Source organism: Dermacentor silvarum, chromosome 7 (genome assembly GCF_013339745.2).
Source record: "Dermacentor silvarum isolate Dsil-2018 chromosome 7, BIME_Dsil_1.4, whole genome shotgun sequence".
Lineage (NCBI taxonomy): Eukaryota > Metazoa > Arthropoda > Arachnida > Ixodida > Ixodidae > Dermacentor > Dermacentor silvarum.
Genome location: NC_051160.1, coordinates 37595329 through 37739507, shown reverse-complemented (window position 1 = coordinate 37739507; position 144179 = coordinate 37595329). Strand labels below are relative to the sequence as shown.

Sequence of the window (144179 nt, the reverse complement as noted above, 5' to 3'; positions counted from 1 at the left end):
TGAACTGCCAGTGATGAAGAGCGCGCGCTTTAGACCGCGTTATCGCTATCTCGTGAAACGCAAGTGACTCAGCCCGACTCGTCTGGTTCACAAGCGGCTGAATATCATCGATAGCGTTGCGCGCGCCACAGGCATCCGCTTGCACGATGCAAGCGCCGGCACTGCGATCTCCTTTTCACGTTAAAACCCCTATATATGAAAAGTAGCAACACTCTCCTCCTCCGCTTTCCCTCCTCCTCCTTTCTCCTCTCTTTCGCGCTCCTTTTTCGACTTTGCGCCGCCTACACCGCTTGAAACACGTGCACTCGTTTATCTTTCACCGCTGATCAGATTCGACGATCGCCGACTGTGTTCGTCGCTATCGTCGTGCTCCTCGCCAGTCGGTAGACGCTTCTCGGGCGAAAATGGCGATGGAGCGTAATCGTAAACAAACGCAGCCAGCACCCGGGAGCTCGACGGTCCACGTGATGCCATTAGGCCAATACCGACGCGGCGTCGGCCTCGGACAGGGTGTACGAGGAGGCGGCAGCATTCTTCAAAGCGTGACGCTACTTTTTATATATAGGGGTTTTAGTTCACGTCGCTGCTTACTCGCACCGCGAGAGGATAAAGTCCCTCTACATAAAAAGTAGCGACGCTCTGCTCCTCCTCGTTTCTCCTCTCTTGCGCGCTCCTTTCTCAACCGTGGCGCCGCCTAGCGTAGCAGACGACCTTTCGCAGAGTGAATGCACGCTTAGCAATGCCATGTGCTATAAGCGTTCGCGTTCGAGCACCGAGTAACTTCGTGTATAGCATGGGATGTCTATGCGGAGGGTTATATATATATATACTGACACGTGCACTTTTGGATCCTTCACCAGCAGTGACCGCTTTTCATCGGCTAACAAAAGACGCGCCTGCATGTATCAGAAGTTTCTCAAACGTTGTCGATGCTTCTATCCGTTGTCTGTTGTCACCGACGCTTATGTAATCTGATTGTATGAGCGACGCGAACTGTCTAGTACTTTCTGGAAGACACGAGGGCTCCAGGGATTACTCTGGAACCTTCGATGACTCATGTAGAAAAGCCGACGCGTTTCTCCGCTGATCAGATTTTGACGATCACCGACTGTGTTCGCCGCTATCGTTGCGCTTCGAGTGCAACTTGCTTTTGTGGGCACATATGTCTGCCCAATAAAAAGTCCGTTTCGTCATTCACAGTTTTGCGACTGTTCTCTTCACCGCAACTACTACATGACAGTATATACAAATTCAGTGACGGCAGATTCTTTCTTTTTTTGTTTTGATAACTAATTACTTATTTATATATATATCTTAACGAGTGTTAACGCCGTACCATGACGATTCCGAATGTATCGCGTGCACTACATTTGCTAAGGGCGTGTCGCAAGATCTTGTTGCGAATGGTTGTAAATAACACGTTTACGATCTAATGCCAGCATCCTGGCCTCCAGCAAACCCTCAGTAAGCTGAATAATCCGCTCCGTCCTTGCCACTTAAATTCGCGGCGCGTATAAGCTATGGCGCTCAAAGGCTGGCGGAGGGCATGGACGCACCAGCCTTATACTGTCCAACAGCAAGTGCGTCTCAGACACATAGTGGCCGTACGAACTAATAGTTGAACGAACAAGCAAGCGAACGACTAAACGAACGAGCAAACGACTAAATTAACGACGACTAAACCAACCAGTGAACGAGCGGGCGACGCATATTTTCTTTGTGAGTGCTCCAATCCCGCACCGTAACCTTCACACACTTTAAAGCTCAAACGAATTAGCAAAAAAAAAAAAAAAATCTGGGGTTTTACGTGCCAAAACCAGTTCTGATTATGATGAGGCACGCCGTAGTGGGGGACTCCGGAAATTTGGACCACCTGGGGTTCTTGAACGTGCACCTAAATGTAAGTACACGGGTGTTTTCGCATTTCGCCCCCATCGAAATGCAGCCGCCGTGGCCGGGATTCCATCCCGCGACCTCGTGCTCAGCAGCCCAACACCATAGCCACTGAGCAACCACGGCTTTTTTTTTCTTTATTGCCGAAATAACACGTTACAGGGAATAAAACGTGGCAGCCAGACTTTGGCTACCGCGGAATTAAACTGAGCAACCACGGCGGGTAACGAATTAGCACGTAGTACGTCTCAAAGACCTATGATGTTGTCGTTCGGCGACGAACGCACCCCGCAACCGTGTTTCAGGAGGGCACGCACGCTTTTCATCGGTACCTTTGTATCGCAAGTTCACCGGGTAGCCACCAACCATGAACAAGAACAAAAGAGGCAAACAAAGCTATTCGCTCTAAAGAAAGCTATAGTAAGTAACCACGAAAGGCAGAGCTGCTTTCCTAAGATGAGTTTTCATGCTCGAGCCACCAATGTCAAAAGGATTGAACTGAATCGTAAACGTTTCGTAATCACGTTTTCACACGCAGTTTCGCGTGCCCGCGAATTCAAGCCTGTTGGCGTACAAAACGATTAAGCATCTTGCCTTTGCTGAAATGAATTTGGCATCCGAAGGCGCAGCAGGTCATGGTGATGGAAATTGCCGTGATGCGGCATCGCACTTGCCGCAAAACATAGTTCCAGGCGTTCGCAAACCAAAGCAACATGGAAGAGCAACGGCGCCAACATGTGCTCCTCGCCAGTCGGTAGACGCTTATCAGGCAAAAATGGCGATGGAGCGCAATCGTAAACAAAAGCAGCCAGCGCCCGGCGGCGCGACGGCCCACGTGATGCCATTAGGCCAATACCGATGATGATGATAAGTGGTTCTTGAGGGAAAAGGAAAGGTTGGCGCTATCTTCTGCAGCCCTTGAGGGAGCACGGCTCAGCGCCAACCCGACGCGGCGACGGCCTCGAACCGCGCGTGCGAGGAGGAGGCGGCATTCTTCAAAGCGTGACGCTACTTTTCATATCGAGGAGTTTTACGAGAGGAAACTTCAAGGCGCCGCTTTGCGTGCATTTTTTTTATAAATTAAAAAGTCGCCGTTGCCATAGCCTTTGATGACGCGAAAAGTCATTAATATTGATTACGATACAAACGCAGTAGTGAAAAGTGCAAAACGTTGCAGAAAGTTTGCTAGTTCCAACCATTATTATTTCCAATAAACGTGTTTTTAATAAAAATGATGGTTCAAAACACATATGCCAACAACACTCGAGAGCGATGCAAATGCTATGAGCACGTGTTATGAACAAAAGATTTCCGCGCCCCCAATTATTAGTGAAAATGGGGCGATACGCATGCCTGTCGACTGGCCGCTCATTACCATAATTCGCGCGGCTCGTCGCACCACAAATTATGGCGGAAAATCTCTGCAATGGCGGCCCCGCGCTACGTCACGCAACGTCAAATTGACGTTTACGAAACGGCCCTTCCTGTGACGCTCTTCACGGGATATTCCTTCAGCCAATCAACAAGCTGACATGCCGGCTATCTTGGAACGCCACCACACATTCGCGAAATTGCAGATGCATTGCACGGGCTTCTGCACGCTACCGTCCACTTTCTTTTTAAAGCGTTAAAGTCGAAATATAGGTGCCAAGGACCACAAAAAAGTATTAGTCGATAAAATTTGCAGCTGCACGTCACGTTTCCTCATTCTGATGATAACGCAAAACTGCATTTTGCAAAATTTCCGTTTCCCGGCACAAATTTCAAAACACGTGACCTCTCGACAGCAAATGAGAGAGTCAACATGGCGGATAATGGCGGCCGTGCAGCTTCCATGCGTGGTGGTTTTGGCACGTAAAACCCCAGAAAGATAAAGAAACCGCACTCCGAAACCGCCGGCTTATGGACGGCCTGATTTTTCTTTTTTTGGCAACGACTATTTTCCTTAGATTATTCGTATATTTTCTTGCACCATCACGATTGCGCCGAGTTGATATCGGCGATAACGTGTACGGCTCACGAAGGAAAGACGCCTGGCGCAGTAGCGCATGCGCGAACCGCAGATAATCGTCATTAAAATATACATATAAGAAGCGGCCGCCGCGGGAGGCCCGGCCGTCATACTGAATTCGACGCTATACCAGCTATACACGTCGCCCGTGTCGGCTGAACCAGCGATTGACGAATTTAGACGCCATATCTACCGCTAAACCCACTGCCTTTAAACCGCCGGGTTCCAAGCTGTGAGGCGTGCTCGAAGTTTTGCGTCGCGGTTACTCCAGTTCTGACGTCGACTTCTGCAAGCGCGATTACCGGGCTCGCACGACCCATTGGTGCTCCTGGAATGCATATGCTACGCCCGGCGGCCATTTCATCCCTTCTCACGCATGAGCTGTCACGCTTGACGCAAACGATTCCGGTGCTGTCTTAAGTCGCGCCTGCAGTGAAGTTTTCTTTTGTTTGTGTACGCCTGGATATTCAACTGACTATGTCAATCAACCGGGGGACAACGAAGCAACTGTCGTCGCCACCAGCTAACCTTCAAGGTGGGCCCCTATAAACCTATATAGCTTAGGATGACGCGGCTCTATTGATTTCTTGCTGTTGTCTACACGATGGCCATTTCCTAGTTTAGATGTTGTTGCGTAATTACCGTATTTTCACGCATATAACGCCTTTTTTTTTTCCTCTACATTTCTGGCCGTGGAGCGGGCGTCGCCTTATATTTGGGTTCGTAACACGAATATAACGGTTTTTTTTATTTCGCCCGCTCACCGCAAAGCCATTACCTGCCCATGTATTTTGCGCCATTTTCTCCTGATAAAGGACGCTGTTGGTGCCGCATCAGTGTGTGGTAACGGCGTAATTATAGCAACTCTGAGCAGGACGATAGACGCTGTTGTTCCGGTCTGCAATGTCGTACCGTGGATCACCGCGCAATCCGTGAAAGGCCTTGTCGTGTTCGATAGTGTCGCGGGCATTTCTTAGCCGCTGTTGTCCTATAACCGTAGTGGGTGTCACAATGGACGACGCCGTTCACGTCGACAGTATACCAGGGGCGCGATTTTGTACGCGTTCCAAAATGGAACGGAGGCGTTCCGTTCCATCGAGCCGCACACGATTGGTCAATTTCAACCGCGACGTTCAAATGGACCAATCGTGTGCGGCTCGATGGAACGGAACGCCTCCGTTCCATTTTCGAATGGAGGCTTTTACTTTGTTCTGCGGCGGCAGTTCATACTGTCCGAGACAACCCTCCCCCCCCCCCCCTCCACTCGCAGTATTTACGTGCAAATAGGGTACGTTTCACATCTCGCTTGACGTTGACATTCTTATTCATTTTTTTCGTCTTCCTAACCATAGGTGAATCCCGTACAACCAATTGACCATGGCACTACTAGGAGGGACAACGGAGCAACCGTCGTCGCTGCGTTCTTCGGCAGTGATATTCACCAGGTGCGATTCTAGCTTGTGAGGGTGGCGCGACTAATAAATCAACTAATTGGCAATGTTAACTGTTTTAAACTGATTGGCAAGAGAAGGCCGCCGCCACATTGGGTCGTCGTCGTGACGGATGTAGAGAGGACTGGGTGGGGCGATTGTAGCTTTAGGCTTAGCTGACACTAGGAAGGTTAGCTCGAACTGCGCAGGCTTCAGCTGGCAGGGGTCCTCTCTCGTTTGCGACACGGACGTCGGCCCATTCCGAGTGCTATTGCTTCCCAGCCACAATTCCGCGTCGGCGCGCGCGAAATGTGGAAGTAAATTGCACCCGGAAGTAGTGTCAGGTTTCTTCCAGCAAAACAGAAGAAGAACGGACGTTGCCTACGGTCTGCAGCGCGGTGCGCTGCGGCGAAGACGGTGGTGGGTGGCCATTTTGTTTTTTGTCTTCCGTATGCTATCGTCCCTTTTGCTGCGTCACGCCGTGCTTTCGTCGCTCGACAAGCCAACCATCGTGGACAAGTCCCATCGCCCACGCCAGCGCGATGACGCTTGTCATTGTGAGTACGTGCTTTCTGGTTACTTTCGTCATTTAACAAGAGCCCCCCCTATTTCAGATCTGCAACCTGTACCTCAGCCCCTAGCGCATGTTCCTGCACCCGACCGTGTCTCGCACAGATGACGTTCAGTACCTGTCATCCAGCAGCTGATCGTGTCTTTACTTCTGTTCCTGCCTCACTGATATGTGTCCTGCTGATTGAAGATGCCTGCAATCCCCGCCCTGCAGAACTTCCACTGCACGTAAGTATATCAAGTTCGTCCAACCGATGCTGTGACGGTGTGCTGACGAGTCATTAACATGACGACTGTTTCTCCTTTCAGTTCCGCATCCTTTGGTGCCAGACGCACACGGCGGATTTTCCTGCACCCGATCGTGTCTCGTACAGATCACGTTCAGCACCTGTCGTTCAGCAGCTGATCGTGTCTTCACTTCTGCTCCTGCCTCACTGCTATTGGTGTCCTGCTGAATGAAGATGCCTGCAATCCCCGCCCTGCAGAACATCCACTGCACGTACGTATATCAAGTTGTTCCAACCCACGCTGTGACGGTGTGCTCACGGGTCATTAACATGACGCCTGTTTGTCGTTTCAGTCTGCAACCCTTGTCTTGACATCTGCCGCCCATCAAGGTCTGTCCCACTAGCGTAGTAGACAATGACACAACGTGCAGAACATAGGGAGGCTCTCGCCACTCATCACATTGCTGCTCCCGAACACGTCGTGCCGCAGGAAACGTTCTTCGCTGCCTCGACAATGCCACACAGCTATGAAATCCCGAGAAACAACATAACGTCGCGTGACATAAATGCTCATCCAACATCCCGGTTGGAGTTGTTCGTTCCACCCTATGTCAGTGCGACGGCCACTAGATGAAGTCGCACGCTATTCAGTGGCTCTGACCGTATAATGTGGGTTCCGAGGAATCCAAGGTAACGTGCTGTCCTAGCTCACTGTACTGGTACACTGCTCAGACTCTAGCATTGGGTTGATCTGGGGATTCTTGCTTCTTACGTTCATTGACATTCTGTGCTTTTGCAATGGTACAATGATGCTGGTTTGCGCTCCGGAATGTGCATGCGCGCGCGCGCGTATGAGTGTGTTGTGTGTGCGCGCGCGCGCGCATATGTGTGTGTTGTGTGCGCGCGCGCGCGCGTATGTGTGTGTTGTGTGCGCGCGCGCGCGCGTATGTGTGTGTTGTGTGCGCGCGCGCGCGCGTATGTGTGTGTTGTGTGCGCGCGCGCGCGCGTATGTGTGTGTTGTGTGCGCGCGCGCGCGCGTATGTGTGTGTTGTGTGCGCGCGCGCGCGCGTATGTGTGTGTTGTGTGCGCGCGCGCGCGCGTATGTGTGTGTTGTGTGCGCGCGCGCGCGCGTATGAGTGTGTTGTGTGCGCGCGTGCGCGCGTATGAGTGTGTTGTGTGCGCGCGTGCGCGCGTAGAGTGTGTTGTATGTTTGTATGCGGGCTGCTCCGGTCATTTCATCTGGTAGTTAACATCATTCTGGCTGAGGTGCGTTTCCAATTCATCTACGAATTGTTTGACTGGTTTCTTGGAATTGGTGACATCCTTGAGTAAGCTCGTCTAATGCTCAGCAGTGATGGTTGCGAATTGTTTCGGAAACTCTTGCAACGTTTGCACTGTACATCTCGTCCACTCGTATGTTTAGTTGTGGCACTTAGTATCTTGTCAAATTCTGTGGTATTCCAGAGGATTTATGTTGCTATCTTTTTCTTATTCACATATTCTTGGTGGTGCAAGTGACCCATCATGGACAATGCAAATCAGCATCAATGTACAACTACAAAAAGCACATGGTGTGAATTAAAGGCATCAAATCTTATTATGAGCACATCCTTTGAAATCTGGTGCTGGCATGGCACCAAGCTCTTATATTTTTTTTTTACCTGTCTGCTTTCATTAATGATGCTGATAAGAAAGCAGTGTACCACTCTCAACGCATGGCAGGTTCTGGATCGCTCTTCAGACAACACTACCACACATGCCTGCTGTGTTCAACAGACTGTTTTGCCACAGTTCATTTTGGCCTACGTGAGTGTTCACTGCCCTGGGTAAATTTACGTGCCCATGTTTATTTACTGGAGATTTCTTTGACATGCATTCGCTCAGTGATATTCCCTGGAACTGAATAAAATAGCAAGGATGTTTTTTTTTTTCATAGAACCCTTCTTGCACTGTTTTCCCCTGCGTGAAAAAGATTGTCAGAACTGCCTCCTACGCAATAAACTGTTTGCCCCGTTGCTTGAAGTGTACAGTTCTGAAAATGAAAATTCAGCCTGTGAAGTCTTTGTAGTGAATGTTCTTGTCAACACTTCACTGCTCACTGGGGCTACAGGCCAGCTGCAATGAAATTTTGGACGTGGATAGTAGATAGTAGTAGTGGACGAGTAGATAGTGGAGCCTCTGCAAAATTCTACATTTGAAATGTCTCTAGAGATATTTTCAGCGTGCCTGCAGTATGCTGCATTTTGGAGGCCACGGTCTAGGATATCCGTCCTATCATTGCTGCTTAAGCTGTTTTGAATGCGTTTTGTTGTCGCATTTCTAAGATTTACTGTCCGTTATCATACCAGCCGGTATTACGAGGAAAGTGCTACCTAATAGTAACTTGCCAAATGCTGCTGTGGTTAATGGCACAATGGAAAAGCAGGTACTGCTGCTGGTGTTACTTGCACGAATTGCAGCAGGCGTAACGGCTAGCGGTACACAAATTTCAATTTCGCAGCGAGTATCAATGTCCTTCCACCGCGCTGACATGGAAGGAAATCGCAGTGCAAGATAAGATTATAAAACCTAAGGCGGTCGGTAGTCAGTTTTTTTGATTATCAAACACAGTATGTCTTATAGACACACAATATACTCGGGCACACCTTTCGGTGGCAATGAAGGGAAACTTACTGGAGTGGAGCCACTTTGCAAATACTAAACCGGCAGCGTCTGACAGCCATTTTTCAACATATACTGAATCAGCAGCGGTTTTGTATTAGCCATAACATGAAAAATAACATAAGTCAAAATCATGTTTGAATTTTCTTTTCCCCAGCTTAATACGGTCGAACCCGAATATATCTCATCTGAAGGGGGATCACCAAATGTTCGATATATGGGTAATTCAGTACATAAAATAAAATTTCATAGAAACATTTTCAAGAGGATTTTGCAGCTGTTTCATATACACAATAATTCGTTATACCGTATGTGCGTTTAATATATCCGGGTTCTACTTTACAAGAAGAACTTTGATTGTGACATTTTCTTCAGGAGTGCTCTTGCTTCTGCATGGCTTGCCTCCGTAGCTTACCTTCATTGCAACAGAAAGTCCTCCGCAAGTATAAGTACCAGAGTCGATTTTGTTGGACAGGAATCGGTACCAGCGATGGTTGTGCATTCTTCCAATGGCTTTAATGTGTAAACATACCAGTCAATTTTCCATCATTCAGAATGTGCGAGGAATACATGATGGAATCAGTACATCTCTTAACTCCAAGGATCTCTAGACCATTGCAAGTTTTGTCATCTTGAACCACATGAAATTCCAACTTCGCCATCTTTTTGAGGCAGCAATCTAGTCTTTCTTGCAGCTATATATATAACGACCAACAACGCCTCTTTGCCTTTTTACAAACTGCAGTACTAATACTTGGCATCATTTCTTTGCACTGCTGATGGCCAACTGAAAAGTACAGGCAAAACAAGTCCTCTGGTGCCACAAAAGTTAACGAGCGGCTGCTCTCACGATGCAGGCATTGTCAGTTGCCACATAAAATGGGCAAACGTCCATTGGCATTTCCAGACCAGATGGTCGAGAACTGGGTCAATTCTAGCTGCTGTGTGCTTGCCTGGGAAGGAGAGAAATGTCAAGCTGTCGTGGTCATTCCACTCATCATACAGTCGCCTATGCAAATAAACCGCCTGTACCGTTTACCCTTCCTCTCGACCTCGTACTTGTCACGAAAGAAACAACCCTCGTTAAGTCTGCTCGGACGACGGCGTGGGCCCGCTAAGCCTCTGTGTGACGCCCCGGTAGCGTAGGCCAGCTATACCCGTAACGAGACGCACTGATGGTGTATGCTAGAGAGTGACCCTCAGTTTGACGTCAGACTGAGGCCACGACTCCCGAATCCTACAATGGTCACTAAATAAGAACACCAATAACAGCAATAAAAAAGATCCACAGTTTTATTTTTCTTGAAAACATCAGCAATGCTCCAAGCATTGGCAGTCTTAACTTTATCAATTACTTCGAATTCCACATTCAAGTCTTTCTACATAAAAGCAAAACAGCGACATCAATTCTAGAGTTTGCGCGCAAAATTATAAATTTTCAGACAATGTTCGCAAAACATAAATGTCCTTGGGCAATACCAAATAAGGTTCTCTTTGAGTGTCCCATTCGCATAAGGTCTAAGCGCGTCTTCTCTTCTAGATCAACGCGGGCTGCGCATGGCGTGGCTGAGTGCATGTGCGGGCCGCGCGCCCTATCATTGAGGTAATCTGCGGCGGCTGTAACAGTTAGCCGAGACGAGATGGCTGGTTGCTTCATGTGCGCTGCCTTGGCCCGTACCTGTATAGTGTTGGAGGGCGCGTAATCTCAAGTTCTAAAGAAGCATGGAGCAGGAGGCATGTATGAAGCGTTCGATGCCGGCTGCACCCTTGTGACAGGAAGTGCTCGCGGTCACCGAGTGAGAACTATTCATGTGTGCCTGTGCGCGCGTGAAACCAGGTTTCTTAATTTATTTAGTAAGCTAATGTTTGCTGCAATTCATACAACTCATAAAACTAAGAACCTTACTTGGTATAGTTGTCTAATACTTTGAAATCGCTATGAATGCTTTGCCTTTCAGACGAAACTACGGCTTCTTTTTACAACCACTGTTAGTACGACTTTTACTACAGTTTCTTCCCAGGATAAACCTTCCAGGAACCTCCCAGTTTTATCCGCAGACACTCCCAGAACTTCGATATGTTCTCTGCAAATACAACTATAATCATAGACTACGCGGCTACTGTGATATAGAGTTCAGTTTAAGGACCCAATTAACAAATCATTTTGTTCGTAAGTGGTCCTTGTCATTAGCCGGTCACCATCGCTAATATGTCCAGCGTCAGCATTGGCTAGAATTTGCTCTCTTAAGAACAATTCGAACGCGAGGAGCTTTTGTGAATACGAGCCCAAAACCTTTCTTGCGCTTTTATTGCGTATATATCATCAAATGTACTCACGACTTTGCCCTGTTCATCTTTTACAGAAGACGAGCGGCATGCTTCACAATGTGTTGCATAAGTTTGCACTCCCTTTCTCAACCGTTTTAAAATGGGCTCACGGAATTGGATTTCGCAATGCCGGCTCCGAGGTCGGCGCTGGCTGCTAAAGTCATCGCGACCAATGTTCTCATTGATTCGAATGTGCCTACTCGATCAGTATTGCCGATACAGAATAGGCCGAGTATGCCGTAGTGAAACCACCCAGCCCTCACCGCCTGTACCGGCTTAGCATGTGTATACCGTCCCACCGCACGTATAAAGCGAAACATGCTGTTGGCTTTATATGGTCGTAATTACCGGAAGTCGAGCCCCTCGGTTTCCATTCTTGCTTTTTGATATCGTTGTGAACAAGGTTCACATGTGGGAGCCCGAACGTTAACCTTACCAAAATGATTTTTTTTTCGTGTGTTTGCGTTCTTTTTCCGCCGCTCTATTCGTCTTTCTCCCCCCCTCATCCTTCCACCATCGTAGGACAGCAAAGCAGAAGCATCTGTTCCAGTTGACTTCACTGCCTCTCTCGTCTCATTTATCTCTCTCTCTCTCTCTCTCCAGTAAAATTTTTGCAGTCTATGCTTGTCCATATCTTTCATCGTGTTCAGTCCGGACCCCACTGCGTGATTACATCACGTTCTCGATTTCCTTCTTGGTGGCTTTTTCTGGTTGGCCGAACGCGAGCCAAAGCTTTCTCCGCAAGGCATTGAACTGGTGAGACGAAGCCTGACGTTTACGCGACAGGCGGCGTGGAGGCCGCTGCGATTGTGCAACTAAGTAGGCAGAGCGCTCGTCGCAACAACGGCGACGCTGATCTCAGTGGCAGGGGACTGTCGTTCATATTCCTCAGCATGCGCGTGTTCCCTATATATATACAAGACCTACAGGCCTCTCTTAGGCTGCGCAGCCTCTTCTCAGCTCAGCGCGCACCCTACACGAGAAAGCAAACAACTGAAGCACCGTAGGCGAATGCCGAGGCCACCGCGAGAAATCCGTACCTATACTAGTCCGTAGTCAAGGCTACGGGAGCTCGGTTCTGTGTCCAAAAAAAAAAGGCTGTCTGTGCCCAAAAAGGAACGCTGCTCTTTCTGAAAGGTCTCGGCTCCTCCACGGATTTCACGGAATGCGTATAAGGTCACATAGGTGTCGTAGGCTGTTAAGTAAATTGGGAAGCGCCTGCGGCGCGTGCGTTGCTGCAGGCTTTCCGTGCCTACTCGTATATTTGATGAAGATGTCATTACACAGAAAAGAGAAAATCGAGCACGTGAAATTGTAAAGGAGTCTCAAAAGACTATAACGGGCATTGTTATGTTCCTTATTATAATTTTCTATGGAAAAATAGTTATGTTCTGTTATTTTTATTCGAGGCATGTAAAGAATACCTTAGCGTCAAGGCGAGGCACAAATAACGCAAGCAGTGAATCTACATAGAAGAAGTATACTGCTTGCTTAATTTGTCAGTGCTTCAATTAGTAGTTTTGACTATTTGGTGTAACTGTGTTTCCACGTGGCTTCTATATCATAGGTATACAATTTATTCCTTGTGCCTTCTATCAAGAATAGGCATAATAGGCACATCAAGAATAGGCATAATTAACAAAAACAAAAAAGATTTTGTATAAATTTTTTTAGCAATAGGGGGAAAACCACAGGCGGGAAATTGGAAGTGGGCTTCACACCAAGGCACCTAAGGCTTTGTTTTCAATTTGTACAGGCAGATCTCATCATATGTGAACCATAGGTGTACATTTTATTTGCTTTACATCACATGTGTGACACCACTGCAGCTAGATACCTTGCATCGGCTTTTCTCCTCTGACCTCGTTTTCAAAAGACAGTGAGTCGCGTGCCAAACTTCTTCCTCATCCAGTGTTCCTGCTATAAACCAATATATGATGCTTGCTGCCGGTCATTCGGTGTTGGCTGAAGATATTTAGCCAGGAACTTCGTACTTAATTCTGAAACTGGGTGAGAAGATTTTTTGTTCTGGTATGTTGCCTGTAGGCAAAACTCGTCAATAAAGGTGATAGAGCATTTGCGGGCTACTAAGGGCTGGCCCATTCTATAAACTGCTTTTGAGAGGACACGTGTTCAGATTACCTAGTTCGGTACACAGAAGATGCATCTTGTTTTCCTGTTAGTGTACAGACATGACGGATAGGCAGCCACCATATCAGGAATAATTAATGTTTTCTGAAATTCAGACGAAACATGCGCTATGTTACAAGAGAGAAATAATTGAAAAAAGAAGAAATAAGTACTTTTGTTCATGTTTTACTAAATCAATGACTAAATAAGGCTGATGTCCTAAGCAAAAATAAATTGTAAGCCCGCTATTATACATATTACTCCCTTCCTCAAAGAATTTATGGAGGCTGTGTCATTATACAAATGTCGAAATACTTAAAAGCAAAAATATACGCACCGCTGAGGATCAGTGGTTGAATAACAGGAACTTTTATAGATGTGACGGTTTAATTTTCTCCAGCGCGTAAAAGCCAGCAGATGTGGGTTCGAAGGCATAGCATAAACTCCGTCTTTCAAGTAAATGCTTATTTACAAGTCTTGATGATTACCCTACCTAACATTAATGTGGTTCTCGCATTGAAGCATGCTACGATTGTAATAGTAGAAATATTACCTTTAGGAAGTGTGGTTCAGGATATTGCTGGCCTCCCTTGTCAGGATACAGCTCTGGTGAATTCGCCGTGCATTGAAAGAACAACCCGGCCAGACATAGACACTTGATAACTATAGCAGGTACTATATTGCCACGTGTGTTTCTTTGCGATTGTGATCAATCCCCACCTCAATACAGCCTTGTTATCACATAGCGGTTGTCACGGCATTGATCGTTGTATTGCCATGGATAGAATCTGCTGCAGGCCACCGGGTTTGGATACATGTTTGTTTGCAGGCGGCGCCACGCCACCGCCTGTTTCCTGGTTAGCGCGGGATGAGCTGGCGGGTACCGGGCCCTTCCGAGCCGATAGTAATCGGTTATTTCTTTGTAGCTGACCATGTGGTTTCCTCTCGTTCCCGGCTGGGCGGGCTCACTTGCTCGACGAGTAAGTCCTCGAGCTACATTGTGAGCTGCCTCGTTGCCGGGGAGAGAGGCGTGCGCGGGTGCCCAAATAATTTGGATCGTCCCGCGATGGCGGTCGCTGTTACTATTTAGAATTTTGAGCGCCTCTGGCGAGATGCGTCCTTTCGCGAAATTGTGAACTGCAATTTTTGAGTCGCTTACGATAACTCTCGCTTTCGTGGAGGCCACCGCTAATGCTATGGCGGCTTCCACCGCAACTTCGGCGTTGTCCGTTCTCACGGTGCCGCTCGCGAAGGGTTCGCCGTCCGCGTTTACCGCTACTACAGACATCCCTTTGCGTTCTCTGTATTCCACGGCGTCTACGTAGGCCACGCACTCTACGTCATGGTATTTGTGCTCAATGTGGCGTGCCCTTGCCTCTCGTCGCTCCTTGTGGTGCTCCAGGTGAATGTTCTTGGGCAGTGGGGGAATTTTAAATTCCCTCCTCGTCTCTAGTGGAATGCTTAGTTTGGTGCCGTGTTGCGCTTCATATCCAATTTTGAGTTTCCGTAGAATGTGTCGCCCCGTTGGGGTTTGTGCGAGTCTTTCGTATTGGGCGGTAGTGTGCGCCTCGATTAGTTCGTCAAGCATGTTGTGTAGCCCCAATTCTAAGAGTTTGTCGTTGGGTGTTGTGACTGGGACGCCAATTGCCTGTTTGAAAGATAGTCTGATGATGCATTCCATCTTGTTTTTTTCTGCCACACCAAATGTTAGGTATGGTGCCACATAGACGACGCGGTTTATGACGAAGGCCTGCACTAAATGAATTAGGCTGACCTCCATCATACCGTAGTGTCTATTGGCAATCCGTTTTATTAGACTTAGTGCTTCCTGTGAGCTGTTCTCTAGCTCCTTGATGGTGCCGAGGTTTCTGCCTTCCACATGCAACCGGAGTGCTAGGACTTTGATTTGGTCTACGATAGGTATCGGCCCCGTTCACTTTGATAATAATGTTCGGTGTTCCTCCGTATTGTTTCCTGGTCGTAGGGTACACCAGCAGGAGTTCGGAATTTTGAGAGGAGCCACTGAGCCCCTTCTCTGCCGCGTAGCGTTCGACGGCCTCCGTGGCCTGTTGGATGGTTTCCTCGATTTGGCGTTCGCGGCCGCCTGTCACCCACAACGTTATGTCGTCGGCGTACAGGCTGTGGTTGAGGCCGCGGATCTTACTGAGGATTTTCGGCAGGCCGATCATGGCCACGTTGAAGAGAAAGGGGGACAATACCGAGCCTTACGGCGTTCCCCTAATACCCAGTTTTATGTCATCCGACTTGATGTCTCCTATCGTGATTTGAGCTGTGCGGTTCGAGGTGGAAACTGAGAGAAAAATTTGAGTTTCAGTGACGGTAGGAAGCGCAATTTTCGATTTACATCTTAAATGTCACTATGAAATTTGCCGTGAATTGACAAAATAAAAAATAGAAGCACGAGATTTTCAAATGAGTGGCTCTGCACCAAAAACAGATATTGCAGTTACATAAACTACAACCTTGAGAGCATTTCATGCGGATAAACTTGGCGTAATAACTTCGAGCTTACGTGGATTTGTTACAATTTTTACAAGAGTTTTGGAAAAGTCCTATTCACAAATTAGTAGTATATTAAACGAGGGCGTACATTGTAATATATGTGTCTATAATATATTTATAATAGATCCAGTTAAAGAATTGGGGTACTGTTTTCATCGCTCAGCTACAGAGTCACACACTTCGTAGTTTCTTGTTTTATAATACTGCAAACTGCAACAATCAAGAACGGTCTTTCAACAGTCCATAAATTATAACTTTCTGTTTTAAAAGTATCAAAATCTATTCGGTCGGTGCAGTGGTTGCCGAGAAAAATGAGTTTTATTTTCCCATTGATGTAGCTAGTAGGTAGCAAGCTAAAGCTCCCTCCAAAATGAAGTGGCTCACCACGCTGGGTTACGTCGATATGCTTGCGAAAGCGTCATAGCAATTAGCTTTACTGTCTAAGTGTAAATCAGTAACACTCACCGGTGTGTTTCAGTGGCCATTGTAAGAGAAGTTTTCTTTAGCTTCCTATATTAACTTTTTAATGTTTTTTATCCGTCTCCACAGCAGTGGCTGTCACTCCGCACACAATTCTCTTTCTTTCTAGAAGTCCCTGTGCGTGTCACTGTGCGTCTACTGCATCTGCTCGCACAACAGCTTCAGCTGTTGTAGCAACAGCTGCGGCTTTGAACTCATGTCGATACAATGGGCATGGTTGAGTTGGCTTTTATTTGATTTACATGTAAGTCTGCTCAGCTAGGCTTCCCCCTCGTCATTGCTCACATGCTTTTGTCCTGGATCGTAGCACCTGCAGGCTCGAGTGACCTACATTATCTTTGTATCTTTTTTGGTTTTTTGTTCTGCAACGCTCTAGGAGATTTCATCATTCTTCTACCTGAGTTAGTGGCGCAAAGTATTCCACCATCTTTCCCCAAGAAGGTGAAAAGTATTACATAAAGATATTTTGCTAATGAGCAAGCATATTTTTTTGCGTTTGGGCCTATTCAGGTGTAAACGGAAATATTCAAATTGATCAAGTGAAACTGCCAATTTGTAGTAACTAATACCTTGTTTTAACTTTTTGAGGAATCTAATGTCCGCCTTTTTGGATAATCCTGCTAAAGGTTTTGAATCGTAGCGTTAGTCAAAGCTAGTTGAAAATGCTTTCAAGTACGAGGATATCACCTTCCTGTGGGTGCTATCGGAAGGTGCTCTCTGAAGAAAAATGTTTGTGTTGGTTTTCGACCGCGTCTGATGCCGCAAGAAAAGCGGTTCGAACGTGCCACGGTGGTGTTGCGTTGCTAATCATGTGCCGCGGGACCAAATTCCGGTCGCGGCGGCTGAATTTCGATGGGGGCGATATGCGAAAACGCCGGTGTCCCGTGCATTATAGGGGCACGTTAGAGATCCCCTTGCGGTCCAAATTATTCCTGACTTCCCCACTACGGCGTGGCTCATAATCAAATCGCGGTTATGGCACGTCAAACACTAGAATTCAATAAAAATGGTTCGCGGTAGACGATGTAGGTTGGTCGTGTGATGTAAATAAAATCAAGAGGGTATGTCGCTCGTCATTGCTTGCCGTCATTATTTAGAGTCCCGCCATAAAATCATAACCAGCAACAAGTTCTTCGGCATGATAATGGCAAAGTGGTGCTACCAAATGAGCATGACAAAGTATGTGAATTTTAGTAGGCTCCCCTATTGCGCACGTGACTGTTTGGACATGACACAGAGCATATCGCATTGACTCTCAAAAGTTTGCTATCACGTAATAAGAAGCATGTGTAAAAAAAAAAAAAAGACGAAAGAAACCTGAAAATTTTTTCCGTTATTTTATTGACTTCTAGGATTTTGGTGCCAGAAGCCCAATTTGACTAAGAAGGATGTCCTAGTTGGAGGTCCCAGTATAAATTTGACCACCTGTAGTTGCTTAACGGGACCCGTACGGACGGTGCTCATGCGTTCTTGAACTTCTCTGGCAACGAAAAGAGGCTTATACGACTGGAATGGGACTGTACGACCTCGTACTTAGCAGCGACACACCAGAGTGGCCAATCAACCATAGTGGGTCCCACACGAAATGTGCAGCATAATATTTGCAATGTAATATCTCTGAATTCTTGCTTCAAGAAAAATGCTGCTGCACTGGAGAAGGGGGCCTCAAAGTGAAACAAATGAAATAAGTTATAGCAGAACAAAACATTATTACATGCATGATAATAATAAAATATTTTATTCTAGACACGACATTATGGCTTGCCAAGGAGTGCTAGAAGTGCCCGCCATCAACAACTCGCAAAACATCCATGCACATTCTTCGCATTCTCCCGCCAGAACATGTACAGCATAATAGTGGAAATCTTTACAGAAATGCATTCGGGAATTTCATGTTCTATAAAAACAATTTCATAACAAATAATGGCACAACGGATAACGGGACCAGTACGGGACGCGCTAGCAGCATTTCTTACCACTTGGGTTTCCTTAACGCGCACCTAAATCTTAGTATATGGGTATTTTTTCCATTCGCACTCGTCAAAATGTGACCGCCGTGGTCGAGATCAAACCTACATCCTTGAGCGCGGCAGCGCGACGCCATAGCCATTAAGCTATCGGGGCTATATCAATCCTATAAGATATGCGGAAGACGAAGATAATGTTAAATAGCCTGGCAAGGGAACAAGAATTCAGCATCGCCAGTCAGCCTCTAGAGGCTGTAAAGGAGTACGTTTATCTAGGTCACTTACTCACAGGGGACCCTGATCATGAGAAAGAAATTTACAGAAGAATAAAATTGGGTTGGAGTGCATACGGCAGGCATTGCCAAATCCTGACTGGGAGCTTATCACTGTCGTTGAAAAGAAAAGTGTTCAATCATTGCATTCTACCGGTGCTAACATATGGGGCAGAAACTTGGAGGTTAACAAAGAAGCTCGAGAACAAATTAAGAACCGCACAAAGAGCGACGGAACAAAAAATATTAGGCCAAACATTAAGAGACAGGAAGGGAGTGCATGGTGTGCTTCAGAGAACGAACGGGAATAGCCGATATTCTAGTTAACTTTAGGCGGAAAAAATGGAGCTGGGCAGGCCATGTAATGCGTAGGATGGATAACGGGTAGGACCATTAGAGTTACAGAATGGATACCAAGAGAAGGGAAGCGCAGTCGACGAAGGCAGAAAACTAGGTGGGATGATGAAGTTAGAAAATTTGCAGGCGCAAGTTGTAATCAGCTAGAGCAAGACAGGGGTAATTAGAGATCACAAGGAAAGGCCTTCATCCTGCAGTGGACATAAATATAGGCTCATGATGATGATGATCATCATCATTTCGGAATGCTATATCAATCGCAGTTTTAACATTAAAATTATTTTGCAATCACTGAATATTGGCAAGCACTCTTAGACATTTTTTGTTTGCCAGCGTGCCGATACAACGCCACATTTTTCTCCGTGCTTGGATTGATGGCGGACAAAATATGCGCGCAATTTTTGTTACTCCGTTGCCTTCGCGAATCACCTCAAAGGCTTGTTGGGTCATTTTTTTATGTACAGACATCAACCACCATCCTAACAACATTGTTTTGATAATTGATCTGCACTTTATATTTGCCATGGAGTAACAATTTAATACCTGATGAACAACTGCTGTGTTCATGTCCGCCCCTCATGTACTGCGTTGCATCAACGCCTTGGAAGTATAATAAACGAATACAGAGAAACACTCCTGAATGCAGTGCAATAAACTTTGCCTAAAAAAGGCTTGGCTTTTATATCTGACAAGCCTGCAATGCTATATTTTCAAGAAACATTTTGACCACCTGAAATAATTTTGACCATCTAGAGCCCTCCACTACGGCGTGCCTCATAATCAGAACTGGTTTTGGCACGTAAAATCCCCACGAAGAAGAAGAAGACGTTCTGTTTCCAGTTGTGTTTCGAGAGGTCCTTGGGTTTATTGCCGATATTATCTATACGCCACAGGTCAACATGAAATATGTAAGGGCTCGGCACGTCACATTCTATTGTATGCGACATACGATGAGCGCATTGAGGCACAACAAGTACACTCCTTGTTTTCTTTATAAAGTCCCCATTTTTAATTCCTTTCTTAGAATTGTCGATAGTCACGTGGTGTACTGCTTTTCATAACAAACAGGTGCTTTTACACGACCCATGCACTAACAGACGAATTATAACTGAGCTGCCACAACATTTCTTTAGGTAGGTACGGAGCTAACCTGTTTGTGACCCACATAATATAGCCTTTTATTTTATTTCCTCTGCACAGACGCACCAACAACACAAGGAAACCGAATCAAACAGTGTTGTTGTGTTTATTGTACCGCCTTTACAAGACAAATAAGTTGGGAGCCTCTTTAAGTGTTCATCTTTAGACGGCCAGTGGTGGCTCCAACAACAAAGTATAAATTGTTCATTTCTGTCCAAACTGAAACAAGGCTGTGGAAGCAAACATCATGGAGAAAGGAGATGTCTGATTCTCCGTTGGAAACTAGATAAGATCAGTGTACCGAATGTTTCTTTTTTGAGAAGACGGCTTCCCCCCCCCCCCCTCCTTCCCTCAATGAGACGTTGCCGTTTTCCGCTATTATGGACTATACTGTACGCGAACGTTTGCACTGCACATTATCGTTTATCTGTTTCTTAGTTTTTTTTTTGTCCCGCTATCCTGATTCAGTAAGCTTGCCATGCTGTCGTATGCATGTACACACTTCAAGCTTTGCCATTTCTTGTTTTTCAAGAAGGATGGCTAACCTATGCGAAATATACACCTGCTGCTGTTAGCTTAAGCACGATTGTTTTAGGCAACGCAGACAAATTTGTAGATGATACTACAACTTAGAGGAATAACATTTTGAACAGATAACAAATCATAAATCTCCATAAAGCAAATTGAAAAGCGATAATATTGGAGTCTACATCTCTGAGATAGTACTCAAAAATTACTCTAATAAGGTTAACGCCCTAAAGTCACAATTGCGCTACGGAGAATTTTGGAATAATTTCAGATTACCCCAGGTCACTCAACCACACCTAAATCTGTGTAAGAAATATTTTTTACTCTCTTCCTATGTGAAAGTGTTCGTTAAAGTTGGTAATAGAATCAGCGGTCTCTTGGGTAGCCCTAGAAAAGTACACCTGTCTATTTAGTATGGTGGGTGAACATTATTCCTGTCTCATATGATAGTTCTATCAAAATAGTATATGACTGGCTACTTTAGTAGTTGGCTTCTCTATATTTTGCTTTGCAATTAGGACAAGTGTACTTTTTGTGCAAAATGTTCAAAATATTTGTGTAACCTGATCAACATTTTACGTACTATAGCTGAACTGCAAATATTGAGCGTAGATGCCGAACATGATGCAGCAGAAAAATAAGGCAATCGGTGACAGACTGGGAAAAAATTACGAGTGACCTGTTCATTAGTTGGCCTCCGTCATTTATTCACGAGGCGGGCGGAAGAGGTAATACGAATAAAATTTGACCACATCGGCGCCACTGGTGTTGCTGCTGCTGCAACATAATTTAGGAATCCCTAGACATAAAGGACTTAGCTATCGGACAACAGGGAAGCTTGGCCGCATAGCAATAACTTTGCGGCGTGCGAAACGTCGATTCGTAGAGGGGTGCCTTTGGCGCATCGGCAAGACCAGGCAATAGACTAGCGGCGTACAACTGCCGCTGTGTAAATCTCATTACATCTGACAGAGCATCAACAGAGTCCTGAGCGCAACGTCAACAGTGGGCCCATTACGTACAAGAAATCGCTGTCTATCGGGTTCCCTGACGTGTAACATTCGCAGAAGCGTTACAGTTAAATTCGAGTCGTCAGCCGCCGAAAACAGCTGTCCGCCATGAATATAACCACAAAAGCAACAACAGTAACAGATTTGTCCCATTTCTAACCATGGCTTTCTTAGATATTATGCGTTATTTCTGTGATCTCAGCATCTGCAATTGGTGCAAGAGTACATTTTAATGTACAATTGCTCACAGGTGGCCCGGTTTATTATCAGAAACTTTACAGAAGAAAACAAATGGGTTAGAGCGGATATGTTGGGATTTGCCACTTCATGGCGCAAAAGCTTATCGCTATCCTTATCAAGAAGCTAATCGACAGGCATTGCATTCTACCACCGTTAACACATGGTGCAGGAACGTGGAGGTCAACAAATACATTTCAAACGAAACTAGGGACCACGGAAATTGCGAGGGGAAAACATTATAGGCGTCACCTTAACAGACAGGAACGTAGTGGTGGGAATTAGCAAACAAGAGTAGCTGATATTGTAAAGCTGACGGGAAGAGGAAGAAATGCAGTTTAGCAGGCGATGTAATACGTTGAGGAGATAACCAGCCGTGTATTAGTTGCCTAATGGCGTTGTGCCTGGTGGTCGCTCGGGACAAAGAATGGTTCACCGGCAGACGTGCAGCTGTGGAGTGCTGTTCACGTTTCGTCGTTTCCTCGAGGCCAAGGAGCTGGGGACTAGTTCAGGGTCACCTGGGGCGAATGAACGCGCAATTACGTCTCGTATCTTCGGCTGTTCGACCACCCAGAGCTGATGGGCGAGACGAGTTCTGGGATCTCCGGCTGCAATAAGTCAGCAGCCTCGTGCGGTGCTAAAACGGCAACGTCGCTTTTGTGGTGTTTCCGGGAAGCACCAGCGGCCCCCCGGACTGCGACCAGGCCCGGCGCCGACTGTGACGCGCAAGCCAGGAGCCCCTTCCGAGACGACAACAGCGGCCACCCTCCCTGGAAACGGTGGCTTCCGCGACGGCCAGTCTCCGGACCCTGTTAGACTGACCATCACGGAGAGCCCACTAATACTTGCAAGGGTCTAACGCCGAGCATTCCCGCGCGAACCACGTCGACGTTTGGTTGCCAAGTTGCCACCCGTTGCCTGGTGTGCGGGGGCGATCAAGCATTATTGAAGGCAGAGCCCGGCGAAACGGTGCCACATCATGGGCGGCATATTGCGAACTGGTCGAAGTTTGTGATTGGCCAAGAACAACTGCAGTGAATTCCCTCATCGAGTGAAAGGGGGAAATGAACTGCATAAAATGCGGAGCATGAGCGTTGTGAGAGACGCTAGACCATGTCGATGCTCGGATATGCACCGGCTTAGCATCTAGTTAGCTAGGATCATCATCATGGAGCCCTTGTTTTAAACTATCATGTACATTTGTGAATAAAACGCTTTTCTCATCTCCCTGGACCTCTCCTCCCGGCACTTGGCGCGACACCAGGCATGGAATTATCGTGGCCGCTCGTACCCTCGGACTCCACAACAATGGGTGCTAGGAGCAGGAACCGCAGTCGAGGATGCTAGAGAGCTGCATGGTGTGGGGAAAAAAGGGTATTCGCAGGCACATGCTGGTATCAGTTCACCCAAAGCAATGTTAATTGGAGATCCCTAGCCTTCATCCTGCAGTGGACATACCTATGCTGCGACCGTTGCTGCAGATGATGGTTGTAATGCTGATGATCAACGCATAGAAGTTGTAAATGTAAAACATGCAATCTGTCTTTGCACCCTCAATAAAGCAGTTTCTAAATTAGAGAATCGTATGAAGAAACTCGTTGGGTAAACTAATTAAGAAAACAGGCACAGAAGTGTACTAGATTTCTGCGAACGCACTTTAACTGTGTCTGGGATGTAGACAATTACGAAAATCTGTGATGCTTTACTCAAGCAAATATCCATGCTCCTTTTTTCAAAAGATCCTATCCAAGCCCGTCCTTTATCTGTCACAAAAACAATTGTTAGCGCTTAATATGTGAATAAGCATTATGCATTGTGCCGCCATTATACAGTCATCGTGAGCGCCCAGCTTTCTTTCTTTTTGCATTTTGTACTTTCGTATGGTTCCCTTGTATTGCATGTCTCACTTGAGCAGTCCCGAGTTTTTGTTCTGTATCCGTCACAAAAAAGTGGTCTCCATTCCACAATCTACAGACATAGACAGACCGACTTTGCGGTGCCCTTTATTGCTGTCCCAAGGTCACATTTTGTCTTCGTTTTCTGAGGTCATAATGGTTTACGAAAATATTTTGTCAGTAGTCGTTACACACCTACTAAGTTGCTGAGCCGCTCAGCCACGAGAAGTCCCTATTGCCGAAAAACGTGATGCTGCTACACATTATAAACAACCGCTAGTTAAGTTTAATGAGACCGGCCGAAAATAATGTGCATTGCAAATACTCATCCCGCTCTGGTGGGCTGGAAGATGCTGTCGTTTGTCGGCGCTTCAGTGTGAATGTTTTCGCAGAGTTTACTCATATATATATATATATATATATATATATATATATATATATATATATATATATATATTGGAGATCGCAGGGAGAGGCCTTCGTCCTGCAGTGGACATAAATATAGGCTGATGATGATGATATATATATATATATATATATATATATATATATGAGTGAATGCCTTTAAGAGTAGCGTCGTAAACGATCTCTTCAGCAACAAAACCATCACATTTACTCACTCGTGCTGCAAGTAAAAGTATGTGATTTATTGGCAAAAGTTTTCAGAATGATTATAGATATGACCATGATGGTAACTGCAAATGTTTCAATGAGCTTATTGCTGTATAAAGCAGGTGCATAGATTTTAAACACTAAGCACATTTTTACAATAATGCTTGCAAGCCTAATTACCGTTTTAAAATATTTGTTATGCAAGCATACACAAAAATGAGATCAAACATAGCAAGTGTATTGTCCAAGTTGCCCATTTCAAATAGAAGTAAGCAAAACCAAAGCAATTCACAGTTTCGCCCGAAAGGCGAAGGACTCATTGTGACAGCAAATTAGCAATAGCTATAGAAAGTAAAGATAGTAGTTTTATCGACCGTATAAACTTTTAAACATTTGCTTACTAACTAAACTAACAAGCATGGTGTCACGCTCGCACAAGCAAACATTAACACATCTCACTCTATGACCGCGCACTCTGGCTCTCAAAACGAGCGAGCTGATTGACCTTCCTGCTGCCTCTTGCTTCAAAGCGAACAAAGAGCGAGAACAGGGCGCACACATCAGCCTTCGGCGCACCTACACACTTTCCATATCGCAAATCGTTTTCAAGATATATGGCCCGCGCGGCCGCGCTGAGCCGCCGCCAGAGTAGAACGCCTCCCCTTGCCCCCTTTCCCGGTGCCTAGCACACGATCGAAGACGACGTGCTTCCTCCCCACCTTCATCCCTTGCGTGCACAAGATCGAGCCACCATCCGGGCAGTAGAACGCACGCTTAATGCAAAGGTTGTGAGTTTGGCTCCCACCGGCGGCATGGTATATTTCATGGTATTCGCTTTTAAATGCGTAAGCATTTCTATGCTTACCCAACGATGATACAAGTCAATCCGTCCGTCACGTAAGAGGATCGTTTTCAAGATTGGACCCGCAGCAGCGAACATTGTGGTCCTCTCGTTTCAGCGCGAACTAAGCGGCATCCGCCTCGCAGATCGCTTTCAAGATTGGGCCTCCGGGACTGCGCCACATATACGCACCTGCCGCACGCTTCAATATGGTGTACGCGGTGGTTTTCAATGCCACGCGATAATCATCCCTCAGGTATAAAATTCTGCAGGGTGCACTACAGCAGCAGCGTCGCAGAAAATCGAGCCTTGCAAGAACAATATTGTTGTGTTTGCGCTGTAAACCAGATTGTGGACTAATTTAAGCCATAAAGGGCCAAGACAAGCATACCAACCGCAGCTTAATAATTTTTGGTATCCAGCTTGTCCTTTTACACTGTAACTGCGTTGTGATTTGGGGTTTATATTTCACATGGTGCGATTCTGCAATTTATGAAGTACTGTGGGGGGTTTGCGGGAGCAAAACACGATCCAAGTCCCCAAAGGAATGCTATGTTTTAGAACTTCCAAAAACAAAAAGGTTTACTTTGAATGTTGAAACAAATTCTTTTACAGACCTGTTTACTCTTCTGATGAAAAACATTTTATTGGCCAGTATTCCTTATTTGGGGGGTGGTTTTGCTGCTCTGTGAGATAATTTTGGCAGGTAACAGGAAGGAACCTTGGTGTAGCTTTCCCCGACTCACGCGGCACTGATCTAACAATTGACACAGATGAACATGTGACATTTTACGACGAATGCACGCGTAAAGAAGGGAGCCTTTCAGCCGTTGCTTCACAACTGGTTGAAACATTCCACATAATAGTGTCCTCACAGTGGAGCTTATGCAAGATAACCCTGTTACATAATTTGCTCTGTCATAGTTTTGCAAGAAAACTTTTACCTATCATAAAATGGGGCCCGCCTCTAGTTCCAGAATGCTGGTTACACAAATTTTATTTATTCCCCATCCCCAGTCAATTTTACTGTATACTTCGTCTTTGTGGTTATATTGTTTACTCGCACTTTGCAATTTCTAATAGCATGATTCAACTACCTCTATTTATAAAACTTTTATATTTTCTCAATTGCATTTCATATATATAGATTTACTGTAAAATGGCTAGCTATTTATTGAACGTGAACAAAGGAGCATTGTCATATTTTGTCGGTGGCACTAATGAAACCAGGGGAAATAATATCACTTTGACAAAACTGTAGCAGAAAATTGTGACATGGGCTATGAGAATAAGCAGGTCTTTCTAGCATACACATAGGCGCAGCGTACTTTTTAAAATGCGCCTGCATTCATTTTCATGTGACGCTTTCAAGATAAAATATGTATGAGATCTGCTGCATTCATTATTTAGAGCATTTGTTTATATAAATTACACACAAATATCAACTTAGCGACGCCCATACTAAGCATAATAAAAAATAATTACGCGTTGCGCACAGTAGTACCTGTTCTGTCCAGCACATCGCCAATTTTGACAATGGATAGATCAAACACGGCATATATGTCATGTTTGATCTATCCATTGTCAAAATTGTCACAGCTTTATAAAGCTGTGACAAAGCCACAACGTGGTCATCTTGGCAAGGCCCTTCTTACAAAACTGCACACTTAGAAAAGCAGCAGGTTTCTTCCATTTATTTACACATGAAATGGTGTAGACTCAAAACTACACTGAGCCCTATTGGGCTAATGAACGGTAAATTTATATTAAATATAAGAGACACGTACAGTGAAGTATTGATAGCCACTGACATGTGTCATCTTTGTAACATGGAAGTATTTGAGTAGATTGAAACGTGCTCTTCCGCGAGTGCATTGTTGGATCCCTTCATTGGGCACATTTTGATGATTTTTCTCTTTTTGTGTGTTTAGCACAAGAGAAAAAAAATGGCATGGACATGAAGTGCGGGTTTGCGCAACAAACTTTGAATCAACACTGTTTCATCGGCAGCATTCATGATATGTGACTTGTATGTTGCTGAATGTCCAAGTTTGCGTTCAGCCATAGCACAACATGCAGGCCTACTCGAGGTAGATTCTGCTACGCATTGGCTATAGTTCAGTCAAGCCTCGTGAGTTTTTAGGCTTTCTTTGGGGCTCGACGCGCATTAGCGAATAGTACATTTAAAAATGTTTCCTGCTGCTAAGATTCAAGAGGACAAGACGAGCGCACAATTTTTTCTGCCTCCTTGTTCTCTGTGGATTAGTGATAGCGCGAGCGATGGCAATCTCCTCCGCATGTGTTGCGCTTTATGCTTTGAAAGTGAGCACGCTGTGGCCGAGACTGTGGCCATGTACCACCCCCCGTGGTGTGGGCCGGCAACGTCCACGTAATACACGCGTTGTTGGTGACTGTGATGAGGTTCTTTCAATAAATTACTTGCTACTGAGGCACAGCCTCAGCGCATGAAATGACGAAGCCGTTCGTTACCACAACAAGCCATTCATTAAAGAAAATACAGCGAAAAGAGAAAAAGAAACTCAGCAAACTAATCACCAAAAAAAAAAGAATAAGTCCAGAAAGAAAGCATAAAAGTCGGAAGCTACAGTTTCATGGTTCGCACTGGAGCTGTGGGATGGGCTAGAAGCGGCGACAGAGGCGGAGCTCGAAGTGGAGTAGCGGTGACGAAACTAGAAGCAGTCGAAGAAAATCCTGGTCGCCCCCAGGCGAACACCAGGGATCCAATAATGCAGGAGGAAGTTCTGCAAGCTTCGCTGTGACGTTGGGATGGGTCACCCTAGTACGGTAGAGGTCTTGTCACCGGACACCAAGTCCAAGGGCTTCACCTCTGCGACCGGTACAAGGGGATAATTTCTTCTTATGTCGGTCGGCACCTTATCGTCAGGCAGCCATGATAGACACTGCTGTGAAGACAGGCGTAGTGGAGACGGGTAACGGCTAGACGCCCTTGCGGCGTTCGCCAGCCGGAGCTCGGGCACGGCGCTGGAGACGCTGGACCGCCTGGGTCGGACGCCCTACCGACGTTCGCCAACCGCAGGCTGCAGGAAGAAGTTGGTTGTCGTGTCGATCCCAGGTGGGAGCCTGGAGCGGCCTTGGGCCAGGAGCTCGACTGGCCGCTGCCCCCGCACCCTGGTCATCTTCTTCTCCCTTCTTCTTCCGCCCTCCGTCAAGATGGCTGTCGCTTGCTTGCTTGTTTGCTTGTGGCTCACTTCTGGCACTTACCCACTACGATCACGGCACTCGCGCACTTCACATATCACATAAGCCCCCTTTTTAAGAAGTTTTTAAACAAAACCTGCCGCTAAGTGCGCAATAGACTATCACCACACACATCATTTGAATAAACATATCCAAGTCTATAAGTCGCCATGTCCGAAGTCGAAAGTCCCACAAAGGCTACAAATCAATCATTAGCTCCTCTAAGTGACTCTTACCCACATCAATCGAACTAGAGGTCTATATTCTTTGTTGGAGTACACTGACCAATCAGCGATCATATCGCTGCAGGAAGTCATGTTTTTATATCTGCATAAAATTATGCCTCTAGCGTTGTCTGTTGTAAGCTTTACCCAAATGGCTTTACATAAAGCTAGAGTCGTGACTCTGCATTGCATCGAACTAATCATTGTCTGCGTACTAGAGTTTCGAACTTTGTCATTTGTGCTTGAAGGGTCGTCCTTATGAATGGTCGAACCACACGTGAGCACACCAGAACACAAGGGAACTTCTGCGTCCTTTAAGCCACCATTTGATTTGGTAGACAGGCATGAGCCCTCCCAAGTGTGTATAGTGTTACAAGCAGTTGCCTTTGTCGGATTAGAGGAATGCAACAAAGATACCTCCGTACTTATTGTGGAAACGAAACGCGCTTCCCCAGAAGCCTTGAAATTGTCATGTCTAGTTTCACAACAGCACAAATCCTCCCACGTACTATGTTGAACTGCGAGGAGGTTATCAGTTCTCAAAGTCTTATTTTCAGTTTCCTCAACGAGGCTGATGCACGGCAGCTCGGACACATGTACAAGCCAGTCATCGTCTGCGCTGGGCTCTTGCAACACCGGTGCACATGCAGATGCAATATTCTCCTTGCTGCGTGAGCAAACGTCTCCTTTGGACAAAGCAGAATATCTGCCTACGATGTCATAATTACAAGTTGTCTTTACATGAGACACTTCCCGATTGCAATGGTTTGACGCTATGCTAGATAAAGCTTGCTTGTCGTCATCGTACTCTGGTACTGCGTGGCCGCAAATGAAGCTCGTACCTTCGGAGCAAGTATCAGCACGTGCCTGATCTATGCATTTGATGCGAAGGCGTACTGTGCGAAGTTGTTCTTCTAGACAGGCTTTTTCAATTGCCCGTTCTGCCAATCGCTTCTCGCGCTCCTTTTCCGCTTTTTCGCTCAATATCGACCATCGGTCTTGAACCCACTTGTCCAAGTCTGCCCCATGCAACCCTAACCGCTGTGCCACGGTGACTAAGTCCGTCAAACTCATTTCCGGCCGTTTTCAAATTAAGAGGTAACGTACGACTTCGTCCTGTCGTGGACGCCAATTGTGATGAGGTTCTTTCAATAAATTACTTGCTACTGAGGCACAGCCTCAGCGCATGAAATGACGAAGCCGTTCGTTACCACAACAAGCCATTCATTAAAGAAAATACAGCGAAAAGAGAAAAAGAAACTCAGCAAACTAATCACCAAAAAAAAAGAATAAGTCCAGAAAGAAAGCATAAAAGTCGGAAGCTACAGTTTCATGGTTCGCACTGGAGCTGTGGGATGGGCTAGAAGCGGCGACAGAGGCGGAGCTCGAAGTGGAGTAGCGGTGACGAAACTAGAAGCAGTCGAAGAAAATCCTGGTCGCCCCCAGGCGAACACCAGGGATCCAATAATGCAGGAGGAAGTTCTGCAAGCTTCGCTGTGACGTTGGGATGGGTCACCCTAGTACGGTAGAGGTCTTGTCACCGGACACCAAGTCCAAGGGCTTCACCTCTGCGACCGGTACAAGGGGATAATTTCTTCTTATGTCGGTCGGCACCTTATCGTCAGGCAGCCATGATAGACACTGCTGTGAAGACAGGCGTAGTGGAGACGGGTAACGGCTAGACGCCCTTGCGGCGTTCGCCAGCCGGAGCTCGGGCACGGCGCTGGAGACGCTGGACCGCCTGGGTCGGACGCCCTACCGACGTTCGCCAACCGCAGGCTGCAGGAAGAAGTTGGTTGTCGTGTCGATCCCAGGTGGGAGCCTGGAGCGGCCTTGGGCCAGGAGCTCGACTGGCCGCTGCCCCCGCACCCTGGTCATCTTCTTCTCCCTTCTTCTTCCGCCCTCCGTCAAGATGGCTGTCGCTTGCTTGCTTGTTTGCTTGTGGCTCACTTCTGGCACTTACCCACTACGATCACGGCACTCGCGCACTTCACATATCACAGTGACCATAGTGTCGCTGCAATCCTTCCGCGTGCCCCTGGCGACGACGGTTATGGTCCTCTCTTGACATAGTTTGGGGAAACGGTCGCACCTGGAGGGCGCATCTCCAGGGTTCTGGCACTCTCGCCCTTTCCTCAGGGTGGCAGTTGTGTTTCATGTGTGGCCGGTCCAAGAGGTGTCGACCGGACGGGTTCTGTGCAAGATGCGTGTATTAGTTCACTAAGTGGGTTTATCGAAGCTCCTGGAAGGTGTTCACTACGCCCAGGGCCAGAAGTCTCTGGTTGGACGTGGCGACCGGAGGTAGAGAGCCCTCTTGATGACTTTCCGGTGGCTGACCTCCAATTGGTCATCATCGTGTTTGCGTAGGTGCATGTAGGGGGTCGAGTAGAGGATTCTACTCGTTACGAAAGCGAGGGCAAGGCGCAGTGCATCCCTGCTTCGTAATCCGCCCCGCTTGTTGGAGACCCGGCGGACCATGCAGCCCACCTGGTCTCCCACCATGCGAAATTTGGCCAGGGTGATGTCAGTGCTGCGTTGGTTGTGTACGAAGAGGCCAAGGACGCGGATCTCCTTGGCCTCGCGGATTGGTCCCGAGGGGAGACTGATGCGTAGCTGAGTTGTGTCCCGAGGTGAGGATCGTACGTGCACAAATTTCTATTTAGCTGGGGCGCACTAGAGTCCGCAGTAGGTGGCTTAGTCGTGGGCTTCAGTCGCCGCTGCTTGCAGGCAGGACTCCATGTGGCCCAGGTTACCTTGCCTGGTCCCGATTGTGATACCAATCGCGTAAAGGACGTGATATATCCCGGGCAGAGAAGCGAATTTCGAAGGAAGATGAACCATGGTTAAATGCGAGACAGGACCGCGCCTTGAGGTGTTCCCTTCGAGCCGATTGTGCATGGCCGGTGTTTTGCATCTTGTATGTGTATGTAGACTTGACGGTCTTCGAGAAATTGTCTTATGTAATTGAACTTTCGGTGGCCAAAGCTGGTGTGGCTCAGGTGGCCTAGGATTACTTCATACTTAAGGTTGTCGAATGCACCTTTAAGATCCAAGACTAGGACCACCTTGTCGTTGTGGGGACATTCTACATTATGTAAGACGTCATGGTGGAGCTGCAGAAGTATATACCGTGCTGACTTTTGAGGGTGGAAACCGAAAATGGTGTCCGCGAAAATGTACTGTGTTTCGAGAAAGTGGGATAGTATGTCTCGCACCATCGTCTCCTTCAGCTTGCCCAAACAAGACGTGAGGGAGATGGGGCGAAGGTGCCCCACATCAATAGGTTGGTCCGCCTTTGGGATGAAGGTAGCGAGAGCCGACTTCCAGTGGAGAGGGGAGAGAAGTCTCGTCATCCAAAATGTTATTGATGTATTTGAGGAGCGTGGCGTAAGGTGCGTCGGGAAGGTTAGCCAGGAGTTTGACCGCAACCTTTTTGCCATCAGTTGCAGTGCAGCGTTTCATTTTGCATAAGGCCCCGCCCAGAGGTCGTGCATCTGGAACGGGGTGTCCAGCTCCGTGTTCTGTTTGCCTTCATACAAGTACGCAGCCGTCCGGGGGTCCTTGGTGGTGCACAGGTATCAATCCCTAAGCGTATGCGCGAGCTGTGTAGTCGTTTCTGAAAAGTTGTGCATGGGCCTATGTTAGGGGCATTGGGTTTCCGTGCGTGTTTGTTTTCGATCGATGAGAGCACGGAACAATCGCCCCGTGTTGCTGCCAGACCTCTGGCGCGCAGCCGTGTTCCACCGGCCCACCCAATTAGTGTCGGCTAGTTCAGCGGCATATTCCGCGGCCTGCTTTGTGAGTTCGAGTATGTGCTTCTTGAGGCGTCTGTTATGCTTCTGTTGCTTCCATCGTTTCCTGAGGACACGGCGCGCCCGTCACAGATGAAGGAGGCGGTTGTCCAGGTCCGTTTGTGTGTCCATGAGCTGTATCTGCTTTCTGTGTTTGAGTGTCGACGTGAGCGATTTGGACCAGGTGAAGTATCCCAACTGGAGGGAGTGTAGGATAGGTAGAGAGGTGTGGAATGTCGTCCAGTCCGGGACACAAGCTTGTGTTAGTAGGCATTTCAGGGGACGCATGCAGATGGTTGTGTTGGTTATATAGTGATCACTACCGTGAGTGCCCTCTGAATCCCGCCAGTCGGCATGACATATGTTGTATGTAAATGTGAGGTACGGGCAAGTGTCTCATTTATTCGAATTGCCTACACGTGTTGGGTTGGCGGGGTAAGTGTGGAGGGTGAGACCAAGTGTGAAAAGAAGTTCCGCAAGCTTCCTCCCACGCGTGCCCTCCCGAAAGTACCCCCAGAGCCTGCTCGGGGCGTTGAAGTCGTCGACGAACAGAAGGGGGTTGCTTCCCGCCACCTGCATAGCTTCTGAGAAAATTTCGCTGAACGTAACGTTCCGAAGTTTCGGGGGACAGGTAAGATTTACAATGTGTCCAGGTGGGTCAGACCGCTTTAGGGACAGCACCGACACCATCGTGTATGAGAAATGTGGTGTTGTGGGGAGTGGGACCTCCTGCGCATTATACTGCTTGTGAACAAGTATGCATGTCTGTGGGCTGTGTTGAAATGTAGTGGTGGGTTTGACGCCAGCGCCGGGTTCCTGAAGGGCCACCAAGGTGACGAGAAATTCAAGCGTCTCATGGTAGAGGCGGAGATGAGCCCACCTCTTGCGGTCCTTGAGCCTCCGCAGTTCCACTGTGTTAGTGTAAGTGGCTCAGTTGCTCTGGCTTGCGACTAAGGGTTGGGGGCCACAGTAGGAGACGGAGGAGTGGGGTTAAGTTGTTAACACTGCCCAGTCCTCTAGTGCTTGGCGTCTTCCGAAAAGTCAGACTCATCGGGACTAATTTGTAGTGGCGGTTTTCGTCCCTGATGGGCCTTACGCGCTTAAGGACGTGCGGATTGTATTGTATCAATTTTTGGATAATGTGAGAGTTACGGCTTGTGTCACCTCTGCCATGACACTTTCGATATGACGCGCGATCATGTCGTGGATAATTTTGGGGAGGTCAGTCAATTGTGCTTCAGTCGCGGTCACCTGGGTCTCCAGGGCCACGACGCGACTCTCTATAGGAGTAGGAAGCTAGGAGTAGGAAGGGTGAGGAGGAGGAGAGGCAGTGACCCTCACCCAGCCTTTGGTTGCGGGCGGCGCCGCCAGATGAAGAGCTGAGAACTCCGCTTCTAGGGAGCCTACAAAACAGCGCTTGCATGTAGGCTCCCTATCCGCTTCTCCGGGTAATGGCGCTGATGGTGCGGTCTTGCTAGGGAGCTTAGGTCTTGCCAAGAGGTGGCATCACGCCGCGGTGCGGCGTCTCCCGGTTGACTTGCTGCCGCCCGGTGAAGTGACTCTCCCGTGTCGCGCCGGGATTGGCTTCCTTGGGTGGCGTGATTGACGCCTTCTCAGCCGGCTGGTGCCTCGTTGTTGCGGGGGGCCCCGATGTCCGGGGTCCTGGCTGCTGAAGCCTGAGGAATTTACGGGGCATTCGCGGGAGCCGGTGAGGCGTGGGCGCCCGCAGACTTTGCACATTCGTGGGGGTATATTCCCTCAGTTCTAGCCCCCACGTTTTGGCCACACAGGCCGCATCTTTCGTTGACCGGGTTGGGAAAGTTGTCCGCCCGGTGCCCCTGTGTTCCACAACGGTAGCACACTGGTGCTGTATTCTTGTACTCCCTGACGGGTGTCAGTTCTGCGTTGTAGTGGACGGAACGCTGAACGTTCCGTCAGGCGACAGTCAGCACAGCCACGTTGGAGTTCCCTAGCTTACGCACATGAACTAGTTCACCACTGCGCCTCTGTGTCCAACGTTTCAGGGACTCACTGGTTTCGAGGTTATGCACAGAAATCACTCCGCAACACACGTCACAGTTGAGCTTGAGGTGTGCGTGAAGCGCGAGTGGTCCTTTGCCGGTGTTAAGTTGAAAGTCCGTTAGCAGCATCTCAACTTTCTCGGGGTTCTGCGTGCGACAGACGTTGATGTTTTGTTCCCAATTGGGAGAAATGGTGATGGCGTTTGTGTGCTGCCTACCGAAGAGTTAGCAAATGGCAGCGCCGAGATCACCTTGCTGAAAGGTTGTCTTGAGGGCGGACCGTAGGTCACGTAGTGGTCAGGATTCATCCTGACTGTTGTCATTGGCGTCCACTTGGATGCTGGTGAAGAAGTCTTCTGTGGAGCTTTAGAAGATGACGACGGAGCGCGAGCGTCTCCCGTGGCTGAATTGTTGAGAGGAGTCTTGGGCGTGGACACTCCTCGTGCGTTCGGCCAGCGTCGACTCCGGCTCTCGACGACTAGAAAAATGGCGGCTGGCTGCGCCGAAATGGTGGATGCGACGTCCTCCGGTTGGTTTGCAGGAATAGACGAGCACTACAGAGTCGTGGGTTCATATTCGCGTTGTTCAAGTAGCGCCATATTGATATGTTGGCCGGTGGGCGCCTCCGCTGCCAGCGGTGGGGGAGCCGAATCCGTTAGGCCTAGCTGGATCGCTACGTGGTGATGCGAAAAGTTGCTCGAAATGGCTGAAAATTGGGCTTACCCGGGTAAGATTAGTATCTCCGGGATCCTGCTGACTTCCCGCATACAGCCGTGCAGGTTTCGTAGCGGTTACATCTGCATTTCAGCGGTTCCAGACGAAAATCGATGGAGCCGATGCACCTCGCGTCCTATCGCTCCGCGTTCCCCGCGATTCTCCCCAGCCTGGTGTAGAACCTTACTACAGTACTGCGATAGAATGTTTTTTGTCAATGAACCCTTCTTTGTTATCGTCAAAACTGCTACTTCTCTAAGGCCGTGCTTCTTAGTTTACAGCGGCGCATGCCACTACGGCTGCAAAATCAGCCGGAAAACACCAGCATTCATATCCCAACTGTCCGGGCTGCACGCGCTGGCGCCCATACCTCGAGCGCCGGCCACGAGTGCACCTGTAGGTGAGGGCACGCATGGCAATCTGGCATAAGAGGTGACGACGTTCCGGGGTATCATCACGCTCCGGGAACAGACGCCGGGCCCGGCATTCTAGACTGCAGTGGGCGTCCTTACATGTAGGCATTGACGCAGTCATTACGCATGACATGCGGTCCCACCAATGACCTTCAGCGCATTTGCAACACCTGCTTCTCTACAGTAAACAAACACTGGCCAGCAGGCGCTACGGCTGTTTTGGTGTTGAATTAAAATCTCTTTACACCATCTTATAGGCCCTTACAAAAATGGATACTGCCTATACAGACACGTTGTAGGCTGATTTGCCTTTCTATAGGGTTGTTCTTCTGTCTACACAAAATCTATATACTTTTGTAGCCAAACGTTGCTAAGTTGTTTGCATTTTTTTACTTCCATATACTGGACCGTCCTATAAAGAAATGTCAATGAGGTGTTTATTATTGTGTATTGTCAGTCCCAAAAAATTTTATGGATTGTCTAAGAACAGTTTTGCCAGAAAGAACACACGAAAATGCAACGGCACATGGAATAATAATAGCAGCCGCGCACCGGTGCCAACGTTGGCTTTAGCGGGATATGTCCGTGGTCATGCTCGTTGCGAGAAGGAATAGCGTACTTTCTTTCTCGCTTGACAGTGTCACTCAGGTCACAAGCTGGAGACATGTGCCTCTAGATGAGCAGAGAGTTTGAAGACGCTCCATCAAAGCACTTGGTAATGAAAGCTCTTTTTCTTTTCGCTGTGTAGTTACGGCGCTGCTGCCAACACGCCAATATTCAGTGCTGTTTATCGAAAGCGCATGGCGCCAGAGCAGTTGTAATATAAATGGCTGAATTTCAGGCAGGCGTGGCAATTTACGAAGGGCATGTTCGTGGAAATAAGAAAGCTGATAAAGAGCGCACAGGCGTAGATAGCTCTCATAGCATAGCTTCACCTAATGAGGCGGGATGCACTAATAATATAAAATGTTGCACTTTTTAAAGCAAACGTTATTTGTCTATCTTTGTGTTTGGCGTGCCACTGAAAAGGACGTGTCGGGAAGGAAAACTTGTCACTCAATAATAAAATCTGTTGCTCCTGGTTTTGTTTCTGCTTCTTTCGGCTGGTTTCAAACCCGTGTGGTTAATATGTTGTAGCACTAACATAGATGGATACACCTAAAGGAACACATCACACACGAAGCCTGTGTGTGATTTGTTTGTATGGGCCACACTCAAGTGACCGTGTCAATAAGCACTCGGGGAAGTTCATAGGCCCTTATTCATTCTGGAGCATTCTACATTTTCCTGCCGTGAATTTCAACCTGGGGGGAATCTTATTCCTAATATGCGTGTAATATCACTGTTTCTAGCCGTCTGCCACATTCACTCCGTCCGGTTTCTGAATGCTTGCTGAAGGACTGCTGTTCCATACTTTCTTTCCATATTTTAAGTCTATATGCTATGCAAGCAGACGAATACATGACAGGAGAGATTGCAAGAAATGATGACTGGCTCTTTATTTCTATCAAATCCAAATCCAAAAGCGCATTATTCATTGAATTGAGAAACTATCATGGTGGCATCTGCTGAGAGAATGTCTGAGCGTGTAAGTTTTCTATTGTTTCAGGGTTTCATATTGACTGCATAAACTTTTCATGTGAGTACGTCACGGCACACTGTTCTAAAAGGTAAACTGGCAGTAAAGTGAAGTTGCTCGTGCCGACCATTGGGCAGCGATGAGGACGCTCTTTTTTACTTTCCTCACATACTACGCTATCGTTTGCTTTGTGCCGAGAGATGGTAAGTATTGACATTAACAATACATCTAAATCCTTGTTGTATAACAATTAGATTGTTTTAGGTTTATCGCGTCAGAGTTATTGACATTTTAATCTTAAGTTCCACACAACTCGACAAAAGTGTCGCGGGAGAAATATACTCGGAATTAGGTCACTGAAAAGCTGCTACGTTACATTTCGCAACATATTTACACCCATTTTAAGACGGCGGTATGTGCAAATGACTGTGCTGGATAGTTGAAGAAACGCTGTGCGCCAGAACTGCTCATTTCGGACGAGCATCCTCAGTCTTTTCTTTTGTGATGTATTAAACAGCTTCGTTTTCTACAAGCATTCGAGATTAGATTTTGGATAATACTGTTCAAGAAACTTTGTTGACGTCCGATATGAGGGGCGTCTGGTGAATCATTCGTATGCGCTGTTCTTGTCGAACTACGGTACGGCCACGAATGCACATTTCCAATATAAGTATCGCCGCCTCGCCAGTCAAACCTAGTACTCTACTGGTCAATTTAAAATGCACTGTGGCCAACTGCAGCTACAGGAAACGGACATAACGATTGTGCTCATGTCTGGCATGTATAAAAATATTTTCATGTTTCGCGAGCACTACGAGGAACTGCGCTACGGACGCCGAAAAAAATATTGTTTTTATAGAGCCAGTAGCCTGATGGCATATTGAAATGGCTGCTACTATCAAAGAATCGCAGCCCCTGATATATCATCTCAAATAGCTGAAATGCTTCCTTCCCCAATACAATACTCACGGACTGCATTCACTCTGCCTGCTCAAAGAGATGGCATAAAACCCGAATTGAACATGCAGTGATGCGCCTTTTGCCTTCTACTATAGGCCGTCTTTATGAAGGCCGCCAAGAGCCTAAGGATAAGGTGTTGTCGGCTCATCCAGGACTCTAATCAAAGTTAGCCTATTGACATGCCCTCTGACTTCTGTGAGGATGTCCTATTCGGACGCGGGAAAGAGTCTAAGTTGAGTGATAATATCTGATCGAGGACTCTCACTTGAATCAGCCTGCAGACGAGTTGATTGTGTTCTGCGACAACGTGCTTACCGCATGCTTCGAAGAGCCTAAGTCGGGCCAACTGCGTACCTCGCGGACTCTCAGGCCGAATGAGGCAGCTTTAATATTGGCCCATGCAGTCGACTTGTGTGCAGCGCCACGACAAAGGCTGCTTTTAGGTACAAGTCACTGTCATTGCCCTGTTCAGCCATCTACGCTGTTACGCCTCCTTCGAGGGCGCAGCTTGAAAAGACAAAATTGCTCGAGTTAGCAAGGATTTTCTTCACCAGATAGAATAAGCGTCTCATGTTTCCCGCATGGCAAAGGAGGAGGAGGAGGAGGAAAAAAGAAGGAAAGGCAGGGAGGTTAACCAGAAGCACGTCCGGTTTGCTACCCTACACGGGGGAAGGGGTTTAAAGGGATGAAAAGAAAGGACAGAGAGGGAAGAAAGCACTCGCAGTATAAACACGTGTGGTTGTCCAACACTTCACAATCGGTCACTGAGGCCAGTCGACTTCATGAACTGTAACAATGCCCGCGTCGCTTTGTAAGCCTGCGACGCGTGGGGCCATGGTCCAAGAATCTTTGTCTCTGAAAACGGTCTGCTGTCTAATCGGTCTAACACACTCCGAAGAAGGTCACGTTCGGTCTCATAAAGATGACAAAAACACAACACGTGTTCCACCGTCTCCTCACAGTTGCACGAGTCACAGATTGGTGTGTCGGACATGCCCAGAAGGACTGAGTATGCTTTCGTGAAAGCCACTCCTAACCAGAGGCGGCACAGTAAAGTTGCATCACGGCGGGGGAAGTTCGATGGAATTTGTAGCCTCATTGTAGGATCCAGCCGTTGGAGATGACAGTTCGTAAAAATCGGGCTGCTCCATGACGTTTCTGTCTCGGTTTGAGCGAGTAAACGAAGACCCCTCGCAGCATCTGTCCTCGATAAGGGTATAGGAACAGTCAGGGTTTCCTTATGGGCTGACCGGGCGGCATCATCGGCAAGGTCATTACCGACGATGCCACAGTGCCCCGCAGCCATTGAAAGATGATGTCATTTCCGTTCATGAGGGCTTGATGGAGAACCTCTCTGGTCTCAAACACCAGTTGTTCATGTGTCTTGCGTCGTAATGCTGACTGCAGACTCTGAAGGGCTGCCTTGGAGTCACAAAAAATGACCCACTTTCGAGGTGGTGTTTCTACGATGTAATTAACTGCAGCACGTAGAGCGGCAAGTTCTGTAGCCGTAGAAGTCGCTATGTGGAACACTTTGAACTTCCTTGTGACTTGTAAAGTCGGGATGATAAAAGCGCCTGTGGAGCTGGTGGCTGAGACAGATCCATCGGTGTAAACCTGCGTTCTTATATGCATCGTTCTCATATGCATCGTTCAGCAATGACAATGTCAACTGTCTTAGAGCTACCGTGGAATGACTGAGCTTGTTCGTAATTCCCGGAATCGTGAGGTGTACTTGTGGCTGCCGTAGACACCACGGGGGTGACAGTGGTCTTGCTGCTGGTGTAAATCCCGATGGAAGGCAGCCTTGATGTGTCGCAACAAGTTTCGAAAACGTGGCCTGAGGTCTTTGTGCCGGCAAAACAGCAATGTGATGACTGGGTACGCGACACAGGTGTCGAATGTGTGCTCTGAGGTTGTCAACCGTGATGTATGCCAACCGCATGGCAAATAATTGCATATAAGTGTATTATCGTCTTCCTTTGCCGAGACATCACTTCCCAGTGGTGCTTAGAAGTTGGATTGTTAACCTGTGAGCGCCACCACTGTCCTCCTGGGAAGCTATCATTAGTTATCATAACAACCATTAAGAAAAATAATCTTTATTGAAGCTGTATAGTATCCTTGTGCATGTCATCAACGGTATGCAAAAAGTGCTTGTGGATGGCTTAGTGCAGTCTTCTCAACGGCACCCTAATATCGAAACTGTTAGCGTCATACGAGAAAACCGTATTTGTCACAGTGCTGCTCATGCGTTCGAGCTACTCCTAGCGTCCCATCTCAGTTCGCCTTTTTTCTCGCACCTTCGTATTTTTTTTTTATAATTCTGCAATTCTGTTCCTGTAGATATGTGCGCATCCCGCTCTTTTTTTCAGATTTGCTTGAGGTAACTAAAAGAAACATACATGTCGAGCACACTCATTTCTTGTGCCTGAAACCAGTGTGTGGTTTTGCAATCAAGTTGATGCTCATATAGGAATGAACTTGGATAGGAAAATGCCATGTGGTGTTATAAGGCACTGCATAGAATACGAGGCACTATCTCCGTTCCCCCTTCATCAGCTCCGCGCATCCACTGACAACCTCCGGCACTCGTCAAAGACTGTCTCATTAGCTGTGATCGCCGGCCATACTGTGGCAGTCGTGTCGCTCTTGTCAGATACGCACCGCTTGTAACCTCGTGACGGAATCTTAGGACGGCTGTCGGAGATAACTCATGCTGCTTCTACTACAGAATTGTAAAGCAAAGCGTTATATGTCTAGGCAAAATCGTATGCGGTTAGGCGAACTCACTGTGTACAGAAAACTATCATTCTCAGTATTGGCTCGATCTCGTCATCATATCCGCAGCTGGCTCGTTAGGACCCCTCGGGTTGCGCTCGTGCTCCACACGCGCTCGTGCCACTGCTCCCGCGTTCGTCGTCATTGTCTTCTTCCACAGCCGGCTGCATTGCCATTCATCATTCCAGCGTAGAATTTCACTTCTCTTTCCCGGCTCTAACATGCGATTACCCAACAGCTAGGGAGAGGTCCTCTCTGGGGCTCCAATGGCTGGCTCCTATATCTGTGGACATTAATAAAGTTCCTTGTCTGTCTGTCTGTCTGTCTGTATGTCTGTCTGTCTGTCTGTCTGTCTGTCTGTCTGTCTGTCTGTCTGTCTGTATGTATGTATGTATGTATATATGTGTGTGTATGTGTGTGTGTGTGTATGTGTATGTGTGTGTATGTGTGTGTGTGTATGTGTATGTGTGTATGTATGTATGTATGTATGTATGTATGTATGTATGTGTATGTATGTATGTATGTATGTGTATGTATGTATGTGTATGTATGTATGTGTATGTATGTATGCGTATGTATGTATGTATGTATGTTCTGTGGTGGTATTGGGGAGGCCGTGTTTACGGAGATATGAGCCATTGCTTGCCTACGTAACCGGCACATTTAAGTTTTGAGCAATTTAATTTCGAACAATCGCAAGCGGCAATGGCCGGCGAATGCTGCTAACTACGCCGCCGAGCAAACTCAAGACATCGAACATAAGCGAGAACGGCGGATTGTTGGCATACCGTCACTGACGTCGTTCTCTCCATCGCAACCGAATGAGTGCGTAACCTCATAATTGCGAAATACTTTACTGAAGCATCGGGATTAACCCAGTGATAAACACCGGGGCCGCACGTTCTGGCTTCGCTCGCTAACCATCTTCACGGAGTGGTAGGGCCGACGAATTCTTTTGTGTGTACATTTCTGGAACCACCGAAATCTCTTTCGCTGGGTGTCATGAGTTTCTGCGTGGATTCAAGACAAAGAAGTGTGTCACAAAAAAGAGAAGTTATCCTCTAGATATGCAAAAGTTAAACTAGATACATGCGGCTCGCGAGCGCAGGGGTAAGAAAGACGTAGAAGAAAGCGTTAATGTGGTGAGCTGGCCATGGGTGTCTTGGCTATGGCTTATGCGGACATGCCTCTAGCCGCGCTATGGAGATGACAGCGGTTGACGCAGAAGGCCTGGCCCGGAGTTTGGCCCGTCGGAAACGCACTAGCCCGCCGTTGCCTTAGAGTACCATCGCTTAGCGGAGCCGGTTCCCGCTACAGTTCAACCCCAAGCTGTGCCACGGATGCCAGCTGAGGCTTCACCACATTGCCACTCAGGAGCCCTGTCTTGTGCAATGGCGTCAACCATACACAAAGCCTTGTCCTGTGCTGCGGTGGCTACTTACTCGTCTGGCCCCGTCTTATGCCACAGTACCCATCTGATGACCTGACAAGTCCTGTGCCACGGAAATTCCTTGAGTCCATGACAATTGAGCGACCTAACCATCGTCAGAAATCATTTTAAAGTAGGAATGTATGTACTGCATTGTTTTTTAACGCGTGAATCCTGTTCCTTAAGGGTTGTTTCGTTTGAGGTTTGTGTGAGGGCGCTGCTCTTAGGCGCCCGTTCCTCCGAGGAGCATCGGCGGCGTGACCGAGCAAACGAGCACAGCGAAAGGTGAAAGCGAACGCGGACCGCAACGTGGGCTGAAGTTCGAGGTGATGAAAGCAAAGAGGAGGATGCAGCGGAACCATGAGGCTGAAAGCCGAGGAGGGTGTGGCGAAATCTTGAGAAGAAAAGCGTAGTGCGGCGACGATGACTACGAGATGGCGCTACAATAGCGCGCGTCGTCTGGTAGATTTATCGGCAGTGGCTGCTATGAATCGCGTCACCCACGGGCTGGCTCTTGTGATCTCCAGATTAGCGAGGCAGTCGCGCCGCACTTCGCTCAGTTTGCAACGTGTCGCTTGAGACAGATTGTGTGCGCAAGCGAATGTATCACGAAATGAAAACACGCATTCAGTTACACTCCGATTTCGCTTTAGGCAGTATTGTTATCATCAGTGAATTTTTGGTTATGAATCTCTCCTTTTGGCCGTGCAGCTTGTCCCTATTTTTCTGTAGTTTGATGAAGTTTGTGAAAATCGGCGAGCTTCCCAGGGTTTACTTCATGCCCGTTATTAACTTTTGTAATCTACAGATCGACTGGGGACATGATCATAGCTGCGGGAGACAGCAGAATCTCAGGAAGGAGCAGGGTCAAGAACTAATTGAGGACAAAAGAATGCATGTGTGAGATACACAAACAGCAAAAATTCTAGCAGTTGGGAAAGCTTATGCAAAGAGATGCCAGGCTCAAGAGCATGAAGTAGGCTTGAAGTAGGCTAGAGCTTGTAGGCTGTCCACGAGCGTCATGCTCGTGGACAGCCTACAAGGAATAGTAGCCCCCAGGGAGATAGATTTCACAAAGAAGGTACACAGGGGGAAAAGAAACAAGCGAAAGCAGAAGAAGCCGAAGAATTGATGGGGTGGCTATTATGTTGTCAAACTGCCTTTCAAGAAGACCGTTGGCGTTATACGAAAAAAACTAGGTCAACGAAGGAGTGCGGTGTGAGAGGAGTTCGCGTCAGCGTCGGTTGTCTATACGGAGCTTTGGTCAAGGGCTCTTGTCGGGTAAAAATCGTAACTTGTCCCTGAGAGGTTGTGGTGACGAGCGCAATCTCTGCATCTTCTGCCGAGCCAGTGTCGCTCAGAATAAATGTTTCTGCACTAAGCTCTTTTCCTGATGTGTCTGTGGCGCTCACTGCGTGCACCGTATTGCTCTGGTATTAAGCGGCATCGACGTATCACATCTTTCTCGTACGCCTTCTTGAATACTTTCATTCTTGTCTCTCGTCTGCCCTTGTCGTACACCGGTTGCATGTTGGGAGGTGCTCGTATATTAGTAACCGTATTACACTCTTTGAGGTGGAGATGTGGGCGCTTATGTTCATTGCATCGCTCGTACCCTACTCTGTTTCCAAGTCGGCGTAGGGTGGCTCTACCAGGTTCCGTTAGTTTGAGTCGCTCAATTTGGTTAGCTTCCGCTAATTCCCCCGAGGTGGTGTGAATACCCAGTTGGAGCAGTTTCTCAGTTGAGGTCTTGGCCGGGAGCTCCAGCGCAAGTTAATGCACTTGGTAGATAAGAATGTTCAACTTCTTTTTTTCCACATTCTTTAGTCCCGAGCACGGAAAGCCGTAGGTGATGCGGCTGGTGACTAAGGCATGTGTTAGATTTAGGGCGTCTTCTTCCTTCATTTGGTGTCGTTTGCTCGCCACCCATTTCACCAGATGTGTCACTTGAGTGATGGTACTTTGAAGTTTCTTTAGGGTGGCCGAGCCTGCTCTGTCCTTTTGGAGAACTACCGCCGTACGCGCAGAGTATCAACGGACGGGATGATGGTGCCATTAATTTCAACTGCTGAGTCGGGTGTTGAAGGTGGTGGTCGACCTCTCCTTTTTCTGCGCAGTACAAGATGTTATTTTGTAGGGGTAAAGGAGAGGCCGCACGCTCTGAGAAACGTCTCCGTGCTATCGACGCATTCCTGCCAGGCGTCCTGTTTTCCCCCCGTAGAGCCTCCTGTGACCCAGAATGTAATATAGTATGCTTAAATGGCATGATTGAGTCCCACAATACCACACGCTCTCTCAGGTAGTTTCAACATTGCAACGTTGAAAAGTAACGGGGATACCACTGACACCTGAGGAGTGTGCTTTGCGGAGACAGCGAACTTGGCACTGCGCAATCTTCCAAGGTCTTCGGTTGCCGTTCGGTTAGAAGGGAAGTCACTAAGCCCGCAGTTGGTGTCTTGCAGGTTCTTCAACACGGCTTCATAAAGCACATTTTCGAAAATGCCTTTAACGTGAATGGCTAGAATAACACTCTCTTAGGTAGCACTCAGGGTGTCAGTGACGCAATCTTTGATTTGTAGAAGGGTGTCTTTTGTAGACACGTGCGGTCGGAATTCCTACAAGGTGTTTATGGTATTTTGATTATCTTCCAAGTAGGGAGAGAGTCGATCGTGAACCATGCGCTCGAAACGCTTCCCGGCGCACGACGTCAGCTATATGGGTGAAACATTATCTATTGTGATGACTTTGTTTGGTTTAGAAATCATTGTAATGTTGGCATATTTCCATACCGCCGGTATTATGCCGCGATCCCAGCTTACATTGACGCGACATAGGAGGCTCTCTTTCGCTCCGTTGGCGAGATTTCTAAGTGTTTTGTTCTTTATTCTATCTCTTCCTGGAGTCGTATTTCGTGTAAGTTTGCCAAGGGCTGCTTTAAATCGAGGGCCAGATTCCTTAGTCCGCTGTAGTCGGGGTGTTTGGCAGATTCTACCGAAGATCATTGTTTTGGTCCTGTGAATTTTTCTTTGACAGACGTCAGGACGTCTTCTTCCGTCCCCGGAAAGTTATCAGTTAGATGTGTTGGTCCGTCAAGGTTCCGGATTCCTTTCTGGAGATGACTGGTCGTAACATGTTCCACGTGTTTCGGGTGCTTAGCGTACCTTGTAGGCTGTTGCAGACCTAGGGCCAGACTCACAAATCTTTTCTTTCGTAAGTGCTCTTTGCCATTGGCCGACCGCCTTAAAAGTCTTTCGTCCGCATTGGCTGAAATTCTTTCCTACGAACAATTCTAGCGTAAGAAGTTTTTGTGAATTCTGGCGCTGATTACAATTTTGCTGGCCGAGGTTGTCCGCGCACTCCTCCTCTTGATTAGGATAACAGGGCTATACGCTTCTTAAGCCGCCTATTTCTTTTTTTTTTTGCTTCTTCCACCTTCGGGTGAGGCTTCTTGGGGCCTCCCAAAGGTGCAGGCGATGCGGCTCTACATCAGGAGCTTTAGATGTCAGTTGAGCCTCCTTTGTATGCTTATTGACACTGTACGATTTGCCGCGTCCACTCTTCTAGGTCTTCATCAATATTGGTCGGGTGGTCATGCTTCCTTAAGGCATCCCAGCCCGTGACCTTGGCCATTGCCAATTTTATAGGACAGGACTAATTAATTAAGCTAGAACGCTGACATGGAAGCCTGAGGCACCTCCGTTACAGAGTGCATAAGTATGCAGCCAGACGCTGGCTGCCAGATTGCATAAGAGTACTCAACTATCCAGCATTTCAAATGAATTTTTATAGGGAAGCTGTTTATGGTTAGGGTTCCGTGCATTCTTGTTCTGCGCCAGCAAAAATATGGACTGATCCTGCATGGTTATAGTGCAATTGTTGGTAATGCATGGTTATAGTGCATGGTTATGCTCAATTGCACACAATTCTGTGGACTCCGGGTGGTGGGCTCCAGGATCTGCAGCGCGCCCTTCAACTACCATTGTCACACCTGGAACCCAAAGAGGTTTCTTCCCCGCAGGGGCGTCTGCGCAAGCAGGCGTTTGGTGAGTTGCGCCACCACGTACCCGAGCACATGGGGGTTGGACCCTCCCGCGTGTAGCCGTGCGTGGCTTAGCCGTGTCTGGGGAAAGGGGGATCCTGGGGGTTGAGCTGATGCCGGGTGTTCGGACCTTTAAGGCCCCCCGGCGGAGGCAACACACCCCTTCGGCCTCTGCTTCACATAGACGGCACCCCTGGGCTGACCCACCCAGGGGAAATCGGCAGTTGCCTTTTCCTGTCCTCCTCTTAAATCTTCGTCTTTCTCTCTCACTTTCAATCTATCCTGTCTTCTTTTCACTTCCCTTTTACTTCCGTTTTCCCAGGCAGCTAGGGTTAACCTTGTGTGGGTAGCCAGCCTTGGATACTCCATATTTGGTTATAGTAGTGGCGTACAGCTGGCGTTTGCAGGACCTGGCTTTTCCAGTTTCTGCAGCGTCCCCTCGTTGGGCTCCATGGTGGGTGGCTGGCGTCGCTGCCGAAAAATGCACCAATGAACCATTCCCCCCACTCCATGATCGCCGTCAGAAAAGAGGGCGCACCGAAGATGTTTTCCAATTTTTTGGACGCCAAACGCATAACTTCCCCCGCTTTCATGTTATTCATGCTCAAAAGTCGGATACATCAGTACGAACAATTTCACCTTTCCTTGTCTCAAAGTCTTTGACGGATATTTTTGGACCAGGCTATAAAGCATCCAGGATGGCAAGCGGGGATCTCCTCTTGGAGCTCCGTGATCTCAAACAGTACGAGAAACTTCCCAACCTAGTATCATTTGGAGATGCTCAAGTACCCGTAACCCAGCACCGTACCATGAATACCACCCGTGGCGTTGTATCAGATGATGACCTGTTGCAGCTGAGTGAGGCTGAACTCCTAGAGGGTTTCAGTGAGCAGAATGTAATCAATGTTAAACGAATTAAGATGAGGCGCGACGGCAAGGAAATCCAGACCAGGCACCTGATACTTACCTTTAACTCAAGTGTTCTGCCCGAATCCATCGAGGCCGGATACATCAAGCTACGGGTCAGACCCTATGTACCAAATCCTCTTCGTTGCTTCAAGTGCCAGCGTTTCGGCCACAGTTCTCAGAACTGCCGAGGCCGACAAACATGTGCTAAATGTAGTTCCGGTGACCATGCCTCTGAAACGTGCGAAAACACTCCACACTGTGTCAACTGTGATGGTGAGCATGCCGCATTCTCGCGGTCATGCCCGTCTTGGAAGAAAGAGAAAGAAATAGTCACGATCAAAGTAAAAGAAAACATAACTTTCAAGGAGGCACGCAGGCGGGTATCGTACCTGCCAAAAACCAGCTTTGCCGAAGTGGCGCGTCAGGGGGCAGCGCCACATCGGCCCCCGGCGGCTGTCTGGCACACGCGCAGTGGGCCGGCGGCGACGCCATCCGCTCCCTCGGCGGGTGCAGCTAGCGCTGCTCTGCCAACTCACAAGAAGGGGCCATCGACCTCCGGGCTGGTGGCCTCGAGGGCCTCGTCTCTCGAGGCGAGGCCTTCTCGTCAAACCAACCGCTCGCAAGAGCGCGTGTCCAGCGCCTCGCAAGAGGCTATGGACACAACAACCAGCCAGACGGCGCCACTTGCGCCTAAGGAGCCGCGAGAGTCTCGCGATCGCTCCAAACAAGAAAAACACCGCATCACGGCGCCCGGAAAGGGCTCTGTGAAGTAATTCCTCTTTCTTAACACACAGCACAAAACCCACATTCAACATGGATACACAAATATTACAGTGGAATGTCCGAGGACTCCTCCACAATCTCGATGACATCAAAGAACTCCTATATAAGTATAATCCAAAGGTGCTGTGTGTCCAAGAAACACACCTCAAACACACGCAAACAGATTTTCTCCGACAATACGCCATTTTTCGTAAAGACCGCGATGGCACAGTCGTGTCTTCCGGTGGTGTGGCTATTGTAGTCGACAGAGGTATTGCCTGCCGGGAACTAAAACTTCGTACGCCCCTAGAGGCAGTTGCTGTCCGAGGGGTGTTGTTCGACAAGCTGGTCACTGTCAGCTCTATATACATCCCTCCCAATTATCAACTACATAAAACCGAATTCCAAAACTACATAAATGAACTTCCGGAGCCATACATAGTTGTCGGAGATTTCAACGCACATAACACTTTGTGGGGAGACTCACGTTGCGATGCGAGAGGTCGTCTGATTGAAAATTTTCTGTTTTCTTCAGGCGCATCATTACTAAACAAGAAAGAGCCTACGTATTACAGCATTACACATAACACATATTCATCCATTGACTTAAGTATAGCATCGACTACACTAATGCCATACCTGGAGTGGTCTGTTCTCAAGAACCCCTTTGGGAGCGACCACTTCCCAATTATGCTAGGCTTAACAGAACATGATAGATGCTCGCCACACGTTCCCCGATGGAAGGTTGACTCGGCTAACTGGGAACTTTTCCGACAAATAACATATTTAAGCCGTGATGACATTGCCTCTTTTAACATAGACGATGCTGTGGCATATATAACAGGTTTTATCATTGACGCTGCTGAAAGGTGCATACAACAAACTAATGGACTAGCTAATAAACGTCGCCTGCCTTGGTGGAATGATGAATGCCAGAAAGAACGTAAAAAGCAAAACAAAGCCTGTGGATTGTTTCGCAACTCCCCAACAGCTGAAAACCTGATAAATTTTAAACAAGCAAAGTCACAGGGCAGAAGAACGCGTCGACGTGCAAAGAGAGAGAGTTGGGAAAGGTACATTTCCAGTATAAATTCATACACCGACGAAACAAAAGTCTGGAATAGGGTAAATAAACTAATAGGCCGGGAGTCACATCCTCTACCCTTAGTAAGTAGCCAAGGTGATAGCCTGGAAGACCAGGCGGATTGTCTAGGTGAACACTTTCAATATGTATCAAGTGAATCGCATTATACAGACACTTTCCTGAAGTTTAAAGAACGCGAAGAGCGGCAGCCTCTTAACCGCAGGGGTTCTTCGAGTGAGGCTTACAATCAACCATTTAGCTTAGCCGAACTTAAAGCATCTCTCGCTTGTTGTAACAACTCGGCGCCAGGTGGCGATCGTGTCATGTACGAAATGATTAGGTACTTACACCCCGAAACACTGACAACACTCCTGTCTCTTTTTAATGCCATGTGGGCGGCTGGCTGTATTCCGTCCTCATGGAAAGAAGCCATAGTCATACTGGTTCTTAAACACGGCAAAGACCCGTCCTTAGCCAGCAGCTACAGGCCAATAGCTCTAACAAGCTGCCTGTGCAAGCTGTATGAAAAAATGATAAACCGGCGTCTAATCAGTTTCCTAGAAAATAACAAAATACTAGACCCCTTCCAGTGTGGATTCCGAGAAGGTAGGTCGACAATAGACCACCTTGTTCGCATCGAGGCAAACATCAGAGATGCGTTTATTCATAAACAGCTTTTACTTTCTGTATTTATAGATTTAGAGAAAGCGTACGACACGACATGGCGCTTCGGGATTCTGCGAGATCTCTCTGCGATGGGGGTCCGCGGTAATATGTTTAACACAGTCGAAAGCTACTTGTCTAACCGCACGTTTCGCGTAAGAGTGGGCAATGCTTTATCTAGAACATTCACCCAGGAGGCTGGCGTGCCGCAAGGGGGTGTGCTTAGTTGCACACTTTTCATTGTAAAAATGAACTCCCTGCATACAGTCATTCCACGCAGCATGTTTTATTCTGTGTATGTCGATGACGTACTGATAGGTTTCAAATCATGTAACATCGCTATCTGTGAACGACAGGTGCAGCTTGGATTACATAAATTGTCGAAATGGGCGGATGTAAATGGGTTCAAAATAAACGCACAGAAAAGTACATGCATACTCTTCTCAAACAAAAGAGGCGTGACACCGGTGACAAATCTCACGATCAATCGAGAGGAACTATCCATGAGCAGTGAACATAAATTTCTGGGCATAATTCTGGACTCTAAGCTTACCTTCATCCCCCATCTTAAATATCTGAAGACAAAGTGTCTGAAGACTATGAACCTTTTAAAAATTCTCTCGCACACAACATGGGGTAGTGATCGAAAATGCCTCCTAAACTTGTACAACAGTCTTGTCCGCTCACGCCTTGATTACGGAGCTATAATTTATAACTCTGCAACGCCAAGTGCATTAAAAATACTAGACCCCGTTCACCATTTAGGTATCCGCCTCGCAACCGGTGCTTTCCGAACAAGCCCGATCCAGAGCCTCTATGTAGAGTCAAACCAGTGGTCACTCCATCTGCAGCGATCATATAGCAGTTTCACGTATTTTCTGACAGTACAAGCAAACAATGAACATCCTTCTTATTCCACCATAAACGATATGACCACTGCTACACCCTTCCATAACCGACCTGCAGCGAGAAAACCGTTCTCATTACGTGTAAGGAATCTTAGTGAGCAAATGGGTGTTCCATTGCTTGAACATCGACCTATGCCTCCTGCCAAACTGTTACCGCCGTGGCAGTGGCAGATCATAGAGTGTGACACATCGTTCGTAGAGGTCACGAAATACGCTCCAGAGGCACAGATTAAAATGCATTTCCTAGAGCTTCAATCCAAGTACTCGTGTACAGAGTTTTACACTGACGCTTCTAGATCACATGCCGGGGTTTCTTATGCAGCCGTCGGCCTATCTTTCTCCGAATGCGGTGTACTCCACCCACAAACAAGTATCTTTACGGCTGAGGCCTATGCACTATTGTCGGCTGTGAATCATATAACGAAAAGAAAACTTCAAAAAACAGTTATATTTACAGACTCTCTAAGCGTTGTGAAAGCCCTGATGTCACTTTGCAAGCACAAAAATCCTGTACTCATTGAGCTCTATTCCGCCCTATGCAGAGCGTATGTAGCAAACCAGCATGTAATAATATGCTGGGTGCCGGGCCATAGAGGCATTGAGGGTAATGTGCAAGCAGACCAAATGGCCACATCAGCGACATCACACACTAGTAATCATACAGTAGCTGTTCCTGCAACAGACTTGAAACCTTTCTTGCGAAAGAAATTGCGAAGCCACTGGCAACGCTTGTGGGACGCTGAAACAAGTAATAAACTTCACATGATTAAACCACAGTTAGGTTTCCGGCCCTCAGCAACGAAAACACGACGAATTGACGTCATATTCTGCCGTCTTAGAATAGGACACACGTACGGCACCCACAATTTTTTGCTTACTGGTGATGAACCACCAACCTGTGGTAGATGTGGTGAGAGGCTGACCGTCCTCCACGTCCTGCTGGAGTGTCGGGAAGCCGAACCGGAGAGAAGAAAACATTTTCCTGTGGCATACCGCTATCATATCCCTCTTCATCCCATGATGTTTATTGGTGAAGAACCACTTTTTAATGCCCATGCAATCCTTGGCTTTTTGAGCGATGTTGTGCTACATGTTATTAGTCCAATAAGTTCGTAGCGCATCCTCTCTCTAGAGGATGCCGCTGTGATAGTTTTTTTTATAGCACATGCCTCCAGGCCCTTGTGGTTCAAGGGCTCTGTCTAGGCAGTTGTGCTTCTTGCCAATTAGTGCATCTTAAATATTTTAAATATCGTGTCATTCTTTCTCAATGCATTCTTCATTGCATAGTACACCTCATTAGTCATTGCCATGATTTTAGTACATGTATATTTTACGCACTTTACAGCGATTATTTTTAGGCCCCTTTACAGCCACGCCTCATCTATTTCTCAGAATTCATCACTCCACTGCAAACTCACAAACACTGGCATGGCGCTCTTTGGCCATACTTGGCCCTTGCGCCATTAAACACCATACATCAAGAGGTTTCAGGCACAAGGCTAAGAACGATCGGATGTCAGCTCAAAAGGCCGACCCGCGTCGGCCATGTCTACGTCTTCACCACCCTCTCTTTGTCGGCGTTCCAAGCGCTTGCGTATCTAGTCTCCTTTTCTTCCGCTGTCCCGTTGTGGCGATGCCGTCGAAACGTCACGCGCGTCTAGTTCCCTCCGGCTTCTCGGGGAGGCGGTGCCGTCGTCCACGCAAATGTGTATAAAAAAACAGGAAGACAACTTCCCCGTTCTCTATTTTGAATTTCTCTTAAGTCGCCGGAATGGGGAAGCTGCGTAGAGTCCGGACTCACGAGGAACAACGCGACTACGAAGAGCCACATCCCGAATGCGCGTGGCGTTTTGTGCACGATCGTCTTCAGTGGTGTTTGCTGCCTGCCAGCGATGATGGCATTCTTGTCTGTGTTCTTACCATAGCTCTTCGTAGGCGCGTTGCTCGTCAGGAGTCCGCAGTGTAAGCGAATATAATGGAAATTATATAACAATAATAGGGATGATACGACAATGTGTGCATGTGCGTACCTATCGCCATGATGACCACCGATAAAAGCAATAAATGTATTCGCTCCTTTGTTCAAAATTATGTGTCACCCCTGTGTCGTGTACTGAATGGCTTCGCTGGTCATCTGCCTTCAGAGAGTGGAATGGCTCATGATTTTTGAATCAATTTACGAATGAATGACCATTGTTTGGTTTTAGAGAATGTTGCTTCCGTTAAAAAAATATTACATTTTGTTCCAGGTAAAGCAGCGTCATCGAGCCGAGGTTGCTTAAAGATGCCAACAGAAGATGATGACTGTGAAAGTCCAACCGATAAGTGGTATTATAATCAACAGGAAGGAACATGTGCGAATTTCATGTATGGAGATTGTCCAGCTGAAGGCAATAAATTTGACAGCAAGGAAGAATGCCAAAATACTTGCAAAAGTAAGCCCAGATGGAATTATTAGTACGGGTGTGGTCTGCGGGGCGTTGTTGCTTACACAGAAAAAATGTGTTTGTTTGCCCCTAGTTATTTATATTCCTCTAAAGCACGGTAGTGTTATCTTTGCATGACATCATTTCCAAAACATTCTACCGTAGACAAGAGACAGTGTGTCAAACACGCAATAATTTCGACGAGGCCGTATTGCTAACATACCAAACTATGTTTCGTTGTCCGTAATTATATTCCTTTGAGGCGCTGTATTGCTACCTTCGTCTGCCATCACTTCCAGAACATGCTACAGTAGGCAACAAAAAGTGGGACAAATAAAAAAAACCATAATTTACAAACTCTTTATTACTTCTCTTAGGTGACAGTGCGCAAATACTGGCGAGTATAACATGTGGCTTCCTTGTCTAGTTTAAATTCGTGGAGTAGAAAGTTCAGCTGACTTTTTTCATTGCTGAAGCATCTCCAATATAACTGGGATCCTCTCAGTTCTTTAAAACCTACAGCTATTGTTTATAATCTAATATTACGGGTTTCAGCAGTGCTTCGCTTTTACTGCACAATTCATTTGGCGCCACACTAGTATATTACCGGCCATTTGAAAAAATTTTTCATGACGTCTGTAAAGCTGCTGTAAAGCGTTTCTCAACTTAATTGCTTTCTGTTATTTCAGAAACTTCAATTACTCTATATATTTCACCCACCTTTGTCAGTTGGAATCAAAATTGCAAGCATGCTCAAAAGAACATTTACGCTGTTAACCAGCAAGAAATCGAATCTTTCGGTCACATCTGCCGCGACGCCCTGCCCTGACTTGAGAAAAAATATATTAGGCCGGAACACAACCCACATGTGTCTGGCTTGCAAATCGATTTACAGTCTAAATCAATCTACAGTGTAAAGAGTTCAAATGGTGCACACTTTACAAGGTGCACCTTGTGCAGTCTGTGAAGGTACGAAAGCCGCAGATACTTTGCCTACGTGAGAGCTTCTTGAAAGGATACTTCGTACAAAAATGATTTCAGTAAATATATGAAACTTATTTGGGTTGTGTACCCTTGTAATAAAGAAACAGTATGACAGATTGGGAACGAGGATCTGTGTTTATTGAGTACAGTAGAACGTAAACATAAAAATTGATAAAATGTAAAGAACTGTTTTTATTATTCGCATTACAAAATAGGGCGATAAGGTTCGCGGAAGACTGATCGATTGGTGTGCAGACGTTTCGCTGCAGAATCAGATGCCTCACAACACTAGATGTCAGGCTAATAAATGCACTTGCCAGAATAAAGTTCTCTGTTTGACACCTTGGCATGTAGACGCAGGAGCTGGACAACATAAGGGGGACCCCGGCAGTGGGGCTGTTAAGGGCTCCAGAGGTCGTCAGAGACCATCGAGGCCAAGTGATTCAAGCCAGGAGAACGCGGGCAGAGGGCCTAGGCGTCGCGGAAAACAAGGTGAGGCTCAAAAGGGATGAGTATTATTCAGAGTCCGAGTAGCATAGCTTCTGTAAAAAAAAAGGTACAACACACAATATCGTACAATGTTCAGTCTTTCAAGGCCCTTGTTACGCGGTAATATATGAATAATTGTTGATAGTTAGAGCTTTGGTTGCTAGGGCACTTTCTTTTAAATAGAGAGCACTAGTGCGGTGAAGGGCATTCGTGCTCTTGTGTTGAACTGAGCAGATCTCGCGAATAAGAGATCAAAGTGAGTAACGCGCTGAGCGGAGGCGTGCGGACGGCCTCGCGGTGATTAGAAAGGGAGTGACTTGGTCATATCACATATTTTATCTTTCTTATGGGGTTCGGTATAACTTATGGAGCTGCCTCAGACATATTGCAGTTAGTTCCTGTCCACCTTCGACGTTGGAAGATTTTGGATTTTAGCTTAGTAACAGTGGGTATAGAAATAGTAAGGAGGAGTATATAAGCAACTGCACAATCTTGGATCCATTGTAAGCTATTGCGAAAATTGAACTGGTAAGAGTTATACGTGCGCAAGGCTGTTCCATTGTAGCATGGAAACACATGATACAAAATATTGACTTCCAGTATGGCGTCCCACCACAATATCTGAACCGAATACCCGTTTGTATTCAATACCACCGTAGCCAATATGTGAAGGAGAGGTAAGGTTACCTGTGACTATAGTTGCCAAGAATTTATCTGAGGCTACGGATAATATATCCGTGCAAAATTCTGTTGATATCCAGCATTTGCCTGCGCTTTGGTAAAGTAAGCCAAAGCCTATATATTTACTGATAGCCGGAACACATACTTTGTCTGGCTTCGAAGTATGCTCATTTTAATTGCACGCTACAAGAGGAGCTACTGAGAAGGGCACGAATGTCTGCGAAGAAAAAAAAAACATCTCCTGGCACACTAAATGTCGTAAAACCAGTCTACCAGAAAAGAATCCAAAGCTACGTCTAGGAGCACTTTGGTCAGCAGACAAATCAACAAGAAAGCCGAGTCTATAAATGCCTTATTTTTTGTGCGCAACGCCTATGCGGATGCACACACATGAAGGTATCATTAACATAAACGCTCACATCGAAGGGCCGTTGCGGTCTTGTGCTGGCATGATGTATCTGCGGACAACGGGTGTAACCACCGACGCTACAGTGCGACAGCGAGCAAAGAAATAATAATTTTACCCAAAAGACGAAGCACTGATAGCCATAGCACGTTATTCAACAACTACACAAATAAATCTCCGCAGTTTTATTAGCCACATAAATTATTGTGAAAATACGCTTACCAATTGCTGGCAAAATTAGCAGCAATGGTATCGCGCACGGAGCGGCAAACAGGAACAGATATCACTCCATGACCGCGAACTCTCACTGGCTCTACGTTGGCATGATGATGAGGAGCGGCCTCGGGGGGCGAACACATATTGCTGCCTCTCGCTTTAACGCGCCTCCGAAATTTGAGCGGGCGCCGCCTCCAGCATAAAGGCGTGCGAAAATACGGCACACAAAAGCGATCAGCCATGTCTGCGGGCCCAGCGCTTGCACCCGCCTCAGATTACCTGCCACGTCGAGAGCACTGGCCACGTGCGTGCTAAACATCACGGGCAGTCTTGCGCAGGCACGGACCAGAAGATTGAGCACAGAAGATTGAGCACCTGCAGTAGTCAGTTTTATGCAGCTTCTGCATCCAGCGTGTAACATTGCTATTGGGCGCTTTTTCTTCTACAGGTACATTATAACGTTACAGATCAGCTGCCTCCCGTAGTTTTCCTAAGCGTCTGTTCTCCGTCGGGAAAACGTTATTTGAAGCCAAAGAATTGCCCCTAAAGGCTAGTTAATTACAACAGTCTCCTAACTGCAGTGTCTCCGTGAATAATTTATTAAACCGGCAGCTGCGTATGCAGGACAGCTAAACAAAAGATAGTTTCCAGCTGTTTTCATGAAAGCTCGCGGTGTAGAACATTCATTTAGAAACATTCATGTTGAAAACAAGTATACAATGTGAACTCGTAAGACATTTCTCTCCCACCGGCATGACACCCATTGAAGCGCGATCGATTCTGATAACATATTAAAAATGGTGGTGGAAGCGGATAACAGAAAATAACGAAATACACTGCCATGCTAATTCAACTACGCGTGTTTTGCTACCAGTTTGAACATGCGCACAGGCTTTTGGTGCTTTGTTTGTCTGTGCGTGGCCGGCTCGTTTCTGAACTACCAACCGGGAATGAAGCAAAATCCATGTGCTAATGTTGCGGGTGCTGCAATGCTATCTTGACCGAAGCTGCTTACACAGAAATTCATTTTGGTGCAGGGGCGCTATACCGCAAAGTTATTCCAAACTTTTTTTTATTCCAATTGTACGATCAGCCCTCCACGATTGGTCAAAAAATTTTCGGTCCACCCTCAAACATCGCCTGTCTGTCACGTGACGTCACGACTATTGCGATAGCTCACCATCTGATATGACGTGTACACACTGATTATGCAGGATTAAACCGAACAAACGAAAAATTATTACTCCTGATTCGCCGCTTTTTCGCCATTAGCGCTCTGCTATTGGTCGAAAGCTTTCGGGCTGCGCCGACTTCACCTGTCTGTCACGTGACGTCACAAAGCCGCAAAAGCTCACCTGTCAAAGTTACGTGTACGCGTGAAAGATGCAATATCATGCCGAACAAAACTGAATTTTTTTCTTCCGAAAACCCAGAGACTGCCTCGTTCCATAAGGAATAGAAGATGGCTGCACGCCGATTTCTCCGGCACTCGCTATTGCACCTGGCAGCGAGCACGGATTTTTTTGCATATAATAAACCTTTCTGCGTGGCAGTAAAATGTTATCGAGCCCTTGAGGCACACATACGACATCGCTCTGCCAACTGTTCCATGCTGAGGATCCGTTTCAGCAGCATTCTAAACCTTCCGTTACACGCCGCCGCAATTTTCGACCAGCCACCGCAAGTTAAGTAATGGGAAGCGGACCAATCGGAGACGCCGGCACCACCCTCTTCATCCGGTTATCTATTTTCACAGCGCTCGCTCTGCCCGATCGAAACCCTCTCCAGTTGAGCGTACTCCTCACCTCTTTTTAACCAATTATATACGACAAACCGCTCAGTGTAGGCAATGTTATTCTTTCTGAAAACGAACATAGGTGACCTCCTATAAACTAGGAGAGTGTTTGATTAGGCTGTTCAGACAACGCTGCAGGTCAACACCTGATGCTTGCGTCGGCGGTTACGTAAATTTGACGTCTAGAGATCGTAAATAGTTTTATGTTATAGGGCCCCAGTATACGTTTTAACTGTAAGTGAATGTCTCTTTATTGAAATCAATCAGAATATTATGATAAAATGCACGCATATAAACAGTCGATTCTTGAGTCTGTGTTAAACAGGCTTAGTTATTAAAGCAAGACTCCATTAAATCCTACGGTTTTACTACAGAAGTGTGAAACCTAAGTGGTTTTATCGTTAGCGGTATCACAGGTGAACTCACTAAACTCACGAATGACATTGAAATGAACGTTTCTGCGCTTCAAATTATTACATTTGATGCGGATAATGGTTACATGACAGCTTCTAGTATTCCCGCAACACAGCGGATAGCACTCTTTTGCCATTACGGAAAACGCGTCCTTGTGCGATTGTATTAAACATGACGATGACGTAGCCTTATGCATACTGTTGCCCAATTAAGGCATACTATTCGCGGTCTGGAACAAATATGCAGGATCAGAAGAAGGTGAGCCGGGTGGACACCAGGGTGGCAGAAGGCCGTCCAAGTTCGGCGGTTCTACAGGGGGACACAATCGGCCAACACATCAAATCCCCATTCGAAGGAAAAAACCCGCCGGTGGACAAAGGCGGCGGCCACCCCAAGGTAATTCAAAACATCTTACCGTCTACGACAGATGCGATGCATACTGTACCGAAAGCGTTACCATTGAGCAAAGGAAACAAACACGCAGGATCCGAAGAAAATGACACGGGCACCAGCAGCGAGTCTGTGAAAGGACACGGGGGCAACCGACGGCCACCGATGCCGAGCGGACCGTACAGGCCGAAACCACCTAAGCGAACTAGACCAAATTACCCTAGACCCGGCGGTGGAACAAAACATCGGCCACCACCACGTAAGTACAATCCTCTGTTGCTTGCAATAAACATGAGTCCAAAATAACCAGTCGCAAAGTTCAATCTAAACACAACCAGGCTAGACTGGTCCTGGTGCTGGAAAGCAGTTATGCATGTGTTAGGCCTGTAATAATGGCTTGCAGTCGTGTGAGATGGTGACAATTATACAAGCGGGGGCGCTCGGAAAGAGAGAAGTTGGGGAGAGTTGGAACTTGGATCTGCGTAAATAATTACCGCTGGAGCGATAACACGAAGCGATATTGTCACAGCTTTGTACAGGCAATCAATTACGCCATAATAGCCTTCGTGGCAGTATGGATGGGTATAAGTTAACCAAAACACTCTTTTTTTTTTCCAGCTCAGCGAGGTCCGACCCACGCAACCTGTGCAGCAAGACTAAGAAGGGGAAATTGCGATGATAACGAGGGCATGTGGTTTAATGATGGAGCATTCTTCACTTGCGCTCGTGTGCCACCAGGAAACTGCCCTACCGTCGGATCCTTCTTCGAAAGCTGTGAGGAGTGCATGCGGAAATGCCGCCGTAAGTGTGCCCAAACTTTCTTATCGTCCTTGCCAGGGCCATTATTCCTTTCTATAAAACTCCGAGGAACCATGGGATATGTTGGTAAACTGAGCTACTATATGTATTATGCTTCTGTTTCGATATCGGTGATTACAAGAGAAGCTGTGTTGTTGAAAGTGCACACATTTAGCGACGCGATGCAAGCCTAATAAATTATGCTAGTAATGTAAACTGAATCCATGGTCAGTTGCTATGGGGCGCTACGAATGGGGCAAGGATTTTCTCAAACTCGGATGCCATAATAATAGTGTCATAGACTAGGGACATTACATAAGTTTTTTTTGGGCATCCGCATACGAAATCTCAATTGTGATCGACTCGTTATTTGTAGGCTTGGTAAATCTTAGACATTATTCATATTGGCTTCAGTTTGCTCTGCAGCAGGTTTTAACGAATTATAGTGCCTTAATTTTTGACCTCGGTACTCGTGTATCTTCAAGGTGTACAGAGAGAGTCAAATGCTTACGGGACGTTGTTTCCCCGTAAAAGGCAAAAAACACACGACTACTTGCTCGCTACCATTCCGATAGTACAACACTATGCTCGTCGCATACACTAACACAGACAGCGTACTTGAAGTCCATAGTGCGTGAGTGCCAAGGCTTAAACCTTTCACCGTTCACAGACATCATCAGTGTTTAGGTAAAAGCGTGGGAAAAAGATTGGCTGACGATACATTTATGACTACCGAAAGCTTCCTTGTATTTCAACGAACCCAAGTCTACGACGTAAGTCTAGTTCCAACAAATATTCTGGCCTTTTGAAGGCCTGGGAGGCACCGGCCAAGCAAATTCGAATTTGAAAGTTTCCACAAGGAAGTCCTGCCAATGTGTTATGATACTAGTTTCCGAAAGTCACTGTAGTTGATTGGCCGCAGGTGATCGTCACCTTCAAAAACGTCACAGTTTTGGTCGAAAGGCGAAGCATCGAGTGCGATAACAAATTAGCATGCATCTATATGAAGTAAGGATAGTTTCATCGGTAGTAAAAGCTTCGAAACATTCGCTTACTAACTGAAATAACAAGAATGTTGTCAGTGCGCACAGGCACTGACACCACAGGCACTGACACCATAAACACATCACACTCGATGACCGCAGACACTCCCTGTCAAAACACTGGCGTGAGCAAGCGGGACAGCAGCAGCGAGCGAAGTGACCGCGCGGTCTATCGCTTCAACGGAAACCGAGCGGCGAAAACAAAGCACGCAGAAGTGTATGAGCCATCTGCAAAGTGCCTTCAAGATATGGCGTGCTCGACCACGCGCGACCGCCCAAAGTACGCAGTTGCTGGCGGAGTAAAGCCGCACCCGCTCCCTCCTGCGCTCCTCCCTGCTTTCGCCTGCAAGATCGAGCCACGATCGCCAGTTCGCCTTGCCCCCAGTCGCGAAACACGTAGTTGGTGCCGGAGCGCAATGCCTTGCCCTCCCTCCCATTTCCTGTCACATTTCGCGTGACGGAAGCCGTCGCGTTTTCTCTCCGCCTTCCTCCCTCGAGCGCGCCAGATTGAGCCGCAATAGTAAGCTCCCCTCGCGCGCTTTCACTCGCACATACATAATACGGCGCGCGGTGGTGATTTTATCGCCGTTGTAATTTGTACGAAACGTCACAGCGACGGCGACGGCCACATTTCACCTGGAGTATCCATATAATTGCTATGGCAATAAAATGGCTCACTTATGGGTAGCTCTTAGACGCCTATTCCTGCCTAGAGCGTCAGCGTCCCTCGGCGTAACTGAACGAACGAGCACAGCGAAGGATAAAAGAGCGAACGCAAATAGCAGCGAGGTATGAAAAAGTCACAGGCCTGCGCGACACACGCAGCACAGTCACAGTGTAAGAGCTGGTGAAGCGGCTCAAGAGTAGCTCCAATTTGGGCACCACGCACAACAGGGCCTTCGCGGCAGTCTGTTCACCTCGTTTTGACGAGAACGATCTGAACTGTCCGCCCGGCGTCGATGGCGAGCTGCGGCTTGTAACGCTCTCTTAACAGCTGTCTGCTGAGCCCAATCAAGCCTTAGAACTGCAACTTGCATGTCGGGCGCGCCGCCTTTGCCGGGACCTTAACTAGATGGCGCCACCATACTGGCGGTGGCTCGGCAGCTCGGGAGCGGGTTGATTGCGTGCCTCGTCTGAATCGCATATCATCGTCGGCGCCTGCGGACACTGCGTTTGCAGGCATCGTACCTAGATGGCGCCACCATACAGGTGGAGGTTCGAGTCGTCTCCCCCTGCGTGCTTGACTCATATATGGGTATTTTCCGCGCCCCGATAGCAAGCGCTTGCGTGGCTCAGTGATAGAGTATTCGTCTCGCACGCAGCGGACGCGGGCTCGATCCCGGTGGGAATAGGATACTTTTTTCGCATTTCCATTGATAGCAGTTGCGCGGCGGAATCATCGCGACCCGAAACGGCTATTGGAATGAGCACATAACAGCTTACGCTGTAAAACAGCGAGAGCGAAGAAGGCGCGTGGAGGAAAGAGGATGAGGAGAGTACGGCGAAAGGGTAAGGTGAAAAGCGCAGTGCTGCAGGGGACGTGCTCCACGGCAGCGACCACGGATGCGGCGATAGGAACCACCGATACCATATATGAAAAAAAAAAAGCTATGGCATTGTCTTCGGACCCACTGCGCATGCGCTACCTCACCTGCGCCGCCCCCGGTAGAGAAATGCGCTCCATGCGAGCCACGTGTTCTCGTTTTCAAGCTTTCTTTCTGAACAATGAGCGACGCAACCAGTGGTAAGGCTTCGTCTGCCGCTTCTGCTGATCAGCGGTTTAGCGGCGCCGCCGAGATGACCCTATCCTTTAGAATAAAATGCTTTGCTAGAATATATCGCGAATTCAAAAACCTAAGCAGCTGCGCTCAAAATTCACATTAGGGAGTATCGTAATCGTCGGCGAATTTTTGCGAGATCATGAACTGCAAAGAAATTTATTGAACACTTCAATAAGCAACTTTACACCCCCTCTGGGCCAGTGCAACCATGTGAAAGTGACGAAAGTAGCGCACTCTTTTAGCACAAAAGTCTCATTTATTTGTTTTGCGGCAGCGTACCTGTATTCAGAGTGAATACTTCAACAGGTTAAACAAATTACAATATAGTTGTGGCGGCCATATATAGTATAATTGCATCTAGTTGGCTTGGATATTTTACAAGCAAGCAAAATACGTCTAGAATCAAAATAACAAGCCTGGACGTCACACACTTGAAAGAATTGAGAATTTTGTTACAGTAAAAGTTGTCATAGCATAAATGTCCACAGCCAAACATAGTCACCGGGCGAAAAGCACACGGGAATATGCCGGGCATCCTAGAGGCTCTTGCTGTGGCCTTGTGACGACAATGTCCTCAGACGTGCGAGTCCACGTGCTTCTTCTGCACGAGCGATGGACAGGCCTTCATGACGCTGGAAGGGCAGGAGAATGTCCAGAAAGCTCCGTGGGTTGCTTACGTAAAGCAAAAAGATGGGCGGATACCAAGTAACTTCATGCTTGGCATTATTGTATGCGTACGTAAGGAAAGGCAAGCCGGAGTCCCAGTTTTAAAGTCGATAGTCTTTCTTGGGCTACCTAAACGCGAAAAACTTTGTTGTCTGATGTCACTCGATTCAACCGCCCGGCCAAAAACGACCAAGCTACTAGCACTGGTGGCACGGGGTTATACACATGAACATTATACAGCGCAGAGGAAACCTCAGGCCTACTTGAGGCAAAATATACGCAGCATTTATTTATTTAGGAATACACATTGGACTGGTTTTTACGTTAGTAAATAAAAACCAACGCATTAGAAATGTTGTCGAAGAGATGCAACGCGTTACAACAGTAATAAAAGCTCCCAACAGATGGCGCGAGAGCAAGGCGAACGCGGAAAATTTGATTTCAGTTTAGCAAAATCTCCATTGCATCCATCATGGGAAGAGTGAGAGGAGAGCGGAAGAGCGCGAGGATTGAGAGGGGGGAGAAGAAAGGGTGTTATGTATCAGGAGCGGTAGAAAACTGTCGTCATCCGAAGTCATTTGGAGCGAAGCAGGCAGATATGTGCCGAATGTTTTTGGTCAGCGTCGACATGCGTTGACAGCATGTTAGTAAGGGTACAATTCGTTCGCTCAGTGATACCATTAGTTTGCGGGTGGTAAGGAGAGGAATGTCAATGAGAAGAACCACAAAGCCACAGAAGTCCTTGAACAACGTCGGCAATAAATTGCCGTCCACAATCACTCATAACAACCCGTGGAGCACCGTGACGTAACATGACGCGGTGCAGCAGGAAAGAAGAGACATCAGCTGCTGTGGCAGCTGTAAGAGCTGCTGTCTCCTTGTAACGAGTTAAATATTCCAATCGCGATTTAATGCACGGGTAGCAAGATGAAGTCTTCGGGAGTGGTCCGAGCAAGTCGATGCCAACTTTTTCTAAAGTCGGTGGCATCACTGGTTGCAAATAACCTGCAGGGCCAGTCGTCGTTTTCTTGTTGCACTCACAAACAGCACAACTGGCGGAGTACTGCTTCGTTGTCTTCCTGAGTTTCAGCCCGTAAAACCTCTGGCGGAGCCGGTGTAATGTGCGTGCGAAGCCAAGGAGGGCCATCAGCTGAGTAATTCTTCTTGTAATGCAAATCATTAGAAATAGTAAAAGGCTGCCCTGGTGAACCATGTGCACATTCTAATAAATGTTTCAAGGCAGGGTAACGATGTTGCTCGCTCTTGAAGCTACTGAAGTCTGGGAAGTCGGACGAAATAGAAACTGAATAATCGTCAAAGCCATTGTCTTCTGCGTTTGCGTACGATGATGGGTGGCGGTAGAGGCAATCAGCATCCGCGTGGCATCGTCTGCTCTTGTAGGTAGTTGAAAAGCTGTACTTTTGAAGGTGCAACGCTCAACCGGCCATTCGGCCAGACGGGTCACGGAGCCCAGCAAGTCAGCGCAGTGAATGATGGTCAGTCACTATGGTGAACTCCCGACCGTGCAAATACGAGCGGATGGTCTGAGTGGCGAAGACAACTGCTAGGCAAACCAGCTCGGTGACGGTGTAGTCCTTCTCCGCTTTGGTCCGACTGGCATAAGTGACGACATGCTGCCGACCGTTGCAGATCTGAACGAGCACAGCACGAACACCAACACCACTAGCATCAATGTGCAGTTCAGTGGTGGCATCGAGATCGAAGTGCATCAGGACCGGTCCCGAAGTCTCTAAAAACTTAAGTTGTTGAAATACAGCCTCACACAAATCCGTCCACAAGTGTGGTGTATTCTTTTAAAGAAGGGACGTCAGAGGAGAAACAAGCTGTGAAAAATTCTTGATACATGGGCGGTAATTTGAGCAAAGGCACAAAAAAAAACTTCGGGGGTCTTTCACTATTTTCGTTTGCTGAAAATTATGAACCGACGCAATCTGTTGTGGGTGTGGTCGTATTCTCTTGTCTGTCGACCAGAAAACCTAGTACAACAGCTTCGCGTTCACCAAAGTGCCACTTTTTGGATATTGGCCCCTTGGTTCCCTTCTCGTTCACTACATAACGAGGGCTTGAATCCGGCAACATTAATGCTTTCAGGTAGCATATGTGCGTTTATTGACTAGTTGCCATCACCCAAAAAGATCACCTACTTGTGACACCTGCGGCCGAAAGAATGTTCCACATCCGCCGTCATGGTTTGTGAGTGGTGGCGCTGACTAACACTTCCAGAGTAAGTTCTAGTTGTAAAACATAAATACCCCAAAAAGTGGATGAGAAAACGGTGCCACGGTAGCTCAATGGTAAGAGCATCACGCGCCTAATGCGAAGACGTGGGGTCGTTCCATACCTGCGGACAGTTGTTTTTTCATCCATTTTCATTTCCATTTTTTATCATTTGTTTATTTCAATTAGTAAGTACAAGTAATTTAGCCTATGCTGTTCTTAGTGTGACTGTTTGTTGGCTTTTTATGATATGATTAATAACAATAATCGGACCACTCGGTGCCCTTTCTTCTCGTATATATATATATATATATATATATATATTCAAAAAAGAAAACAAGACGAACGTTTATATATATATATATATATATATATATATATATATATATATATATATATATATATATTGTCACGAAGATAATTAATCGGGGCTCGCCGAAAGAGAACAGCCTTCTTTAATGATGGCCGACACTCCAGAGAACTCGCGCACACCTGCGCCCTTCGTCGTCTTCTCTCTGGCGATCCTGTGCCTGTAATGGGCAGCTTACTTCGCGTCATTACTCCCCACGTGAAAAGCGACCGTCCCGGTCGCCGGTAGGAGAGGGTAAAGAGCGACAGAGGGCGTGGGATCAGAGTGGATTAGAGGGGCACTTCTTCGCGGGCGTAGTACGGCTTCATCCGTACTACGTGGACAATCTAGGCTCGTGCCCGCCGTCGGCTAGAGCTCATATTAGTACTCTGAGGGACGACCTCGTAGTTCACGTCGCTGAGTCGCCTGACGATCTTGTACGGGCCAAAGTATCTGCGCAGTAATTTTTCTGACAGCCCCTGGTGACGGACGGGTGTCCACACCCAAACGTAGTCGCCGGGTTCGTACTGAATGTTCCTTCGGCCACTGTTGTAACGGCGGGCGTCGACACTCTGCTGGTTGCGGATGAACTGCGCCGGCGGAACAGCCGCAGCAGGAGACTGTGGGCTCAGATTCATCGTCCGGATATGATCGGGCAACAGACCGTGCTCAGGTTGGAGCCCTTGAAGACGGCGGCTGGTGCGTACGTGCTCAGGAGTAATCTCTCCCGGGCTACTCACTGGGGATGAGTCAGGGGTGCACTGCGTCTCCGGCAATGGTATCATATACCAGCCACAGACGCCGATTGCATTCCACGGAGATGCTACTGAAGACGTGGAAGATTGGCTAGACCATTTCGAGCGGGTCGCCGAATGCAACTGATGGAACGAAGAGCGCAAGTTGCGCAACGTGTACTTCGCTCTGCAAGACTCCGCGAGGACGTGGTTTCATAACCATGAAGCGGCATTGACTTCGTGGCTCGAATTTCGACAGCAGCTGATCGCCACATATTCCAACATGGACAGAAAGGAGCGAGTGGAGCTGGCAATACAGGCAAGATTCCAAGCTCCGAACGAGAGCGTGATCACGTATACTGAAGACATGGCTCGGCTCTTCAGGCGTGCGGATGCCTCAATGGCCGAAGACAAGAAGGTCCGACATTTGATGCGCGGTGTGAAGCAAGAAATGTTCGCTGGACTTATTGGGAATCCGCCCACAACACTTGCGGACTTCCTTGCTGAAGCGACAGCAATGAAAAGGGCCCTTCTACTGCGTGCCAGACAATACAACCGTAACGTGATGGAACTTTCGCACAGCCCCTCCTGCATGACTTCGGAAAGCCACCTCGACGACCTACGCGAATTGATCAGGGCTGTAGTAAGAGAAGAGCTCCACAAAATGCAGGTAAGCGACGCGCCGACAGCCAGAATTTCTGTGGCGGAGATAGTGCGCGACGAAATTAGGCAAGCCGTCCAAGCTCCTGAACGCTACGAGGTACCACAACAACGGGAGCCAGTCAGAATGACTTATGCGGACGCCGTACGACGACCGTCGCTGTACGGCCCCTCAAACGTCATGCGCCCCTCTGAACAAACAGAAGTAGTGTTCAGGCGTCGCAGTCCACCGTCCATCGAGGAGTCGAGGCCGAGGAAAAGCGACGTCTGGCGGGCTCCTGACCTCAGGCCCTTATGTTTTCATTGCGGAGAGGCTGGCCACGTCTACAGAATGTGCCCCTATCGACGCGTGGGCCTCCGCGGGTTCCCTCCAGGTGCACCTCGCCCACGACCTGGTCAGCGCCCGATGGAGATAGAGAACTTCGTCGCCAGTCGTGACAGTTCATTCGAGCATCGAAGGCACGAGCCCCGTTCTGCATCGCCTGCTCGATACCGATCGCCAAGTCCCTCATTTCATTGAGACGCTCGTAGGTGTCGTTTACCCACCACCTCCACCAGTAAAATGTCACGAAGATAATTAATCGGGGCTCGCCGAAAGAGAACAGCGTTCTTTAATGATGGCTGACACTCCAGAGAGCGCGCGCACACCTGCGCCCTTCGTCGTCTTCTCTCTGGCGATCTTGTGCCTGTAGTGGGCAGCTTACTTCGCGTCATTATATATATATATATATATATATATAAATACATGCGCAATTTGCGGCTACACACAGCTGCAATCAGCCTATATGTCTACTGCAGGACGACGGCCTCTCTCTGCTATCTCCAATTATCCCTGTCTTGCGTTAGCTGATTCCAACTTGCACCTGGAAATCGCCTAATTTCATCACCCCACCTAGTTTTCTGCCGTCCCCGACGGCGCTTCCCTTCTCTTGGCATCCATTCTGTAACCCTAATGGTACACCGTTTATCCATCCTACGCATTACAACGCTTGCCCAGCTCCATTGTTTCCGCCTAATATCAACTAGAATATCGGCTATCCCCGCTTGCTCTCTGATACACACCGCTCTCTTCCTGTCTCTTCACGTTGGGCCTAGCATTTTTCGTTCCATCCGTCTTTGAGCGGTCCTTAACTTGTTTTCGAGCCTCTTTATTTGTTAACCTCCAAGTTTCTATTATATGCTAGCACCGGTAGAATGCAACGATTGTGCACCTTTCGTTTCAACGACATTGGTAAGCTTCCCGTCACGATTTGGTAGTGGCTACCGTATGCGCTCAAGTCAATTTTATTCTTTTTTAAATTTATTTTCTATGATCAGGGTCCCTTGTGAGTAATTGACCTAGATAAACGTACTCCTTTACAGACTGTAGAGGCTGACTGGCGATCCTGCATTCTTGTTCCTTTGCCAGGCTACTGAACATAATCTTTATATTCTGCATATTCATCATCAACCCCGCTGTTACACTTTCTCGATTGAGATTCTCAATCATTTGTTGTAATTTTTCTCCATCGTTGCTGAATAGGACAATGTCATCTGCAAACCGAAGGTTGCTGAGATATTCGCCATTGATCCTCACTCATAAGCCTTCCCAGTCTAAGAGCTTGAATTCTCCTTCTAAACATGCAGTGAATCGCATTGGAGAGATTGTCTCTCCTTGCCTTACCCCCTTCTTGATGGGTAACTTTCTACTTTTCTTGTGCAAACCAAGGTAGCTGTGGAATCCTTGTAGATATTTGCCAAGATATTCACGTATACCTCCTTTACTCCTGATTACGCAATGCCTCTATGACTGCTGATATCTCTACTGAATCAAATACTTTCTCGTTATCTATGAAAGCCATATAGAGAGGTTGATAGTATTCCGTAGATTTCTCGATTACCTGATTGATGACATGGATATGATCCATCGTAGAATACCCCTTCTTGATGTCAACCTGTTCTCTTCGTTGGCTGAAGACAAGTGTTGCCCTAGTTCTATTGGAAATTATCTTGGTGATTATTTCCTACAATACTTAGAGCAACTAGCTAATGTGCCTATAATTCTTCAACTCTTTAGTCTCCCTTCTTATGCATTAGCATAATGTTGGCGTTGCTCAGCTCTCTGGTACACTTAAGTTCGTGAGGCATTGCGTATAAAGGGCCGCATGCTTTTCAAGCGTGATATCTCCTCCATCTTCGAATTAATCGACTTTTGTTCTGCTTCTCCATCAAGTTTTCACATGTTCATGTCTTGCAAGGCCCTTCTAACTACATCGCTCGTTATAGAAGGAGCCTCTGTATTCTGTTCATCACTTCTTCGAATGAAAGTAGCTTAGCTGGTCTGGGTACTGTACAGGTCAGTATAGAATTCTTCCACTGCTTTACTATGTCATCGAAATTAGTGATGATATTACCCTGCATATCTTTCAGTGCATACATCGTGCCTTGACCGATGCCAAGTTTTCTTCTCTCTGATTTCATGCTGCGTCCATATTTTACAGTTTCCTCAACCTTTTCCACATTATAATTTCCGATATCTCTTAGTTTCTTTTTGTTGGTCAGTTTCGACAGTTCAGTGAATTCTATCTGATCTCTCGAGTTGGACACTTTCATGTTTTGCCGTTTCTTTATTAGGTCCTTTGTTACTTGGGAGAACTTACCTACTGGTTGCCTTGGTGCCTTACCTTCCACTTCAATTGGTACTTCTGAGATCAGCCTAGCTACGGTTTCATTCATTGCCTCTATATTGTCTTCCTCTTCCTGTTCTAAAGCTGCGTATTTGTTGGCGAGCACCAGCCTGATTTCGTCTGCTTTTACTCTTACTACGTCTAGGTAGGCCTGTTTCTTCTTGTATAATTTTATTCTTTCTCTCTTCAAATTGAGAGAAATTCTACACCTCAGTACCCTATGGTCACTGCACTTTATCCCTCCTAACACCTCTACATCCTGCACTATGCTTGGATCGGCAGAGAGTATGAAATCTATTTCATTCCTTGTTTCTCCATTAGGGCTTTTCCAGGTCCACTTCCTGTTGCTGCGCTTCCTGAAGAAGGTATTCATTATTCAGAGCCTATTCCTTTCCGCGAATTCTACCAACATCTCTCCTCTAGTGTTCCTAGAATCGATGCCGTAGTTGCGAATTGCTTGCTCACCAGCCTGCTTTTTCCCCACGTTTGCATTGAATTCGCCCATGACTACAGTATACTGAGTTTGCACCTTTGTCATTGCTAATTCAACATCTTCAAAAACTGTTCTACTTCTTCATCATCGTGACTGGAGGTTGGGGCGTAGGCTTGTACTACCTTCATTCTATGCCTCCTATGCAGCTTTATTACCACTATTACTGCGCTCTGATTAATGCTGTATATTTCATCAATGTTACCCGCTATGTTCTTATGGACTAGAAATCCTACCCCGAATTCTCTCTTATCTGGAAGACCTCTGTAGCAGAGGACGTAGCCGTTAGTCAGCACTGTATACGCCTCACCAGATTTTCTAACCTCACTAAGGCCAATAATATCCCAGGCAATACCTGATAATTCCTCAAATAGCCCTGCTAATCTAGCCTCACTCGATAAGGTGCGCGTGTTCAAGGTTTACAGGTTCAGTTTCCAATCTTTATGTTAACCGTTTGGTTAAAGGTTTTGAGATATCCGAGACTAGAGTTCGTTTCGATAAGCACATTTCGGACTTTCTTTTGTTTGTTTATTTTAGAAGATGACCGATATTCCAAAAGAGATGGTTCACGTGCGCTTGTATTTTTTTCTGAAATTTTCTTCGACGTGTCGTTTTTATTTTAGGGAGATAGGTCTTTTTTTGTATAAACTACGCTTGCAGCGTCAAGTCCAGGAGATTTGTTTGAAGCCTGTAGTGGCGCGCTTGATAATCAGTTCACTCTTCGTAAGGGTTCACGCAATTTTTTTCCTTTAAAGTAACAGGCGTTAGTTGGAGGCACCGTTGCTTAACTGCACAATTTTATAATGTGTTTGTACCGTTCCTTTAAATCGTGTCATACGTGGACACAAAGAAGCAACGCGTTGGATCGTGTCTCACGTGTGTATCTTTAAGACGGCAGCATTTTGAGCGTCGCTTAGAGCGAGCGTGGAATGTCTTTAGGAATAAGCGCAAGTCTTGTAGTTTTCAGCGCTTAATCTATGCAAGATTTTTTTTCCTTAGTGCGTGTCTTTGGTAGACAAGAGAAGGAAAATGTTCGTCTGTAGGCCACACGTATGAGTTGCGTTTTGACCGCAAAGCGAGAGCGATTCTTATAGTACACCCGTGAAGCCCACGAGGCTCTGAGTGGCACTAGTACGTGCGCTCATAGCGGATGTAGAGTACGAAGAAGGCGTTCGTGTTTCCTGTGATATTTCAATTATCATTAGTTTAGGGCACTTTCAAATATTCTACTTTTGCTCTCTGCAGCAGGACAACCTGGTTTTGTTGAACTCAGAGGAACATGAGAACTAGCTTTGGCGGCACGAAATTTTGGGACCATATTTCTAGGTCAAGCGAGACGTGGTGGATTTCAACGTATTTCCGGCGCTTACGCACCATGTGGTGCTTTGCTAATGGGATCGAATGACTCTTCCGTATCAGATGTTGCGAGAAGGTTTTCAAATCCTGTTCTAATTTCAAAATCGTGGGCTTCAGTGAAGGTTTAGTGATTTGATGGCTGCTTTTATGCTTTTATTAGATAAGGCAGGTGCATTGGTTTGTTGTATTAGACCCGATGACTCTCGGTGCGAGCATGGCTCTTTCCTGTGCCCTGTGGTCGTGTGTTATTGTGTGTTCCCGGGGAGAAGACCAAAACGAAGTTAATGCTGCGACCTCAAGCTCGAGTGTGCCATCGGCCATCATTTCAAGAACTAACCCCGAGGTCGTGACTGACCACCGACCAGCTGGTCACCGTCAGGTCGGATATTCTGGCGGCTGAGGAGTCTGTTGCATCCCAAATCGGCAGGGCGCATTCTTTCGTTGTTTCCATCGAGGCCGGTCTTTCCATCAGTGTCGCCCAGACGGCGGCAGTGCCCGACACCAATGGTAAAGGGCAAACAAGCGCGCCAAATCGGCAGTGCGCATCCTTTGGGGGCTTTTCCCGATGCCACCCCCATCATCAGCGGCCGCCTACTTGGTGACGCGGCCCGACACTGGATGTGACGCGATGACAAACAAGCTCACTTGGAAGTGACCACAATCGCCACCCTTCTTGGAAGTGGGGGCCAGCACGAAGGTCACTCTCCCAACCCTGGCAAAATTACCGTCACGGAGAGCACGAAACCAAGTCGACCACTTTCGTGGAAGGAGTGTGAACCCCCTGTTTCCTGATTGCCTAGTACTTGCTTCAAAGGTTGGATATCAGAGGCGGAGTTCTGTGGACAATGCGACCCCTCTGATCGGCCGCATCAAAGCCATCGGCTTCCCTTGTGTAGGGAACTAGGGAAGACGACTATTTTATAAGCAGACACATTTGGTTAGGCGGGTGCGTCCTGACGTGTTCTGATATGTGCTCAGACATGTAGTGAGCTATGACATTCAAAGTGCTCCCCCATGGAGTGGGCTTCCATATTTCAACCCACTGTAAATATGTAGAATAAAACCTTTTTCTCTCTATCTTATTCCCAGACGTACTAATCCCTAGGGTTGAAGGATCACCGGCCTGAACGCTACCCCGATTCCCAACACTGTCGGTGATCGCGCACGCTGATGAGATCTATTACGGTACACTGTCTTCCTGCCTTCAATGTTTACCTCCATGGTTGCTAGGTAACTCTTGTAAAAAATCACGAAAACCAGAAAAATAAACTGTCTGACGCGGCTGCAGCTTAGGCCTTGCGTCTCCACTTCAAGCAAGCGGAATGTTTGCCGCGATGACGTCACATCACATCCGCCTCGGACCAGCCAATGAGAGACGAGTAGGTATGCCGATGGAAAAGCCGTGTAACATTTGTCGAGACGTCCATCCTGCCATCCGCATGGTGGAGCGGAGCACATAGGTGGAGTGCGGAACGGAGGGCATGTAGAGCAAGTTCGGGCTATTAGCATTTGGCAGTCGTGTGTGCTAACCACTGTCCTGACGCTCTTTTCTATATCTGTCATGGTATGTATTGCGATGAGGGAAAAAGTGTCTGAAAAAAAGTGTTTATAATAGTGTGGACATTAGACGGCCAGAACCAATGACAACAGGCCGAGCAGTACAGTATTGACCTGTAAGTTGAATTATCCGCAGCCTGGAAAACGAAAGACGACTCATTGAATATGAAAGCTAGAAGCCATGAACATGGAAATTGCCTGATCGCCAGCTGCCTAAACATTAACTAGAAAAAAAACGCATTCATTAATAAATGTGGCGTTTCTCCAGCAGATCACATGTTGGTAATAATCTTCCATATCTATCATATCCAACAAGCATTCCGTATCATATCCAAGAAGCATAATATGCTTGGACTCCATGTGGGAGATAAAAAACAAACTTCAGGAGGAGGCAACGTACATAACACGTACGCCAGCAATGACGCCGGCGTGACAGATTACTGCGATGTCTCGTAATTATTGAGCCGCGATGACATGGAAGAGACAATCATCCCACTGCACTCTGGACAATTGGCCGCTAGTTGCAATCATCACACCAAAAACACCGCTGCGAAAATGCATAATTGTGATGTTCTTTTATTTTTGAAGTTCTAAAACACAGACTTAAATTGAACATTCACCAGCAAACCGTACCAAGTTTCGGTGTATGTCATATTAATCTGCGTGAGGTTAGGCACAATGTATCCCGGCTTAGGCATAAGCAATAGTGACGAAGAAAATACTTTTAGAGTGAAACTTTAGCCATGGTGATAACAAATAATTGATATTTCTTTCCCATGGTTCTCGGAGAATAACGAGGGAGCGCAGATGCAAGCAAACAATTGCCGCCTTTTTATAGTTATACTTGGCGATGGCGGTCGGTCATATTTCCCCCTTGGTTCTGTAAGATAATTCACAGACCAGTAGACTTGTACCTATTGTTGCGCTGACACATTGTTTACTTACCAGATGTACCGCATGTGTTTTTGACAAGGGGACAAAGGGTTCTGCGCCTCACTGTTTCTATTTATGTGTCCGCTTCATCTGCGCTGCACAAAATCAATTTTCAAGAATCTGCAACAAAGCCATGACATGCGTGTCATGTAGGTCATGAGCCGCCTAAGTCTTGGTGCTCTCATGGTCGTTTCGTTAACTTGGTAGGCTCCCCGCACACTGCTTCGCATAACATCGATTCCAACAGGGCGTTGTATCTGACGGCTTTTTACAGCTGAGATGGTAAAAATGACTAGTTTCCCCTCTTCCCACGTGGCGCACTAGTTTCGTATCGGGTGCTTTTGGGGTCAGTGCTAATCCACAGCCTAAACGTTCTTATTTTTTAAATTTTGTATATTACTGTTTTATATATTGCTACTTTACGAACTTTCATAATATTGCCCAAGCGGCTCTCGGTCGCCATATTTATGAAAAATATTTACGGACCACAGGACATCAGAGTGGAGGACGTTAGCGTGTAAGACGTTAGATTACAGGACAAATCAACAACTGTATTTTTTTGCAGTGCATTTTAATGGTTAGGCTGCTGACGACAAAGTAAGCTAATTTTGACGAGCTTTGAAAGTTGCTCTGATTGTTAGGAGTGAGGAGTTTATTTTCCTGTTGCAAGCTCATAAGAAGGAAACGCATATATTTCATAGAGAGTCGACTCCCATTTAAATGTTACATATAAAATTTTTATTTATATGGGTGCTCATCTAACATTTTATAGTAGAGATACTGCAGAGTCAACTAACGTGGGTTTAATTATTTGTAATGTTTTCCCTCAATTACACCAAACTTGCAGCACACCAGCTCCGTACCTGCCAGTACAAGACCTGATCAAGCGCCACAAGGCCACAATAGACGTGGATACGCTGACTTGCGCCGTAGATTGCTTCATTGTGTGGAAGTTCATAATAAAGAGCATGGTATGAGCAAAATTGGACTGACATGGTGTTCCATCATGTTAATGGGTTCGTCTATGATGCCACAATCTGCAGAAATGTTTTTTTTTTGTGCCAGTGTCCCTGGAATTTGAATTTGAGACTAACCTTGTATAGCTAAAATTGTCAAGACAAAGATGTTTTACCTAAAAAAAAGTGTACGTTTTATGCAGCAGTAAGAAATACTTCAAGAGAACCTAATTCAAGATTTCTTTAGAATATTGGTAAGGGCCATTCCCGCATTGTGAAGACGGCGCTCAGCAGGACGACAAATATGGCGACTGAATAAGGACGTTCGTGGCTAGTTTTATTCTGCCATTTGACTGTGACTCCTCTGTATACATTTTGTAAATATAATTTTGCCTATACTCTCTGTCTACGTAACATTTTAGTGGTGATGCAGGGTAAGAACTTGTTAAGACAGAGCGCCGCAACGGTCGTGGCTTAGATTTTTCCACAGTGACAGAAGAGGCGGGCTCTTCCTTAACGGTGGCAGCGTCAACGGTTGTCCTTGTCCAGCAGAGAGATCAGGGCACGTTTTCCGGAACCGATGACGTCGATAATGAAGACTGGTTGGCCATATACGAGCGTGTGAGTAAAAACAACCGATGGGACGATATACGGTCATGCTGGAGAATGTTATATTTTACTTAAAAGGAATGTCAAAGCTCTGGTTCGGTAATCATGAAGCTGAAATCGGAAGTTGGGATTCTTACAAGCAAAAGATGCGTGATCTGCGTGGAAAGGCCATTGGTAGCATGAGAGTGGCGAAGAAAGCGCTGGCCTCACCTGCTCAAACATCTATGGAGTCCTACCTTTCTTATTACAGGACGTGCAGGCATTTTGTCGCAACGCGGAAGATGACAGGATGGAGTCAGACAAAGCGGTACAGGATTTAAAAGGGATTGCAGGTGATGCATTCAAACTCCTCATTAGCAAGAACTGCAATACGGTCGACTCCATCCTGCAGGAGTGCAAGTGTTTTGAGAGCGCCAAACGCTGACGCATCGCCCGTCTATTCGTGCGCCTGCCCAACGTCCCGGCAATAAAAAAATGGGTGTCGCCGTCTATGATCAGCATTTCACTGTATTCCTGATTCCGCGTTTCAGAGAACACTAATGAAAAAGTAAACTCGGAAAGAAACACAGTTATTATGTCTTGCTTATGAGCAAGTGAACGGGAATTCACGTAGAGCGCGGAATTGTTGCGTGTGCTGGCAGAGCAATTACAGGTGGTAAGATATATTCTCGATACATCGTGTAGTCAAAAGAGAACAAAATGTAACTTCTTTAGACTACGTCATTCACCCACCGTGGTTGCTCAGTGGCTATGGTGTTGGTTTAATTATTTGTAATGTTTTCCCTCAATTACACCAAACTTGCAGCACACCAGCTCCGTACCTGCCAGTACAAGACCTGATCAAGCGCCACAAGGCCACAATAGACGTGGATACGCTGACTTGCGCCGTAGATTGCTTCATTGTGTGGAAGTTCATAATAAAGAGCATGGTATGAGCAAAATTGGACTGACATGGTGTTCCATCATGTTAATGGGTTCGTCTATGATGCCACAATCTGCAGAAATGTTTTTTTTTTGTGCCAGTGTCCCTGGAATTTGAATTTGAGACTAACCTTGTATAGCTAAAATTGTCAAGACAAAGATGTTTTACCTAAAAAAAAGTGTACGTTTTATGCAGCAGTAAGAAATACTTCAAGAGAACCTAATTCAAGATTTCTTTAGAATATTGGTAAGGGCCATTCCCGCATTGTGAAGACGGCGCTCAGCAGGACGACAAATATGGCGACTGAATAAGGACGTTCGTGGCTAGTTTTATTCTGCCATTTGACTGTGACTCCTCTGTATACATTTTGTAAATATAATTTTGCCTATACTCTCTGTCTACGTAACATTTTAGTGGTGATGCAGGGTAAGAACTTGTTAAGACAGAGCGCCGCAACGGTCGTGGCTTAGATTTTTCCACAGTGACAGAAGAGGCGGGCTCTTCCTTAACGGTGGCAGCGTCAACGGTTGTCCTTGTCCAGCAGAGAGATCAGGGCACGTTTTCCGGAACCGATGACGTCGATAATGAAGACTGGTTGGCCATATACGAGCGTGTGAGTAAAAACAACCGATGGGACGATATACGGTCATGCTGGAGAATGTTATATTTTACTTAAAAGGAATGTCAAAGCTCTGGTTCGGTAATCATGAAGCTGAAATCGGAAGTTGGGATTCTTACAAGCAAAAGATGCGTGATCTGCGTGGAAAGGCCATTGGTAGCATGAGAGTGGCGAAGAAAGCGCTGGCCTCACCTGCTCAAACATCTATGGAGTCCTACCTTTCTTATTACAGGACGTGCAGGCATTTTGTCGCAACGCGGAAGATGACAGGATGGAGTCAGACAAAGCGGTACAGGATTTAAAAGGGATTGCAGGTGATGCATTCAAACTCCTCATTAGCAAGAACTGCAATACGGTCGACTCCATCCTGCAGGAGTGCAAGTGTTTTGAGAGCGCCAAACGCTGACGCATCGCCCGTCTATTCGTGCGCCTGCCCAACGTCCCGGCAATAAAAAAAATGGGTGTCGCCGTCTATGATCAGCATTTCACTGTATTCCTGATTCCGCGTTTCAGAGAACACTAATGAAAAAGTAAACTCGGAAAGAAACACAGTTATTATGTCTTGCTTATGAGCAAGTGAACGGGAATTCACGTAGAGCGCGGAATTGTTGCGTGTGCTGGCAGAGCAATTACAGGTGGTAAGATATATTCTCGATACATCGTGTAGTCAAAAGAGAACAAAATGTAACTTCTTTAGACTACGTCATTCACCCACCGTGGTTGCTCAGTGGCTATGGTGTTGGACGGCTGAGCACGAGGTCACGGGATCGAATCCCGGCCACGGCGGCCGCATTTCGATGGGGGCTAAATTCGAAAACACCCGTGTACTTAGATTTAGGTGCACGTTAAAGAACCCCAGGTGGTCCAAATTTCCGGAGTCCCCCAATACGGCGTGCCTCACAATCAGATCGTGGTTTTCCAGCAAGATTCGTGATATCTGCAGTACAGGAATACGTTTTTAGCGTTTCGCCCAGCAGCTGTCCGTGCTGCCAAGAACTGCTCCTCCTCTGAGGCGCGGCTAACCGAAAACATTGTCAGGCTTCTTAGTTTACAGCGGGGCATGCCGCTACTGCTGCAAAATCAGCCGGAAAACACCACCATTTATATTCCAACTGTTCGGGCTGCACACGCTGGCGCCCATACCTCGAGCGCCGGCAACGAATGCACCTGCAGGTGAGGGCACGCATGGCAATCTGGCATAATAAGTGACGACATCCCGGTGTATCGTCACGCGCCTGGCGTCAGATGCCGGGAGCGTCATTATAGACTGCAGTGGGCGGCCTTACACTTAGTCAATGATGCAATCAGTACTGATGGCATGCGGTCCCACCGATGACCCTGGGCGGATTTGCAGCTCCTGCTTACAGTAAACAAACACTGGCCAGCAGGCGCTACGAATGTTCGTGTGCTGAATTAAAATATGTTTGGACCATCTCATAGGCCCTTGCAAAAATGGAGACTGTCTGTACACAACTTGTAGAATGATTTGCTTTTCTGCAGGTTTGTACTTTTATCTACGTAAAATATACAGACTTTTTGTAGCTAAACGTTCATAAGTTGTTTCTTTATTTTTTTCTTACTCGCATTCACTAGAATGTGCTGTAAGGAAAAGTGAATAGCGTGTTTATGCCGGTCTGTTGTCACTCCAAACATTTTTATGGAGAGCCTTAGAACATTTTTTTGGGAGAGCCCATGAAAATGGAACGGCACATTGAATAATAGCAGTCGCATCGGTATCAGCATTGGCGTCAGCGGGAGACGTCCGACCAACTTACGTACATGGTCATGCACGTTGCAAGAAGGGATAGCAGACCTTCTTTCTAGCACAACAGTGCCACTCCGGTCGCAAGCTCGATGCATGTGCGTCTAGATGAGCTGAAACTTTGATGACGCCGCATCGTAACACTTGGTACTGAAAACTTTTTTTTTCTGCTTGCTGCGTATGTTACCGCGCTGTTGCTAACACGAGAAGATACAGTGCTGGTTGTCCTAAGCACATAAGGCCAGAGCAGTTGTAGCAATATAAGTGGCTGAATTTCAGGCGTGCTTGGTGCAGTCCGAACGGCATAGGAAAGCCGAGAAATAAGAAAGCCGAGAAAGAGCGCATAGCAGTCGATAGCTCTCATAGCATGGCTTCACCGAATGATGCAAGAAGTCCCACTAATATATTATATCACACTTCTTGAAGCAAAAGTTACTTGTCTATGCTTTTGTTAAACGCTCTGACTGAATAAAAGCTCTGACTGAATAAAACCTCGGACTGAATAAGAAAAATTGTCTGTGTTGGTTTCGTTTCTGCTTCTTTCTGCTGGTTTCAAGGCCACGTCCTCCTGCTCAGCACCAAATGCTCAAGTCAGGGTGGTCAGTTAGACAAGATTGTTATTCGCGGTTAATATGTTATAGCACTAAAAGAGGCGGACACATAAAAAAGGACGCAGCACACCTCAAGCGTTTGTGTCATTGGTTTGTAGGCGCCACGTTGAAGTGACCGTGTCAATAAGCACCCGGACACGTTGATCAGCCTCTGCCCCTCATTCAATGCGGAGCATCCTACATTTTTTCACTGCAAATTTTTACCCTGGGGGAATCTTATACTTTATATACGTGGAATATCACAATTTGTAGCTGCCTGTCGCATTTATTCAGCACTGTTTTCTGAACGCTTGCTGAAGGACTACTTTTCCTTAATATAGTTCTATATGCTATTCAAGCACAGAAATACATGACGGGAGAGTCTGCAAGAAATGATGAGTGTCTTTCTTTTTATCAAATATGACAGCGCATTATTCGTTAACTTGAGAAACTGCCATGGTTCAATCTGCTGAGAGAATGTATGGGCGCGTGTGTTCTCTATTGTTTGAGGGTTTAGTAACGAATGCATGAGCTTTCCCGGGTAGTGTCTCATGGCACGCGGTACTAACAGAACAGGCTGTAAACTGAGGTTGCTCCTGTCGAAAGGGATACAAGAAACCATCGGGCAGCGATGAGGATCCTCTTGTTTACTTTTCTCACATGCTACATTGGTAAGTTCTCATAGTTCCAATTCATATAAACTGTTGTTACCTAACAATTCTAGTTTTTGATAAGTTTATTACGTCATTTTTTTCACATTTTCATCTTACGTTAAAACCGGCGTGACAACTGTATCGCATGAAAAAAATACACTGGGAAACACGTATTTGAAAAAGCTGCTACGCTCATATTTTGCAACACAATTATACTCGCTATAAGGCGGCGCCATGTACAAATGACTGCGCTGGATGGTAGGTAAGGAAAAGCTGCACGCCGGAAATGCTCAGTCTACCCGTCGGCGACGCTGAGTCAAACAGGTTCACTTATTTCAAGCATTCCACATTAGATTTATGATAATACTGTTCATGAAACTTAGAGGACGCCCGCTATATGCGGAGGGTGCTGTGAATCATTCGCATCCGTGGTTCTTGTCGGATACGCATTTCCTATGAGAGGCTCCTCGCCAGTCGACTCTGGTGTTCCACCGGTCAATTCGAGAGGCCTTCTTGGCTAATTGCGGCTGCAGGAAACTGACAGGACGATGGCGGTCAATTTAAAGTTTTGCAAGCCCTATCAGGACCTGCATCTAGACGCCGAGGGGAAGTGTGTTTTTATAAAGCCAGTAGCCATATAAGACGCATTGAAACGGCAGCGACCAGACAAAGATCTGCAGGCCCCCAATCTACGAGTATCTTCTCAAATACTGGATTGGTTCCTCAGTATACAATGCTCGTGGACTGCATTCACTGTGCCTGATCAGAGGCATCATATAACAAAGGAATCCAACATGCAGTGACGTGGCGTTTCCCTTCTCCAACGAAGTCCTTTTTGAAGGTCGCCAAGAGCCTCACTCGGCCTGTCTTGGCTCCACCAGGATTTAATCAGAGTTAGCCTAAAGACGTGCCCTCTGACTTATGTGAGGACGACCTATTCACACGCCGGAAAGAGCCTAAGGTCGGCTCATATTGGCTAATGATGGACTCTCACTTGAATGAGCCTAAAACCCGCCGTGGTGGCTTAGCGGCTATAGTATTGCGTTGCTAAGCACGAGGACGTTGGCTCAGATCCCGGCCGCGAATGCCGCCTTTCGATGGGCGTAAAACGCAAGAACGTCGTGTCCCATGCATTGTGGGCACGTTAAAGGTCCCCTGGTGGTGAAAATTAATCCGGAGTCCCCCACTACTGCGTGCTTCATAATCAATCGTGATTTTGGCGCGTAAAACCCCATATTTATTTTACCACAAAATTAGGAAATTATGCAGATGGCATGCACTGTGTGAATGCATATGGACTTATTCAGGCATTTTATTGGCGTTTGCGAGGCACGCAGCTATTTTTAGTTATAATTTTCGAAAACAAAGCTGATGGCCAACTTCTACACTTTTGCTCCTAAAAATGTAAATGTAAACCGAACGTAAACTTGTCGCAGATTAACACATAGATTCTACACGCCCCCACGAATGTTGACAACGACGCAGGGGTGACGACAGAGCGCCGGGGATGGAACGGTGGTAACGAAGAAATGCTAAAAGAATTCTGGGGTTTATTGTGAGATAACCAGGATATGATTATGAGGCACGCTGTAGGGTGGGACACCGGAATAATTTTGACCAGCTGGCTTCATTACCGTGCACCCAATGCATGGCTGTTTTGCATTTCGCCCCCATAAAAATGTGACCGCCGCGGCTGAGATTTATTCCCGTACCCTCGGGCCACGGAGGAAGATTATTTAGGAGTACAAACTCCCGTCAGCGTGCACGGGCGCGGGCCATCAGATAACGTCACATTAGCATGCGCTGACGAGGCCGCATGCAGTGGCGGCGCCTTGCGGTACGTCATGCAAGCAGCAGCAGCAGCAGCAGCAGCAGCAGCAGCAGCAGCAGCAGCAGCAGCAGCAGCAGCAGCAGCAGCAGCAGCAGCAGCAGCAGCAGCAAAAAAAAACTGAAGCCCGGCGGCGTGTTTCTATTTGCGCCTAAGCCCAGTGCTCGACCGCTGGCGCCGCCACGCGCCGCTCGCGCGTACCATGTTTCTAGCCGCCGCCATTGGAACGCAGAACACGCTGGGCTGGTGGTGAATAGGCACGACTAAAGCTCCTTCATCCACTTGCCACCGCCGCTTTTGGGTCGGCGAGAACGTTTATGGACGGCTTTAGGCACGACTACTGTGGCTGCTGTTAAGGGATCGATGGTATTCCTAAATACATGCATCACTGTTTTGATGATCCAAATCTAATCTCACTATCAGAGAGGGAGGAGTCTACCTGACTGGAGCAGTATTTTGTTTATTTGGGGTGTTGCGGAGTGCAGCGTAGCAACACCCCAGCGACCGCCGTTTCGCGTCGGCGCCCGGCAGCGCGGCTTCAACCGCGGCACCGGGGTTCAACCGACCGCCCCGCCAAACAGAGAGAAAGAAAAGAAGAGCGTGAGACCAAGAAAAAAATTACAAGTTTCTAACCAAGGCGAGATTCTAACCCCGCGTACGCCTGGTCTCAAAGCAAGTGTCGTAACCACTAAGCCATACAACCTTTTTTTTCCTTTATTGCCTGGCTTTGACACATAACATTTCACAAAAGGAACCGTACAATATACAATTACAATATACAATAGGGGAAGACGTATTCAACCACCATCGTGCTGGCTGCGTCTAATTAGAATTCGCGCAGATCCTCAAGCGGCTCTACTCTTGAGAGCCACTCGGGGGGTTCCGCTAATGCCCTATTGATTTAAAAAAAACCAGTGCATGCTCTCACGAAAATAAATTCGTGCAGGCCGTGCATCCTTATCAACGTAATATCGTGCCATTCTGGACCGCCAAATACACTGGAGGCCCATAAGCATAATGAAATCAAAAGGCACCCCATCCTCGTTATCTAAACTTAAGTACAGAATGCCATACGGGTCAAGTAGAAATTCTTTGCGTACTTTTCTCTGAAAGACATCCCAAAAATAAACGCCTTCCCAACAGTGTAAAAAAAAATGATCGATTGTCTCTGGGTGCTTGCAAATTAAACAGCGTGATCCCCACGCTAAAAACAATTCCTTTCTCTGCAAAAACTTTTTAACTGCTAATGTTCCCGTGTATAATTTAAAAAAGAATGTTTTCGTTCCGGGCGACACCTGCATTTTTTTAACTCTCTTTAAAACATCACTGCCTGGGCCTCCATGTACACAGACCTGTACAAGGGCACCGCGCTTCCAAAGCATGCATTCATGCGAACCATATGACTGCGTTCGAGCGCCCTCGGCGAAAGAAACCACCTACAAACATGGTACGCGTGGGCGGCGCATGGTGGCGCCAGCGGTCGAGCAATGGGCTTGGGGGCAAATACAAACACGCAGCCCGGCGGGCTGCTTGGGCGCGTTCTCTTCGGCGGCGCCCATGTCTCCCGCTCAACGCAGACGACAAGCAAACGAGAGAAGTTCGCTTCAGCGTGCATGCCGTAACGTTGTACTTGGGGACCTTTTTTTCTCTCTCTCTCCTGTCGCATCCTTTTACCCCTCCCCCGGTACAGGGTAGCCAACCCAAGATAATCTTTGGTTAACCTCCCTGTCTTTACCTTTTTTTTCTCTCTCTCTGTTTGGGGGCCTTTGAGTCAAATAGCAACGGTTATTGCCGGTGTCTGTTAACACCGACAATAACCTAATACGTGCAGCGTTGCTTTGTTCGGAATTTGATATCCTAAGATTAGTCGCAGGTGGGACGCGTAAGTGCCCTCTGCCGAACTTGTCAGGATCGCGGCCGAACGGGAGCGCACACATGCGCGGCCGGTTGCCCTGGCAACCAGAACGGCGATAATTTCTTTCTCGGCCGTCAGGTACCACCAGCCTGATAGTGGCTCCGCGGGCTTGTGACATTTTCTGAGTTTACGCTCCTAAAATTTTCTTGCTGCGTGCCTCGGGCTTAACGGTGCAGTGCCAAAGCAACTACACCAATACGCCGCCACGGCAGGTAGAAATGACAGGAACAGGAATAAAGGCGTCAAAAGTGACGACGGCATTACGACGAAGGCGTGTTTGCGTTTAGGTGAACTTCACTGACTGTAGATGCCCTGCCGGCCAGGGCTGCCTTGCGTTGCGCTATATAGTGAGTGACACTGACTCACACTGTACTCGGCACCCGGCAGTTCAGAAAGACACGAGCCATGAGCAATGAACTCCCCATAAATGGAGGCAAGAGGCAAAGACAGCTTTACTTGAAAGATATCCCACTTCGCAGAACTTGTCAAATAAGGTGTTCGGAAGACTTACCGCATGAAGAAAGTTTTAGAGTAAAGTGCATATAAGAAATCCGAAAGTTTTGCGCTTCTGCGCTTCCTGAAATGGACCAGCTTTCAGAACCGCTTTTGAGAATGTAAATGATTAACGCCTAATTTTGTTAGCGTAAGTGCAGTGTAATATATTCTCTCTTATTTCCCATCTTTCAGTCCTCTTTTCCGTTCCCCCTGCAGGAGAGTTAAACTGGCTAACTTTGGTAATTAAATATCTTTGTAATTTCTTCATAATTTCCCCATGTATGGTTTGCGTTAACGGTGGCAGCAGGAGCGTCCTAGAGTATTTTGTCAGATTTATGCTGCTAGTACAATGCGGCCTTCCATTTTATAGCTTTATTAGCCAAGAATCAAAATTAAAAAAAAAAACATCCTACCTGCCATGCCTGCGTGGATAAGTCGTGTAATAGCGATGCACATGGAAAACAATGAAAACGATACCGCTTCGTAGAATATGGCGGGGCGCTGCGAGCGCGCGACGGAGTTAGACGTGTGGCGTATCGGCTCCGTCGATTTTCGGCTGGAGCCACGGCTCAACTCTCTCTACCCCAACAAGACCGACGTCAATCGACGCAGCAAAGCATCTGGACCACGAGGATACTAAATTTCACCAGGTGGGCCCACTTTTGAAGATTTTACGGCCGAAGTGCACCCGATCACGGGGGAGACGCCGTTACGGCGTTACGCCTAACGGCGTCGAACACCGACGCCCGGCGGCGTTGAACCGGTCTCCTGAGGCAAAATGGCGGCCGCCGCGTCATTCCAGAGGGGTTACGATCCCGACGGCATGGCCTGGACGACGGTTCCAACATCGGAAGCCCAAAATTCTGCTGTTCCGAAATTTCGGCACGAATCTCTCAATGAAGCGGTCGCGTGCCGCTCGCTTGTTCAATCCAAGGCCGCCATGACATCCGGCACACCGGCCGACAAAACGCAGCCTCCTGTCTCGCGCGCTGCAGGAAGCAAAGGCAAGGCCCTTACTAACTGGAAGCATCGCCCTTTCCCAAAACCGGGCCCGGACGACTTCGTGGTCGTGCTCAAGCCACGCGAACATGTGTCGCTGCACCAAGCATTTTCGCAAAACCGCTACGGCGCCGCTTTTACAGCCTACCTCGGGCCCGAGGTGGCAAGGTCGGTTACGGTTATGCCGTCCCGTGAACAAAACCTCATCGTCATCCACACCCCGAACCCTGCGGCGGCAGATCGGCTCCTCGGGGAATTGTCCATACAAACCGAGAGTGGGGCGAATCCGCTCCACGGATACCTTCGACAAGACGGAGGCGATGTCTGCCACAGCGTCATCGCCGTCAGCAACACGGACACCACTGAATCGCTTCGGCAGCAGGTGCAATGGAGAGCAGGCACCATCGTCGAGGTGAGGAAATTCGGCGCTTCAAACAAAGCTCGGGTCACCTTCGCCGGGAGGGAGAAACCGCGTTTTGTGCACTATGAGAACATGCTCATCACAGTGCAAAACTACTACCGGACGATCCCAGCCTGCGGCCTGTGTGGGGCCGTCGGCCATAGAGCGGATGCCTGTCCCAACACGCAGCCGAGCATATGCGGACTCTGCGGGCAAGAAGCCCCGCTTGTGGAGGGGGTGCGGGCCCCTCACGAGTGTGTTCCGCGGTGCTCGGTTTGTGGCGGTGGACATGCCACAAATTCGCGGGAGTGTGCGGCAAAATTCCGCACACACAAGACGGCCGCCCCAAAGGGAGGGACAAATAATCAAATCGCGGCCAAGAAGAAGAGCCGTCATCTTGGCCCTCCCGGCGAGTCACGGGATGACAGCAATACCTAAAGCCCCTTGATGTTAGAAAGTAGCGACACTCTCCCCTCCGCGCGCGCTTTCCTCCTCAATTCTCCTCGGATTTCTCCCCCTCACCGGGCCGGCGCGGCGCTGAACCCTCCAGTGGCTCGCTGCAGCCGCATTAGAATCAATGCGCGCGCTTGTTTATTCGGCCCTTTCAAGCGTTGTATGGGAATTTATCCCTTGTGAAACTGTCATGACGAAAGTACGTTTCCGATAGAACGTCGTGACATTTTTTTTGAGGACGCTTCGATAAATAGAAGCGGAAGCGCTCCGAAAAAATGAGTACCAAGCAGTGGCTGAGCTGTTTACCTCTACGTCGTCACTTGGATAGTCCGTAACGCGGAGGTGTATTGGGTGCATACAATATAAGCAGCGTAGAGTATAAACTAGAATTTGGTTCACAATATTCGCTCTTAAAATGCTCAGAGAAGGTAACCAAGAAGAAATGTGATAGTTTACTTAAAGTGAATTCGCAAAGATTAGTGGGCCAAAAGCCTTTGTACCAATGCCACTGTGTAAAATACGTGCTGTGTTTGCGAAACAGCCAACATAGAACTTTACACACGCGCCTGTATTTCGTCACTATGAAACGACGAGAAATTACATTCCATCACCTCTGGGAGTAACCTAAGTCTCTCTCTCTCTCAAAAAAAAAAAAAACAGCAACAAAAGGCTGATTGCTTACACGGAAACTGCTAAGACTGGCACTTGATAATTAACTTACAGACTTCAAGATGGCAAGTTAATCAGAATTGAGGGAGATTATCAGAAGCGCGTGGCTTGTACTTAATGAGCATGCGCGAATAATAGATAATACCACTTATCTACATATATATTGCGGTTCATGCCTTCGCAACATAAAGTACGTAAAGAAAAAGAAATGCTCGCAGTATTGAAACTTTGCAAAGATACAATAAGCACGCAATAAGAGTAAAATAGTTCCTTGGCTTCACAAGTATCAGGCGCAAGGATCACACGCGCACACACACACACGCGCGCGCACACACATACACGCACACACGCACGCATATACACAAACACGCACACACACACGCACACAACTACAAAATATGAGTTACAGGCATTAACTCACAAATAACATACATTTGAAAACTAACGCACGCGCGAAAACACAAAAAGCTTTGTCACGGGTCGAAGAGTCAACAAAAATTTGAGCCGACTCACTTTAAGAAAAAAACTATATGCACAGTTATCGGTGCTCTGTATTGAACTGAACGAAGAGTCCGGCTATACGAAGATCATTAAAATCTTCATGCAACTACATCCGCAAATATGAGGAAAGCTGCAACATTCGCCTCGCAAAGAACGGCGTGCTTAGAAGGGGCGAAATCCCTTCTCCAGATGTTATGGAGCCACTGCTTCCGACGCACGACATTCCGTTCACCTCGGGGGATATAAAATAAGGCTTGCCCTTTCTCTGACCTGCTGCTGTAGTGAAACGCGCAGCAGCAAGGCATTTTCACTGAAAACGAAGCTCAGATTCCTACGAAAGGATGGAAAAACTTGGGAAACACACGTTCGGAGCGGCAGGGTGACCACTACTTGGACTGCTCATGGCGAGCGGGAGAAACCAGAGGCGCGCGAAAGCAAGTTCCGCGCAGTTTTCGTGACGTCAGGGTCACCTGACCGGGTAGTCTCGCGCGCCGCAGCCATTCAGCGTGGCGGATGCGCTGCCTCCGCGAAAGAGGGGGAGAAAAGGAGGAGGTTGACCGCGCCGGCGAGGGTGTGGCGGCGTAGATCAAAGCGTGTCGCTACTTTCTAACATCAAGGGGCTTTAGCAATACCGAGAAGCCGGCGCCATCTACCGGAGGAGCCGGCAAACGAACGTCGATGCAGCCGCCACCACACGGCGACACTGGAAAACTGTCGACGGCGCCACCACGCGGCGAAGCCAGGGCCTGGGCTAACGCCGTGAAATACGGAACGCAGGTGAGCGGTACGGGCAGGACTGCCTCCTCCTCCCCTTCCTCCTCCCCCCCTGCAGCACGCAGTGCCGAGCAAACCAAAATAGCAGCTCTCGAGGGCCAAATTCAGATGCTGCTCAAGAAAATTACGCTCCTAGAATCGCAATCAAAACAGCTTACCACTCCCCCCTCTCCCCCCGCACCCGAGGCTATGGAGAGTGAGCCCGCGGCACCGAAGGCAGCACTGAGCGCGGAAGCTGCACTTGAGGCCAGTCTAGAGGCCCGCATGGACGCCCGTTTCAATGCCCTAGAAACTCAAATTTCCGCGGCCATCACCTCCGCGATCGCCAAAATGACCGAAACAATACCCACAATCGTCGCACAGCACATCGCACAATCCTCGCGTGGCGTCCTACGAACCGGCGGTCTTATCAAAGACGTGTCTGGCCGCTATCCCAAAACGTCGCGTCGCGTAACTGAAACTGAGCTAGACGACGAGGACAGCTGCTCGCTCTCCGGAATTGAGGATGCCCCCCTCCCCGCGAGTGCTGGCTCCGTAGCTGCGTCCCTACAACCGCTCTTTCACTTCAGTGACCATGGCGGGCAGCCCTCAAGTTAGGCGCTCTCCCCGTATCAATTCGGCCACCCCCATCCAAATTACCCAATGGAACTGCCGGGGATTCCGCTCCCGCGTAAAGCGGGCGAACCTCCGGCTTCTCCTCTCAACATTCGCTTCACTCCCCGCGGTGGTTGCCCTCCAGGAGCCAGGGAGCGGCGCCACCCTTACAAACTATGTCACATTCCAACAGGACCCTTCTTCCTGTATATGCGTGCACAAAAATTACACAGCCAACCAGGTTGATTTGGAGCTGAATACTGAATATTCTTATGCGATGGTCACCCTTCTTCCGCTTAAGAAACAAAACGCACCATTACATATACTCAACATCTATTGTTCTCCCAAGTAAAAAAATGTAACTTTCGCAGCCCTCTTCAGTCGTGCCCTGAAGGCTGCGGGCAGGGACCCCCTGGTGATCGTGGGCGATTTCAACGCTCACAGCACACTCTGGGGGTACGTGCGTGAAGAGAAGCGCGGGCGCAAGTTGGCGGAACTTGCGTCCACGCTGGGCCTTACTCTTCACACCGACCCTGCACATCCAACGCGGGTGGGTAACTCCGTAACTCGGGACACGTGTCCGGACCTTACCTTCACCAAAAACATTAGACACGCAGAATAGGCCAACACCGAGGAAACCCTCGGCAGTGACCACTGCATACTCAACACCACCGTCCGAACCAAACCATTGGCAAGATCCCACGCCCAAGCCCGCTTACCCGACTGGACAAAGTTCCGGCGAAACTACACTAATTCGACCCCTATCCGCGAACAAGGTTACCACGCGTGGTCACAAGAATTGGTTACACACCTTCGTTGGACGGAGACTCAAGTTCAACTATCGGAGGCCACGCCGGAGGTGGACAACCACCTCCTGCACCTCTGGGAGGCGCGGCACTGCCTCGTCCGCAGATGGCGCCGCCAAAAACACAATCGGAAGCTTAAAATTCGCATCGCCGAGCTCACCCAACGAGCGGCAGAGTACGCGGCCCAGCTCGCCGACTCGAATTGGGTGGACCGATGCAACACGGCCGCTAGACAAATGTCTAGCCGGAGCACTTGGCGTCTCTTTCGCGCCTTGATCGACCCGAGTCAAACCAGAGCCGAGACACAAAAACATCTCCAACGGGCTATCCATGGCTTCGACGGAGACACCTCAAAATTAGCATGCAAACTACGCGATCAATACCTCTGTATCCAACATGACCCCCGAGGGCCAGCGTTCTCGTATGCAGGTTCCGAGAACGCGGAGCTGGATCAACCGTTCCGGCTCCATGACCTGAAGGCGGCCCTGGCTAAAATGAAGCGAGGAACGGCGCCGGGAAGAGACAAAATAACAGTGAAATTACTTGCCAATCTTCCCGACCCAGCCTACGACGCACTCCTCGCATACATAAACTCAATCTGGCTTGGTGAGGCACCCCTCCCGATCGAATGGAAGACCGCTCTGGTCACTTTCATTCCGAAAGCCGGCAAAGCCATAAACACGGACAACCTCCGCCCCATCTTCCTCATGTCTTGTGCGGGAAAGCTTATGGAGGCCATGGTGCGAGATAGGCTGTCCGAGTTTTTGGAAAACCAAAACGTATTCGCAGACACCATGTTCGGGTTCCGCCCGCACCGGTCCGCGCATGATGTCCTCCTTCAACTAGACCGCGAAATTCTAAATCCCGTCGAATACCCCCTCAATGACAAGGCCGTACTCGCCCTCGATTTGAAGGGGGCTTTCGACAATGTCACACACGACATAATACTGACGCGCCTCTCCCAAACCAACTGTGGACACAACACGTTTCAGTACGTTAGGCAATTTCTCGCCGACCGGCAATCGTATATCCGGATACAAGATGAAGAGCACGGCCCCTACCAATTAGGCACGAGAGGTACCCCGCAGGGCGCGGTCCTCTCACCTCTACTATTTAATTTGGCAATGATGAAACTCCCGGCTCAGCTGGAGAATGTAGGAGGCATACAGCACGCGCTGTATGCCGACGACGTTACCATCTGGGCTAAACACGGATCGGTAGGAGACATTGAAGCCAACCTGCAGCAAGCGGCGGAGATCGTGGACGCCTACGCCCGCCGCTGTGGCCTTCAATGCTCCCCTGCCAAATCGGAATTTGTGCACATTCACCCTTCGCCAAAGTGCACTACCAAAATTGAACTGTCCCTAGCAAACGGACCCATCCCAGAACACGATGAGATCAGAGTACTGGGTCTCGTTATTCATAAACACCGCCGAGTCGACACAACACTGGCCAAACTGCGCAGGGTGGGGGACCAGGTGGGCCGCATGGTCCGCCGGGTCTCCAATAAACGCGGGGGGTTACGGTGCAAAGACGCCTTGCGGCTGGCGCACGCATTCGTAACCAGTCGAGTCTTGTACTCAACTCCTTACCTCCACCTTCGCAAGTTTGATGTGAGCGCCCTCGAGGTGGTTCTCCGCAAAATTTACAAGCGTGCTCTCGACCTCCCGGTCAACACGTCCAACCAGCGCCTCCTGGGCCTCGGAATGGTCAACACCTTCACGGAGCTCCGAGAAGCACACTTGATGAACCACTACACAAGACTCTCAAAGACGCCGTCGGGTCGCCGCCTTCTTGCCCGATTACACATACAACATCCAACACTAACGGAAGAGCGCGTGCGCATCCCCGAAATCTGGAGATGCGCCCTGCACGTGCGCCCTCTTCCGGCCAACATGACACGAGGCGACCACAGTGGCCGGCGCCTCGCGCGGGCAGAAGCCTTGGCACGTCACTATGGGAACAAACATGGAGTATTCTACGTGGACGCCTCCCGCCCACACCATGGGGGTTGGTACACGGCCGCAGTCGTCCATCAAAAGACCGCGGTGAACGGCCTTACGTTTAAAGCACAACACTTAACACATGCGGAAGAGGTGGCCATCGCGCTCGCCGCCGCACATCAGGACTCGCGGGTGATCATCACCGACTCGCAAGGGGCCTGCAGGAACATCGAAAAGGGCTTTATACCCTATTTTGCATACCGCATACTTCAAAGCAGCGATTATCTCGGGGCCCCCGCGTCCCGCACGATAATATGGACTCCTGCGCACACGGGTCTCGAGGGCAACGAAGCAGCTGACGCCGCTGCCCGCGCGTTTACTCTCCGGGCATCGCCCTCGCCTCCCCTCGATGCGGACTCCGAACCCAATCCGGCTTTTACCTTTAAGGAAATCACCCAACATTACCAATTCGGCCACGCAATCTTTCCTAAGCCCTGTATGGGCCTCACGAAGGCGGAGGAGCGTTTACTCCTTCGCCTCTATACTAAAACACTGCTGTGCCCGGCAGTCCTAAAACATTTCGACCCTGCTTGCACAGGGGAGTGTCCACACTGCGGGGAAAAGTCTTCGGACATTTTCCACATGGTGTGGGCATGCCAATCCACCCCGCACCTTCCCCCTATACCCAACCCTATCCGGGAGGACTGGGAGGCGGCCCTGCTCGGCTGCTCCGACCTGGCGAGCCAGAAGGCCCTGGTCGTGCGTGCCCAAGCCGCGGCTATAGCCAATGGGCTTCTGTAATGAGGAGCCCACCTAGTATTTATAAGGAACGTCCCTTAAGGATCGGTCCACACCCTCCCTGTCAATACTTTGGCCAATAAAGTTTTTCAGTCAGTCAGTGGTAGAATATCTCTGACCAGAACGCTATGTACTACAGCGTCATTTTCTCAACACGTGAGACAACCGAATGGTTACAACGCACGCTGGCCTGTGATATCACGATAGCAGGCACAATTTAAGAGGTAATGTTGAGCGAGACTTGTTTTCGTTGAGTTCCAGGTTGTGGCGCACACTACAGGCTTTACTTCGCAGGCGCCGTGGATTGGAGTATCTGACACATGCGGAACGCTAATTGAGAACTAACAATACACTTGCCTTGTGACTACTGCTTCTCTGCTGTCCAATTTGCATTCGTTAAAGATTTCAGACAACTATGTCATTTCGGCAACTAAGTTCTGCAATTATTCCTGCGGTGTTGAGCATTTTCTAAAGGTGCAGCTTGAGGACTCGCTACATGATTATCTCTTCTTCTTTATGGGGTTTGCCAAAACCAGTTCTGATTATGAGGCACGCCGTAGTGGAGGGCTCCGGATTAGTTCTGACCACCTGAGGTTCTTTACCGTGCACTACAACGTAAGCGCAAGGGCGATTTTGCATTTCACCTCCATATAAATGCGGCCGCCGTGCCCGGGATTCGATCCCGGGATCTCGTGCTCAGCAGCGCAATAAATTGATGACAACAATCCTATATTCTATTTCTCAACAGCCGAATATCAGGGCCTTCACTGGAGTTCATGCGGTTGTTCGCTGCTGCATTGCAAAGGAGTAATGCATCAAATCTTCGCGGTCAATTAGGCTACTTCACATAAAACACCTGACACTGCGCACAGATTTATTTACAAGCACACATGCCGTAAAACAAAACGAAATACAACGTTCTATGGTTTTCTTACGGTCTAATAACTTCTACAAAACCATACATACTGTTGCTGCCGAATCGGGCGGGCGCATTCTTTGGCTGCTTCCATGGAGGCAGGCCCGTTCATCAATCAGCGTCGCCCAGACGGCGACGGGCACACAAGCGCCCCAAATTGGCAGTGCGCATCGTTTGGGTGTTTCCCCCTATGCCACCCCCTTCATCAGCGCACGCCTACCTGGCAACGCGGCGCGACACCGGCTGGGACGCGATGACAAAGAAGCTCACGAAGCCACCACAACCGCCACCCTTCGTGGAAGCGGGGACCAGCGTTAAGGTCACTCTCCCGACCCTTGGAAGACGAACGTCACTGAGAGATAGAAACCAAGTCGACGATTTTCGTGGAAGGATTTTGAATCCCCTGTTTCCAGATTGCCTCGTGCTTGCTTCGAAAGTGCAACATTAGAGGCGGAGTTTTGTAAACAATACGACCCCTCTGATTGGCCGCACCAGGGTCATCAGATTCCCTAGTCGGGTGAACTAGGCAATACAAATGTTTTATAAGCTGCCACCTTGAGTGCAGTAGCGTATCCTGACGTGTTCTGATATGTGCTCAGTCATCTAGTGAGTGGAGACATTCAATGTTCTCCCCCATGGAGTCGGCTTCCATATCTGGAACCACTGTAAATATGTAGAATAAACCCTTTTTCTCTCGCTATTTATCCCGGACGTACTCATCCCTTTGGCTGAAGAATCACCGGCCGGAACGCTACCCGAGTCCCAACAACACGTGTACCGACAACTGTTGTCAGCAGCATGTTTATTATAGGGCGCTTAAGAGCAGGCTTTCTTTAATTTTACATCATAGCAGCAATTGTGTTTCAGAGCAAAGGAAACAGTTCCCTAGTTACGTCTCACACGCTCGTAGCGATCAACCACGGCCAATGGTAATGGACAGAATCGCGACATTCTGAGCGAGCCCTACAAACCCGAACCATAATTGGATCTTGAGCAAAGCAGCTCGAAAGAAGCCGCATATAGAAGATAAGAAGAACAGGACAGGCCCCAAGTTATGAAATAAGGTTACATTTGACACGAAGCGTATTTAAAAGAAAAATTACACAAAAACGACGATAAACGCCCACAGCAAATGAATTACACCACGCACATTCGCAAAGTCAAGTAAACAATAATTAAGTCCTTAAATGTCACCTGATATTACTAAGAATTACCCTTTAAGCCGGAATATATTTCGACCCGGAATATAGGTCAACCCTTGATCTTGACATGGCCAGACGATGACTCACAATGTGTTATGGACCGCTATGCAAGACGAGGGGACGCTTTAGCTATTCCTTTTTGGGAAAACATTTAGGGTATATATCGCGAATTGTACGGTACTTTTCTTTGCGAATGTCCAATCGTGGGTAATTTGTCATCTTTTTTTGGTCAATTCCTTTTTTTTTCTTTTGTTACGTATTTGTATATACACCCCACGTCAAACGAAAGCTTGGTTATAAGTATAACACGTGATTTGTTGTTCGTCTTGCACTTCAGTTGCGTTTTGCACTGCGTTCCTTACGACGCCAGACGATCCAAGTCACCAAGTTGGCTAATTATCCGCGAGAACCTATACCGGAAATTGGAAGGCGGACGCGAACACCGAAGTAGCTAAACGTAATAATTGAGACAAAGAAGACTTGTTACGCTCTGCCATATCAGCTTGTGTATAAAATATGGATCATGACTCAAACAGCACCCTTTGACGTAAATGAACAATTCATTTTTAATATAGCCCAGGGCGAATTTATTGCGAAAGAGCCTTGACATGCATGTCTGAGGCAGCTCCGTTACAGAACACACAAATTTGCAGCTAAACGCTGGCTTCCAGGTTGCATACGAGTGCGCAACAATGTAGCTTTTCAAACAAATTTTTCAAATCATTTTACCAGTGAATGAACAATAATTGCTTCCGGAGAAGGTCGCTTCTGTTGAAAAGTTTTTTTTTTTCTTCCAGGTAAAGCAGCGTCATCGAACCGACGCTGCTTAAGTATGCCAACGGATGATGAAGAATGCGACAGTAATACCAACAAATGGTATTACAATAAAGTCGAAGGAAACTGTGAAAACTTTATGTATGGAGATTGTCCAGTGCAAGGCAATATATTTGACACCAAGGACGAATGCACAAATACTTGCAAAAGTAAGCCCAGTTTTAAGTATTAGTACATGTGTGGTGGGCGTGTCGTTATTTCTTACATACAAAATGTGTTTGGTTGCCCCTAATTATATTCTTCTAAGGCACTGTATTGTTACCTTCAACTGACATCACTTCGAATACATGGTACAGTAGGCAACAGAGATAGCACCACGTAAAATCCTAGTAATCAATACATGTTTAATATTTCTGGTAGCTCACAATTCGGATTGGCTGGAGAGTATAACATGTCGCTTTCTTTTAGTTTAGATGCGTAGACTAGAAAGTTCAGCTGACTTTTTTACTGCTGAAGCATCTCCAATATAAGGGGGATGGTCGTAACAATAAAAATACCGTCCCAGCGATCGGATGCTCTCAGTTATTTGTAACCTACCCGAATTCTTTCTCTCCAATATTACGCGTTTCAACAATGCTTCTCTTTTACTGCATAATCAATTTGGTGCGACGCTAGTACATATCCGTCACTTTGAATAAACTTTCACGATTTCTGTAAAACTTCTGTAGCACTTCTCACCTTCATTGCTTCCTGTTATTTTAGAAACTTCAATTACACCCTATCTTTCGCCAGCATTTGTCAATTCAATACAAAATTTATCTCCCGCTCAAAATAACAATTATATTGTTAATGAGCCAGAAATCGAATCTGTCGGTCACATCTGCTTCGCATCACTGTCATCACTTGAGAAAAGATGCAGTAAGCCAGTAAACAAAGCAAGTGCTTTCTTGCTAAACGATCTACAGTGTTTACAGGCTGCAACGGGTGTGGCTTGCACACTCTGTAAGGGAGTGAAAGCATCAGATACTTTGCCTACGTAAGAGCTTCTTGAAAAGATACGTAGTACAAAAACTGATTGCAGTAAAACTTCAAACCCGTTTGGGTGGTTTAGCTTTGTAATAAATAAACAGTGTGACAGGTTGGGAAGGAGGATTTGTGTATTTTGAGTACAGTGGGACGTAAACATAACCAATCAAAAAAGAAATAGAAAGAAGTGTTTGTACGTGCAGTAGAAAATTGGGCGATAAGGTCGATAATCATCGACTGGTGTGCAGGCTTGGTGCTGCACAATCAATGCCGCGCAACACTAGGTGCCAGGGTAATTGACGCACTTTCCAGGGTAAAGCTTACTGTTTGACACCTGGTTTGCAGACGCAGGAGAAGGACAACATAAGAAAAAGCCCGGCAGTGGATATGGTAAGGGCTCCAAAGGTCGTCCCACACCGTCGAGGCCAAGTGGCTCAAGCGAGAAAAATGCGGGTGGAGGAACCAGGCGTCCCGGAAGAAAAGGTGATGGTCAAATAGATGAATAGTAGAGATGTGAAGCTGCCCAAATCCTAGCGACATGGCCTCTATAAAGATTGTACCATGCACTATAGCATACAGTGTTCAGTCTTCCAAGGCCTTTAATATGAGGTAATAAATGAGGAATTTGTTGTAGTTAGAGCATTGGTCGCTAGAGCAGTTTCTTTTAAATGGAGAGCGCTGGTGCGGTGAGGCGCATTTGTGCTCTTGCGTTGAAATCTACTAATAAGAGGTGCAAGTGAGTGGGGCGCTGGGATGGGGGCGTGTGGACGGTTTGGCGGTGAAGATAAAGGCAGTGAACTGCTGATATGACCAATTTTATATTTCCCAAGGAGTTTGGTAGAATTTATGGACCTGACGTATTAAATCTTGTAATGAAGAAAACAAGACGACGACGAAGCAGTCAGCAAGCAAGCCACAGTGTTGTTGGTAACCACGCGCCCCAAACTTGTGCTTGCGTGGATTTTGGCTGCTGGTCGCCCCGCCGCTTCTTGACGTTCGCCCGTCGTTTGTCGCCGTTCTTTGACGTTCACACGTCTATAAATCATGTGACAATCTTTTTACTTTCCACCTTCGACGCTGGAACCTTTTAGATTTGTACTTAATAACAGTGGATATAGGAGTAGTAATGAGAATTATATACGCAATTGCACAATCTTGGATCAACTTTAACATAATGAAAAAATTGAACTGGTAACAGTTCCACTTGCGCAAGCCTGTTCCAATGTTGCATTGAAAGTCAAAAGAAAAACAGTCACAGGTAAGGTTACCTGTGACTGTAAACGCCGAGGATTTATGCGAGGCTACGGATAATATTTCCGCGCAAAATGCGGTCAAAATGCTGCGTGCGTTGAAAAATTAAGCAAGTTTTTTAATATATTTTAGGTTGCATTGCTCTAAAAACCCCGAATAAAGGCTTTGGAATAGTAAAGAAGAGCTTTTGTTCTAATTATATGATGGCATGCCGAATTCGTTTAGCTTCGAAGTACGTTTATTGTATGCTCAAGAAGACGCTACTGAGAAGGGCACGAATGTCAGTGAAGAAAAAAATTATTTCTCATTTTGCGAACGATCGGTCACTCAACACTCTAAGTCACAAAAGCAGTCTACGAGAGGACAATGGAAAGCCTCTTGAGACATTTCAACAAAAACACTGAGGTCATCTATTCCTCATTTTATGTGCGCAGCGCCTATGCGAATGCGCTTACATCGACTGTATTATTATGATAAACACTCGAATTACTGGGCCCTTGCGGTCATGTGCTGGTATGATGCATTTGCGCAGAACGGGTACAACCACCGACGCTACAATGCGACAGCGAGGGAGAAATCACAATTTCACCCGAAATGTGAAGCCCCCATGATAGTCATAGCAAGTTATTAGACAACTACACAAATCTCCGCAGTTTTGTTGGCCATATATTTACAGTAAACATTCGCTTGCAAATTAAATTAACAAGGATGGTGTCTCGCACGCCGAGGCAAACATGAACAGATATCGCTCGATGACCGCGAACACTCGCCGGCTGTACATTGGCATGATGAAGAGTTACTGCCTTGTAGAGTGAACCGATCTTGCTGTTTTCGCTTTAACACGCCGCCGAAAATTGACCTTACGCGGCCTCCAGCACTAGGCATGCCAATATATCGTACACAAAAGCGATTAGACATGTGGGCTCCCCCCGGGCTTGCACCTGCCGAATAATTTAGTAAATCGACAGCTGCTTACGCAGGACAGCTAAACGAAAGATAGTATGCAGCTGTTTTCATGAACTTTCGCGGTGCCGTCATTCCGACATATAACAAATATGCACTGCGAAATCGCAAGAGATTTTACTCCCGCCGTCAGGGCCTCCATTCAAGTGCGATAAATTTTGCTAACAGATTGAAAATTTGGATACAATTGGATAACAGGAAATAGGGAAATGTTCTGCCATGCCAATTCAACTACGCGTGCTCTGTTATTCACCAGTTGTAGCATGCGCACAGACTTTTGGTGCCTTTTTTGACTATGGGAGGTGGGCATCCTGCCCTACCAGGAATTAAAACAGAAGCCATGTGCTAATATTGCTGGTGCTGCAAAGCTATCTTGACCAAAGCCGTTTACACAGAAACGTATTTTGGTGCAGTATGTAGTAGCTGTGAGCGCATTTCTCTTTTTCAAAATTACTCCGAATATTATGTTAAACTATCTGCTTATTTAAGGTTGATTCTTAAGTATGTCAAGTATTAAAATAAGACTGCATTATATCCGACGGTTTTGTTACAGAGGTTTCAAACCTAAGCGGTGTCATCGTTATCGGCACCCCACACTAACTTACTAAACTCAGGGATGGCATTCAAATGAACGTTTCTGTGCTTCAGATGATTACATTGCCCAAGACAGGTCTCACACGCCAGCTTGTCGTAGTAACGAAACGTAGCGCATTGCACTCTGTTCTCGCAATAACACGAAACACGTGCTTGTGAGACTCAGTTAAACATGACGATAGAGTAGCAATATGCATACTGCATCCCAAGACTACAGTTTCCATGAACTGGAACAAATATGCAGGATCAGAAGAAGATGAGACGGGTCCGAGCAGGGGGCCTGGTAAAGGACACGGGGGCAACCGGTGGCCACCGAGGCCGAGCATACCACAGAAGCCGAAGCCACATAAACCACATAGGCCAGTATACCAAAATCCCTTCGGTGGAACGAAACATCGGCCACGCCCACGTAAGTATAATGCTCTATTGCCTGCAATAAACTCGAGTCCAAGGGCGCTATAACGTAAAATTATTCCAAACTGTTTTGCTTCCCAACTCCTGACAGCAAATTTACGTAACCAACCATTTACGTAACCAAATTTAAGGCGGTTACCCGCAGCATTGTCTGAACAACCAAATCAAACACTCTCCTCGTGTATAGGAGGTCACCTTTGTTCGCTTTCAAAACCAATAACATTGTCTACACTCAGCGGGTTTTCTGATATATTTGGCTGACAAGAGGTGAGGAGCACGCTCTAGCGGAGAGGTTTTCGGTGGGTCCGAGCCAGCACAGCGAAAATAGATAACCGCATGAAGAGCGTGGTGCCGGCTTCTCCGATTGGTCCACTCCGCCGTACTTAGTTTGCGGTGGCTGGTTGAAAATCGCGGCGGCGCGCAACGGAAGGATAAGATTACCGCTGAAACGGGTCCTGAGCAAGGAAGAGTTGGCAGAGCGATGTCGTATGCATGCCGAAAGGGCTCGATAACGTTTTACTGCCACGCAAAAAGGTTTATCATGGGCGAATTATTACATGCTCACCGGCAGGTGCGAGTAGCGAGGGCCTGAGTGATTGGCGGCAGCCATCTTCTATTCCTTTCGGAACGGGGCAGTCTGTGGCTATTCATAAACATTTTCAGTTTTGTTCGGCATAATAACGCATTTTTTTTCGCATAGACGTCACGTTTACGTGATGAGTTTTCGCGGTGTTGTGAGGTCGCGTGACAAACAGGCGAAGTGGGCGTAGCCAGACGACATTGGACCAATAGCAGAGGGCTAATGGTGAAAAGGCGTCGAATCAGGAATGATGATTTTTATTTTGTGCGATTTAATCATGCATAATCAGTGTGTACACGTTATGTCAGGTGGGGAGCTATCGCGGTTTTTCTGATGTCGCGTGACAGATAGGCGCAGTTGGGAGTGGCCCCAAAATGTTTTGACCAACCGTGACGGCTGATTGCAGAACTTGGAATCAAAACAGTTTGGAATAATTTTACGTTATAGCGCCGCAAAATAACGAGACGTTCAAGCTCAGCACAGAAAGGACAGGCCGGTCGGGGTACCTGTAGCAAAGCCGTTATGCACATGCAGGGTCTATAATAATGGCTTTCAGTCGTGTGTAATGGTGACGATTGTACAGTCGAGGGCGTTCGGAAAGATAGAAGAAATCATTGCGATCTGAACGTTGGATCTCTGCAATTCATAACAGCTAAAGCGACCATACGATGCGACATTTTCACCGCGTTGTACGGACAACCAATTGCGAAATAATAGGATTAGATTTAGTGTACGTGGACATAAGTAAAGCATAAAACTGTATTTTTTTCAGCTCACCAACGTCCAGGCAAAGGAAGCTGTGGAGCAAGACCAAAAAGGGGAGACTGCGATGATAACCGGGGCAAGTGGTTTAATAATGGACCATTCATGACTTGCTCTCGTGTGCGGAAAGGGAACTGCCCGACCGTCGGATCATTCTTCGAAAGCTGTGAGGATTGTATGCGGAAATGCCGCCGTAAGTCATCCCTTTCTTATTGTTCTTGCCACGCGCGTCATTCCTTTCGATAACACTCCTGGGCACCATGGGCTGTGTTGGTCAAATGAACTACTGCATTATGCTTCTGCTTGGATGTCTATGACTACAAGAGAATCAGTGTTGTTGAAAGTGCACACTTTTAGGGACGCGATACAGGGCAGATAAATTAGGCCAGTAATGTAAACGGAATCCATGGGCCATTCCTTATGGGGCGCTGCGAATCAAGCAAGGAATTTCTCAGACATCTTTGCATGTCATAAGAATCGTGTTCTAAACGATGGATATTAGGGAGGCTTTATTGGCATTCGCATACGAAGCTTAATCGTAATTGACTCCTTCGTGGTAGGTATGGTAAACCTTAGAAATTATTGATGTTACCTTCAATTTACTCTGCAGGGTGGTCTCAATGAATTTTAGTACCATAATTTTTAGCACAGAAATCGTGTATCTTCTAGGTGTACAGAGAGAGTCAACAGTATGCGTGAGGTTTCTCAGAAAAAGGCAAATAACAAACGACTTCCTGCTCGCTACCATTACAAGAGTACAACACTATGTTCGTCGCGTACACTAACACACGTAGCGTACTTCAAGTCCATACGGCTTGCCCAAGCTTAAGAACTTTCACCGTTCATGTACATCACCAGTGCTTAGGTACAAGCGCGGAAAAAATATTTTGTTTTGGAACTACCGAAAGCATCCTTGTATTTCGAAGAAGCCAAGATGATGACATACATCACGTTTCAAACAATATTCTAGTCTTTGGAAGGCGTGGGAGTCACTGACCAAGCAAGTTCAAATTTGAAAACTTCCACAAGGAAGTCATACAAATATGTTACGATACTAGTTTCTGATAGTCACTGTTGTTAACTGGCCACAAATGATCGCCTCCTTCAAAAATGTCCATTCTAGTAAAGTCAGAAATGATGGAGAAGTTGACCGGTGTATGACATGAATAATGCACATTAGGTAGAGGGCCAGTGCGACCATGTTATATCGACTAAAGTAACGCATTCTATCAGTAGGAAGGTTTCCTTTAATATGTTTGCCTGCGAAGAAATTTTTAGAGTAAGAATATTTTACCTGGTTTAACTAATCTCTACGTATAGCAGTGGCTGCAATTTAGTAAGATTGCAAAAGGCGGGCACCAAGATAGGTCAAGACGCAAAACCAGGAGGCTGCACATCACACATTGGAATACTTGTGTCGAGTGAACTCTGGCACAACCATTGGCAATCTGGTGAACATGACATAAATTATGCATCCAATCCTTTAAAGAGCTTTGACACACTGACAGTGTGTTTCTCTCGCATTTGCCGCCTAAGCGTCAATAATATTTCCCTGATTTCGTTTTTTCTTTACTTTTTTTTTGTATCTTACACAATTTCAAATGATAGCCTCAAAGGAGCTCTCTGTCCTCTTCTGTAATAAAAATACTTATGAACTATAGAATATCAGGCTAGAGGGCATTAGACTACAGGACGGTAAATTGCAAGCCAACTAAAAAATAAACTTAAATAATCTGTAGAGCTTTTTTATGGCTATGGCATAATCCAGACAAGGCAGGCTAACGTGGATTAGCTTGAAAACTTGCTCCAATAGTCAAGAATGCGAGTTCATTGTGATGTTACAAGCTCAGGAAAAGAAATACGTATATCTTATAATAAATCGCCTTCCTAGTAAGCTGTATTACTAATACATTTTATTTAGAGACGTATGGTTTCTCCCTACAACCTATAATATGTTCTGTCTAATGCTGAGATTGCGTTACGTAAACCATGACGCAGTTATTTCTCCATATTTTCTCTCTCAACTACACCAACCTTATAGCGAACAAGATCCACACCTGCCAGTTCATGACCTGAACAAGTGCTACAAGACCACTGCACAAACTAATGCGGTGCCTCAGCCACAGTTTGCTGCATGGTGCGGGGAAGAAGAAAGTAAAAACTAAGTTGCAAAATAAAGTACATATTATCAAGAAAGCTGGAGCACAATAATATTTTATGATTTGTCGGGTTTGTTTACGATGACACACGCTCACCAAATAAAGGAAATTTGGTTTCGTGGCTCGTGTTACTGAAGGCTCTATACTGAACCATATTTTTATGCAAGAAAATGTGAATGTAACAATTATTTACATCGGAACAAATATGTATATGTTGAAAGGGTTAACTATAATTAACAATAATTACCACATACGAAAATTAAATGAATAATTTACGGCAGTTTGCGTGGTAAGACCACAATGTGATTATAAGTTACGCCTTAGTGGGGTATTCCAAGGTATTTGGACAGCCTGGAATTATTTAACGGGCACCCATTGCAGGGTACAGGAACGTTTTTGCACTCCACCTCCTGCTACACATCAATATAATTAAGATAACTTTTCCTAAAGATATTGCAAGACTGCAATTTCTACTTACACAGAGCAGTTTTCACAAGATAGCCGCGGTAAAATTACATACACCCTTAAGGATACCTTAAGTGTCCATAGCATAACTACTAACAACTTTGCCAATGCTTGTCATTGCGAATTATTCCGTCATGGTCATTTCTTATCAGCGATTCTATCTACAGCCTCAAGGGCGCTTTGAACAGCACACTACCCTTTAACGTAATGGGCGTAAGAATAAATTGAGCTTTATGCCCTTCCGTCATGATGTGCACAGTTTAAATTAAGACGGCGAATCGGCTACTCAAATTCGATTAATTGTATTACGCATAACTGAGCGCTAAGAAAGAATACTAAGGTAGGAGTGCAGGTAGAAATGTTGTGCTCTTTAATGATCGGTAATATACAGGCTCTTCAAAGTTAAACTAACGGTAATTTTATTTAAAGCGCTGTGCTAGCTACGGAAAATCTACTTGCACGGCGGTTTAATTGCCTTGGCGGACACATTTTTTTAGAAACTTTTATATTCGTACAGCACATGGGAACAAAAAAACATTGAACAATTATTTATCGGGATTATGATATATGTATCTTTACATTTGAAAATTTCAAACAATCGTATTTCAACCAGATTTCAAACAATCGTACAAATAAACCCTTCTGTTTCGAGTTGATAAACCCTTCTGTTTCGCCAGTGATTCTACTGGGGTGGAATGTACACATACTCCCGCAAGCACATTCGTTCTTGCATTGAGTGTCAACGCCTGAAAACAACTTGTCACACATCTGGCCCATTACAACCTTTACCGTGTCCCGCTTGCCCGTTTGATAGAAGCGGCATAGACCTGTACGGGCCCCTTCCTTCCACCCTTGCGGGCAATCGGTGGATTATTGTGGCCGTTGACCATCTCACTCGATATGCCAAAACCGCCACTCTTCCAACAGCTTCAGCTCGAGATGTTGCCTTGTTCATCTTGCGCAGCTTCGTTCTTCGCCATCGCGCGCCACGCGAGCTGCTTAGCGACCGAGGGCGTGTGTTTCTTTCTCAAGTCGTCCAAGAGCTTCTCAGTGAGTACAATATCAGTCATCACACCACTACAAGTTATCATCCGCCGACTAATGGATTGACGTAGCGCTTGAACCGAACACTCGGTGACATGCGCTCCATTTACATAGCCTCCGACCATTCTAATTGGGACTTTGTGCTTCCTTTTATGACATAAGCCTACAACACAGCCACGCAAGCCACCACTGGATTTGACCGTTTCTTTTTACTATACGGACGTGAGCCTTCTTCCACACTGGATACTATACTTCCATACCGCCCGGATGCATCCGAATACCGCCCATCCTCAGAACTTGCTCAGTGTGCCGAAGAGTGCCGCCAACTCGCACGCTCATTTACATCCGTGACACAAGGTCTTCAAAAAGAGCGCCTTGACCCGGCTAAACATACGCCTACCTTCCCTGTTGGCTCGTTCGTGTGGCTTTCTATTCCATGCCCCACCCCTGGTCTCTCCCGAAAGTTTGCAGCGAAATATTACGGTTCCTACAGGATCGTAGAATGCACATCGCCGGTGAACTACGTCGTCAAGTCTGTGACACCTCCCATCGACAGACGCTGCCGCGGTCGTGAAACAGTCCACGCGAGCCGCTTAAAGCCCCACTACGACCCTCTGGTGCTTTCGTCGCCTTGAGTCGCCAGGATGGCTCCTCTTCGCCGCCGGGGCCAATGTAGTGGGGAAGTGAGTCCACAGCCATTGAGAGAGGATGACGAAGTCCAGCAGCCCGGAGAGCGCAGAGCGCGAGACAGCCAAGGCTCTTGCGTAACCCTAACTGCTTTGTAAAAAACCCTCTCAAAATCATAATGCCAGCGTTGTAATAGCTACTGTTCGTGGTCATCCAGCGGCATATTTACAGGTTTACATGGCCCGTGCATTGCACGATGTTTGTTATTTTAATGAGTGAGTATATGTTACTAGAATTCATATAGGCGACATAACCAACGTACAGACTCTTGTGAGGGCCGCACTTTTTTTCCGCAATTTTGACGAGCCTTACAAGTGAACAGGCCAATTTATCTAATTTTGCCAAATGCGAGTGTGAAATCTGCCGTAAACCTCCACGATCGCCTCCTCTCGCCCTCTATAGTAGTGTACAACTTTAGAAGGCAGCGGCATTTGCCCCTCAAAGGCGGATGCACACGAGCATCCACCAACGGGCGTGCACTCTAGACGGACGTCACGAGCCGGACGGCCAGTGACCCCGCCGACGAAGGACATGGCAGCCCGCGCTTCGAGCTGGGCCGAGTCGCGTCAGCGGGACTATTTCTTTAGTCGCGTTGGCAATAGGCTGCTGCACTTCACTGATCAGGGCGGGGCGCCTCTCCTGTCTTCTTAAGTTATAACCGACTTTTTTTTATAGTTGCGAAGCGCAAAAGTACGCTGCGCGGGAAAATTCGCAGTGGAGCGCGATCGGAATCGCGCTCAACGCGATTGCGCTTCTCGGTTGGATTTAAAAAATATTTGCTTTCAAGTTGGGGGTGCAGCTCTTACACGGATTTATACGGGAAGAATCTTTTTCGTGTAATTGTCTTATATGTTTCGCTGTTATTAATACTGCTTCACCTTTCCGGCAAAACTGCAGGCTCTTTTTTTTTCTGAGTCCTAGTAGGAGTTCTGCTGCGCATGACTGTTTTTGATTTTGATTTCGAGTGAATCCGGCTTGGCCTCACTTCGGTTACTAAGATTTTTATATATATTTATGACCTTTGCAGGCCCGTCGCGATGTTTCCATCCCCAATAAATGTTGTAAATTAATATAAGTTTTTTTTCATGAGTCGTTAGCATTACCTGCTGGAAAGAGAAGCAATGCTGAGACACATCATTCACGTGCATTTCACACACCGTTGATAAAATACTCTGCCGAAGTGGTCAATGAAGTCTGCAGGTGGTTTTCAGTGTCAAAAACGCGCGCAAAGTAATTTATTCACCGCTACATATTCATTCTCTAGACATAGGCTATCCATATATATCATTAGAAATAATTTTTAGTTGGCTACCTCTTTCTCTTTTAAAATATCGTAACTTTTGCCCTGTGTACACATTGAAATATCATGTGTCTGTGCATGGTGTTGAGACTGGAAATTAAAATAACATCTTGAAGCGAAAAAATACGGATGAGGGAGCCGCCGTTGGTGGTTCTAATGCTCTTGTTTTCCTATTGCGAGGTTTTTCAGAAATAAAGCGAAATTTTTAATAAAAGCCGTGCACATCCCCGTCACCAATGAAACCGTTAGCTTTAACCCCAATACCATTTTAAGGGAAAATCTAGAGGCACCGCACAAGAAACCATAAACCGTTTGGGTAACAGCACTCTGGTACTGAGTTTTTTGAGGAGTGGGGGGAGGGGGGGCTTCGTCAACGCTGGGAGGGGGGGCAGCCCCCCCCCCACCCGACCACTCCGGAGGGGGCTCGAGCCCCGGAGCCCCCCCCGTAGTCGGCAGCTATGCACTACCTGAGTGGGGTAAATCGAGGCACTTTGGTGCCTCGATTTTAACCCATTTTTACTACTTTCTTTCCTATTCCTAGAGATTTTACACAAGCGCTGACTCTTTGGCGCCTCGATTTGACCCCACTTTTACTACCGGATATAACTTTTTAGTCCCCGGGGAAGCGTTCTTAGTGTTTCGTGGAGTTATTTTCCTTTTATACCATTTTTATATCATTATATCCTTTTGGCGATCTCCCTCTTTTCAACTACAATCTCCCTTTTTCTAGTTTTTTTTGTTTTATATTGTTGTCATAGCATTGTTCTCAACTGTGGTCGTGCGTTTTATCAGAGCATGCGGCTTGAGCGTCACCTCGAAGGGCAATAATGTTAGTCAGACATCTAGATATGATACGTTTTCTGATGCATGCAGTGTGGCTATGTAGGATGAATATTAATACAGAGGGTTTTCTTGTGCACAAAATTCAGTTGGAAGTAGCGCTCTGTATACTTCTGATTCTTTTGGCAGTCCATCTTTTCTTTTCTTTTTTCGTTTTACCTGCCTTAAAATGCTGCAGCTTCACCAAATACGTCCAACTGGTGAACATTCGCAATGGTTGAAAAAGAATAAATTCCAAAAACATGCTCAAATAAATTTTTCAATTAGATGTAGAACTCGGCAAGTGAATAATAAGGCTGAGAAATTGCAGAAAGCCGCACGTGTCAGAGCGGCTCAGCACCTTGACGGGATCTTCAACATTCCTTTTCGGTTTCCCCAGATTTATTTGAGAAACCAGTAGTCCAAATATACATGCAGGTTCGTGAAGGGATGGCGACATATCACTGCAATTGTATAAAGGCCACGCAATCATCACCGTCATCTTAGCATGACCAAGCGCATGTCGCAAAATTTAGTTCTCGTTTGTATCCGTGTGAAGTTCCCGTGTTCTAGTGAACAACGCTGAAATTGTAATCGCGCACTCTATCTTTAAACTAAAAAAGTTCCGCTGTCATTATTGGTTGTTTTGTAGCTCTCTTACAAAGCAAAAGCCCTTTAGAACTTGCTGTTCACTTTATTATTTATTCTTCCACCTGAACACAAACACACTCAAACAAAAAAAAAAAAACATAACGTGAAACGCTTTGTAGAAGCGTTATGCCACGTTAGGCCATATCAAATATCGTGCCAAAGGGACGATACTACTATAAATTCACTACAGCATCAGGGGCAATTTTACCAACCTTGTAGGCAGCCTTGGCAAAAAACGTTGGCAACACTGCTCGCTTAAAGCGATTATCATTCGCTTGCACAACAGGAGTCCCTCGGAGGTCAACGCTTCAGCAAGGACGAAGACCTCAAACTGACTGTCCTGTCATCGCGGTGATGCGATAAGCTTCTATTTGCTGGTGGCAACCATGTGCTGCTGAAACGCTGGGATAAATGCGCCAATTTGAGAAGGGACCACCTCTGCAAATTATATCCCTTGCTCTTGAGTAAACATGTTTCACGATCCTGCTAAATTCAATGTCCGGGTTATACTTGAAGAGGTCTCGTACAAAATGTAATTGCTCGTGGACAAACTTGCTTCAATAGCGAAATGTTTGCTAAAGTGAATAATTATTTGATTACTGTGTTTTACAGGCCAAGGAGTTAATTAGGGGACTGACAAACTTTCTCATCTTTGCTCTCCTGCAACGTATAATAATTATAAAAAATCATGACCCATTCAACTATGTGAAGGTCAGTGGCGTAGCCAGAAATGTTGTTCGGGGGGGGGGGGGGGGGGGGTCAGGTTGCAGCGGGGCCTCCTCCTTATAGAATTTGTCGAGGGATCACATGCATGAATAATAACTGCATTGCCAATGCCATTCTATATTAGATGCTGCACACGAATTACTGAACGCTGTGCACTGTCAGGTAAAATCTATATTTTTTCATAAAAGAATATATTCGTACCCCAAAAATTGTGGCAGAAATAACTGATGTCAATGCTTCCGCGTTTTTTGGTCTATTTAATAAGTAAACAAAATATCACACGAACTTTATAACTATATCAGTTCGAAAGCAGCACAGCAGTGCATGCAGCTGATATGAAAAACGTAAAGGCCATGAAATGAAATAAGTTGGGGACAAATATTTTGATGAATCTTTGTCATTCAAGAACCTCGTTTACATTTTTGTACATATGCAACGGCCAGGAAAAACAAACCTCAATGACGCTGTCCTTCGTTGCAATAGATTGCGCAGGAGGAGCTGTAACCGGTCGTGTATTGTAATTACACCGAGATTATACTCGCAACAGTGAGCACGAATGAAAAGTAGGAGTTCTGCATAATATACATTAGAAATGCGAAGATAGAATGGAATATACAAATGTGAAGATACAACTCGCTAAAGGGCAAAAAAGAGTCGCTGGAAACAAAGTTCACTGCTTGTATACACAAAACCTCGCAACAAGGTATTTAAAAATACGTATAAGCAAACGTCACTGCATATAATGCGTCAAACAAGACAAATAAACATGTTGCGTGGTCACACATAGTAAACTTTGCACACAGAAAGACAGATAATCCAGGCAAGAACAAAACTATGATCGCAGAAAGCGTGATATGTACTCGGGCCATGCGGTGGTCGCGAGAGCGCCATATGGGTAGAATAATAGAGGAATAATGCAGAATTCAGTACGAAGATGTGTAATTTAACTGCCTGCACAACGGCAACAATTATTCTGCACCCAAAATTAAAGAAGGGTATTGCTTCGTTTCAAAAAAGAAATAAAAGCAGGTAGCTAAAAAGGAAAGAAAAGGACAAACGAAAGCCACAGATGATGCGGCAAGTTGAACTACCCAATATCCGAGTAGAAAGGGAACCTAGGGGCCCGATTTTTATTAATCATAGCATAAGAAGCCAACAAACAATGACACCAAGGACAACATAGGGGAAATTTGTTGTACTTACTAATCGAATTAAAGAAATGATAAATTAATGGAAAATGAAAATGGATGAAAAAACAACTGTCTGCAGGTGGGGAACGAACCCACGTCTTCGCATTACGCATGCGATGCTCTCACCATTGAGCTACCGCGGAGCCGTTTTTCCATCCACTTTCTGGGGTATTTATGTTTTACAACTAGAACTAGCCATGGGAGTGACAGCCAGCGCCACCACTCACAAACCTAGGGGCGGATGTAGCGCAGCGGGTGGGGGGGGGGGGGGGGGGGGGCTGATGGGGTTTCAGCCCCTCCCCCCCCCCCTGGCTACGCCCCTGGTGAAGGTGGATGACCAACGAAGCTGTTAAGCACATGACACGGGGGTGGCACAAAAGTTTCATCAACAAAACGAACACATTTTATTGCCTTGATCGGTGGCAGTGGTCATCGCGACAAACGGCACACACACACAGACACACACACACACACACGCACACACACATTTATTATCGTCTTTCTTCTCGTCGTCGCTCTTCGTAGGCCCGTTGCTGCTCGGCAGTGGGCACTACACGCGGCCTCCCATTACGAAAAGAGAAGTTAAGCGAAATTCAAAATGGAGACCTGCCCCTTGTCTTATATACACGCGCGACAGTGCCGCCCGAAATAAAACGTCCCACCCCCCTCCCTACACTTTCTCCGGAGCCTTGTGGAGCCATTCGGCCCAGGCGGGCGCGCGTGGCCGCCCGGAGAAGAATACAACAGTCTACAATCACACAACGAGGTTATCGTAGAAGAGCCTGGCGCCTCTGGAGGTATTTGGTCGCAGAAGTCCTTAATCAAGAAGGCGTAACACGAGCCTTCCTTGTGAAACCTCAAAATGACAAAGATTTAAAAAGGCCAGTGTAAGAAGTGTACAAGCTCGAGTTGGACAACACTACATTGGGGTGGCAACTAGTATACAGAAAAAGAATAGACGCGCTGAGGCAGTCACTGCAAGAGAATAGTAGAAGTTGGAAAGAGAAGCAGCCGGCTCTCCGTCGGGTCGTATCGCGACAGTCCTAAAGTTTCGTACAGTGCTATCACATTACTGAGGCCATATAAGTCAGAGGGCATATTATAGACCTATGGGGAATGAATCCATCCGACAAAATCAACCGACAACTGCAAGCCAATCCTTCAGACCCTTGTCAACTTCGTGTTCAGCGATGGGTTGCAGGAGTATACGTCTGAAACCCAGCCTTCCCTTCACAACCCATCTCCTAATCCCATCCTCTCTGCATCCAGATGCAAGAAGAAAGATGACAGTGCCGTATCCCTTCACTAGTTTTTTTTTCGCTAACGATATGTTTGCTCTCTCCCTCACTTGCGCGCAAGCTTGGTCACTTAATATGTCCCGCTCGTCAATTCATTGTCACAAAATATTTTAATATTTTTTGGGACGCTGTGGAATTGAACCGGCCTCATCTATATTTGTTCATGTGCGAAAATGTCTTCATCAGTGCCACGCATGGTCTTCGCGGCGCCACCTATGCAAGGCACCTTGCGCAGATGCGCGATAGGGGAGCCCGGCAGCAGCCCACGCCATATAAACAGGACTCAGTTCGGCGATAACAATACGGTGAGTCACAAGATCGCTTACTCTCAGTTTTACCCTCCACTATCTCCAATACCACATTACTCCGCCGGGTATGTGGTACGTCATATCTATTCAAGTGACACTGTTCGCAGCAGTTTTCCACATTTATTCCTGTTCGATTTTCACAATGCTTGCTGCAGAAAAACAGTTGAACATTCCTTTTTCCTTTCTGTATGTCAGCGTGCTACGGAAGTGCACGAACAAAGATCAGCATGAAAGCGCTACCGAATAACATTGTTTCGTTTTTGTATCAAATACAAAACCGCATTCTTCGTCGTTTTGAGAAAGCTATCATCATGGCACCTGTTGCAAGGCTCTCCACACGTCGAACAGTTCTATTGTGTAAGAAGAGGTGCATGTGTTTACGGAAAAGTGTCGCAGGGCGCTCGCTGCTAAAATAAATGCCCTTGGCCGTAAGGAGATATTGCTGCTTAGGAAACAGGTACTTCAGACGACTTCGTGGCAATGAAGATTCCCGTGTTTACTTTCCTCACATGCTACACCGTTTGCTTCATACCGAGGGATGGTAAGCTCTCACATTGCTATTACACGTATATTGCGGTTATAGAACGTTTAAATTTTGTTAATTAAGTTTATCGTGCAACAGTTCTGAAAATAATAACCACCGTTTCAACTCATTACGACAACAGTACCTTACAAATATTATATTTGCCACAGGGCATCCAAACAGCTCCCGCGTTCACACTTCGCAGCCTGTGTAAGTTGATTGTCATGCAGCAACGTGTGTGATTGACGGCGCTGACTAGATGGCCAGGCATGACTGTGGCTGGAACTGCGCATTTAGGAGAAGCACACGAGTACCTCATTTCAGCGGTGGTCGTGTCATACGGGAAAGGTCATTCTGCAAAGCTTCCGATATAATTTTGGACAAAAATATTAATCAAAAGACTATGAGAGATGGCTGTGTGGAGCGTGTGTGGAATCATCCCTTCGGGTTCTTCGTCTCGAGCGATGCAATGACGTTCAATGCTCATTTGCTATGCTCGTTTGCTTCTTTTGAAGTTGAATTCAATATTGCACTTCTAAACAGTCAGTTGTGGTCATTACGCGACATCATTTGCTAATACGGGTGGCCAATTTCACACACCCCTCTGGCCAGCTAGCTAGTGCAGCCTGCGGCTGCGGTAATCATTGAGATGGAGTTGTGCGCAGTTCTGCCAAAACAAAAACATTTCCAGGCTTTCGAGAGTGCCAACTGAGCCAGTAGTTATGTGGGAGCCAGTAGTCAGGCCTGTGTCACGGCAGCCTTATGACAACGAATTTCTGGCCCCAAGAAATCAATTCAAATACCGAAAAAAAGCCAATGTTCCCGGAAACATTGCTTCCGGACCGTACTTGCTCTGCCTGATGAGAGGCTTCATGTACTGAAGAATCCAACGCGCAACAACTGAGCCAAAATCATCGTTCTGCTTTCTCATTTCTGCTACAACATTCTTTTTGCATCCCACGAAGAGCCTTAGTCAGGTCAGCTACGTTCATCGTAGATTCCAGCATGACTGCGGCCGCATTACTACCGCCTAAAGTAAAGCTACATGAAAATAAGCACTACGTGCAACGCTACATGAAATTCGGTCAGTGAGAATAAACAGCCCAGTTCATTGTGACTGCGCTACTCAAGCTGTTAGTACCTTGCATATCATTGCGGAGATGCAGTAATAGACGTATACGCCCAACACAAAGTACGCTGCGCTGTTCTCATGTACGTAACAGTTGCTTAAAACACTCCAAGCAGTAAAAATTCGTTTTTTTTGTTATGCATAGTTAATGGGCATAATGTGCAAACCATGCTTGACGCTATGACTCCGTTTACCAATCATGACTAAATCATTCTGGAGGCCGAGGAGGTTGCCTGCCAGGGTGCTATGCAGAAAGGCCCAAGTTTAGCAGGGTTTGGGATATCCGCTAAGTCTGGCGATGCCCTCAGATTAATTAGCTAATGAAAACAACACATAAATTTCAACGCTGCGCATGCTTTCCGTCTCATTGGCTTACCTAGATACACTGATGGATTATCTTTAATTGGGCGTTACCTAATGGGTGGCCGAAAAGGAGCCAGGTGCTCAATCCATACGTGCCTTCTTTTATTTGTGTTGTATTTGTATAACTATATAAGCTATAGTTATATGTAGTTATATAGTTAGATATAGTTATAGGTTGTAGTTATTGTTTGACGACCCCTCGCCTTCGCTCAGGAGGTCCGCGAGCCGCGACCAGCACGACAAAGGACCAGTAACGCAAGGAACAGAACCGACTTTTCTTCGGAAAGAGACGAAGCACTCAAACAATCACCGCAGTCTCGCGGCCGACAGCAGAAAGCACAAGGTGAATCGGCAAGCAACGGAAGAGCGAAGCAAACAAGTGTGCTGTCGAAGAGGCGACAAAGTAACAGAATTAGCAGACAATCAATCGCCGCAATCTCGCGACTGATAACACAACACGCAAGGTGAAAAGCAAGCGCCGAACCGGCCAGGCAAACACGGGTATTCGCAAATGCGCAAAACAAAGCCTTCGTTTTCACAAACACTACGCCAAACGTTTTCCCTCGCTCCGCAGCACGCTCGACAAAAACCTAGCCTAGTCGCGCCCGACCAGCGCCCGACACGCCGTCGCTATGACCGGCGAGGCGTGTGTCAAGAAAGTACTATAGAAGAGGCTTGAGCAGGTTCCTAGGCACAACGACACAGAATGGGGACCAACCCCAATCCGTATCGGCAGCGGGTATATAGGTCAAGGGCAGGCCAACATCTACTTGCAAGTAGCAGTCGTAGTGGTGCTCTCGGCAAAGTTGGCCCTTCCCAGGGCCTTGCGTATTAGGTTTCACTGACAGTCGCTTAGCTGAGCGTCGAGTAGCTGCAGGCGGAAGATCAGTGTTCGCAAGGCGTCTATAGGCACTGTCACAGCCAGTTCCTGGGTGCCGGCTCGCCATCCCCGGATAGTGGTGCTCGGGACAGGGCGTCGGCTACTTTGTTGAAGTTACCTTTCTTGTATTCCCCTCTGTAATAATAGTTCTCAAGAGCGAGAACCCAGCGGGCTAAACGTCCAGCTGGATTTTGCGACTTTGACAGCCACGTCAGCGCCTGGTGATCAGTCTGAATAGTAAACTCAACCCCGTCCAGATACATGTCAAATTTCTTTAGTGCAAATACAATTGCCAGGCACTATTTCTTTGTTACGGAATAGTTCCGTTCTGCTCCTGTGAGAGTGTGGCTTCCAAACGCTAGAGGACAAAGCTTCCCTTGATGCTCCTGAAGCAAAACAGCGCCGATGCCATACTCACTTGCATCAGTCTGCACGGTGAATGGCCGGTTGAGGTCGGGTAGCCGCAGACTTGCGGTATCCGCGACGGCCGATGACAGAGCCTGTAATTTTCAATTATCTTTTTATCTCCTGACTTGTACACAGGTATAACCTTTGCCGTAAGCCAGACATCAGGAACTGGGCTTCCTGCGAGTGACACACCAAATAGAATTTTTAAGTAATGCGCAACCCAATCCGCATACCTACGCAGAAATGCGTCCGGAGTGTTATCTGGGCCTACAATTTTTTACGTCAATGTTCAGTAGTAGAACTATAATTCCCTCATACGAGAATTCAACGTCTGGCATTTCTTCGAAGCGAAGCAATGAAGAGAGCATGGATTCAATACTGAATTGTGACGGAACAAAAAAGACCGACTGAAAGAGGTTCATGCAAGTTACTCGAAAACACCGGTTCATGAAAGTTATCCTAGGTGGCGTTGTCCGTGCGATCAGATGCAAAGATATCATATACAGTAACTCTAGATTCGATGAGGGGAGTTTGCTGTTTAGCCAGTTTGCATGCTCTAATTCACATTTGATGATAAGAACAATAACAAAAACAGCGCAAGAAACGGGACTGTGAATGAATCAATATAGCTTTATTTGAAACGGCTCCCCATCCCTGCCGCCAGCCGCTGCGAGACGAGACAAACACATTGTTGTTTCGTTTTTGTTCTTAGCACTACATGAAGCGATGCGCCAGCGTTTGCTTCCCGCGAAGTGCGGACTGCATCCTTGGCGGGCCACAGGTGTTTTCTGGCAAGCCGACGATCGATAGTGTTTACGTACAAGCGTGCATTCTTATTGCATGAAGTCCTTTGGTCTAGAACGATCGCTTTGGTCTTATCAGTTTTTTTTTTGCATGGCCCCTCAGCCACTGGTAGTTTGTGTATTAATTCTGTTGTGGCGTGATTCAGTGCATCCTCAGTAGAGCTCAAAATTATTCTGCGTATTGTAACCTGTACTCAACCCACCATGCAACGCCTGGTTCTCGTTGTTGCGGAGTTTGGAGATTTCTGTTTCCATTATTGATTTTCCGAAGCTAATCCAGGTGAAATAAAGAAAAATCCCGATTTATTCGGCAAGAGGGAAGTATCACGCGCACCTCATATACAAACAGATTCATATCCGTACATTCCAACTAATGAATTTAGACTATTAGCAATTAATGTACCTGAAATAAAGATGTTCGAACTTAGTTTGTTGGGCCTGCTTCTTGTTGCTTGAAGTATTTTATAGGCTCATAAGATTACTGTTCATGCGATAAACAATTTATAGTTGTGCTACATAGTAAAAATACTAATAAAACTGCCTGTGCTAAGGTAGCAAGTATGCCGATGGCACCGCATATTGCCCAACAGAAGTACACCAACCTGACACAACAGCATTGCATCTCCAGAATGTGATTTCGGCATTAGAGAGATAGGTAAACTTAGGATACCATCAGATTTTCAGGCCTTCTGCTGCGGTAGTTTCACTCATTGGGTAAATGCGGTAAGAAATATGGCATGATGATTTCGTACTGAAATATTAAAAAAATAGTATGGGTCCCTTATGCTCCAAGTAAGACTGCTTGAAGGCGAAAGCCCGAGCACCGCTAACTCAGTGACACGACGACCACTTTGCAAAGTCATCTTTGCAAGTCATCCTTACTCCGCCAAACTCTGACTGTTACTCGGCACTTTTTTTGCTCAGTCATCCTCACTCTAAACCCAAATTTTGCAGTCTTTTTTGCAAGTCATCCTTTATTCAGTAAACTCTGTCCATGACTCAGCAAGTTCTTTTGCTGAGTCACGCTTACTTAGACCCTCAAATCTCACTTATGTGTTTTTGCAAGTAACTCCCCCACTCCACAACCACTTGATTCACTCTTATTTCACACCTGATTCACTCTTGAGCCACCTTATCACTGCTTGGTTCACCTTCATTGACTCTATTACTCGAAATTTCTAGTTTGCATCCCTCTTGAGTCACCCTATCACAACTTGATTCACCTTCATTCACTGTTAGTTCATTCTTATTTACTCTTCACTAGCTTAGCTCCTTCTATCCCATTATTACCTTTCGTGACTCCTGTCACCCAACTGAACCTCTTTAATTCACTATCAATTCACTATCAATTCACTCTTAATTCACCTCTCTGTATACCACTTATCACTTCAGTTCACTTGCTTAATAATTCTTCCACCCTAATCGTGGTATTGTATGCATTATCACCTCTTATCCGAAGAGGACCATTTCGTGTTGACGACGAGGTTTTGAAACGGCCCTGAAACGGAGACCTCACCATGAGCCATACGAAGGCGTATAAGGCTTTCGCCTTAAAGTTTCCTTTTGCACTTCTATATCCACCTTGGCAACCTTCCTAACTTCAGCAGCCCCCCCCCCCCCCCCCCTAGTTTTCTGCGGTCCTTTACTGCGCTTCCCTTCTCTTGATATCCATTCTGTAACTCTAAAGGTCCACCGGTTATCTGTCCTACGCATTACATGGCCTGCCCAGCTGCATTTTTTCCCGATTAATGTCAACTAGAATATCGGATATCCCCGTTAGTTCTCTGACACACACCGCTCCCTTCCTGCCTCTTAACGTTACGCCTAACGTTTTGTCGTTCCATCGCTGTTTGTGTGGTTCTTAACTAGTTCTCGAGCTTCTTTGTTAACCTCCAAGTTTCTGCCCCATATGTTAGCACCGGTAGAATGCATTGACTGTACACTTTTCTTTTCAACGACAGTGGTAATCTCCCAGTCAGGATTTGGTAATGCCTGCCGTATGCACTCCAACCCAAAGAAGTTAGGAAATTCGCAGGCGCAAGTTGGAATCAGCTAGCGCAAGACAGGGGTAATTGGAGATCGCAGGGAGAGGCCTTCATCCTGCAGTGGATATAAATATAGACTGATGAAGATGATGATCTACCTTTGCATCGAAAAAAAAGTCAGATGGTTCATTATAGCGTGCCCTGCGTATGTTGCTGGCCACTTTCAACTGGGGCAACTTCGCATCATCTTGCGTGGAACAGTTTGTGTTTATGCTGGGATCTAAAGCTGTAGGAATGGAGGTGCGACACCTCTGTTTTGCTGGATATCATTAACATTAGCCTACATTTATGCCCACTGCAGGACGAAGGCCTCTCCCTATGATCTCGAAATAAACCTGTCGTACGCTAGCTGATTCCAACTTGCACCTCCAAATTTCCTCACTTCATCACCCCATCTAGTTTTCTGCCATCCTCGACAGCGCTTCTATTCTCTTGGTATCCATTCTGTAACTCTAATGGTCCACTGGTTATCCATCCAACGCATTACATGGCCTTCCCAGCTTCATTTATTCCTGTTAATGTCAACTAGAATATCGGGTATCTCCGTTAGTTCTCCGATACACACCGCTCCCTTCCTGCCTCTTAACGTTACGCCTAGCATTTTGTCGTTCCATCGCTCTTTGTGTGGTCCTTAACTTGTTCTCGAGCTTATTTGTTAACCTCCAAATTTCTGCCGCATGTGTTAGCGCCAGTAGAATGCAATGATTGTACACTTTTCTTTTCAACGACAGTGGTAAGCTCCCAGTCAGAATTTGGCAATGCCCGCCGTATGCACTCCAACCCAATTTTGTTCTTCTGTAAATTTCTTTCTCAAGGTCAGGGTCCCCTTTGAGTAATTGACCTAGATAAAGATATTCCTTTACAGACTCCAGAGGCTGACTGGCGATCCTCAATTCTTGTTTCCTTGCCAGGCTATTGAACATTATGTTTGTCTTCTGCATCTAATCTTCCACCCCACTCTTACACTTTCTCGGTTAAGGTCCTCAATCATTTGTTGTAATTCGTCCCCATTGTTGATGAATAGGACAATGTCATCCGCAAGCCGAAGGTTGCTCAGATATTCGCCATTGATCCTGACTCCTAAGCCTTCGCAGTCGCTTGAATACTTCTAAGCATGCAGTGAATGCAATTGGAGAGATTGTGTCTCCTTGCCTGACACCTTTCTGGATTGGTATCTTTCTACTTTTCTTGTGGAGAACCAACGTTGCTGTGCAATCCTTGTAGATAATTGCCGAGATTTTGACGCATGCCTCCTGTACTCCTTGGTTACACAATGCCTCTATGACTGCTTTTATCTCTACGAAATGAAATGCTTTTTCATAATTTATGAAAACAATATAGAGAGGTTGATTGCACTACACAGATTTCTCTATTACCAGAGTGATAACATGAATATGATATATCGTAGAATATCCCTTCCTGAAGGCAGCCTGTTCTCTTGGTTGGCTGAAGTCAAGCGTTGCCCTGATTTTATTGGGAATTACATTAGTAAAAATTTCATACAACACTGAAAGCAAGCGAATGGGTCTATAATTCTTCTATTCTTTAATGTCTCTCTTCTTATGGATGAGTATAATGTTCGCGTTCTTCCAGATTTCTGGTACCCTTGAAGTCGTGATGCATTACGTATGAAGCGTTTCAATAATGATATCTCCTCCATCTTTGCTTGATATGAAAGTTGCTAAATGGATAGGATGGTCAGATGGAGAAATTGCTGGTCTTTGTGCTGCAAAGCGGAGAAAAGAACCGATGTCAACACAAATACTACCAAGTGTTGCTCGTGTTTCTAAAAAAAATAAAAACACTCAGCATAAAACATCACATACGACATTTATAAAATAGTATACAAACATAAAAATTGTCTCACAACTTCACAGGAGAGAGAGAATGAACTTTTATTCTGAATCTGCGCCCTGAGTGGGCGGCCTGCTTTTTCCAGGTAGCCGCGGACCATGGCCATCTTCCGTGCCCATTCGATGAGGCTGCGCTGTGTCTTTAGGTGCGGGTCCGAGAGTTCGGCCACCCACTGTTTTTCAGTTAATGTCAACTATATACCATATGGCATAGGGTGTCTGGGACATCATAGTATGTGCAGAAGTATAAATGCTGAGTAGGCGAGATTCGGTGCAATAGAATACCGTGGACGTAGCTGTTGGTTTGCAGCTTCCTGAGTAATATTGCCTCGTCCCTAGTTAGGTTTGGGTGAGGTGGCGAGGAAGTTTTTCTGTCTAGCCTGTATTGCTGCAGAATATCGTACTTTTTCGGGACTTCATTCGTTGTCGTTGGCACGTCCTCTGAGGAAGCACGGTGAACGTGAGCTCGGGCGGAGGCGTCGGCTGCCTCATTCCCCAGTAGGGACTAATGCCCCGGAGTCCAACAGATTTATGTTTCTGGTAGGTTCTTCTTTGCCGTTTCTTTGCGGATTTGTAGGGCTCGCCTGGAGTTTCTCCTTTTCTGAAAATTCCGGCAAGCTGCTTGTCAATCTGTCAGGATTATTGCTCCCTCCTCACAGGCTGAGATTGCCAAGGCTATTGCTGTTTCTTCTGCTGTATCTCTTTCTCTTTTTAAGATACTAGCGGCCTATCACTCTTACCCGTTGCTTTAGACGACGCTGATCACATGGGCCGGAGTTCCTGTATAATAACGTGTATCGTGTGTCCGAATTTCAGCCATAGGTTTTTCGGCGAGTGTCTATTTGGCTTTTCTTCTGCCTACAGGGTGGGCTGGGTGCATATTTCTTGGAATGGGGGCTACAGAGATATACCGTCGAATTGTTTCTGGAATTACTCTTTTCTCGTCGCGTAGTTGCATAGATTCAGTGTATCCTAATCTTCTGAGTGTTGCCCTTCCTGTTTCAGTAAGTTTGAGACTTTCGAGTTGGTTAACTTTGTATGCTTCGATTAGCTCCTCCCAGGTGTTGTGGAGGCCTAAGTGGAGTGGTGACATGGAGAAGAGGTAAAATACCCCGCCTCAAATCTGATGGTCGTAAGTTCGAATTCTACTCCAGTCCACTACATTTTCAGGCATGCAGTGGTGCCTGACACCGGTAAAAGTATATTGCCGAGAGCTAGTGGGGCTATATTGGTTCAGGTGCAACCAAACTAGGAAGGTCGACTAAGTTTCTTCAAAGTCACTCCATCACCAGAACAGGAATTGGCCTCCCTGGTGCAGTATTCGGCCACTACCTCCCTCATGACTCCGTCAATTAACACATGGCCGTCAGTTCCCAGCGGCTGCGGAGCACCTGACCAAGGCGGCAATCAGACCTGCTATGCAGCAGAGAATGCTAAGAATCTCTGGGTCCGGACCGGCCGCCAATGGAAACTGAACCTGGCAACGTTCAACACGCGCAGCCTCTCTAGTGAGGCTAGCTTAGCAGGATTACTTGAGAATTATCAGGCATTGCCTGGGATATAATTGGCCTTTGTGAGGTTACAAGAATTCGTGAGGTTTACACAATGCTGACTAACGGCCACGTCCTCTGCTACAGAGGTTTTCCAGATAAGAGAGAATCGGGGTAGGATTTCTAGTCCATAACAACATAGCGGGCAACACTGATGAATTCTAGAGCATTAATGAGAGGGTAGCCGTCGTCCAAATATAGCTGAATAGGAGGTACAAAATGAAGGTAGTACAAGCTTACGCCCCAACCTCTAGTCACGATGATGAAGAAATTGAACAGTTTTATGAAGACGTTGAATCAGCTATGAGAAAGGTGCAAACTCAGTATAGTCATGGGTGACTTCAGTGCCAAAGTGGGGAAAAAGCAGGTTGGTGACCAAGCAATTGGCAACTACAGCATCGATTCGAGGAATGCAAGAGGGTGGATGTCAGTAGAATTCGCAGAAACGGATAGGCTCCGAATAATGAATACCTTCTTCAGGAAGTGCAGCAACAGGAAGTGGACCTGGAAAAGCCCTCATGGAGAAGCAAGGAATGAAATAGATTTCACACTCTCTGCTGATCCAAGCATAGTGCAGGATGTAGAAGTGTTAGGTAAGGTAAAGTGCAGTGACTATAGGTTAGTGAGGTGTAGGATTTCTCTGTTTGAAGAGAGAAAGAGTGAAATTAGTCAATAGGAAACAGGCCAACCTAGAGGCAGTAAGGGTAAAAGCAGACCAATTCAGGATGGTGCTCGCAAACAAATATGCAGCTTTAGAAAATGAAGATAAAGACAACATAGAGGTAACGAATGAAACCATAACTAGGTTGATCTCAGAAGCAGCAATTGAAATGGGAGGTAAGGCACCAAGGCAACCAGCAGGTAAGCTCTCCCAAGAAAAAAAGGACCTAATAAAGAAACGAAAAAACATGAAAATGTACAACTCAAGAGATCAGATAGAATTCGCTGAACTGTCAAAACTGATCAACAAGAAGAAAGTAAGGGATATTCGAAATTATAACGTGGGAAAAATTAAGGAAGCGGTAAAATATGGCCGCAGCATGAAATCAGTAAGAAGAAAACTAGGCATAGGACAAGGCAAGGTGTATGCGCTGAAAGATAAGCATGGTAATATCGTCATCAATTTTCCTGACATAGTAAAAGCAGGGGAAGAATTCTATACTTACCTGTACAGTGCCCAAAACAGCCAAGCTACTTTCGTTCGAAATAGTGATGAACCGGATAGAGAGGCTCCTCCTATAACTAGGGATGAAGTTAGAAGGGCCCTGAAAGACATGACCAGGGGAAAAGGATACTGGAGAAGATGAAATACCAGTAGATTAAATCAAAGATTGAGGAGATATCGTGCTTGAAACGCTTACGGCCCTTTATACGCAATGCCTCACGACTTCAAGTGCACCAGAAAGCTGGAAGAACGCCAACATTATACTCATCCATAAGAAGGGAGACGTTAAAGAATTGAAGAATTATGGACCCATTAGCTTGCTTTCAGAATTGTGTAAAATACTCACCAAGATAATTTCCAATAGGATCAGCGCAACAGTTGACTTCAGTCAACAAAGGGAACAGGCTGGCTTCAGGAATTTATAGTCTACGATGGATCATATCCATGTCATCAATCAGGTAATAGAGAAATCTGAGGAGTACAATCAGCCTCCCTATATGACTTTTATAGATTATGCAAAAGCATTTGATTCAGTAGAGATACCAGTAGTCATAGAGAAATAGCGTAATCAAGGAGTACAGGAGGCATACGTGAATACCTTCGCAAATATCTACAAGGATTCCGCAGCAACCTTGGTGCTCGACAAGAAATCTAGAAAGTTACCTATCAAGAAAGGGGTCAGGCAAGGAGAACCAATCTCTCCAATGCTATTCACTGCATGCTTAGAAGATTCAAGCTCTTAGACTAGGAAGGCTTAGGGTTGAGGACCAACGGCGAATAGCTGAGCAACAGTCGGTTTTCAGATGACATTGTTCTATTAAGCAACAATGGGGGCGAATTACTGCAAATGATTGAGGACCTTCACCAAGAAAGTGTAAAAGTTGGGTTGAAGAATAATATGCAGAAGATAAAGATAATGTTAAATAGCCTGGCCAAGGAACAATAATTTAGGATCGCTAGTCAGCCCCTAGAGTCTCTAAAGGAGTACATTTATCTGGGTCAAAAACTCACACGGAACCCTAATCACGAGAAAGAAATTTACAGAATTATAAAACTGGGTTGGAGTGCATACGACGGGCATTTCCAAATCATGACTGGGAGCTTACCAATTTAGTTGAAAAAAATGTACACTCATTGCATTCTACCGGTGCTAACATATGGGGCAGAAACTTGGAGGTTAACAAAGAAGCTCGAGGACAAGTTAAGGACCGCACAAAGAGCGATGGAACGAAAAAATCTTAGGAGTAACGTTAAGAGACAGGACGAGAGCGGTGTGGATCAGAGAACAAACGGGGATAGCCGATATTCTAGTTGACATTAATCGGAAGAAATGGAGCTGGGCAGGCCATGTAAGGCGTAGGATGGATAACCGGTGGACCATTAGGGTTACATAATGGATACCAAAAGAAGGGAAGTGCAGTCGAGGTCGGCAGAAAACCAGATGGAGTGATGAAGTTACGAAATTTGCAGGCGCAAGTTGGAATAGGCTAGCGTAAGACTGGGGTAGTTGGAGATCGCAGGGAGAGGCCTTCGTCCTGCAGTGGACATAAAATATAGGATGATGATGATGATGATGATGATGATGTTGATGATGATGATGATGGTGATGATGATGATGATGATGATGATGATGATGATGATGATGATGATGAAGTGGAGTAGTCACTGTGTGGAGGAGCATTCGGAGGTCGCAATGGCAATCTTGAAGGCCTTCCGGATGAGGATGTTCCGTTTTTAGATTTCTGCTTTGTTTAGGTGTTGGTAAGGGGTGCTGTAGGTGATTCTGCTGGTGATGAGGGCTTGGATGAGTCTGGGTGCATCATTTTCTATAAAACAGTATCTTCTGTTTGCTACCCGTCGTACCAAAAGTTCAGCGCCTGTACTGCTGTTTCTATCAGCTTTCTGAAGCGTCTTTTGGGGTACTTTTGCCATGTGTCAAATCTACGAACTTGCCCGTTGCCACTGCATCTGCTAGACCATGTGCTGGGAAAGACAAACGAATATGAAGAGTGATGTAGCCATATATGTTTTTTTGGAAAGAACGCAAGTGATGGTCTGGGATACCAGCATTTGAAGTGATTAGAGATTAAGGCCTTAACGTTAGTAGTTACATAGGCGGACTCTAGGCGCAAAAAAGAAATAAATTGTTTGTTTTATAATGTCACTGAGTTATTGCCACTTGTTGAAAAGTTAATACGAAAGTTCGTAAAAGACCTGAAGCAGGACATACAAGTTTACAGCATACCTTTGAATATTGGTTTTCGCCCCGATTTCATTCGAGAAGGGCGCCAAAAAAAGGTTTCCCAAATAAATCGGTAAACATTTTCCTGCTAAAATATAAACACCGATTACTTTTCGATAATTTGTCTTTTAAAGATTCAACATATGAATATAACCCTCCTTTTACAGGTGATGCGTTGTCATCACACCAACGCTGCTCATCGATGCCGGGTGAAGATGACGACTGCGAGAGTGATACTAATAAGTGGTTTTATAACAAACAACAAGGAGCATGTGAAAATTTCAAGTACGGAGATTGTCCACGAAATCAAAACATATTTGACAGCGAGAAAGAATGCACAGAGACTTGCAAGGGTAAGCCTAGCTTCAGTCATCTCTACAGGGTATGGTGGGCATGGCATTATTGCTTAGTGACCGAAACTTATTTGGCTGCCACTGAATGTGTTCCTCGAATGTGTTGGATTCTGGCCTTGGCCTCATATCCAACTCAGTCAAAATATCCTACACAAGTCTGTACGTGGTAGTTGAGCAGCTCCTGCATCGTGTCATTACGAATGAGCGCAGGAAAATACTTACCTTACATGCTTCCAGTAGCTTAAAATTTTAGCATATACACTTATACTTTCTTTATTTTAAAGCGAAGCTTGATTTAACTCTTCCTTCGACGTTTCCACTGCTAGTGTCGCTGTCTTGCACGCCGCGTCGGGAGCTGGTTCAGAGCGTGGCAGAGAGGGAAAGCGACGTGAGAAACTCGTTTGGACCTTTCCATCTCGTCATCACAAGGCACCCTGGAGCTCCCTGGACGTCACCAGTATACTCTTTTGACAGCTTTATTCATCCGCCACTATTGCCCGTGATTATTAATTATCCGTGACTCAATCTCAACTATTGCGGATTTTCGCACGTTAAAGCATCACCTCGTCCTCTTCACAAATAGCAGCTAGGATTGCGCTACTAAATTGCTTGTTTTGGTGATATTTACATTTATTTCCCTAAAAAACCATCCCCAAAATTTTCTTACGTATCTGAAACACGTCTCTACCTCAAATTTCTCCGCCGACGCTGAGCAACGCATCTTTCTCTTCAATTATACACCCTCACCGCTAACACACCCTCGATCGTTTCCTCGCCCACCCACCTTACGCTCTTTACCCCCCAAAAACCGTACCTATATGTACTATGCCGAGGAGAGCATATATCGCCTTGAAAAGGACACGTCCACTTGTCGAAACGTTAGCGCCTGCTTTCGCCTTGTTCTCGTTGTGGTCAAAGCCCCAAATTAAGTATTTTAGCAAGACACAGAGTTTGCGTATGTAAAAATATTCGAAAGTCGCGTGATTCCAATTGGAATGATTGGGAACTGCATTGGAGTTTTTCATGGGTATGTAAGAGCCGCATAAAAGAAATGTTTAGGTTTGTGGAGCGATACTTCTGTTTTCCTCTGCAGTGTACTCTCTCGAAAGAGTAATTACATAGTTTAGGTTGCGGTATGGATGAGTACCAGATGTTAATTTTTTTCGAAAATGTTGTGAAATCTAAGAATCCTAATTTTATCAGCGTCGTAGTGTCAGACAGACACACAGTTATTATTCAAAAAAAAGAAGCTAAACAGATTACAAAATAAACCAGTTATGCTTATCAAGCGAAAAAATGAGCAGTTCTTTTCTCCAAATTGATAATTACTACAAAACGTATACGAATAAACTGCATATAGGACGATGGTTATAACAATGAATAATAAAAAATTAGTCATTTTGACGTGATTAGCGAAATGGTACTATAAGGTTCTAGGGCGAATAATCAAACCATATGCGTGCTATTGCTCGTGGAATTACCTTCATGCTAATTGCCACGGTAATTGAAACAGTCGGCTGTATAAATTGCAATGTTTTCCGCCTGGCATGCAGACGTAGGGAAAGGCGGTCAGAAGACAAGTGGCGGCGGGTTCAGTGCCCCAGGGTCCGGTCGCCATAAGAGACCAGCGAAGCCAAAAGGTGAGTATAAACACAGATGAACGGTATTCGTAAATGTGAAGCGCCGGTTTTTGCAGCAGAAAAGTCATAGGATTGTGGATTTGTTGGGGTAAATAAAATTAAACGCAATGGTGTGAATCCGGCCTTTTCTTAAGTGTGACGGCTTCAGGTGAGCAGTGGGCGGGTCGTAGAGGTGCGAATATGGCCTCGCGATGGCTTGCGCGGAGCGAAATGCAGTTTAGTAGAGATATAATGAGGCAAGCCAAAAGTTTCAGACGTGGTGGAAGTCACCTTATTTGCACCACACATAAAGTTGTGTCTCAGTTGTGTCAAAGCTTGAATGATTTAGTTTCAGATTTTAACTGCCGAGGCGGCCGCATTTCGATGGAGGCGAAATGCAAAAACGCCCGTGTGGTTGCGTTACAGTTCACGTTAAAGAACCCCAGGTGGTAAAAATGAATCCGGAGCCCTCCACTACGGCGTGCCTCATAATAAGAACTGGTTTTGGCACGTAAAACCCCAGAGAGAAGAAGAAACCTCCCAAACTGTAAAAAATTTGCGGAAATTAGTAGTCTCATTGTAGAAAGGAAATGGATTCTAGAATTGTTGTGTGCATGTATTTGTAATTTTATGTCAGACAGTACAAAAATAGGACACAGCTGATTGCTTCCAAAAGGCGAAGCATCAGTTGCGATAAAGGGCTATACGGAGTAACGATAGTAGTTTTATCAGCTTTAAAATTTTGTACATGTAGCAGCACCAGCAACGCGTAGAACTGTTGTCGACACCGTCGGCGTTTTGCCCGCGTTCGCACCGAACGCGGGCAACCGTTTGTCAGCCGTTGGTGGCTGTTGCCGGTGCCTCTGGCGGCGGCTCGGAGGTTTTCGACGAGACCAGAACGGGACACTCGTCGAGCAGCGTCGGAAGTATTTACCACCTTCTCGCCTCGCAACGTTTTCATATAAACACGCATTTGGTGCCGCAACTAAACGTCGCCTCTCCTCCCTCCCGTCCCCCCATGGCTTTTCGCGTGACGGAAGAAGTCGCGTTTGCTCTCCGCCGTGCGTTCGCTCCCCGTGAGAGCGCGCATCCCTATCGCAATTGATGCTTCGCCTTTCGGGTGAAACTGCGACATTTTTTTTTCTCCTGGCTCAGCGCGCCGCGGAGGAAAGAGAGGCCTGGGTCGGGAAGGGAGGGAGCTGGCGAGGAGGAGACCGCATGTGCTGCACCGCCCTCCTGGTTGTCATGGCTACGGCGCGGCAGTTTCTTGATACGAACCACAAACCACAAATTACGGCTCCCCTAAACAGCTTCGCCGTTAAAATTGGGACCTATTTGTCTCATTGACAAAGTTTGTAGAATAGTTGGACGCGTATGTCCTGTGGGCCCCGTAGGGTCTCACTGCAAAAAATCTTTTGAGCACTGCCCTCAGGAAAGAAAGCTCTTGCATTTGACTATTTTGTCGCGAGATAATGTGCGGCCAAACAAAGGAAGCAATCTATCTTAGAAAACAATTTTCCAGCTGTTGCCACACTTGTCATTACTTAGCTCCCTCTATAAAAACTAATCTCGCATTAAGTATTAAACTTTTTAGGTAGGAGATGGTACCTAGCAAATCAGAGAAATGCGCCATTTGGCAGCTGAAAAGTGTTTCCGCCCACATCGCAAAGTGGGACACTGTTTTACAAAGGGCACATCGTAGAGTGGGACGTCGTTGTGGTAGGTGCTTGACAGGATTAGTACTATGACCGGTCCCCTCTCTTTTACTGTGAAAAACTTTTCGCGCCTGTAGCTATGCCGCAGCAAAACCAATAGCACCAGCGAGCCCAGCTCTCTAGCTGTTTTCACCATTTATCATGTTTTAAAACTAATGGATTTCTATGGCTCGACCGGCCATTTTCGAAGTGGTGGGTGGTTGGAGGTTGGCAGTGGTCTGAACTTTACCATCCATTCAATGGCGTAGAGGAAAAGGGCACGTGATCGCTCGCAGTGGCGTTGTGGGACGCGTTTGCTGCCGAACGCCAAAGTACTGCCGCCCGAGAGGTTTAGGCGTCTGAAGCCTTAGAGGTGGCAGTCTACTTGCACGCCAGCTCTCAGGCCGCTCACGAGAACGCACATAACGAGTGTGTCCATATGTATAGTCACAAATACTGCAACTTTATCTGCGCCAGTAGCTGTCTTTGTTCAGAAAGTAATTAGGCTATGAAACAACGCTACCTGAATATCTCCGTCTCAACAAATATATGCCTTCGTGCGCATCATTCGTTTTAATAGGCTTATAGCTTTCGAAAAGCGTTCTGCTATTCGCCTATATTGGCAACCTTCGTCCATGGCTTCACTACAATTCTTTTCAAGCGAAGCTTGTATTGCCTCACAAGTGTCCGTGCCGTTGAAGGTGTGACCGCAAAAACCCGTTTGGCAGAAGCCTCGCGCATTTAATGGAAAACGGGGACATAGGCTAATAATCGATCGCTGGTAGAACACGTGAAGCGCGCACCCATGACACGTGAGGGGAGCCCTCACCCAATCAGGAGCGGGCGCGGCCGGGGAAGTGCAAGGGAAGGAAAGGACCAGACTCGCGCGTTGCCTCGGGTCATCTTTTCAGTCCACGCTCGGCGAACGGATTTATTATAAGGCTTCGCGTTGTTCGGTCGGCGGCTGAACAGGTCACTTTCGACGAGAAACGCCATCAATATATCGCCGGGAGCTGCAGGCTCGCGCTCGCTGTGCGAATCCTGCGTTCAAGGTAGCCAAATCCCAGGCTCGGTTACAGCGGCAGGCAGCACATCCCATGTTCAAAGCCTGTTTTATCGAAGCCCCGCGTCAACGAAGGGCCGCGATCCCCAATGCCAGGGAAAGCGACACTCAGTTTTGACGGTACGACAAGCTTCGCGTGCCCCCCTGTTCCGGGTAGGGGAACGGCCGACGAATTTTTTTACTTGCCAGTGCCAGCGCGCACACCTGATTTGGCCGGTTTGTTCTATAGAGGCTCGCAGGTGAATCCGCTGCTCTGTATGTACACTGCGAAACCAAGAATCGAATTTTGAGGATATCAAAGTACCCGATTTATTGTGAGCACAATGATTAGGTATCAACAATTATTTTACCAGTACTTAAAGCAATTATTTGAACGCAGCAATATCATCAAGAAGGTCAACTGAAAAAAAAGTAATGAGGGCTTTTGTTGCTAAAGAAACAATCTGACTATAAGACAAGCCGTGATTCGCGAAACCAGAGAAATTTTCACAACCTGGATTTCCTTTATATATATATATATAAAGGAAATCCAGGTTGTGAAAAGTTATCTGGTTTCGCGAATCACGTTTATATATATATATATATATATATATATATATATATATATATATATATATAAAGTGCACACAATGCAAGGTACCCGAGCGTTTTTCCATTCTGACCCCACCGGAAGGGGTCGGCCAGGGATCAGATTGAACGTCATGCTCTGTAGCGCAACGCCATAGCCAATGAGTTACCACGGCGGGTCATTGGAAAAGTTTCAGAACGCAACAACCTTTTTTTTCATGATTACAGCTTCTGCGGTGTATTTTTTAGGGGCTTTAGGAAAACTTACCTATGGACGAGGCCTTTCCGCAAAGCGTCATTATCGCCATCAAACATGTTGCGAAAGAGTGATCTATGGGGCACGTTGACTGAAAGATGATGCACAGGCCACTAGAAAACATGTCGATAGCGATACGATGGCAATACTGTTGGATACAAGGCGACCGTCGCAACAGTGTCCTCCGCTAAGCGGCCTGTCAACAGCAAATTGCCCTGTTTATTTTTATGCTTCATGGCTACAGTCACTTCGTTGATCGAAGCCAGGAACACAGTTTTAAAAAGGTTCTAATCCTTACGACCTTTTCATACTTTCCATTCGCAGAAGCATTTCGTTTGTCATAGCAATTATGACGCTGAGCGCAGGCAGCTAGTCACATCGTACATTTTGAGATTTCATGCGCTTCTCTTTTCTTTTTTTTTTTGTCCGACCCATAAAAAATAAAGGCCTATCAACCATCTTCACGGAAAAGTAATAGTTAGGTGCTTCTCAATGAGCTCTACAACATCGTAAGTGAAGGTCTTGCATTTTATTATAACATTATGCTCGGGCAATTATTTTGTGCTAATGACTCATATTAGTAATAAATACATGCAAAATGAAGCGCACATTCAGAAACCTGTGTGAAGGAAATCGTCAATGAAGTGGCTAACAAAATCTATTTAAAAGCAACTGCGACGCCTATTAGAATTGTTTTTTTTTTCATCATGTGCAACGCGTACGCTGATTGAACGTGTCTGTTTATGTACCCTGCAAATCCCAACTTCATTGGAATGCAAATTGTACAACCATGCATTACACCATTTCCCCTTATGCCGAAATTCAAACACTACACCAAACAGATGTAAAGTACACTGCTCAGACTCTACTCAGTGTGTCATGAGCATGAATGCAATAAATGTATGATGCTTGTCAACGGACGAATGGTATTGAGAAGTACACGGGCACAGACAAGTGCGTATATGAAGTACCTAAATATATTTGTGGAATACCACACCGTTTGCATCACAGCGGCGTAAATCCATTCTGGTTGAATGGTCAAGAATGGGCAAATACTCAGTGGCACTTACCAATGATAAAATAAATAAAAATCAAATAAATTAAAGAAGCGCTTGAATATTATCTGCTATTATGCGAGAGGTATGTGTGCCTTAGAGATACGTGTGAGCTGACAATAAACGTTCAAGTGATACACTCTGTTTCTTTAGATGCGAAGCAGCTTATGGCGGGGGCTTTGTCCATCCCCACCCGCTTCGTCCCACACCCCCACAGCGCATGGGCGTCCCCTCCCCCTCTCTCTCCTCTCCTACGCTCCCCCCTTTCTCTCCTCTAGGAATCCTCTACTGTACGGAGCGGCGCCCGCGTGCCACACCCACACAGCGCATGCGCGTCCCCTTCCCCTCTCTCTCCTACGCTCCCCCCTCCTTTCTCTCCTGTAGGTATCCGGAGCGGCGCGCACGACAGGTGGTGCGACAGCTGCATACTCCGCTGGGGGCGGCACGGTAGTTCCGCGGTATGAAAATGACGGAGCGCGCGCGCCTCATTCTCTCTCCTGTGAAGCGCCGCGATGAGCGCTCGGGCAGCTGCCACGAAACCATCTCCCGCTCAAGCTAACGATCTTCCCGCTGCATCTCATTCACACATGGTTCCCTTTAGCGTGAGATGGCGTAATTTTTTTAATAACGACAACAGTGTTGCGTTGTTTACTGTCCCTAGTTTGTCAGCCAACATAGAGGGCTAATGTGTATAAGCTGAAGCTCGCGTTTGGTGCTCCCAAATTTCTCATTTATATAGCCACAAATACGTATCCAGTGAGGTACCGATCAACTTCTCAGAAGCAGCTACGAAAACCCCAAAGGGCGAGGGTGGCGTTGTAGGAAAAAAATGGTTTGCTTTCAAAGTAAATTGAATTGCTGAAGACGAGAGCGATCAATAGTGAGGGTTGCATTCAAGTAGTGCTCTCCTTACTTTTTTAAAGTATAATCGGCTTAAACAACCTTTAACAAGTAGGCCGTGAGAGTCCACCTACGCAGATATCACAAACTCCTAGCTGACCTCTAACTTAAGTCAGTAAAACGCGACGAGCAGAAAAAATACAATTCGCAGTTCTTTTTTCAAAAACCGCGCGAATAATTTGCGATTCGAGTGCAGTAAACGCAAAGGCAATGTTATTTTATGATTATTGATCATTTAGTTTTAAATCTAAAATTATGTTTTGATAGCAAGCACATCGCCGGATGCCCTTGTCGCACGCACGCAGTTGGGCGAGTCCCTCGAACTCCCAAGTGGAACGAATTTTTGGACCAGCATAAAAAGCCTAGATTCAGATAGTGTAGGCATGCAGTAGGCTCCGGCCCGAAATTTAACGTTTTATATTTAAAGTTCTAATCGATGCGTCAAGAAAGGCTCGCCGGAGGTGACGCTCTTGACAGCGAAACTAAAAAAGAAATAAAAAGTTTAACTTACAGCTAGCCGGAATTGACGCATGACTTCGAATGCGTGGCATCTCGGCTTAATCTCCGACATTAGGTATTGTCCGCGGCTATGCACGGCGCGCTTAAAAATTTCGGATGCAATGTGTTGGATGCAGGCGTTGTCTGCTTAGGCGCTATTTAATGGCTGCTATTGAGAAAATAAGCAAGTGCGGCCTTGTAGCATTGCCAAGAATGCTTCAATAGTATACAGTACTCAAGTATAAGCAATTTTGCTAAAGTGACATTTTGTTTCAGTTGGATTTAGCAGTTTCTTTGCAATATGATGCAAGATGATGACAGGTGTAACAGGACTGCCTATATTTTTAACAGGACACAGCGGGTGTCACTCCATTGCGCTCGAAACTACGCGAACCTCGTGCTTGCGGGTTCGTATGAGCTATGACAATAGTCTAGCCTTACGCATAGTGTAATCCATGGCTTGCCATTATCGGATTCCAACAAATACACAGGATCCGAAGAAGAGGAGACGGGCATCGGCAGCGAGCCTGCGGATAAACCAAAGGGCGGTGGCGGTGCGAAGGGGGGCCCCAAGACCAAACCATTGCCACCCTCAAGACCAATGAGACCCCCCCGTGTAAGACCAACTCTGCCACCCCCAGGTAAGTACGAAAATATATAACCTGTCGACTAACATTGGAGATGAAATTTGTCGGAAGCGAAGTACCCGCCTAGCATGAACATTGTGGGCTGGGCTGAGCCGCTTTTAGGAAAACACTTATACCGTTAGGCCAGCCATTATAAGCATTTCCAGTCGTTTTTGACGGTGACGACATCAGCAAACGGTGTGCAAATGCGATCATACCGCTTTTGAACGATATACGGAACCTCAGGCCGACGGCGACAACCACGGCGAAAGTTTGCCTGCAATGTCCCTATAATTGTTCACGCAAATATAATAGCTACATGCTTTTCTGGTTGTCGGTCCAACAGATTTGGTCATACGCAAGTCAAACGTTCTTTTTGGAGAGGCAACTGTGCCAAGTGTACCGAGCCACCCCCCTGATGCATCTGCAGTGTTAATGCAATGCTCTTCGAGCGCGATCCCTCCCTTTTCGAGCTCTCAAAACCGCCATGGCCCCAGAACAATAGACCTTTTTGTTATCCTGGTGCACGATAGCTGTGCTTAGGCTACAGTCATTATATCTCAGGCCTATTGTTTCGTAAACCTATAATTATCTTATTATTTGGTAAATGCCACCGTATTTAGTTGCTTATTTGAACCCCCTCAGATACGTAAGCCAATAACCCGCGAAATTATCGATGTATTGTATTTTTGGCCTTTCAAACAACATTGAAACACTTTTTAAAAGGGTATTTCTGATAGCTTATAAGTTACACTACGCGACATGTGTGTCCCTATGTACCTTAAGGGAACCAAAAAATTACGTGGGCTTCTTAACTGCTTCCACCGTAAGACTGCATGAAGCAATTCCTTGCGGTAGGAATGCACAAGTGAAATTGCAAATGCTGCATCAGGGAAATGCGGGGATTTCCCGCGTTCAGTTTGAGCAATCCGTGCACCTTTTTCGAGCGGGAGCTTTTGTAATTTAGTTTGCAGGAGTGTCTTGCCTTGCACACATTCTTATACGCTTGCACATCTTCTCAAGACCGGTGCTTCTATCTCGGCTCAAAAAATTTCCCAAAGAATTGATGCGACTGCTTGGCAGAACTGCAGGGAGGTCAGAGCGGGCATAGTAGGTTCGTCAGCTTGTAGTTTGACGTGCGTAATGTACGCGATGTTTACTTCAATTTTGCCGGAATTCCTAGAACATTCGGAGGTAGTATTTAATTTTCGACTTACGGTGCGCATCGTAGGTTACCTTCTTTGAGCTGGCAGGACGTGATTGGCTCATGAAAAGGATAACAACTAGAAAGGTCTTTATTTCATCTGCCATTCGCACTTTTCTCAGCATAACGAGTGCTTTGTTTCACAAGCATTTTTTTGCGAAGTTCTCCAACTTCACAACAGAAAATATTTTTACATTTCTAAGATCCGCTGGTTGCTTGCACGGTTGAATACGCTTTATTTCCCTTTGTTTCACGCCGGAATCAGCTGTGACTCGCCGTATTGCACGTCCTCTTCTATTCAATGATCCTTTGACGGAACACGTAATTTTTGGGAGGAGTAAATCCAAGATGCTTTGCTGACCTTCCCCTATGCGCTTTATCGGTGGCTTTGAATGTTATCACTTTTTTGGTGTTTTGCGTCGATGCTGCACTAACGTTGTCAACATATTCTTTGTCAAGCTGTAAAACAGACTCATCATCGTTGTCATGAAACAAAATCTTGGAGAATGTTTTCTTCCGATATTAGGAATTTCCATTGTTTTTTCTGCCACAATTCCGGAAAATAAAAGCTTGTATCGAAAATAAACCAGGCTACACGTAAAGGCACAACGTATACAAGTTTATTTATTTCGAGCGGTAATTGGAACATGAAAGTGCCGCCCTCAAGCGAACTGCCGCCAAATGGCATCCAGAATTCGTCACGGTAATCTGGGACACATATGTCCCAACACCTCTGTATCGCTAAAAAAGTAGTTTATATTCACTTAATATCAAAAAGATTGGTTTGTTACAAACCCTTGATAACAACACTTTATATTCCACACGTTCTATTCTCTTATTGGTTAGAAAAATCTACAAAACATGTACTTAATGCGTCGGTGGTGAAGCGCACCTTTGAGGTGCGACTCCACCTACGCCTCGTCAAAGTTTTGTCATAGATTTGTCAACCGAAATTATATATTTCGTTAATGGAATCTCTTTAGTTTTGGTAAATTCCCATCAGCAGGTTTCTAGCGGCAAAACGTATTTATCGAGACATGGTTGAAATTCAGGGACACATATGTCGCATGTACCTTAAGGGGTTAATGCCAGATATGAACTGATGCTGGTCTTACGAATACTCCTAAGAGAAGAATACTTGGTTACTAGTCGGTTTTAATTTTGAAATTGGGACATTTCCCCAAACGTGAGTCATTTGGAAAAAAAATTAGTATGAATTTCTATTAGGTACATGTTAATTCCGATTTCTCTTGAACGTAATTTTTGCCTCTCTACTAAGTGCGCCTGAGAAGGACGATGATGTCATTTGTAACACCAGAATAGAAAGAGAAGCTGGCTGGAAAAAAGAGAAATATACAGATGATGTATGTATAGAGAACCTTGACAACATATGAAACTCTGCATGTGAAATTAAGAAGACATTTTGTGTTCTAAATATATCCTATAGTAGCATACCCAGAAATTTTCGACAACATCCTTGCGGCCATCTGTCAAATTTCACACCCATGCACCAACTTCAAGCAAGGGAAAGCGTTTAAAAGAAGTGATATTCAGAAGGCTGCCCGAATTGCAACTATCGCTTAGCAACGTTGAGGGTATGTACTTCCAATGACATGCGCATTGGCGGCACTTATTCATAACACTCGTACTGGGTTATGACAGCGTGCTAATCTTGGCCAAAATTCTGCTACTACCCTAGCTAAGGAAAGAATGAAAAGCTAAACGCAAGGAACAATCACGTGGGTATAAGAGGCGTGATCGGCAACCTTAAGCCGCGATAAGCCGTATATGATTATGACAAAAATGGTTTCTTTCAAGTTTGAAGGAAACACATAGGGAAACATGGGTCAACGAAAAAAATTTTTTTCAGGACACGCTTTATATGCTGGAAAACGACGTTCATCGGAAAATAATTGAAGACGCCAACAACAGCTCGAATAATTATTGTTAAACATTCCTAATACGACGACTGTTCATCTATTTTCATTCTAGTTGTTTCGCAAGTATTGATTATTTTGCCAAGTGGCCAACAAAGGGTCCATGGACACACAAGGAAGGAAATCACAAAAAAAAAACAGGAACATTTTAGGAGTTCTCGGTTGTCCCTACACATCACGGCCGGAAAGAAAGCGTTTGATTCTAGAAGCAAAGTGCGCAATTTCTCGTAGTTAAACTCGAACCACAACGTAGTCGGGGACGCGCTGAGACCGCGTCATTTTTGTGCCTCCCTTTGACCATGCTGCAGCTTGCAGCTTGGCTTTCAACTTTTGCCCGATGCAATGTTCGAAATTATTGGTGAGCGTCATGTCGCGCTGAGGTGCTTTGAACGACGCTGGATTCGCGCTTCATTTCGCTTGTATAGAGGTGCACCTTACTGGTTATCTAAATGTACCGTCCATGTGAGCTATTTTGTGTACACCCAAGCACTTGCACCCATGTAATCGTGTACATCATCGTAAAGTTTGTGCAACGCATAAATATTCATGTCATTCCTATTAAAGGAATAATATGTACGCGAATGTCACACGGCCCAATAAAATATTGTCAGGTACTAGTGACGGCCAAGAACACAGCAACGAAACTGTCAATGTATAAACAAAGCTTTTATTGGGCGAACTTCTTCCCACAATAGCAAGTGACACTCAAAGCACCACGATAGCTGCGAGTACAGTGGGCGATCGTCGAAATATGATCAAGCGCGTAGGATTTTATAGCTCACTTGTAGAATGTTCCAGTGTAATTGCTGGTGCCCACGCGGTTTCCTAAAACTATGACACAAGTGATTACACAAGGTTCATATAATATACGTGTCAGTATACAAAAGTGCACCAATGGGAAACAAAAACAGAGGTTCCCCAGATCACTCTCCGAAGGCAAAGAGTAAGGATGTCGTTTGTAGAGCGCTTGATGTTTCCAAAAACATTATCCCATTAAAGTGCTTAACCACTGCAGCGATTTTAATACAATGACTTAACTGCTAGAAGAACTAAGGTTTAGTCAAGTTGGTAGTAGATGTTGAATGATTTCAGCGCACTACTGCGAAATACGACATTCGGACCGAAGCACGGTCGAAGCCGACACTTTGCCTTTTCTTTGTGTTCGACTGCATTATTTTACACTTTCAGCAAACAAGCATTAAACTTGCCGTCACGTAACGTAGTACAACCTTGCAGTTAGCGCAGTCTTCCTTTTTTAAAGTACTTTCGAAATGTTCACTGAACTTTGCTCTTAATGCATGAGGTGGTTTCGGTACGATGCATAATGCTATGGTGGATATGAAACTTCTCTTGTTTTTCAGGCAAACCTGATATCAAGGGAACCTGTTGGTCGAGACCACGAAGGGGGAAATGTGAAGGTGATACTGAGAAATGGTGGTTTGACGGAACGTTCAGAATGTGCGACCGAGTCAAACAATGGGAATGCTCAAACCACGGATCATTCTTCGAGAGCTGCACTGACTGCATGAACAAATGCAATCGTAAGTGCACAGACGCCCACTTAACAGCGTTGTCATTCGCGCCCTTCGTTCGTGTAAAAAGAACGGTCGTCATTCGCTGCGCGTGGTCCTATAGTGCTTCTCTGCGCAGCCAATATTATCACGTGATTCTCGCCTTTTTGGACACTATCGCTACGTGTCCTGTGTTCACTGCATGAATGCCTGACCGACTTTGGAACTGGTCATTGCCAATTACTAAACATATTATAACTTATTACTGGTGTAACCTAACATCATGGCATCTTATAAATGCATATCATGGCATTCCTGAGCCATCGCTCCTGGTGGCCTGCGCTTCAGAATGTAAACAACAGCATTTGCGGCGCCCACCGAGGCGACATGATGACCAGAGTGACAATCTGGTGAGCAACGGCTACTGACAGAAAGCAAAACAATGTGCGCGCGATAGTATAAAGCACCATAAACAAGAGACACATTTTAACGCTATCAAGTGAGTAAACGTGAATACTTATATCCAACCCAGACTTTGAAGCTACTCAGAGTTCCGCAGATTCTGGTGCGCTGGCATTTGTTGGATAGAAAATTATCGACCCGGTTTCGCAAATTTCATGTTTTACATTATGACATACATTATGTTCACTTCAGAACGAAGGCATCTCCTAGTGATTTTCACTGTTTCTCATTAACCAAACGCATGACATGCCTTCAGATCTCCTCTAATATTATCTAAATAAACCTCCAAATATTCTCTAAACGGGATTGAGCTCACACTGTAGGATTACCAAGTCATAACCAGTTGCTTACCACTGTCCTACAAAAGAAAGCACATCTTTGCATTCTACTGCAGGGATGGAGGTGCTGCGCCAATTGCGCCATCTTGGGCCAAACCTGTGAGGTGCACCAACTCGCGCCAAAAGACTAACTTCGAATGAAGTCGCTAAATTTTGCGGGATGTTCGGGTTCAGTGGCAATCACACAGCCATGTGTTGGCTAGAATTTAGCCCTAGAAGCCAAGCTTAGGCGATCTGTTTCAGCGTCGGCGTCTTTGGAGTGAGGGCGTGTTTGCTGGCACATTCTAGCTTGACCGCACGATAACCAAAATCATTTGCGCTATACAATGCTTTACGAATGTTTTATATGTCTTACACGTTTGCGTTCTATGCGGACTGGCGCTCTTCTTATGGGGTAGTCAGTGAAAGAAGGCCATGCTCTTAGCGGATGAATAAGTCGTGCGCACACATCTTATGGCTCGCTTGTACGCCCTAGTGGTGAATCTGCATATATTAATGGCGAACACCATGCGTGTGTGGTTGGAATATATTTCGCACGTGTATGTGAAACCTGTTGACCAGAAATATCCAAGGGAAACCGTAATCATCACTCAAATTTGCACTCAGGGTAAAACCTGGAGTGCAAATTGTGGAGTGCATTCTTCAAAAACCACACCATACAAAACCACTTTTGCGGTCGCAAAACGCAGACCGAGCATGTCAATTTTCGGTTTCAGTCTACCGTATAGTGGCCGAACGGACGTAGTAAAGACTCGGAGAATATTCGAACGCCTTAAATTGCGTTCGCAGCAATGATGTTCACGACGGGACTTGTGCACATTGAGTCCGAAAATTTTGCGAAACCATTTTTTTCTCGTTAAAAAAATTAGCATAGCTTGCACTGGAGGCGCAATGCTAAAGAGACAGCGGAGCTGGTGGGCACGTAGCAAGTCCTGGCTTTTGGGCTAGGCTAAGCACTACCAAGTCATCCCCGGCATTTCCAGGAATTCATTGATTTTCGATCGATTATCGATTAGCAATTGATTGGCTAATCATTGGCTATCGCAAGGTATTGGACACGCGTTTGGGCTAGGCTAAGCACTACCAAGTCATCTATAGCATTTGCTGGAATTTATTGATTATTTGTCGGTTATCAATTAGCTATTATTGGCTATCGATTGGCTATCGAAAGGTATTGGCCACGTATTTGCGCTAGGCAGAGCAATACCAAGTTATCCCCAGCATTTTACGAAAGTAATTGATTCTTGATTGATTATTGATTAGCTATAGATTGGTTATCGATTGGCCATCGATGAATGACTAAGCTTAAGTAGTCCCAACCTTGCTTAGCTAGACTTAGCGAGGCTCAGCTTTGCTAGTTCACAGAGGTATGTGCCATTGCGCTTGCACCCTTTATGCACAGCCGCCAGGATCGGCCCAAATGTTTTCTCTCGCTCTCTTCTGACGACGGACGGACTAACGGCCGGGGCTTAAACAGCTCCGCTGCTAAATATTGGTCGCCGTTTTACATTGACTCAGACAGGCAGTGAACACTTTCTTTCCTTTATTCCCTTCATAATTTCAGTCTTTTTTTTTTCTTTTTTCGCTCCAAGTTATGTGGAATACTCCCAAACATGCAATGACCAACAAAGTAACTTCGCATTTATTCTGTGGTGGCACTCTGTTATGCCAATCAAATTCTACCAAGAACTAAAAACAAAAATAGGTGAGGGTAACATGCGAATGGCGTGCACTGTATGTTGATGGGTGTTGGTCATGGTTGTCATAGTCAGTATTTCCTGTTCATTGTGCACAAATACGCCTAATTATTTAACTTTAAAAGCTCACCTAATCGACGAGATGTCAATGAAAAAGTTGTGGAGCATGTTGAGACATGAGTGATAACTGAAGTTTAACCAACCTAGGACTTGCATTATCAAATGTCCTTATCCAGTAAGTCAGGCATGAAATGTTTCCTAATTAAACATAAATATCAATTGCGTCCGCACAACGAAAAAAATCTCTTGACTAGCATTAACAAATGCCCATCAACTTACAATGGGTGCTGTTTGCATAAATCCCTTGGTTATTTTTTTTCTTGGCTACATTTCATTGGCACGTCCAGTGTGTAACCGAATAGTGGTCTTCGGAGAACGCGAATGGATTTCCTTTGTCGGGTGTATGGCATTTTTTTCCTTTAGAGAACTTTGCTGCGAGCTTCCACAGAACTGATTTTCCGCAACCTAATAGTGTTCTGGAAAGTCAAATAAAAACGCCTTTCTTGATTTGTTGTATTTCACTCACGTTGAGGCTCACCTAGCATGCTCCAAAACGCGTATATTCTGCTCAAAAATGAACAATTCCTGCTCCAAACCTGCTCCAATGTGCCGCATTTGCGGCTCCCAAAGGTACTCAAAACCTCCATTGGCCGCTTTCACCACTTTACTGGTAGTAGCATAAGGCGAACAAACTTGGCGATTATCCAGGCATCTTGCGAAAAATTGAGGAGTGCGCAACGAGCGATGGAAGAAAAAATGTTTAGCTGAACGTTCCGAGACAAATAGGGGTAGCCGACATTCTAGTTGACATTCAAAGGAACAGATGGACTTTAACAGGACATGCAATTGCCATATAACTGGTGGATGGGTTTAAAATGGGTGTTAAGATAAGATAAACGCAGTCAAATAATTTACAGGCATAAGATAGCGGAAGCTGCCACAAGACAAGAGTTATTTGAGACCATTGGGAGAGTCTTTCGTCCGGCACTGGACAATAATAAGCTGATTAGTCTGATGATGAATGTGACGGTGATGATGATAAAATTCCTTATTCCTTCACCCCATTTAGGCTCCCTTCTCTAATTTCCCTTCGGCCGCGTTTTACATCTCATCATGCATAATTGTTCCTATAATCAATCACTGATCATCTTCACTGCACGAAGTCCATACATCCACTTCTTGCCTTTATTCCCAAGTAGGATGTACGCTGCCAGTGCTTTCTATGCATGTATTACCCTGGCCCTCCTCTGTAATCCCGTCTGAACAATGTAAGCGTGAGCGTAATGTGCTATGCAGCATCTCCTGACCATGCAGGTGGATTGAAATTTCAAGTAGTGCCATTATAATAATTATTTTCTTCCATTCCTCTGCACATAGCAGAGTATTAAGCTTTTCCTCAGGTATTTGTGTTCTTCTACAAGTTTTACTTTTGAAGCTAGAACTTCGAAAGTAGACTAAATATAGAAATTTCTTCTGAAAGGTGGAGGTTTGTAAAGATCCCCAGCATCTGGGGATCCCCAGCATCTGGGTAAAGATCCCCAGCATCCCAGCAGTTCAGCTGGGACACATGAGTAACGGCAGTGGGGACACGCTAGTCCAGCGGAGCGATCACGTAGTTCACATCGCCAAGCTGACGCAATATCGTGTAGGGCCCCATCTGGCGCAGCAACATCTTTTCAAACAAACCGACGCGACGACATGGCGTCCATAGGAGAAAAACAGAGCCAGGAGGAAATCGAACGTCCAGATGTCGGCTGCCATACCGGGTCTTCCACGCGGCCTGAGACTCAGTTAGCCGGGAGTCGGCAATCTGGCATGCCATGTAAGCCTGGGTGAAGATGTCTTGAGCATATACAGCTGGAGTGTTCGTCGAAGAAGGAAGCAGTGTGTCAAAGGGAAAAGTAGGGTGGTGGCCAAAAAGAAAGTAAAAGGGTGAAAAGCCAGCTGTCGCATGACGGCACGAATGATAGGCGAAGGTCACGAAGGGTAACGTGCTGTCCCAATTAATGTGGTCGTCAGAAACGTACATAGACTGTATTTCTGTCAACGTGCAATTGAGCCGCTTCGTGAGTCCGTTTGTCTGCGGGTGGCAGGCGGTGGAAAGCTTCTGCTCGGCAAAAGAAGAGCGAAGTAGGTCTTCAAGTACGTGGGACATGAAATTGCGGTTGGGATCATTTAGGAGCTGCCGGGGTGCGCGGTGATGGAGGATGACGCCCAATAAAAGAAAATTCGCCACCTCAGTTGCACAGTTTGTGCACAAAGCTCGTGGTATCGCGTACCGGGTCGCGTAATCAGTCGCGACAACGACGGGATTTTGCGTGGGAAATTGGGAGATTCGACCTCGCAAAAGGGCCGAGAAGGTCATCGCTGCCGTCATCGCTCAAACTGAATGTCATTCACCTGAAATCTTCTATTATGATCATGCTCACCAGCTTTAGATTGAACAGGATATATAAGCACACTGATACACCTTTTCAACATTAATTCCCATGAAACTCGCCTAAATATTACCTTATTCTCATGCCTAACGTCTGAAAAGACTGTTGTGAGGTTCTCGGCTATCATAAGTACGACAGAGGCAACCTTTTAGACCACTGCAGGTATTCATTACATTGCACAATATAATTACAGCGCACACTTGAATATATGAAATATAAATTGTCTGTTTACATCCAAAACAGCCTTCGGAACATTTCCCGCTGGTCGTTTCCACTGGTTCCTTGGAAGATAACCTTGTGTGTAAAAGGTTGTAGCTCTGACATGTACACCGCTACCCACATAACAAAGTCCAGTTGGCAGTCGCATATGGGGAGGGTGGTGCCACTCTGCCACTTTGTATTTCCTTATATACGGAGAAGCTCGCGTCGTTCGTAATGATGTTTCACTATTGATATTGAAGTTAAACACATTGCGAAGATTTCTCATGTTTTGTCCACTTCACATTTTTCTGAAGTCTACCCAGAGGGTTGTTAAACCACCGGTAATAGTATAATTATGTTATTCATGCTATAACATTTCCTAACACTGAGCAGTTTAAAGCACAGGGCTGTGTGCATTATGGAGGGTAGTAAAAAGTAGTTGCTCTAAAGTAATTCTCAGTGACCGTTTCAACTAAACATAATATCAGGCCAGCAGATATAGTTACAAAGCATACTGTTTAATACGTACTACTTTCTCCTAAGATGCCACGATGCCGCTTCTAATAGTTTTCTGTACCCTAATCCGGTGGACTAAAAGTGCTTATGCGGTTATCTCACAGTGTTTGGTAGCATAATAATAGGTTAGATTTGCAGAAATCATTGTAGAGTTGTTTGCGTAACAGCTGAGTACACACATATCTTACACCCAAGGGACGCCTTTCTCCAGCGGAAGTAGCCTTCGGTCACTTGGAGATGTTCACGGGCACTACCGGCCCATATCGTATCTTCCACTACATGCAGTCTTTAAAGACTTCAGAGTTCAGTCCAACTTTATGTTAGAGCTGCCCGACCATGTGTTCTATTAAAACCAAGTACCCTCTGACAAAAGCGTGTTGCAGGAAGCGTTAGTAATTATCTTCTACGCGCAGTGACAGCAATGCAATGTGACATTTCTTTTTCTAAAGGCTCAATAAAATTGAGCAGAATGCAAACTTTATTCCTACTTTCAAAAGAAGTTTACGAAAGTTGCAATGAATTATAGTGAGTCACAACCCTGACTGTGCAGCCCAGATTCGCAAGTTCAGTTTACACGAAGAAAATATATTCGCTGTTGTTTTTGATGTAATGTTTTTTGAGTAGGTAGTGATGTACTTTGTGTTTTAAACAAAGATTGCTTTATTTTGCTTTATTTGGGTCACTTGAAATATACCCATTTACAGGTCGAAATGTGAGCCGCTGCACATACTGGGAGGCAAAGTATAAAACAAGATAACAACAGACCTGGGTGCGGTGTTCACTTCGGATGTGCACTGCTATACGAGTAGACTGTAAACGATCCGAATAAAGTTCTTTTAATGAGCGAAATGGGGAACCATGGTGTTTCGCAATTTAGTCGACGTTGTTTAGAATGCCACACGCTCACAATATTGTTACATTGCGGAAGTCACATATACAGAAGTATCTACAATAGATACAAAAGAGGCAACGATACATAGACAAGATTGCTGCGGAGACCGATTCCACCTCTACACGTGAAATCGTCTTCTTCGGAGTGGCGCTACTCCTGGTTGCGCCGTAACATAGCCCCCTCCTTCAAAGGCGCCGTCTCGGCGCTAACTACAAGGGACATGAACCCGCGGCGAA

The 144179-nt window shown here is 46.5% G+C and overlaps 2 protein-coding genes and 1 long non-coding RNA gene across 5 annotated transcripts; all 3 read left to right on the top strand.

Moving 5' to 3' along the window:
• Positions 1-4037: 4037 nt before the first annotated feature.
• On the top strand, positions 4038-6826 carry LOC125946693 (uncharacterized). Its single transcript, XR_007467785.1, has 3 exons — positions 4038-4439; positions 5949-6403; positions 6485-6826. It is a non-coding gene; the product is annotated as an uncharacterized LOC125946693 (long non-coding RNA).
• Positions 6827-37137: 30311 nt separating this feature from the next.
• Positions 37138-102728, top strand: LOC119457923 (proline-rich proteoglycan 2-like). Of its 3 annotated transcripts, none has more exons than XM_049670546.1 (7): positions 37138-37276; positions 52858-53043; positions 54373-54510; positions 58266-58415; positions 58504-58668; positions 59028-59210; positions 76051-76250. In XM_049670546.1, the coding sequence occupies exons 1-7, from the start codon at positions 37213-37215 to the stop codon at positions 76083-76085; spliced, it is 921 nt and encodes a 306-aa protein (XP_049526503.1). In that variant the 5' UTR covers positions 37138-37212; the 3' UTR covers positions 76086-76250. The 3 variants fall into 3 exon arrangements, with proteins under 3 accessions (XP_049526503.1, XP_049526502.1, XP_037575617.1); XM_049670545.1 differs by lacking the exon at positions 76051-76250 and adding an exon at positions 74528-74725; XM_037719689.2 differs by lacking the exons at positions 37138-37276; positions 52858-53043; positions 54373-54510; ... (2 more) ...; positions 59028-59210; positions 76051-76250 and adding exons at positions 79659-79809; positions 94882-95067; positions 96230-96367; ... (1 more) ...; positions 100459-100641; positions 102490-102728.
• Positions 102729-111514: 8786 nt separating this feature from the next.
• Positions 111515-143901, top strand: LOC119457924 (papilin-like). The gene is made up of 6 exons (XM_037719691.2): positions 111515-111636; positions 124224-124409; positions 125963-126049; positions 132553-132702; positions 137190-137369; positions 143756-143901. The coding sequence occupies exons 1-6, from the start codon at positions 111576-111578 to the stop codon at positions 143806-143808; spliced, it is 717 nt and encodes a 238-aa protein (XP_037575619.2). The 5' UTR covers positions 111515-111575; the 3' UTR covers positions 143809-143901.
• Positions 143902-144179: the final 278 nt, after the last annotated feature.

Excerpts from the sequence above, each read along its gene's own strand:
- LOC119457923 (XM_049670546.1), top strand. The coding sequence starts at position 37,213 with ATGAGGACGCTCTTTTTTACTTTCCTCACATACTACGCTATCGTTTGC. Across the intron at positions 53,044-54,372 it reads ATGCCAAAATACTTGCAAAA|ACGCAGGAGCTGGACAACAT; the intron begins GTAAGCCCAGAT and ends CTTGGCATGTAG. Across the intron at positions 58,416-58,503 it reads AAGGCGGCGGCCACCCCAAG|GATCCGAAGAAAATGACACG; the intron begins GTAATTCAAAAC and ends ACAAACACGCAG.
- LOC119457924 (XM_037719691.2), top strand. The coding sequence starts at position 111,576 with ATGAAGATTCCCGTGTTTACTTTCCTCACATGCTACACCGTTTGCTTC. Across the intron at positions 124,410-125,962 it reads ATGCACAGAGACTTGCAAGG|ACGTAGGGAAAGGCGGTCAG; the intron begins GTAAGCCTAGCT and ends CCTGGCATGCAG. Across the intron at positions 126,050-132,552 it reads GAGACCAGCGAAGCCAAAAG|GATCCGAAGAAGAGGAGACG; the intron begins GTGAGTATAAAC and ends ACAAATACACAG.